Source organism: Sorex araneus, chromosome 1 (assembly GCF_027595985.1).
Source record: "Sorex araneus isolate mSorAra2 chromosome 1, mSorAra2.pri, whole genome shotgun sequence".
NCBI lineage: Eukaryota > Metazoa > Chordata > Mammalia > Eulipotyphla > Soricidae > Sorex > Sorex araneus.
The window spans coordinates 383,798,836-383,943,014 of record NC_073302.1 but is presented as its reverse complement, the minus strand read 5'-3'; the positions used below and the strand labels follow the sequence as shown (position 1 = coordinate 383,943,014).

The following is a 144,179-nucleotide window of genomic DNA, read 5'->3' as shown; positions in this document are numbered from 1 at the left end:
AGAGGCGCGGGCGCAGAGTTCCTCCCTACTGGATTCATCGGAAATAAAGCACAGGCTCCGGTGTAATGGAAACTCCGAAATCTTACAAGCAAAGAAAGAAAAGCAGGAAATGAATCCCTCTACCCCCACCCCCAATCTCCTATTCTCTGCTGGCGCAAAAACACAAAGTAGAGCTTCATGTGGCTCTGCCCACTGTGCCTCCGTCACCCCCAGCTTCATCTGAGAAAGGGGAAAAAAGAAAGCCTGGAGAAGGGACTGCTAGGGCTTTGGGGTGTGTTTGTGTGTGTGTGTGTGTGTGTCTGTCTGTCTGTGGGGGGTGCAGTGGGTATATGGGTATGGAAGTCTGGAGGGGTGTCCCCAAAGACCCACTAAATCTTTGAATTCCTGAAGGGGTGGAGAGAGAGAGAGAGAGAGAGAGAGAGAGAGAGAGAGAGAGAGAGAGAGAGAGAGAGAGAGAGAGAGAGAGAGAGAGAGAGAGAGAGAGACTAGAGAACACACACACAGGTAAATTCCCCTCCAGGCACACAGCATGCCTTTTCAGGTCTAGTTCCCAACCCTGGAAGAGACTGCTCTGAAATCCTCAGATGACAGGATGTAATTTTTTATGTTCTAATCTTTAACCCCCCACTCCCCCCCTTTAAAGAAGCTCTTTGTCACATTTATTGCTGCCAACTTCCCTTGCTGTAAAATGTTTCTCAAGCATCTTGTAATTTTCAACATGCGATTATCCAAGAAACAGAGCCAAAGGAACTATATGACATTCAGGTCCAGGAGACAGCTCTGGACCCCTCCGGGAGCTCTGCTCACACTCCTGATGTCTAAAATTAAGATGCTAGGAGAAGGATGGGACACAGGCAAAGGATGCAGCAAATCTATCCTCTCTACCCCAAGAAGGCTTCACAAAGAAGAAATCCTGCAAACAGATTCAATTTGCCATCCTTTGGAAACTGCTTTGTCTTTGTTTTATGTAAAAAGCAAAGCAGAGATGAACGCTCCCTGAAAAACTCAGAGTGGTGAAGAGAATGGAGAGGGAAATTATATTAAGACTATTACCTCACCCGAAATGATATCAACATGAGGCCACAAAGCTTTCATTCCTTCCCTCCACTCCACAATTCCCACTCTTGGCAGGGGAAGAAATGCTCTCCACGTGCCCTGCTGGCCTTCTGATTTAGGCCCATCATTGTTCTCCAGGCCTTTTTCTGAAAGAGTTCAAATACATTTATAATCATGCACCCAAGGAGTCCAAAGTTCCACCATTTGTCATGCTGCAAACACTTATAATTTTTAAAAAATCTAAGAGAAATGAGGGTAAATGTCTTCCTTTTTGTTTCATTTTTCTTATCTCTAAAAGCTCCCTCTGAAGAGAGTGTAATTTGTCTAATTGCTCTGGCAATACACAGAAGCTGATGTGGGGGGGAGTGCTTCAAAATAATTGCATTGAATTTAGAATTGAGAGGAGTTTTTGAGGGATTTCATTTGCTTTTGATACACAGGTTGGGAGGGTTGTATTTAGAGTCCAAAATTACCTTCTACCTGAGACAACTTGGGGTTAAACTTAAAATTATCTAAACTTTTTTTTGGTATTTAGACCAAAAAAACCCAACCCACCTACATATTATGCAGCAACACTATAAACAGGCCACATGTATAAAAGCATATTAGTACAGCATCCAGTATATACACATGTACAGTTCTCAACCATGCAGCCTCCAATTTGTTTCCTTTTTGCCTTGTTGACCTTTGCACAGCTTGTCTTCTTTTTAATGCCTATGTAAAACTTCACTAGCTCATTATAAGTGAGGCAAAGGAGTATCTTTTTTAGAACTCTTTTGCTTTCATGGTCGAAATAATTTTATTTATCCAGAATATACAGTTTAATTCCTCTATCTACACTTATTTACATGGTTAAAATAACATTGAAAAAAGTCTTTTGAAAAGTTGAGGTCATAGATTTCAAGGCACCATTGATAGTGTCCACAGTTGCGCACAAAAAAAAGTTCATCTGTAAAAAAAAGGGGGGAGGATGGGGGTCCTTTGAAATGCAATAACTTACATGCAAAAAAAAGCTTTACACATGACTCTTGTTTCCGTTTTCCAAACTTCCCCATAGGAATTCCTTTCTTTATGATTTTCTAAAACAGCAAAACACAGTAGTCCCAAAAAAGAGCAAGAAAGCGGCCCATCTAATAGAGGGTCCCGGAGGCCAAAGCCAGCGGGTGCTGTAAGGAGCCAGGCGGCGGCAGGTGGGAATTGATCGAGCTGGCTGCGCTGGGGTACCAGGAAGCCGAGTTCTCCAGGTAGCTGGACGCGGGGGACTGATTGGAGGTCGGAGGGTGGGCATGAGGGTGGTGGCTCAGCGAGCGGGACGAGCCCTGGGGCTCCCACACCGCCGGAGACTGAGGGGAGTTACACGCCATAGGGTCGCTGGAGCTGGGGCTGTGCTCCGGGGGCATCTCCCCGTTTTTCATGATCTTCTTGATCTTGGATCTTTTGTTCTGAAACCAAATTTTCACCTGGGTGGGGGAACAAAGGCACAGGTTACCGGGACACTGGGAGGCCTCCCGCGCCTTCCCCTAGGCTGCGACCCGAGGTGTTCTCGGCCTCCAGGCGGCCGGGCCACGCTCGGGGCCTACGATCCTGGGGCTGGGCCTCAGGCAAAACCTGGATCGCGGGTCCCCCGGGGCGCCGGGCCCTGCACCACTTGCACTGCGCTGCGGCCGAGCATGACTCCTAATCTTTTGTCTTTTGTCTGGGCTGGGGGATTAGTGTGGCCGGGGTCCGCGTGCACGGGGCGCGCGTGGAGGTCTGCGGGGCTCGATGAACGCGACGCGGCAAAGGTGTCCAAAACTATGGCCGGAGCCCCGAGAGAAAAAGACTTGGAGCAAGTGAACTTGGGGACGGGTGTGTATATGTGTGTGTGTGGGGGGGGGGGGGTTGGGAGGGGCGCCAGATTGCAATCTGGCACCTAGTCCCCTACCCTCGCTCTTAGAGCTGCTTCCGCCTGCAGTTCAGCAGCCGCTTTCTTTATTCTCCTACGGGGCCAGCAGTATTGTGCGTAGGAGTGAAGAAGGGCTTGGAACCATCCTGGGACCATTTCCCCATACAACAGCGCCCCCAACCCCCTACTTCGAGACCCTCTCGCTGCAGAGGCCTGATGCACCGCCGAACCCCAGCCCCAAACGACGTTCTCCACTCTCTGAGAGTCGGAGCCTACAGGAGGCCGCTGTATTTTTTTTTTTTTTTGGCACAGCTCGAGAAGCTTTGCTTTGTGCAGCGAATCGGGATGGATTTAGGAGGATTTAGAGCGTTCCAGAAAGAACCCTCCTAGGAAACTGGCCTCTCGGCCCCCTCTAGCCCAGCCCGAAGTGGTGGGGAAAACACATTTCAGACGATCGGCACCTTCATCCTGCCTTCACCTTGCTGGCACCAATGCCTGGCCTGCCCCGAGGAGGAAAGGGCAAGGGGCAGCACCTTTCTGTCTATCTGCAAGTTTCTCCCTAGTGGAATTGGCCCCAGTTCCACGCAACCGACCCGTGCGGGCCGGCCTGGCTTGCAGCCGAAGCGGAGCTGCTGACCAGCCGCCGCCAGAATTACCTGTGTTTGCGTCAATCCCAGCGAGGCGGCCAGCTCGGCGCGTTCCGGCAGGGCGAGGTACTGAGTCTTCTGAAACCTCCTCTGTAACGCGGCCAGCTGAAAGCTGGAATAAATAGTCCTGGGTTTCCGAACTTTCTTTGGTTTGCCATTCACCATCCTCACCTCGGGCTCTGCCACTTCTTTTTCTAAATAATCAAAAGAGTCCCGGTTAGAGCTTGTCGGCAAACAAGGGCCCTTTTGCAGAACCTGCAGCTACCAACCTTGAGTTTCCTACCGCAGTCTTCATTCTACTTCCCCACTTCACCGTGATCTTCGCTTTTCAAGACCCAAAGAAGTAAATCCCTCACCCAAATCGTGATAGGCCAGGTGGTCTCGATAACTCCCAACTCTGTTCATTCCGTTTCTCTAGGGCTGGTGCTGCGCGAATTTTAACAGCATTGTGCCTCTTGGGGCGTAGGCGATAGCGCCGGTGCAGCGGTGCCAGCTTTACCCCGACTTGTTTTTTAAGCCCACCTTCTGCTCAGCCGCATTTCTGGGGCATTTCTTTGCACCTCCGCCGGGACTTCAAGGGGGTTTGGGGGGAGGCTCGGGTGGTGACCTCCCTGTTCTGTCAATGTCTGTTCGGGCGGCCGCGGAGGCCAGACGCTTGGGCGAGGAAGAAGCTAACCGAGGTCTCCAAAGTTCAAAGACCCACAAGCAAACTCTGCTCCTTCAATTCAGCAGTAAAGCGGTTAGGGCCGCTGCAGACAGAGGGCCGATTATGCAGCCCCCATAATCTCCCTGCAGATCTGCGAGGACACAGATGTGTCTGGTTTCTTCTACAAATAGACTTAATAAGTTCTTAGCCGAAAGAAAAAAAAAAAAAAGGAAAACATCTTTCACTTTTGTATGAAATACAGAGACAGTGAAAGGAAGGCGCTCCATCCCAGGCTGCATTAAAGTTCACCAAGAGTCCTGTGCAGAAGAGGAGTCAGTGGATGGGGTGTTTCATCGGAAAGGGGCGCAGGCCAGGTTGCAAGTCTGAGCTGAGGATGGGGGAGGGGGGTGGAAGAATCCCAGAAAAACTATTTGATAAACGGGCCCTGGGGCCACAAGTCCCCAGCTCCTGAATTACCACCTTATCAGATGTGTACATCTTTGTAAGGAGTCACAGAACCTCTCAGTGGAGTGTGTGTGTGTGTGTGTGTGTGTGTGTGTGTGTGTGTGTGTGTGAGAGAGAGAGAGAGAGAGAGAGAGAGAGAGAGAATGGAAGAGAGACAGATTCTTGGGAAAGGATGGGTGGAGGATGAAGACTGTGGCCTACATTTTGCCGAGGTCAGGGGGATGCTAATAATAGTGGGAGTATTACCGTCCTGCTCGGAAGAGATCAGATCTGATCCCAGTAAAGCCTATTGTAGCGATCTGCCTGCCTCTCCGCCGATGCCCCAACCCCCAAATTCTCCAAATAAGTTGCAAGACAGGATGGTGGGGTAGAGACAAATTTGGGGCACTTCTGGAGGAAGAAGAAAACAAATTGTTCCAATAATGTGACCTCCCACTGAGCCATCCTCTACTTTTAAATGGTTTCTTGATTTTGGAAGTGTCCTAGATAGACGGCAAGGCTCTCTGCCCACTCTTTCCCTCCAGGTTCTCATCCTCCCACCCCCACGGTGTTCCCAACCCCGACCCCTCCAAGGCCCTGCCGGCTGGCTCTCTCCTTGAGGGCGTCGATTCCACTAGCACCGGCTGAGCACGCTCACCCCAAACTGCAACAACCAACCTCCCCTTGATTACGCAAACGCCACTTGGGCGGCTTGATTCTTTCTTCTCTCCACCCATACCCACTTTACAGCATTTTGGACTTCCCGACTAGCCTAGCCAGGAATGTGGATACTGAGGGTCCCCTGGAAGGTATGCAAAGAGCCAGATCCTGGCCCGGGCACCCCAAAGGCTTAGACTAAGGATCCTGAATGCTGTCGGCCCAGGTGGGGGGCCCCTGTGGCTCGCAGAGTTCAGACATCCACCTCCACCCCACCTCCCTTCTTGCCTGGGGCGCCCCCATTTGCAGTCAGTGGGGTGGCCCCCAGTCTTCCACCCCACTTCACTCGTCCCGGGTGTCTCCCCGCAGCTTCTTACCTGGCTGAGTGGAGGAGCTGGGGACGCGGTTGTAGGCGCCGCCGTACTGGTGGTAGGGGCTGGCATAGCTGTAGTCGGCGTAAGCTTTGGCGGGGTAGCTGCCGGCGGAGCCGTTCACGCCGTGGTACTGGTACTGGTAGGGGTTGAGGGCTTTGCCATAGGAAGCCGAGGTAGGAGAGCAGTAGCCGTGCGGGGCTCCCCCCGCGGGGCTGTAGTAGTCGGAATCGGTGGCCGACGACTCTGGTAAAGTTGGAGATTCCTGAGACGGGTGGTGCATGGCTGAGGACGTCTGGAAAGGAGCTTGGAAGTCGCCGGATCGGATGCTGGGGACCCTTCTGTCAAACACTCCTGTCATCGCTCCCAGGCGGCGGCAGCTGATCCTGCTACTGTGGCGGCGGCGGCTGCCCGAGTTGGCTGTGGGGCGGCTCTGGTCTAAGCAGACATGGCTGTGGGAGCGAGGGAGGAGGAGGAAGAAGAGGAGGAGGAGAAAAGGAGGCGGCGGCGGCGGCGGCGGCGGCGAGGAGGAAGCTGGGAGTCGTGGAGGCTCTGTCTCCGGCAGGCTGACTGCTGGCTGAGGCGCAGCACAGCCTTGGTTAAATCCTTAATTGCGCGCTTACGCACAGCGGGGTGGATCGGGTTCCATTGGCCAGGGCCTCGGGAGCAGCAGCAACACCCTAACTCGTCCAACTAGTTTTAGCACAACAAAGCATTGCTTAAAAAAAGAGGGAGAAAAAATGGAAGGGAGGGGGATTGTGTGTGCGCGCGCGTGTACGTGTATAAGTGCTGTTGCAGTGTGTGTGTGTGTGTGTGTGTGTGTGTGTGTGTGTGTGTGTGTGTGTAGGGGACGGTGTGCAGTCTGTTTTGAGTGAATACTAAAGACAATGTAGAGTCCCCTGTATATATATATCTCTGTAATGTCTGGAGAAAATGTGTTCCAGGCATCCACCTCAGAAAGTGCACATGTTTTGGGGCTGTGAGAATCATGATCAGTTTGTGCTCACTACCTTCTGCCCTTCTGGGCTCACCAAAAGGGAGTGTGGAATCATATACACTGATGTTGATGTGGGTAGCCCCATGTGGGAGGAAGATGAGTAGGAACAAAGACTAGTACCTTTAATGGGATGCTGGGAAACAAGTTGTAACTTCCAAGTGTTGAAAATTTGCAACTTGGGTAAAGACAAATGTGCATCAAGCACTTCCTTTGCACAAGATGAGTATTCCTCAAACTCTTGCTGGATACTCAAGATACTCAAGAAGGCAAATTGTCCATTCAGTGGTAAATGGCATTATTTCTGCAGCTCTAAATCCCTACAATGACTTTTTTTTAGAAAAGTAAACTCTACCTTAAGCATAAATAGTGATGTTCAAATTCTTAATGTTGGTTCCAAAGAATAGTAGACAGTCCTGTATTTCCTTCAGTGTCCTTGCCTACTTTGGGACCACTGGAATGAAAAGGCTTGTAATTCAGGATTCAGTATCTAGGCTCTTATGACTTGTCATTCTTTCTGGATCGGCTGGATACCGAGAGACATGCAAAAGTGGATAGATCAGACTTCTTAGTGACACTTAGTGAAGTTCCAGGATTTCACTTTCCTGGTTCCATAGACAGCACCAGAGGTTCTAGTTTTCCCTCCCTGAGGCTTAGCTTCCTGCACCCTCATTTCTGTGTTTTCCACCTTGAAGATATCTGAGCAACTGTGCAAAGGATGAAAGGGCTCAGGAATCAAACACAAGCCCAGTACTGCGTTCCGTAGTCGGATTATTATTATTATTTTGCTCTAATCGTGATCCACTTGGGAGAGAGCTTAGACATTTTGTGTAAGTCATTTTACAGTTCCCCATTTATTCGCCTCTCAAATAGTCTAGGAACTGAGTTCTGACTTAGGCCCTCCCCAAAATTTTACACAGATATCATGCAGTTCTGCAAGTGGAAGCTCCATCTTCCCTACTCCTTCAACTGAAGACAAAAGCATCTAACTTAATTGGGTTAAAGGTTAGTTTAGTCTGACTTTTGTCATGGAACTGCTCTGGCCTCCAGTAAGCTGGCAGAGAGAAGTGAGATGCATGGAAACCAGAGCAGCATGTGAATTCCATTTGGCTTCAGAATTCCAAAACCAGTGGCTTTACATATACCAATTGTCTGCTTTTGCCTTGTGGAAGCACATTTATTGTTAGAACTTGGGGTTGGGGCAACTTTAATGCTGATGCCCTTAGGGAAGGGGATTTGTAGGTCAGATGATTCTGCAACAGCCTTCTGCCAGGGTCTTTGTGTGTGGCCTGCATTGCCCTAGACTTCTCAGAGCCAGATGCTGTTTGCCCACCCTCATCTCCTCTGTGAATATGGGCACAGCTATTCACATTCTAGATTATGTGGGAGGAACTGCAAAGCATTGAGGAAACACCATTTACTCCATTGGACTTATAGCCCTGGGTCTTGGGCTGGAAAAATTCTCTGAGGCCCATCAACTCATTTTCACATGCTCTGCCATTTAAAGACTTGAATTGCCTCCCCAAATCAATGCCCAGGGTCTGTTCAGAGTGCTGCCAACAGCCTCTAGTGGCATAGCTAGGTGGCCTTCTACTGATATCCACACTCCAGGCACTTATCATTTATTACAGATCTAAAAGTTACTACATAGGAAAAACTAGGTCAACATGGTTCTGTAAAGTAGGGTGTTTCTATTGATGCCCTTGCTCAAAAAAAAAAAAAAAAAAAGCAGAATCCAACAAAGATGGGCTTGGAAATGAGAGAACTTGGACCAAATTTCAAAGTCCAGAATCCTGTGGCAAGCACAATACCATAATGTTAAATTAGTTTCTAGACCTTACTAAAGTTCACTTTTCTTCTGTTTTGGAAAAAGAAGAAAGAGAGAAAGAAAGAAAGGAAGAAAGAAAGGAAGAAAGAAAGAAGGAAGAAAGAAAGAAAGAAAGAAAGAAAGAAAGAAAGAAAGAAAGAAAGAAAGAAAGAAAGAAAGAAAGAAAGAAAGAAAGAAAGAAAGAAAGAAAGAAAGAAAGAAAGATTGGGATTTTCCCCCCTCCATATTTTACACAAGACAGAAACTGGGAAGAAGAAAAGAATTTATTTCCTTTGCTTTAATTCCTCTGGTGGTGGTTCTTATGCCAGATATAACATAAACCCAAACTGGGTGAGATCTCCAAAGGTCCAGAGCCTGGCTACTTTCTACAGCTTCTTTTAGATTGACTCCATGCCCCCCTCCTTCCTCCACTAAGGCAGAGACAGGAAGCGCTTTCTTAAAAGGAGCGCGAGCCTATTCCCAGTACAGACCATTTTATTTCATTAGAGCCTTTAAATGTACTGCCTGGTGGGGGCTTGAGACCCACACTCCGGGCACACAAAGCCCTGAGCACCCTGCTAGCAGGGAGCAACTTCTGCTGATACTATAGGAGATTCTGACACCAAACCCCGAACTTTGAATGCCAGCGGGCAGGACGTTGTTGCCTTTTCTTCAAGACCCACCGACAGGCCTGAGATAATCAGCTTTCTTCAGAAGTGCGGCATGAAGGAAGAATGCGGGTAATTTCGTCTCCTGGTAGCCGAAATCTGCCAGGGACGGGAGGGGACCGGGTGGCGGGGCTGAGGGTGGAGGAGAGCCGGACCCTAAGAGAAGTACAACAAGTCTTTACTACGAGCGCCACCCAGTGTCCTCAAAAAAACAGCGCGCAAATTCTAAAGGCTCTCCAAGCCTCGTGTCCGAGAGGCCGATTCCCCAGGCTTGAATCCACTTAGTCTTTCCCTTCCCACTCCCATGCCCTTTTATTCCTTTCCTTTACTCCTTATATATTCGAACTCTTCCTTCCCCTTTCCACCGGATCCCCATTTCCTCCCGGGTTTCAGCACCAAATCCAGCGGCGATTTGGGAGGCATTGTGCTCTGTGCAATCTCCTCTACTGGGAGTGATGAAATAGTCAAGGGCTGCGCTTGTTTTCCTCGAGAGTTGAGAAGAAGCAGGCCCTCCTATTAAGTAGCTAACCGACACGCTGCAGAGGCTGCTTGGGGTCGTTCACTGCTTCTGGTAACTAGAAAAAAGTGCTTGGAAAGGGGTGACAAGCTATAAATTTAATACCTGCAATGGACTTCCTTTCGTCTCTCTCTGGTTCATATGGAAATGCTGACTCATAAATCCGCTGAAAGTAGAACATCTTTTCCTTTGGGCTCCAAGTCCAGACAAATAGATGCATCTAAACACATTTCATTTACAAATAATAGAAAAATAGATAATAATAATAATAAGTAATAATAAATATTAGAAAAAATAGTTTTACTTATTTAAAACACTGCACATGTCTCTTGATTGCACATAATTAAAAAGATAAGGGACCCCATAACATGATATATTGTACATACAAATCGGATAGAAATAATGCTTCATGTAATCATCTAATGAGTCTTTTGCAGGCCAAGCAATAGTCTCCCCTCTCATATTCTCTCTGGCCTCTGTAGACTACTCTTTAATGCCCTGCTTGGGGAACCGGGTTTCTTTCTTTCTTTCCTTCTTTCTTTCTTTCTTTCTTTCTTTCTTTCTTTCTTTCTTTCTTTCTTTCTTTCTTTCTTTCTTTCTTTCTTTCTTTCTTTCTTTCTTTCTTTCTTTCTTTCTTTCTTTTCCTTCCTTCCTTCCTTCCTTCCTTCCTTCCTTCCTTCCTTCCTTCCTTCTTTCTTTCTTTCTCTCTCTCTCTCTCTTTCTTTCTTTCTTTCTTTCTTTCTTTCTTTCTTTCTTTCTTTCTTTCTTTCTTTCTTTCTTTCTTTCTTTCTTTCTTTCTTTCCTTCCCTTTCTCTCTTTCTCTCTCTTTCTTTCTTTCTTTCTTTCTTTCTTTCTTTCTTTCTTTCTTTCTTTCTTTCTTTCTTTCTTTCTTTCTTTCTTTCTTTCTTTCTTTCTTTCTTTCTTTCTTTCTTTCTTGTTAAGATCGTTTATTTATTTACTTATTTTGGCTTTTGGGTCACACCGGGTAATGCACAGGGGTTACTCCTGGCTCTGCACTCAGGAATTACTCCTGGAGGTACTCGGGGTACAGTATGGGATGCTGGGGATCAACCTGGGTGAGCTGTGTGCAAGATAAATGCCCTGCCTGCGGTACTATCACTCCAGCCCCTGGTTTATTTACTTCAATTAATTTTTTGGTTCATTTTTGAGCCACACCCAGCCATGCTTAGGAGTTATTCCTGGTTCACACTCAGGAATCACTCCTAACAATAGTGCTTGGGGAAACCATATAGGATGCCGGAAATTGAACTTGAGTTGGCAGCATGCAAGACAAGCATCTTACCCTCTTTACTGTCTCTCTAGCCCTAAGTTTCTTTTACTTTCAATATGCAATGCTTCACCCATTACTTTTCTTTGTTGTCTTTTTTGATTAGCATCTATCTGGAAGTACTTTTTTTTTTTAATTTGGTTTTTGTTTTAGAGCTTTACATACCCCGTGGTGTTCAGGTCTTACTGCTGGCTCTGCACTCAAGAATCACTTTTGGTGTTCTGAGGGGACTGTATATGCTGCTGGGGATCAAACCCTTTTTGGCTGGTGCAAGGTAAGCACCCTGCCCACTTTGCAATCTCTCTGGAGTACTTTTTATCTCAGATAAAGCGGTTAGGTCACACATTTTCTAAAGTTATATTAGAATAATAATTTAATTTACAATCGCACCTCAATATTTATTGTAGTGCTTTAAAATCATTAATTATTATAGTTTAGGTAATATGATTACAGTAATATTGATATTTATGGTCTTGTGTCCTGGAGAGATAGTATAGGAGTTGAAGTATTTACTTTGCACAAGGCAGACTCAGGATTGATCCTGGGGATCCCAAAATCATATCTCACCAAGAGTGATCCCTGAGCAAAACTGTGTGCCCCTCACACACACCACCCCTATCAAAAAATAAAAGACAATTTATGTTTTGTTAATTTGGGGAGGTGGTTGCTCACCTGGAGATGCCCGGTAGTAACTCCTCAGGAATCACCCCTGGTAGTGTTCAGAGGCCCATATATAAGATGCCTCAGATTGAACCCGGTCTGCTGCATGCAAGGCAAGTGCTCTAGCCGCTTTGCAATCTGTAGTATTTATGATTTTGATCTACAAAGTTGTGGCACTTCACCACCAAAGACCTTCCACCACTGACTTTATGGTTACTATAAGTAACCTTATATTACTTCTAGTTCTGAGCTAGGGCATTTAATAATTTAAAGTTAAAGGTCTGAAATGTTCTATTTGACATCCATGTAGGAGAGATATAATTTTATTAATTGGGATGAAATGGAAAGACAGAAATGATATTTGCACAACAGATGAGACTTTCAAAAATAACAGAAGTTGTTGGTCATTGGTTTTGGCAACTTAGCTGAATGGTCTGTGTGTCTCTCAGTGAGAGCCAGAGCATGCAGTGGCTTTGATTTGACCTTCTTAGATGGCTTCCTTTATAAGTTAGCAAAACTGTCCAATTCCTAGTTTATTTCATATGTAAGTGTGTAGCTAGACTTACTAGGCCCAAGCCTCATGGTTTTGGAGCCAATATGAATTGACAATGGGTTGATTTACTATGGGAGGGAGATGGGGGAAAAAGGTGTGGGGAGGTTATAGAAAAGAAAGATTCCTCCCATACTGAAATTAATTATGATACCCCTTTGGTACCCCTTTGCCCCCAAGAAAAATGTGTTTGTAGTTAAACAGCATTTCTAACAAAGTAATCTCAAAGGATTCACTAGTAGGCAATTATATAAATATTCAGAATAAATTAAAAATCCCCAGAGGGGGAAACTATCTTCCACTTAATTCCAACCTAATAGGATTTTTCAGTTTATTTCCAAATGATAGAGCAGATCATAGACTTCTGCACGTTTTGTTTTTATAATTAAGACATTAAAATGTGTTTATTCATTTAACTTAAATATAACTGGCTAGGAAAAAGCCTTAAGTATCCACTCAAATCTATTCTCTATGAGATGAATTTAATATACCACAGCTGAAAACACTTCAAGTTCATCTAAGTAGGAAGTAAATGGGATTATATTATTATATGTCTTTGCAAACTGAAATTGAGGCATATTCTTCATCCTAAACTCAGATTTCATCTTCTTGAAAGAAAGGTTTGGCTGTGATACTATTTACAAAATCTCTATTCTTCTGAAAGGCATATAAATAGTCCAATTTAAAAAAAAATAACCCCTTGTAAAGTTAAAAGAAAAGTAATCGTCAGACAGGAATTCAGAGCAATGATCCAACTCTGGCAAGGAAATCGCAAGAGTGAAGCTTAAGTCATTTTTAATAACATCCTAATTCCAAGATCAATTTAGAATTTTAAAGTTCATTGATCGTAAGCCACTGTATTTTTGTGATCTGACAACACTGTATGCAAAGATGTGAAAAACCACTTCTAAAGTCAAAGTCATTCAGATTATTCAAACACCATGAGTGGGGTAAAACTTGGCGCACAACATATATGCAGGAGCAGATAGTATAATTTAATAGACATTTTTGTACTCTGCCTTAATTATATCGTTTTAATAGATTAAAACAAACAGCAAGAAAATACAAAACCTTTTTCTACAGCTGTGTTTACTACCTTTAGACCTTTTATAAAGAAAAAGGTTCTTAAACAGGCAACCTCTGCCTGAGATAAGAGGCTTCCCCTGCTGTGTTACACAGCATAATCAGTACAAGGCATAGTGCCCACCTGGACTTGCATCCCTCTGTGCTCCTGCAGAAGAAAATGAAGGCAACAGAAAGGAAAAGTCAATAGCTTTTTGAGTGACAGGTAGCTGAACACAGCAACAGAGTCACTTTTTAAAACTATGGGCAGAACAGATACATTCCTCTCTTTGGGTCTAGAATTCTAGTAATACTTAACATAGCCCAGGGACAGTTAAGCCAAATTCAGCTTCTTCAACACTGAATCTTCAGTTTTATCTCAGTCTCAACATAGGAAGTATTTGGATGGTGCAGTTAGCAAAATTCTATAAAAATGTACATTTCTATAAATTATTACTGTCTCCTGATTAATGGTTTGGGATATGGGACTGCATGTAACCTCTAGGGTTTGATTGCATTTTTAGTCTCTGTTCTAAATGATATATATGTCTTCAATTGGATGCTTAGGTGATCTGGTGACACTTTGGTAACTGCAACTTTCCAACCCATCCCACTTTGCAGACAGCACATAGTGTGTCTACTGCTAATCTAAAATGAGTTTAAGGATACCTGTAATTTTTCTTATAAACTCTATGAACCCTTGGATTTAGTAAGAGAAAAGATAGATCTTTTATTCTGAAATCCTAGAGTAGATTTGCATTAAATTCTTTCCTAAGAAAAAAGCAAAGGTGGAAACCAATGAACTAGATAAACAAATCACAGGCATGGCAAAAGAAGCTATATTCTACATGGTCAAATTAAAAATATATTATTGGATACATCATTTTCCCCTACACTTTTTTTGTTACTTGAACCTCTTGCTGCTTCTGGATGTACTGTTTTACAGATTTTCACACTTGCTGTTTAAGAGTTTCAGAGTCTTGTTATGGAGTAATCACACAAGGTTGTGGTAGTTAACTGCATAGTAAACTTGGAGAGAAAAGGAAGAATTTTCTAGAATTGAGGAAAAGAGAGGAATTAAAAAGTTCAGCTTTGTTACAAAGATATTTTAAATAGAATTACTCTTGAAGTCAGCAAATTAGGAGTAAACCCCCCCCAAGAGGGGGGAAGGAAATATCTAATAATAATTTTTATTACCATTATTTTTTTCCCAACTTACAAAAACAATGGAAAAGAATGGGGCTAGGAGGATAGTACAGAGGGTAATGTGCTTGCCTTCCACACAGCAGATCTGGTTTTCATCCCTGGCACCACATATGGTCCCCTGAGCCTGGCCAGGAGTGACGTCTGAAGAGTCAGGAGAAAGCCCTAAGTACTGCTGGACATAAATCCCCCCAAAACACACACATTCTCACACACACACACACACACACACACACACACACACACACACACACACACACACTGAAACAAAACCAAACCAAACCCACAATACCAGAAGTGAAACAGACACAAGAAAAATAAAAACTAAGAAACAGAGCCAAGCATTAATAAATGTCCTGCTTTCTCTGAATTAGAATAATGATCCGGGTGGCATTTAGGTAAAAAATACTTGCCCACCAAATGAATGTCTTTTGGGAAATTCCCTTCAGAGAATTTGAATTGAGTGGGGTAGTCATTTTTCTTTCTTTCCCTATAGTCATTAAAATCCAATGTGGCCCGAAATGTCAGAGTTTGGAAAAAACAATTCTCTAAGCTTTTTCAAAATATCGCATTGAATTCCTTTCCTCTTCACAATCTTACGGTGAATGTTTGGCTGGTCTTTAGTCAAGTTTATAAACCTTTCCATTACCTGGTTTTTCCCTAATGAGAACCCTTGGAAGTAGCCATGTCAGCTGTTATGGGTGGTCTTTTACTTTTTACATATTTATCTCTCATTTAACTTGAACTTGTTCATAGTCCATACAGGAACTCTTACTCTGGACACAACAGGGGGATGTGAGCCATGGTATGGTGACATTGCCTGCTACTTACTACTATTGGGAGTAAAACACTGGTAGACTTTGAAGGTTGGTATAAACTGTGCCAAGGGAAATATCTGATCCTTCACACCACATGATGTTTAGGACTTTCTAGGCAAATGATTGCTGGGTCATATGGGGCTCCTGTTTCTGCCTGGCCCAGTACCTTTTCCTGTCCTACATATCCTTGCAGTATGCTTTCTTTCTTCACGGGCTCAGGAGGCTAAATATTAATCTTGCTTAATCTTCTTCCCATCCCTTTACTTAGTGGGCATCTGGGAGAGGACTTTGTGCCTAGATCTGCTCTCTCATGTCTATGGAAGACAGGCTGTCCCCTCCTCTGTTCTCTAGGAGGATAGGCCAGAGGGGGTAGCTCTGTGGAAACCATGGTTAGGAAATTGATATTTGTTTAGTTCCTTAGAAATTAATGTACACTTTTATTTTTTTCTTTTTCTTTTTTTTTCTTTTTAGGTCACACCTGGCGATGCACAGGGGTTACTCCTGGCTGCACTCAGGAATTACTCCTGGCGGTGCTCAGGGGACCATATGGAATGCTGGGATTTGAACCTGGGTTGGCCGTGTGCAAGGCAAAGGCCCTGTCCGCTATGCTATCACTCCAGCCCCCCTAATGTACACTTTTAAAATAATTCATTTTGAGTAAAAATAATTCCTTGAGGGCTAGAAATGTATTTCATTTGTAAAGGACCTGGTTTGCATGTGTGAGGCCTTGAGTTCAATACCCCATCACCCCATCCCACCCTGCCCTCTCACCCCTGCCACATACTTTGAATTTTGACATATCAATAAACTTCAGCTCAAAATGTCCACTTTCATATGAATAATACCTTTGAATTTGCTTAGACTTAAACTTATTTTTTCTTTTTGGGTCACACCCAGCGATGCACAGAGGTTTCTCCTGGCTCATTCACTCAGGAATTACTCCAGGCGGTGCTTGGGGACCATATGGGATGCTGAGAATCGAACCCGGGTTGGCCATGTGCAAAGCAAATGCCCTACCCACTGTGCTATCTCTCCAGCCCAGACTTAAAATTTTTAAAGGTTTCTCAGAGGGTTCTCATTTAACTTAATATTTATCCTTTTTTTTTTTTTTTTTTTGCTTTTTGGGTCACACCTGGCAATGCACAGGGGTTACTCCTGGCTCTGCACTCAGGAATTACCCCTGGCCGTGAACCCGGGTCGGCCTCATGCAAGGCAAACGCCCTACCCGCTGTGCTATCTCTCCAGCCCCAATATTTATCCTTATGATACTCTTTTCTGATTATTTTTGAAAACTTCTTTTGATTGTTGCTAACATTAATGCTTTGGGTATAATAAATTACTTCATTTCCATCACTACCACAGTGCCTGAGACCCTCTACTACTGTTTACTGTTTTGTCTCCTAATCTTCTAATCAGACTTTCTCCCCTCTCCCCAAGCCCTTTCTCCCTACTGCTTGACAGCCTTAGTTTTGTAGTCAAAATCCAAGTTTGTAATCATTAAATACTATCTAGTCACTTGTTTATTTCTTTATATGCCACATATGAGTGAGATTTTCTGGTATTTGTTGTTGTCATCTGACTTACTTATCACACCTTCTCACTTCATCTAGATTGTAGTGAAAAGCAAGATTTCCTCTTTTCCTTTAACTGACTAGTATTTCATTTCATACACTGTAAAAAATTACAACGGCGCGTGTGTGTGGGAGAGTGTGATGTGATGTGTGTGGTGTGTTGTTCTGTTATTTGCGGGCTTTGGGGTTGGCTCTCTCTCTCTCTCTCTCTCTCTCTCTCTCTCTCTCTCTTTCTTGCCACTTGCATTTGGTGCTCTCGAGCCACTGTGTATGGACCAGATCAAGATGGCTCCTCCTTGTACTCTACTTCTGTGTGTGCCACTGTGCTCTCTTCTGTCTGCCGCTCTATCTCTGTCTCTGTCTCTGTAGTCTCTCCTCTGGTCTCTTCCAACCTCTCTCTGTCTCTGCTTCTGTGTCTTGTCTTTTGCTTCTGTATCTTCTCTCTCTGCTCTGTCTCTTCTCCTTGCTTCTGTCTTACCTCTGCCCTTCTGTCTTGCCTCTGCTTTTCTGCATCTTCTCTCGGCCCTTCTGTCTTCTCCCTTACAGTCTTAGTTTATATAGCAATTGCATAGGGTGGTGACACAAAGGTGAGTTGAACATTAACAAATCAACAAAGAAGGGCAAGACCATTTCTCCAGGAGATTAACAAAATCTCATCTAAGGAGATTACTCCAGATTACTAGGAGACCCACTCAAGGGTAGGATCCAAACAAGGGTGTGTTGCTTTCTTCCTTCCTCAGCTAGTAATCCACTTAAATTTAGAAGTAATTGGAAGTAAATTTACTCCTAATATTTCTAGCAATGTCATTCTGTATGAGCACAGTAAGAGATATATCAGACTTAAAGTTTGGTTCTTCCTGAGGACATTCACTGTATATTCCAGACCACAGTCCTCAGGCCAGGTTAGTCTTCCTAACCCCAGTAGGGTCCCAGTCTCGTCATTACTTTTGGATCATGACAGCATTTGTCTATGACCATGTTCTCATCTTATAGTTGAGTATTGTGGCGCTTTGGCCTGACCCATTTTGATGTGACGGTAGCTTACAACTTGCCCTGGGTTCATTCTGTCCCTTGTCGGGACCCTGCTTTGGGGGTGCTAGGAACTGAGGGCAACTGAGTCAAGAAAGCAGATGCCCCGGAGTAAATATTATTGGAGTCAATCAGCTCCCAAATTACAAAGCACAATATTAACTGTCTTCCTGTGTCCATACAGAAAGAGCATTGCTTTAAGGTAAACTAAATTCCCTGTGGCAAGGCTGACAGGACAAACCCAACGTCATACTATAATCCACCACAATTTCTTTCCTTTTTTTGGCCCATGCATGCCCAATAGAGATCAGGGGCTACTTCCAGCACAGTGCTTAAGGTCACTCTTGGTAGTGCTCAGGTGACCCTGCATTGATAGGAATCAAACACAGCCCTGAAGCATGCAAATCTTACACCCAGTCTTTTGGTTTACCTCCCTTGTCCCTAATATGCACTGTAGCACTGTCATCCCATTGTTCATCGATTTGCTCGAGCAGGCACCAGTAAAGTCTCCATTGTGAGACTTGTTACTATTTTTGGCATATTGAATACGCCACGGGTAGCTTGCTAGGCTCTGCTGTGTGGGCAGGAATCAAACCTGGGTTGGCCTCGTGCAAGGCAAATACCCTATTTGCTGTGCTATCACTCCAGTCCTTGTTCCTAATATAAAACTTCTTATTCACTTATCTATCATTGAACACTTGGGTGGTTCACGTATCTTTGATATTGTAAATAGTGATACAATCAACATAGGTGTATATATATATCTTTTTGAGTTAATTTTTTTGTGTTCCTAGGACAGATGCCTAAAGTAGGAGTTCCTGGTTTAGATGGAAGTCCTATTTTAAATTTTTTGGTGATAAAATACACTGATTTTAACAGAGGCTGAACCAGATGACATTCCCACAAACAAAGATATTCACATAGCTACTGGGAAATTTTTACATTTGCTAGTGACTTATCTCACATAGTTACTCCAAGCCTGATGCACAGGGCTCACCCCTGGGATGTCTACTACCAGCTTCCAGTCTCTTTCCCCTTTAGCAGGTATTGGCCCAAAGCTTAATTTTTCTCAAACTGTTAATTCAGTGGAAAACTACTTTGGTAAAATTTAGGTCTGGTGTACCCCCTTATCTTAAGGAAGCTTTACTTGGTTCTAAGCCAGCTATGGCTGCTATTTGTTTGTTAGGTGTCCTTTCTGGGATGGATGCTTCTGGAAGTGACCTAGTACAATAACACCTTATGACTCTGTTGTGTGAGTAATTTATTAGGGCTCCAGTTTGTTGTGGCTTGAAGGTGTCCCAAGTCAGACACTTGCTCACCAAAACTTGAGTATTGGAGTTGGGTATTGGAGAGTGTTGGAGTATTCGAGAGTTTAACATCAATGTGATAAAAAGGAGGCAATATTCCTGAGGTGCATAGAATACTACAAAAATATTATTTGTTTTTAATTTTTGGGTCAGACCTGGCAGAGCTCAGAGCCTACTCCTGTCTCTACAGTCAGGGGTCACACTTCTGGCTTGAGGGACGAAAAGGGGTTTGGGCAATTGAACCTGGGCAGGCTGCATGCAATGCAAGTGCCTTACCCACTATGATGTTGCTCTGGCCCCACCCCTAAAATATTTTTTTAAAAAATTAGGGCAATGAATATCCTGATTTCCTAACCTTCTATTTGATATATACTACATAAAACTATACTGTTACCTATGGTTACTCAAATTTACTCAAAATTAATTAAAGTAGTATCTTTAGACATACCAAAATAGGTTGGTCACAGACATTTAAAATTTTTTTTATTTTTAAACATAAAAAATACGAAGGGCCTGAGAGAGAGAGTACAGCTGGTGAGACATTTGTCTTGCATTCGACTGAACTGGGCTCAATCCACAGCACCACATGTGGTCTCCTGAGTCTCACCAGCAGTGATCCCTGAGCAGAGATAGAAGTAAGTCCTGAGCACAGCCAGGTATAAGCCCCCCAAAAAACAAAAACAAAAGCAACATTCATTTAGAAATGTATTGTATGTTAAGGGCTTTGCCTGTATTATTTCATTTCATCTATATAGCCACCTATAAGGGTTGTTATCATTATTCCATTTTCATTGAAGAAAATATTGCATCGAGCATCTCAAAAGTTACATCAGGATCCTCTACGAGCTGTATTACAAATTCACCACCAGGATCTCACCATTTTACAAGGAAGTAATCATCGACGTAAAAAGAGGGGATTGGCAGGGTGATACCATTGCACCGGAGTCTTCAGTGACACCCTCGAGAACATCATGCGACAACTGGAATGGGAAGGAATGGGAGTGAAGATAGACAGTCGGCAACTATACCACCTCCACTTCGCTGATGACATCGTTCTCATAACACCAAACATTAACCAAGCGGCACAAATGCTGGCTGACTTTGACTGCGAGTTTGGAAAGGTTAGACTGCAACTAAATCTCACCAAGACAATGTTCATGAAAAATGAACTAGTCCCTGATGTTCCATTTGCTTTCAACGGAATGAACATCTCCGAATGCAGCAGCTATGTGTACTGGGTTGAGAACACAACATGAGGAACGACTTGGCGCCAGAACTACACGGGAGGAAGAGAGCAGCGTGGAAAACCTTTAAGAGTGTCGAAGAAATGGTTAAGAGGATGAAGAACCTCCAGCTCCAGGCACATCTTTTCTACTCCACCATTCTTCCTGCACTAACATAACTAACAGGACCAGAATGCTATTCAGGTATCCCAAAGAGGAATTGAAAGAGCTATGCTTGGAATATCACTCAAGTGAGAGGAAAGAATCTGAAGTTCCGACCTCTGTTGATGATCAAGAGTCAGGGACATTTGCCAACACATTGAAAATCAGATATGCCGGACACGTAATGCGATTTAGAGACGACTGCTGGACTAGAGCTGTTACCAACTGGATTCCACGGGACGTCAAAAGACTGCATGACCACCCATCTACGAGATGGTCAGACTTCTTCGTCAAGAACCTAAATGAACGGTTTGAGGCTCTTTGTGTTTCTGGAGCAAGAAGATCCCATTGGGCTACACTAGCACGCAATAGGGATGAATGGAGATGTTATTGGCGCCTGCTCGAGCAAATCAAAGATCAATGGGATGACAAGTGATATAAGTAATATCTTATTGAAAAGAAAAGTGAAATATTGTGACTTTAAAGATTCAAATAACATTTCTGTTGCTCTTATCAAAAAAATTTTTTAGTCCTTGAACCTAAGGACAAATATATTAAATCTTTTAGTTGTAATGTTATTTTTGTACCACAATCTATTTTATCTTTACTAAATCTCAATTTTTATTTCTGGGTAACAACCTTTTGTGCTTAAAAGCTATTCCCAGTTCTGTGCTCCCTGCAGTACTCAAGGGACCATGCTGTACCAGGAGTAGAACTTGGCTTCTTTATGTGATATGTGTATTCAGACCTTTCATCTCTCTTCAGCCCCTCCTGCCCCATTTGAAAAATCATTGTGAGGATCACTCCCTGTGGTGGTCAAGGGGTCACGAAGTGCTAAGGGTTATGTGCTCTAGCACTAGAATCACATTCCTTGTCAGATCCCAGTTTTCTATAGGATACTACTGTTGGGTATTAGCCTTCACAACTTAGGAAATTGAACTGTGATATTACATATTTCTGGGGGCTAAGGAGACCCTGGGCTGGAGCGATAGCACAGTGCTTGGGCATTCGCCTTTCATGCGGCTGACCCAAGTTCGATTCCTCCGCCCCTCTCAGAGAGCCCGGAAAGCTACCAAGAGCATCGAGCCCGCGCGGCAGAGCCTGGCAAGCTACCCGTGCGTATTAGATATGCCAAAAACAGTAACAATAAGTCTCTCAATGAGAAACATTACTGGTGCCTGCTCGAACAAATCAATGAGCAATGGGATGACAGTGACTGACTGAGGGAGATCTTAGTATTTGATCCTCAAAAATCATAGGAGGTTTCTTTAACAGAAAGTTTATCTTTATAAATAATGTCAATTTCAGTAAGAAATTGGTCCCTGGAACTATTGACACAGAAACCCAGGTAAAGTTGAGTTGGTGATCCATTCCCATTCTAGATGGATCTCAGTTCACATTTACATTCACAAATTCATCTCATGCATCTACAGAATACTCTGGAAAAATTTTCAATTTCTTTTTAAAGTTATGTGTAGAATGACAGTATTTTGTATGATGCAAGCTGGAATGGGTTTGAAAATGAAAAAGGAGTGGTAATTCATCAAATCTTGCACAATAGGAATAAACTAGAATGGTGGTAGTCAATTCAATATAGTCAAAATCATATACCATTTTATGGTTTATACCTAACATATTTTAGGAGGCAGTTTGTGGAAATTATGTTTCAGTGGTGTCTTATAATGGGAGCTTTTATGGTAAGAAGATAAGAGTTTTAGATTCCCTGTACAGACTTTTGGCCTGTACAAAAAGATTAAAGACAATTAGGAGCTTGGTTGTACAATTTGTGCACAGCATAAAGGTGACCTGGTGAAGAAGAATGGAAGCTGAAATCCAGTCTGAACCATACTTGCTCAGCCAGACCTCCCCAAAGGTACATTGTTTCTAACTCATACCAAGGGATCATATAAATATTAAATTCCTGGGGCTGGAGCGACAGCACAGTGGGCATTTTCCTTGCACACGGCCGACCCGGGTTCAATTCCCAGCATCCCATATGATCCCCTGAGCACTGCCAGAAGAATATTCTTCCAAGATCCTGGCAGTCATGCCCACAAACTACCTCTGGCACCATGTAAGTTCATTAATGGCCATGATCCAGAGATGTATCAGTCATGCCCATGAACTGCCTCTCACCCCATTAATGAACTTACATGGTGCCAGAGGCAGTTCATGGGTATGACTGCCAGAGAGCAAAAAGCTGCAGAAATGCCTCTGAACCCCAAACTCACCATCCAGTAAAAAAATTAACTCTAGCTCTATCACTCTATTTAAAATTTTAGAATTCCTGGAGCAATATCTCATACTCTATACCACTGATGTACCAGAAGTAGCACATCACATTGAATGAGATGTAAAGTAGAAGACAACCAATCTCAATAAAAAAATTAGCGTATAAAGTCTTAACCTATAACAAAATGTTAGTAATCTCTTATACAAGGGCTCGGTGACACCATTGTTAGATACAACAGTTTTCACACATTTTCCTCAAGGAAAACTTTTTGAATCACTTTTAGAAGATTATTCATAACAAGCAATACAAAATAAATTATTAAGGATCTGCCTTTGGAGTAGACTTGGGTGGTGGTGGGAAAATTTGAAATAATGGTGGTGGGAAGATGTAATGGTGGTGGGATTGTTATTGGAATATTGAATGTAATAAATTATTGGGAACAACTTTATAAAAATAAGATAAAAAAGATGATCTGAGTTTGACACCCTCTACCCCTGTACCCCATATGATCCCCTGAGCCAGCAGGATGAGCACAGAGCCAGGAGTAAGTCCTAAGCACTGCTGGGTATGAACTGGAAAACAATACAAAATAAAATTACTGGTTACAATGGAGCACTAATTTTCCGTCTCTTTCCTTAAGTTTTGACTCTCTCATTTAAGTTTGTTATATTTTATTATTTTTGGTTCTGATTTTTGGGTCACACCCATCGGTGCTCAGGGGTTACTGCTGACTCTGCATTCAGGAATCACTCCTAGCAAGATTGGGGACCTTGGGGCTGGAGCAATAGAACAGCGGGTAGGGTGTTTGCCTTGCCATGCGGCTAACCTGGGTTCTGATTCCGAGCATCTAATATGGTCCCCTGAACACCTCTAGGAGTAATTCCTGAGTGCAGAGCCAGAAGTAACTCTGGTGCATTGCCAGATGTGACTCAAAAAAGCAAAAAACAGGTGCTGGAGTGCTAGTACAGTGGGTAGGACATTTGCCTTGCATGCGGCCCACCCGGGTTTGATTCCCAGCATCCCTATGGTCCCTTGAACACCGCCAGGAGTAATTTGTGAGTGTAGAGCCAGGAGTAACCCCTGAGCATTGCCAAATGTGACTTTAAAAAGAAAAAAAAGATTGGGGGGCCATATAGGATGGCAGGTAATGAATCCATGTCAGTCACATGCAAGTCAAGAGTCTTGCCTACTGTAAATCTCTCCTGCCCCTTTGATTGTTATGTTTTAGTATTGACAGAAATTATGCCTCTAATTAAAAAAATAAAAATATTGAATTCTGCACATAATAGAAAAACTTCAAGGAACTTAAATCAAAAGCTACCAAATACATAGCAGTATATTACGAAAGATATTTTTTTCTCCTATCTTGGGCCTTCCTAAGCCTTTTCAGTATCAGGAATATGGTATGTCTAACATGTGCCCAACCTAGGTTAAATCCCTGGCATCATGTAATGTCTTGCGTATCACTGAGAGTAGCCCTGGGGCCTCCTGAAACCACTTGGAAGATGCCCAAATCTGATATATAGATAAAGTAAACATGGGCTTAAACTGACCATGCATTAATAGACTGAATTTCTTTTCTTTTGTGAGTTGTGCATGTGTAATAAAGATGTTGCTCATGTTGTCAAGATTTCTTTGAGTAAAACGTTAAGATTATTACCTTTAACAAAAGTTTCAGTGTGTTCCCTGCCTTTGCTAAAGAAATGACTATCTGGTGCAGTTAATGTTGGGCCATACGTCCAAAGAACATCACATGTTTCAAACAAAAATTGCTTTCGAGAGTCATTAATCCTATTCTGGGCTTGAAGACATTCATATAGGAAATTAACAGAGGATTTTAATGAAAATTCTTTGGATAAAGAAAATTAGACAAGGAATGCCAGTTTGTCTTTCAAGTTTCTTGAGCACATCTGTCATAACAGACATTGCCCCAGATCGTGGAACCCTTTCCTTCTAACATCTTTTAATGGTAGTAGAACTTACAATGCCATAATTCCCTTTCATTTTTGACAGTGTTATACTATCTTTATAGACTTACATTGACAGCATTTCATCTTGACATCATTAGATCATCTCACCTGACTTTTGCATGGCGTACATCATCACGTGCGGTGATGGCGCTATACAATTAGCAGTGAAGTGAATAGTGAGCATGATTACTGAAAAAAAAAAAAAAGGTAGCACATACATATATAGCATTCTACATTTGAAAGCATTTCATAGCTATTAATTAGTCTTCCTAACACCCGTGGGATACAGTAAAACTTACTTAAAAAATCAAGATAATGAAAGAGTGACATCGACAATATTATAGGACCAGACAGTGGCTGAACTTTTCCGGCTTCTTCAACTGTTTTAAGTCTAATAAAGTCAGACAAAGATTTCTAGTAATAAATCACTGTCTTGAAAGGCTAGACATATGAGGAAGTTCCACTTCATTTAAGAATTCCATTTTTCCTCTTTTCCATTTTCTTGGCAATTAAGGAAATCAATTTCTCTAGGTTTTGTGAGTGTCAGTAAATCTGTAATATAAAATTATTTAAGTGCTCATCTTCACAAAAATAGAATTGATTGGTCTGAGGAAAATAACTTTACTTTTAATCACTAATCAGGAAATCATGTGATCAAAGAATGACATGACTATAGAAATCTTGATCATTGAAAATCTTAATATTTTCTTTACAGTTGTTCTAAAATATCTCACAAAGAAATTACCTTACCAGTGATATCTCAGACTAAAGAAATTCAGTGTTATCTAGGATGGGATAGACTCATTGACTGTCCTATTCTAAAATTCATTAATTCATTCTAAGTTTTAATTTTTAGGTTATAAAATAAATTATTATATGAATCATTATCATAAAGATAATAATGATGGTAAAGTGACTTAACATATATAAATATCTTGTTCAGTAATGCCATGCTTGGATTTAGTAGATGCTCAATAACAGGAACAAATTATTACAGTTTGAGAAGGGTTGACTGGCCTGGGAACTGGAGCAGAAACTTTGATGGCTTGGGAGCAGGACTTCTCAGGGGACATTTCTTCACTCTTGGCCTTTCTTCTGTTAGAGTTTGGTGGCTAGGATATGGCAGTGTTCCAGAATCTCAGGAATTATATTTTACTTGGATACTCTGCAATGATTCAGTAGTGAAAGGAGTGGTATCAGTGGAAGAAGCAAGTAGATAGATGAGAAACCAGTTTAACTTTTACAAATATTACTTTCCTAAATCCTCTCTGAGTATAAAAGGAAGAAACCATATGAGAATAAGTTTTTTACTTTAATGAATAAAGTCAGAGCATTTGGAATTAAACATGCTCCTATACATTCATTTATTTTCAGCCATATCTTTGTTGTATGTTTTTTGTGGTGAGAGGCTAAGAGAAAAAGCAAGGAAACAAGCAAGAAACTAGTGATTTTCATCAAATGACCTTTTAAAGTCAAGAATATTACACTTTAAGTAATGTATGTATATTTTAGCTCATTCTTTCCTTATGCTCTCAGTCTTAGTATCATATTCTGGCCCATCCTCATCTTGTGCTCTTCTGTTGCATTAATTTCCAACTTGTCTTATTTTTAATCTCACTTTCTTGTGCTTCGTCAACTCACCCATATTCTGTCTCTCTAGTGATAATAATTCACTGTGAGACCAAGTCTGAACTCCACATTGTGCTTAAAAGGGTTTCAGATATATCAATTCCGTATATCTTTTACTTTGATCCAAAAACAATCTTTTTTTTTCAGTTCCTCTCTGTTCCCTAATCATACTGTATACATATCTACTTCTACATCTTTGACAATTTTGTGTGTTTTGGGTCACACCTGGTGACGTTCAGGTCTTATTTCTGGCTTCGTGCTCAGGGACCACTTCTATCAGGGCTTAGGGGACCATATGTGTTGCCTGGATCAAATCCAGGTTTGCTGCATGCAAAGAAAGTGCCCTACTTGTGTTGTTATTGCTCCAGCCCATACATATTTGACTATTCTTCACCTAAAATGGAGCTTAATGTAGAAAATAGAAATTCTGTAATTGTATTAGGAAGCAAAGGACTTAAGGGAATTGGATTTTTATAAAAGTAATCTAAAGTCTAGAGGAAGAGTCTAGATTGGGCCTCCAGGGGTACTGCTCTCAGATTTGCTGATCTCATGAAAGCATCCAGAGATTAGAAACAGAGGTCCTCGCTGCTATTACAATTGCCTCTCAACCCAAGAAGTTGAAAAAAAGAGAAAAATACAGTAGAAGTTGTCTGAGAAAAAAGCCCCAAGCCATCCTGAGTGCAGAGCCAGGAATAACCCTTGAGCACCACCAGGTGTGGATCCCAAACGAGAATCAACAACAACAAGAACTTGTGTCCAATGTTAAAAATCAAGGCTCTGAATTTCATGTCTTTTTAGTTGTCTAGGTCAGTCAAGAGGTTTTTTGACCTTTTCTAGACTTGAAGTTCCCTCTGGAGAAACCTGCATATTTCTTTCCATAGCCGATTGTATCATTTTGATCATGGACCTGGAAAACAAAAAACAAAACAAAAAAAAAACAGAAAAAAAACTCCTTGCTTTCATGCCCTGCACTCAGCAGTAAAAAGCCTCATCTTTATTTATGTTCATTACATCAAATGCAGTGCACGGCACTGCAACCAGTATAGTAGTAATAAAGAAATCTTAGTGTACATGAAAGCAAGTAGGAAGAGTATAAATCGAGATTGAGAGAGGTAATCCATGGTTCAAACACAATCTCTTACTCATCTTCCCTATGTATCTATGATACGACATAGCAGACCTACATAGCAAATAAACAGATGTTGCCCTCTGCTTTCTATGATAATTAAAAAGTAGGGGCCAGAGTGATAGCACAGCAAGTAGGGCATTTGCCTTGCACAGGGCCAACCCAGGTTCAATTCCCAGTATCCCATATGGTCCCCTGAGCACTGCCAGTAGTAATTCCTGAGTGCAGAGCCAGGAGTAACCCCTGAACAACTCTTGGTGTGAGACTCACAAAAAGAAAAAATATTGTATTATCATGTAGTTTAGGTAACATTGTTACAATAATGTTAATAATTATGATTATTACTGCATTTCAGCCCCCTATTGTCCAAGAGCCTACAACACTGTCCTTGTGTTACTCTAGTCCACTTCATCCTTATCTAAGGTTCTTGCTTCCTTACTTAAGTTCTGCCTCATTATTGAGCTGCCTAGTGTTGAGAGTTGGGTGTTACATTGCCATTGATCCATTTTCTCAGTTCTATTAGCAGTTGCTTTATATACACTTTACTGCTCAATTATTTGATGCATGTGTATTGATAAGAGGTGTCCTCTTGCTTATTGACCCCTTAATCAGTATTTAATGTCAATTCATTTCTCTTATTACTTTCTTTTGGTTGAGTTATAGCTGGTCAAAGACAAGTATGACTGTCCTTGCTATTTTTCTGGTCTACCATTAGCCTGTATGATTGCTTTCCAACTTTCACTCTGAGTCTGTTTATCATGAGAGTTCAAGTATGTAAGCATAAAATGTTCCATCACCACAGACTCCACCAGAGTGTCAGCTTCCCTCCACCATTGTCCTAATGTCCCTCCCCCCATCCTATTCCCTTTCCTAGCCCCCCACTTCCCCCAGTGACATACTTCCGGTTAAAGAACAGTTCTCAGTTTCTGTTGTCTTTTAATACCTCTTTGAGATGATGATGTGCTCTTTGTCTTTGATATCAACGATTCAATTTGATTCTTCCATTCTGCTGCTGGGTCCTAAGAGTAGATTCTTTAGCTTCTTCAGTTCTGTTTGAATGAATTCTTTTATTTTTTCCATCAATCTTTCTTCAAGTTTATTGAATTTCTCTTACAATGATTTTCTCACTTCAGTGAATATTGAGAGGATTATTGCTCTGACATCATGCTCTAGCAGCACTGAAAGTTCTGATGTACTTGAGGATGTTTGGGGGCTTCTATCCCATCCATTGATGCTGTTGAGTTTGTCAGTTTTTTTTTTCATTATTTCTGGTGCTTTGTGGGAGATAAGACTGGAACTTCACATTTCAGTAGCAATTCAGAGTTCCTGTTTGAGTGATCAGATTAGTGCCTATGATTCTAATAATTTCTGGAAGCTATGAACACCATGTGAGGATTTTTTAGACGCTTGCAGGATATAGCTGGTACTTGCTTCTGCCTCGGGAAAACTCCTAGTTGCTTTCTCAGGAATTTCTGCTCCCAGCTGTGGCCTGGGGACAACTGTACCTGGTGTGTGTGTGAATACAATCAGATCCCAATCTCTTCCCGACACAGTACATGTGGGAACAAATCTGAATCTTTTTTGATCCTTTAGGATCAATGTCCTCTGACTTAGGTTGGAGGTTAAATCTGCTGTGTCCTCTTTGGGGGAACTCGCTTTGGCTCTGGGCTGGCTGTCCTGTTAAAACCTGTCAGGTTGTATGGCAGCTTGATACTGGAGGATGGGGTTGAGACTGTGAGTATGTTGGGTTAGGCCCCTGTCTGACCCCCTGATCCGGTGGCTCTGTGCACCTTGGTACTCATTGCTGTCAGCCTGGGCCAGGTGTAGTAGCACCTTTTGTTGGATTTAACAAGTCCTGAGACTCTAACTCCTGAGTTCCAAAACTGAATTCTGTGAAAAGCCTAAACACTCAGCACCTCTCCACAAACCTGTCAAATGGAACATTTAAAAAAAAAATCCTAAAGACATTACATTCATATGTAATGTGAACAAATTTATAAAAATAGGGGCTGGAGGGGTAGTACAGCAGGTAGTGTATTTGCCCTGTATGCGGCCAACCCAGGTTCGATTCCCAGCATCCCATATTGTCCCCCGAGCACTGCCAGAAGTAATTCCTGAGTGTAGAGCCAGGAGTAACCCCTGAGCATTGCAGGGTGTGACCCAAAAATAAAATAAAATAAACCACCATAACAAATTTATAAAAATAAAATAAAATTTAAAATAAGTCAGAAAGGCTGGGGAGATAGTATAGAGGTTAAGGCACATGCTTGCTTGTGACTGACACTGGTTTGAACCCTGCACTTCATGGTTCCCCAAGTACTGCCCAGAGGCCTCAGCTCTGAGCAGGGATTGCAGAGTACCATACTGAGCATCACCAGGAGGAGCCTTCAAGTAGCTTTCGAGTACTTCTGGGTAGAACCCTCCCCCCCAAAAAGTAAAAATGCTAGACACAAAAGGACATTGTTTGTTTGGGGGGCATATCTGGAGATGCTTCAGACTTACTCCTGGCTCTGTGCTCAGGGATCACTCCTGGTGGTACTGTGGGGTTCATCTTTGATGAATGGACTTGCTTTGCAAGTAGTCAACCTTGGGGGTTGAGCCAACATTGGCTGTGTATAGAAAAATTGCTTTAACCCCTGTAATATGTCTCTGGCCTTTGAGTTTGATTGTGTGTGTATATGTGTGTGTGTTGGGGGAGGCTGGGCCACACCCGGTTTTACTCAGGGCTTACTCTTGACTCTGCACTTAGGAATCACTCACACGTGGGGAGCTTTTGAGACCATATGGAATATTGGAGATTGAGCCTGTGTCAGTGGCATGCAAGGCAAGCACTGTACCTGCTGTACTGTCACTCAAGCCCCACTGTTTTTTTTTAATGTGTCTCACTCAGGAGTTCTTTTGACAGCTGGAGTGCAGTGCTCAGGCCTGGATGTGCTACCAGGCTACACAACACAGATCATATGATGCTGGGGATCAAACTTGAGGTCTCATTTCCCACAGTCTAAGAGTGTGCTCAGCCCCACAAAAGAACACATTTTCTAGGATCCCACTTAAACAAAGCATGTAGAATAATCAAATGCACAGAGACAGAAAGCAGGATCATTGGCAGGGGTGAGGAGAAGAGGGTGATAGATGAGTATTATTTATTTTTTTATTTGGAGGAGGAGTTTGGGCCATATCAAGTGGTGTTCAGGACTTGTTCCTAACTCTCTATTTAGTGGTTACTTTGGTGTGTGGGAGTCATATGTGTGCTTCATGGGTAGTAAGTACAATGTTGAATGACAATGAAGTTCTTAAGATGGATAGTAGTTATAGTTGTATAATAATATGAATGAGAGGTTAAAGAGATAGTACAGTGGGACAAATGCTTACCTTGCACATGACTGACCTCAGTTTAATCTCCATCATCCCATATAGTCCCCTGAGCACCACCAGGAGTGATCCCTGAGCAGAGAACTACAAGAAGTATGGCCCCAAACCAATAATAATAGTAACAATAATGAGAATAGATCTAATTTCACTGAACTTCATAATAAAAATAGTTTTGTGTTAAGCATATTTTACTAAAAAAAGTAAAAAGCATACCAAATGAAATACAACTTCATCAGCACCAAGACTGCTATCATAACCTCTTTAGTGGTTTTCTTTCTTAAAGTTCTCAACATGACCTTTAAAATGGCCCCAATTTGGCATAGGTCTAAACTCCCTTCTAGAGCCCCACTATATTTTCCTTCTGTGCTTGAGAGTCTTAGTCTGTCTTTTGGGAGTCCTGTGACCCAAAGTCACTTTTTTATTTGGGTACTTTCCCATCTTCTAATCTCATTTTTATTCACCCAGCCACTTTCATCTTTAGGGTTCAGTTCAAAACTTACTTGTTATATGAAACCCACCTTGATCATCACCCTTATTATTCCTCTCATTTGAGCTACATGTGACCTTATTGCATACACAATTTTTAGCTATTTTGTTATCAAAAATTATTAAATAATAATAATATATAATAATAATGATCATAAGTATTAAAATAATGTGCATTCAGACTGGAGCGATAGCACAGCGGCTAGGGCGCTTGCCTTGCACGCGGCCAACCCAGGTTCGATTCCTCCGCCCCTCTCGGAGAGCCCGGCTAGCTACCGAGAGTATCCCGCCCGCACGACAGAGCCTGGCAAGCTACCTGTGGCATATTTAATATGCCAAAAACAGTAAGAACAAGTCTCACAATGGAGATGTTACTGGTGCCCACTCGAGCAAATCGATTAACAATGGAAGGACAGTGCTACAGTGCAGGACAGTGCAATCAGATATTGGTATCCATACCAGTATCTATAAGTCCTGTGCTAAATTATAACTGTCCAAGTAATCTAAACAGAGCCTAATTTTGTATCTCTGAGGCTTCTCCATAGTAGCAAATATATATAAGCTCTGTATATATTGTTGCTCATATTTCTTGGTCAGTTGGTTTTGTGTTGTTTCTGCTAAAATAGATTGAAAGAGCTTTTCTGAAGAAAATGCCTCAGTCTGCTGTTTCTCAGTTTCTTTCTTATCATTGCATATCCTAGCCCCCCATCCCAAAATTTATATAAATCTTCTGCTAATCTCCTTTTCCATAAAATTTTAATTCCACATAGAGATGTTATAGCACTTTATGGACTACCCTCCCACACAAAAAGGGTAAGATTTTTTTTTTAACCTTAGGACAAATCTTTGCACACTTGGGGTGATGACACAAGTTCGTGAGAAAGTATGGTGATTTAGAGAGGGATGAATTTCTCACTTCTCTAGCAAGAAAATAGGTACGCATTTGGGTTTTTATTTGGGCATTTCCAGTTCCTCCAGGCACAGAATCACAGAGTAGTTCTATTTGTCTTTCTATCTCCCTGCAAGTATCTAAAATGTCTAACTTATTTTGGCTTTTATGAATATTGTCCTGATTCTTGGGTGAGCACTGAGTCCTAAAATATTCTTTCTTAAATGTATCAATTCTTCCTCACTTCTAGTTTAGTTATTGGTTATTTTGGGGGTGTGTATATGCTGTTGTAGATGACACCTCTTCTCTTTGGGTGCATAGGTGAAGGACAGAGGATAGAGCACAGATTACAGGACTGAACGTTGCTACTAGCACATCCTGCTTTTCTTTGTTAGAAGAAGCAGCCTCTTTTCAGGTCCCACTACCTGGCCAGAGTCATCTTTGCTCACTCCTGAACAGCCTTGTCAGGACTTTATGGTGGGAATCACTGGCATACCTTCAAATAGTTATACCCAAAGGGTAAACATATGAACATAGACATCAATATAGTTTAAATATGTTTATTTTTAAATCATTGATTAAAACATTTTAGCTCCCCTGATTTACAGTTGTGTTTATATTGTTTTAGGAATACAGAAACAATACAATGCATTTTCTCAAACCTGCCAATCTGCCATCAAAATGCCAACTTCCATTCACCATTGTCTCTAGGTTTTTTTCTTGTTCCCCTTCTTCTTGCCCTAGCAGATTCAGTTCTTTTGGCAGAATCTCAAAGTCTGTTATCATTGGTTATTATTTCTTCCCTTATTATGTATATTTATGCTCCACATGTGAATGTGAACTTTAGGTATTTGTCCTTCTTCCTCTGACTCACATTGTTCAACATGGTACCTTCCAGTTCTATCCAAATCGCATCAAACGGCAAGATTTTATCCTTTTTCATCATCATCATCATCATCATCATCATCATCATCATCCCATTGATCGTTGAATTTCTCGAGTGGTCTCAGTAACGTCTCCATTCATCCTATCCCTGAGATTTTAGAAGCCTCTCTCTACTTGTCCTTTCCAATGATGCCGTATTGGAGGCTCTTTCAGAGTCAGGGGAATGAGACCCAACTTGTTACCAGTTTTGGCATATTAATACACTATGGGGACCTTGCGAGGCTCTCCCATGTGGGCAGGAAACTCCTGGTAGTTTGTCAGGTTCTCCTAGAGGGAGAACTAGGCTATAAGATGTCCAGGTGCTTGCTTTTAAGTCTCTGAATGCTGGCCATTGACGGGATTACACTGCATGCGGGGCAATCCCTGGGTATGACTGCCTAACTACTGGGAAATGGGAAATCTGGGCGGAGGAGACCCAGTCCTGATCCGAGTAGGCTTGGAGGTCTCAGCCCCGGGTCCCACATACCAGGGTTCCTCTGCCAGTACCTTCATGTGTGAGGATTATCCGAACATGTGGAGAGGGGCCATGAGCATGGCTGTGGCTAGGCTCCGAAGGTCTTTGGCCACTGGAAGCTCTGCTTGGGGAGGGAAGGGAAGCTGGAGCCCATCCCCTCTGAGGGGGCCTCGGGGAAGGCAGTCAGGTGCGAGGGCAAGAGACTCTCTGCCTTCTTTTTCTGCCTTCTTTTTCATAGGTAAGTAATATTCCATTGTATGTATCTATCACAATTTCTTTATCCATTCATTTGTTGTTGGGGACTTGGGTTGTTACCAAATCTTAGCTATTGTAAATAACAGTGCAATAAGCATAAAAGTGAAAAAGTCAATATAGAGAAGGGACCACTATGTCTATGATAGTTGGAAATGTTCATACTGTCCAAGAACTGAATGCTGAAAGTCAGTAAAGAGACATACATGAAAACCTGTCAGTACCTGTATTGAAACCATAATGCCCAGAAGGAAAGAGGGAGATAGAGAGAGTGAGAGAGTGAGAGAGCAAGAGATGGAGGGAGAGAGAGAGAGAGGGAGGGAGGGAGAGGAAGAGAGAAAGGGAGGCAGAGAGAGAAAAAGAGAAAGAGAGAGATATATATATAGAGAGAGAGAAAAAAAGTGCTTGCCATAGAGGCAGGGGCTGGGGAGGAGGGGAGGAGGGAAATTGGTGACATTAGTGGCGGGAAATATACACTGATGAAGGGATGGTTGTTGGAACATTGTGTTACTAAAAGCAAATCATGAACAACTTTGTAACTGTGTATCTCATGGTGTTTTGATTCTAAAAAAGCATAAAAATGGAAACATCTTTTTAATTAAAAAATGTTCTTGGGATAGATGCCAAGAATAAAAATCAGAATTTCTAAATCACATGGGTGTTCTATTTTTAATTTTTTTGGGGGGACACACCTAGTAGGTTTCAGGAACCAGTTCTGACTCTGAGATCAGAGGTTACTCCAGGCAGTACTTAGGACACTATAATATCCACTTGTGGTATCAGGGATAGAATAGGGTTGGCCAGATGCAGGGTAGGTGCCTTAACCCCATACTATCTCTTTGGTCCACTGTTTTTAATTTCTTGAGATTCTTCTAACTTTTTTCCATTAGGTTGAACCAGATGACAGTCCTACCAGTAGTGGGTGAGGGTTCCTTTTTCAATACATTACTATAGATCAAACTCAGGATCTGTTTGATCTTTTCCTTCCAAAGTTTTTGAAGTAGATGGGCCAGACACAGCTGTGTGAAGTGTTATCTCATTGACATTTTGATTTGCATTTCCCTGACAATCAGTGAAGATAAACACTCTTACACATGCCTGTTGGTTACCTGCATGTCTTCCTTTGGGAAAAACCTACTCATTTCCTCTATCCCCCCTTTTTTGTTTTGGGGTCACATCTGGAAGTGCTCAGAGCTTACTTCTGGCTCTGCACTCAAGGATCACTCTTGGTGGTGCTCAGGGGACTATAAGGGGTATTAGGATCAAACTCGGGTTAGTTATGTGAAAGGGCGAGCACCTGGTCCACTGTACCATCTCTCCAGTCCTCCTCTCTCTATTTTTGATGGGATAAATTGTTTTTTTTTTTGTTGAGTTTTGTGATTGTTTAATATACCTTTGGATATTAGCATTTTATCAGGTATATGGTAAGAAAGAGAGGGAGAGCCTAGCAAACTACCTGTGACATAATTAATATGCTAAAAACAGTAACAACAATGTGCTCTTCGTGTTCCTTGAATGAGCAGACACCATTGGGCTACATTAGCATGTGACAGGGACAAATGAAGATGTTATTGATGCCTGCTTGAGGAAATGGATGAACAATGGGATGATACAGTGACAGTGATGGTAAGAAAATTTTTTTCTCCCTTTTACTAAATTATATTTTATGATCATTATTTAATGCAGGAATTATCTTTTTCTTTTCCTCTTCTTCTTACTTGTTTTTTTTTTCTTTTTGGATCACACCTGGTGAAACACAGGGGTTACTCCTGGCTCTGCACTCAGGAATTACTCCTGGTGGTGCTCAGGGGACCATATGGGATGTTGGGAATCAATCCAGGTCAGCCGTGTGCAAGGCAAAGGCCCTATCCGCTGTGTTATCACTCCAGCCCCAATGCAGGAATTTTCTATTTGTTTATTTTTCTGTCTGTTTTATTTGCCAATGGTGTCTAATCATTGAAGATGCCTCTGAAGTCAGAACTGTGGAGAGTTCTCCCTAAGTTTTCCTGGACTTATTTTATGAACTCGTATCTAATATTGAAGGTAATTATTCATTTTGAACTAACATTTGTGTGTTGTATAAGGGCTACAGATTCATTATTTTTTTTCCAGAGGGTTTTTAAATGCTCTGCAACAGAGACATGCTGCATGTAGCTAGAAATTCCTTCTTCCTTCCTTCTGACTGACTTCAGGGTTCGGATTTGGGGAAACCAAGCCAAGTTCTTGATTTCTCTGCTTGGCTATGATATACAACTGGCACTGGGCCCACACTGGAGTGTGGGAGCATCCGGGAGGAGAGCATTTCCACTGTGTTCTCTAGTCAAGTCATTGTGAAGAACAGACATCTCTTGGGACAATTTGCCAGCATTTTCATTTCATTTCCCCCATGTTATCTGGGCTTCCCATCTTAAGTATTAACATTTAGTTCAGATTTAAAATTCCAACAAACTGTACTACCAATAACAAATTGCTAATTTGCAAAGGCATTTTAATAAAACAAAACAAAGTTTTTTTTTTCAAGTTACTGGTGATCAAAAAGCTTTTATGTTTAAGTTTAAACCTGGGACTTCTGCCAAGCGTCTGAATTTCTATTGTTACCACATTTTGACCTCCACTGGAAATAACCATCAACATTACAAATATTATTGCATCGTATAAATTAGGAAAAATATTCACAGCTTCTGATAGAATAGAGCAATAGAAGTGGCTTTACTTTTGTTGCTGTGAGGTAGTCTACAAATGAATAAACAAATTCCCCAAAGTATTATTAGCATTATTCCTAATGGAAATATGTAAATTGGTTTGGAGGCAAACATTTTAATACATAAAATACAGATTCTAATATATCTATGGATAAATATTTCACTTATAACATATAGATACAACAAGCTTTTATTCCAGATTATTATTTTTTTTGGCTTGCCTCAGTAAACACTGCTGAAGAAGATAACTGAATGCTAAGGAGCTAAATTTTATTTTATTTTATTTTAAATTTTTTATTGAGTCACCATGTGGAAAGTTACAAAGTTTTCAGGTTTAAATCTCAGTTATACAATGCTCAAATACCCATCCCTTCACCAGTGCACATATTCCACCACCAAGAATCTCAGTATAGCTCCACCCCGCACCCCCACACCCCTAACACCCCCACGTCCCTAGACCCCCCACCCTTAGCCCCCCCCCCGCCTGTGTAACTAATAAATTTCACTTTACTTTCACTTTGATTGCATTCAATATTTCAACAAAACTCACTATTATTGTTTGGAGAGTCTCTCCCCTAAAGTCAGACCTGCTGAAAAGGAAGCATTAGATAATTTGTTTTCCATTGCTGAGGATGAAGAGGTATGAGGTCGAGTGACCACACTTAGCGGCCTCTCCGTTTCGGGTTTCTGTATTTTAGTATTTTAGTAACTAAGTCCAGAGAGATATCTGTCAGAAGTTGCATCATTGCCAACTTGTACTTCTCAGTTACATTATATTCCACATATGAGTGCAATCTTTCTATGTCTGTCTCTTTCTTTCTGACTCATTTCACTCAACATGATACTTTCCATGTTGATCCATTTATATGAAAATTTCATGACTTCATGTTTTCTGACGGCTACATAGTATTCCATTGTGTAGATGAACCAGAGTTTCTTTAACCAGTCATCTGTTTTGGGGCACTCTGTTTTTTTCCAGATTCTGGCTATTGTAAACAGTGCTGCAATGAACATAGAAATACAGATGCCATCTCTACTATACCTTTTTGCCTCTCCGGGATACATTCCCAGGAGTGGTATTGCTGGGTCAAATGGAAGCTCAATTTCTAATTTTTTTAGAATCGTCCATATTGTTTTCCAAAAGGGCTGAACCAGTCGGCATTCCCACCAGCAGTGAAGAAGAGTCCCTTTCTCCCCGCATCCACGCCAACACCGATTGTTTTTGTTTTGGGGGATGTGGGCCAGTCTCTGTGGTGTGAGATGATATCTCATGGTTGTTTTGATCTGCATTTCCCTGATGATTAGTGATGTTGAACATTTTCTCATGTGCCTCTCAGCCATTTGGATTTCTTCTTTAGGAAAGTTTCCGTTTATTTCATCACCCCATTTTTTGATCGGGTTGGCAGTTTTCTTCTTGTGGAGTTCAACCAGTGCATTGTATATCCTTGTTATCAACCCTTTATCGGATGGGTACTGCATAAATATCCTTTCCCATTCTGTAGATTGTCTTTGTACTTTGGTCACTGTTTCTCTTGAGGTGCAGAAGCTTCTTAGTTTGAGATAGTCCCATTTATTTATCTCTGTTTTCACTGGCGTGTCAGCTTTGAAGATACCTTTGGCTTCAATGTCGTGGAGGGTTTTGCCGACCTTGTCTTCAATGTACCTTAGGGATTCTGGTCTGATGTTGAGGTCCTTAATCCATTTTGATCTGACTTTTGTACATGGTGATAGGTGGAGGTCTAAGCTAAGGAGCTAAATTTTAGATTTATAAATTTCATATTCATAAATTTATACTCCATGGCAGACAAAAGTATTTTATTTTTCCTACGGGATAAAATGTTTTAAGAAGACACTCATAGAGGGTCTGAGAGATTGTATAGTGAGTAGGACATTTGCTTTGCATGCTTCAAACCTGGGCTCCATCCCCAGCAGTCCACATGGTCTTCTGAGCACCTGAAATGATCCCTGAGCATATAAGTAGATGGACATGGAGAGTATCATGCTAAGTGAAATGAGTTAGAGAACTAGAGGAACATACATAGAATGACTGTACTTATTTGTGGAATAAAAAGTAGCATTATGGGAGACTAATATCCAAGGATAGTAGAGATAAGGGTCAGGAGGGTTGCTCCTTGGCTTGGAAGCTGGCCTCACATGCTGGGGGAGAAGGTAGCTGAGATAAAGACGGGATCACCAAGTAAATGATGCTTGAAGGGCTGGCTCAGGATGGGAGATGTGTGCTGAAAGTAGACTAATGACTGAACATGATGACCACTTAGTACCCGTATTGCAAGCCATAACACCCAAAAGGAAAGAGAGAGTAAGAAAGAATGTGCCTGCCATAGAGGCAGTGGGGACATGGAGTGGGGGGTGGCAGGAGGAATACTGGGAACATTGATGGTGGAGAATGGGCACTGGTGGAGGGATGGGTATTCGATCATTGTATGACTGGAACGTAATCACAAAAGTTTGCAAGTTTGCAACTGTACCTCACAATGATTCATTAAAAAGAAAAAAGAAAAAAAGAAGAAAAAATGATCCCTGAGTTTACAGCCAGGAGTATGACCTGAGGACTGCTGGGTGTGGTGCCAAACCAAAAACAGAACAAAAGAAAAGTTACCACAGGGCTGGAGAGAGCTCAAAAGGCTGAGCATATGCTTTGTATTGAGGATATTTAATTAAGATTATACCTGGCATTGCATGATCCCTGAGTGACAAGGAGGGATCCCTGGGTACAGAGCTGGGAGTATCCCTCAAGCCCAGATATGGCCCTATGAAACAAACCAAAAAATGTTATCTGGGCGCAGATGCTGCCTGAGCCCGTATGCTGCTTGCGCCCACGTGGCCGAGCACATGCGGTGCCCGAGCACATGTGTCGCCCGTATCTCCCCTCTTGAGATGTGTACTTTCATGCTTTCGTGTCTAGAGATAGGATGTGTGTAGAGCTCTCTCCATCCTTGGAGAAGCCTGTGTTCTCTCTTGAGCGTGTTATTCTTACTATTCTCTCTCCCACTTATCCCTTCCTTTTTCCCTCAGACACCTCTAAATAAAATCTGTTTACTTAAAAAAATGTCATCTGTAGCTTTAATGTTTTCTTTTATTTTTAAGTAAAAATATCTATTTTTATTTCCCCATTACTTTTTTTTTCTTTTTGGGTCACACCCAGCGATGCACAGGGTTTGCTCCTGGCTTTACACTCAGGAATTTCTTCTTGCAGTGCTCAGGGGACCATACAGGATGCTAGGAATCGAACCCGGGTCAGTCCCATGCAAAGCTAATGCCCTTCCTGCTATACTATTGCTCCAGGCCCTTTCTCCATTACATTTTTACCAATTTTGTATTGCAATGCTTGGGATAAAACCAAGTCCTCATGCATTCAAAACCATTGATCCACATCTCTGGACTGCCATTTCCTTTATTTTTAAAGATAAACGTTCATTTTGGGATTTTAACAAATGTATACAAATCTAAATGAAAAATCAACCCACATCTCATCATTTTGTACATAGTGTTTTAGAGAAGTAAGTTTATATAAAAAGATTTAAAACAGGGATTAAAGAACATTAAAACGTTTTCTTAAGTATGTTTCTTGGGTGATTTAACTCCACATTACATGAATCCTACTCGAGAAATTTGTCGACTTGAATCTGTCCCTTATGGTGAGTTTGATGAGATAGAGAGAAAATTGTTTACTATGAAGTGGTTGAGAAAGAACCTCCTCTTTCTATCACAGTGCCTCAGAAATGGCGTTTACGTGCAGCCAGGTAATGTTTATGTGGAACCTTAAGTCTGAGTTCTCTGCTCCGCCTAATATCTGGAACAACTGAGTGCATAATGAAGTCCTGGCACAAGGTGAATTAGAAGATGATACTGCGTGAATCTCTTTGATTTTATGCATTTAGGAGTTCAGCTGAGGAAATAACCCAGTAGTTCTCTCTATGGATGCAGATGCCAGGGGGAAGATGGTAATCTTTCCTACAGGGCACAGAGACCTGGTTATATCCATGATTCCAAAGATCCGAGAAAAGATTCAGGTTTAAAAGGGCACCTACACATATTTAAAAAGAAAATTCTTTGGACTGGGGAGGTAACTCAAATGGCACAATGCATACTGCAAGTATGGGACTCTGGGTTTAATCTCTGGCCACACCTGGGCTCCTGAGCACTGATGGGTGTAGCTTAGGATGCTTAAGTCTGTGGATTTGTGAAATCTTTGCTTCACTTTTGCATGTGGCTAGCTTCCCACCACCTTAATTTGAGTAGCATCTGTGAATAATTGAAATCCCCTAAAAATGTGTGTTAAATATAATCCAGTTAGCATAGGAATGGCCATTAAATATTCCATAAGATATTTTATGCAGTATCTATTTACAAAAAATACACACAGTACTACTTATGAGCCTTTTATTAGGTACACAAAGTATATCATTATAGGATACTATGTTCAGACCATAAGCTATAGACTAAACATCTAGAATAATTAAATATTCAAAATATCTTTAATAGCTCAGCAATGAAGGCTGTGTAAACATAGGAGAAAGTGTGCCTCAGGCTGCCAAATTGTCCAATGTATTAAAAGCTACATCTTGGGATTCCTAAAAATACTGCAGTGGCTTAGAGTGCCTACCGTCCAAGCATATGGTCATGAGTTTAAGTACCCAATGTCCCACATATGCTGAGTATGATCAGTGTGTATGTACAAACAATAGTACCTGTTAGCTTTGCTCTCTGTGATACCTGGTGCCATAATTGATTTCTTGCTACACTCCAGCTAGGTATATATAGCAACACCAAAGGGGTGTGACCAACACGTCTCCCCCCTCCGCCACCCCCCCAGTGAGCAACAGAACTATAAAGGAGGTGTGTTGCTTTACTCTGGAAATGCAACCTATGGTGAGCAGGTGAATGAGCACTGCAGCAATCCCTGGTGAGCATCACAACCATAATTTTGTGTCTCACCTAATAAGCACATGTGCAAACACTACAATTAAAGGAGTGTGAATCTCAGTAAACATACCAGCCAAGTGTGCAATCTCTCAAACCTGATGTATGACTCCAAGCAAGCTCCATAGCTAAAAAATGTGTGTGTGTGCGCATGTGCACGTGAGCAATAGTAAGAGTACAGGGAATAAGGATCTTGCCTTACTTGTAGTCAACCCTGGTTTGAACCCCAACCACTACAGGAAGCAAGCCCCAAACACAGAACTGGGAGTAGCCCCCAAGCACACCATGTGTGACACAAATTCCACTGTGAAGTGTGTATGTACAACTGCAAGTGATTATAGCATCAACAACCCTGAAGCACTGTAACACTGTTAGCCCGTTGTTCCTCGATTTGCTCAAGTGGGCACCAGTAACGTCTCCATTGTGAAACTTGTTACTGTTTTTGGCATATCGAATACACCACGGATAGCTTGCCAGGCTCTGCCATGCGGGCGGGATTCTCTCTGTAGCTTGCTGGGCTTTTCGAGATAGATGGAGGAATCAAACCCAGGTTGGCCGCGTGCAAGGCAAACGCCCTACCAGCTGTACTATCGCTCCAGCCCACAACCCGAAAGCAATAAGAATTTTTTTGAAAAATAAAATAGTGACATAGAAAACTCTGAGATTCCACTATACAATAGTTCTATCATCCACACAACTAAATTGAATTCTCCAAGTCATAAATGAGGTGATTAAAATTTTAAAAAATATTATTTGGAGTCTGTAGAGAGAACACTAAAGGCCCGGGTACATGCTTTGCGTGTTGGAGGTCCTGGTTCAATCCCCATCACTAGATGGTTCCCTGAGCACCAAGTTGGAGGTTCAACTTGGTGCTCAGGGTTTGACCCAAGCACTGCTGGGTACGGCCCATAAAACACCCCTCCCCCTCAACATTTGTAAAAGAATGAACTCATTCAGACAGTACCGCCAGGTGTGTTGCTTAAAGATGTTACATCACCACGCTAGTGAAGGAATGTATTTATAACAAGAGAGCTATTGCATTCAGTTTATTTCAGAAATTATAATATACCGTCAGATGGGTAACCTGAAGTGTGGAGCTGGGTTGGGGAGCATTTGACTGCAAGTGTTTTTTAACTTTTTAACTTTTCTCTTCCTTAGACAGTTCTATTATTTTAAATCCTTTGAATAATGTGCTTCTAATCTTGATGTAGGCTAGCAACAGTGACATCTAGTGGCCCAGCTGCTTACATGTGTGGGAGCTCTGCTTACATGTGTGGGAGCTCTCCTATACATTCCTCTCCTCTCTCCAAATAAAGGGTACTGACAGAGTTAAGCATATAAAATAATTGAACTGAGAGAGAGAGAGAGAGAGAGAGAGAGATGTACACTAGGGACAGGTGATGGAACATTATATGACTGAAACCCATTCATGAGAAACTTTGTAACTGAGAATCTCAGGGTGACTCAAAACATTTTTTTTCTTTTTCTTTTTGGGTCGCATCCAGCGATACTTCTGGCTTTGCACTCAGGAATTATCTTTGGCAGTGCTATGGGGACCTTATGGGATGCTGAGAATCGAACTCGGGTTGGCCGAGTGCAAGGCAAACGCCCTACCCGCTGTGCTATCGTTCCAGCCCCAAGTCAAAATATTTTTTAGAAATTAAAGAAATAATAAAATAGAAACTTCCTTATTAATATCCACAATTAAATGGTCGTTCCTGGTCTCTAAGGGGATTCAACTACATGTGCTGATAAAGTACGATGGAAATATTTCCTCGACTTGTTTGAAAGTCACTTAACATAATTGTAAAGGGCAAGCGATTGGGTTCAAATATTGAAAAGGACAAATTTGACAATGTGGATGTACTGGCGAGGGGTAGAACACTGACAGGCGCCCATTATTTCTGTCTGGCCCTGCCTGTTTTACTCTTCCTACAAGAACATTATTGCCAGTGTTCCCATGTACTAGCTTTAACCACTCTTTTTTTTTTTTTGAAGTAAAACAGATTTTATTTGGAGGTTTTGAAGGGAAGGAGGAAGAGAAAGTGGGAGAGAGTAACATGTTCAAGAGAGAACCAGGCTTCTTCAAGGGTGGAGAGATTCCCTACACACATCCCAGCATTAGACATGAAAGCATGAAAGAACACATCTCAAGAGGGGAGATGCGGATGACAATTGTGCTCGGACATTGCCTGTGCTTGGCCACGTGGGCACAAGCAGCACATGGGCTTGGGCAGCATATGTGTGCCTTAACCACTCCTTCATTAGTTGCCCTCATGTTGCCCTCTACAGTTGCAATCATCTTTGCCCACTGGATCTCAAATCACTCATCGGAATGGTTCAGACACTTATTTCTCACAGTTCCTTTAATAGCATCTCTGCTCAGCCAAGTCAGTTTTCCCTTCACCTTCTGGATCTATCATAGACATTTCTCCATTTCTGCCGTCCTCTCTCCTTCCTGCAACCATTTTTTTCACAGCTCAATTAAAACCTATTTTATGACACCATCTCTTCTTTATTCTCTTATGTCTACGCTGATCCCTCTGTCCTCTGAATTGCTACTTGGTGTATCTAGTACCACATAGTGAAGTACTGTAGTGTTTTGTTAATATATTTTTTTTTGTCGTGTCTAAGCTGCCGGAGTTTGAAGCCCACGAAAATTAGAGTTGGTGTTATAAATGTCTTTCAAATTTTTATTAGTTTATTAATGGTACAAAATAGTTAAAACATGGGAACTGGAAATATAGTACAGGGGTGAAGACACATGTCTTTGCACGCCGGTCACCACATAGTTGCTTGAACATCACCACAGCTCTGAGGCTCCTTGAGCACCTCTGGGGTGACCCAAGTAATCCCTGGAGTGACAGAACCTGGAAATATTGTTTCTTGGGCTCTCACATTGAACTCATGACCCCAGTGGCTGAGCATTACTGGGCTAGGCCCCATGTCTCCTGAGAATTTTGGGAGCTCCAGAATAAACATTATTTATGTATGAAAACATTCTATTTTAAATCATTTCTTGACCCGTTTTCAAGGGTTGGTGAAAAAAATGATCCTCTTTTATCCACCCAGCTGATGAACCATAATTTATAGGTAACTAATAATATTATGTTAATTTGTGGTACAAATTAATAAAATTTTTCTTTGGTCAACTTGAATTGTTAAAGGTTATCCCCAAGAGATTCTCAAGGCAACAAAAATCAGAATAAATTCTTTTACAAAAACTGAATTTTATACAGCATAACAGAATGACATAGGACAACATGAAATTTTTCTTAGTATTAGAAAAGTTCTATTTGTTTTCCTTTAGGAAGCTCATTAACTCTGAAAGTGTTATTCTGTTTCTTCAATTCAAGTTCTATCCATTATAGTTTGACATCCACTGCTTTTCAAATACTACAGTATACGATCACATGTGCTAATTAAAGAATAACAGTTGTTAAATTAAAGTCTCAAATTTCTATTATTTTTCAAACAAAAGAATTTTCCATACCAAAATTTGGATAAACACTTTTTAAGACTCTATTTCACATCTACTAAGTATTGGTCAGGTTAATATCCTATCAGTTAAGATTTAAGGGAAGAATTGAATTCTCTCCTGGGCACCACATTTTGAAATAGACAGACAAATTGGAGAGAGTTCAGAGGGGAAGAACAAAAATGATCAAAGGTTTGGAAAATCAGCCCTGTGAGGAAAGGTTAAGAGAATCAGGCCTGTTCTGCCTAGAGAAGAGCGGGTTGAAAGGGCCATAATAACTCTCCAAAATACATAAAAGGATGTTTTCAGGAGGAAAGGGACCAATTATCCTCATTAGTCAACAAGGACAGAACCAGGAGTAATGGGACTTAAGCTACAGCAAAGGAAGAAAAAAGATTAAATATTATGAAAACCCTCATTTCAAGGCTAGGCCTAATGCTTTTTTCTGATATATTATAAAAAATATCAGTCCTGCTATGATGGTAGGGGGAATATTAGAAAATTACCAGAGGAGACCTTGACAACGTGATAATTTTAAGGAGGGGGGAAAAAAGAGGGAATTTTGATGTCACTTTTGAATTTTACATAATGTCTACTACACCAACTCAATGAAGAAATTATTTTCACCAAAAGCCATGCAACCACATATAGACACATACACACAAAGATACATAGGCACACATCACAAAAGAATGTCAAATACTTAATTTTTACTATCCTAGGTTATTCTTCATAAAATTAATATATAAAATAGATTTTATCTTTAAATAATATACTACCAATGCCCTTTGTTTATGGGTTAGATAAAATAATTATATTAAATAATGGGTAAACTGATCACTGTATCACTGTCATCCCATTGCTCATCGATTTGCTCGAGCAGGCACCAGTTATGTCTCCATAGTTAGACTTGTTACTGTTTTTGGCATATCGAATATGCCACGGGTAGCTTGCCAGGCTTTGCTGTGCAGGCAGGATACTCTCAGTAGCTTGGTAAACTGATAGGTAGAGATAAATAAAGTTAGCATTCAGTAGTGATAGATCGAAGGAAAATATAATAGGTCTAAAAATAATTAAGACTGGTTCATATGTGATTTTAGTTGTTTGCCATTATTCTCTATTTTAACCTCCGACTTTATTGTAAGATAAGAGTTATTTCGCTTGAGCTTTCGATCAATGCATCCCATTTCACGTATATCTGCATTACAATTTCTTCCTGTAAAGCCTGCATCAAAGCTTCATTTCTACATTCCTTCCTTCTCCCAACACATATTTATCGTGCCTCCTGTTTTTAATCTTTTTTATTGAGTCACATGAATTACAGGGTTACAAAGTTATTCATGATTGAGTTTCAGGTGTACAATGTTCCAACACCAATCCCTTCACTTCCCTTCACCAATGTCCCCAGTTTCCCTCCTGCCCACCTAACTTGACTCTATGGCACACACTATTTTCTTTTTGCTTTTTCCTTTCTTTTGCCCCCTTTAGGTATTGTGGTTAACAATACTGTTACCGATGCAGTTATATCAAGTCAGTTTACCTCCTGGTCCATAGTAACCCCTTACTTCTATCATTGTCCCTTCCCTGACCTAGCCCACCTCTTCCCATTGCTGACCCCCAGTAGCAAGCTTCCTACTGAGGATCAGTTCTCCTGTTCTTTTTACCAATTGTCTTTGGGTATAGTTATTCCCCTACTGTGTTTCTTTATATCCTGCAAAAGAGTGAGATCATTGTTATGTCCCTCTCCCTCTGACTTTTTTCACTCAGCATAATATTAGCTAGATCCATCCACACATCAGCAAATTGCATGACTTCATTCTTTCTTTCTTTTTTTTTTAACCCTACCTTCACAAGTCTGATCTGCAGACATACGCACCCCACCGGACTGCCCCCCGCCGCATGCCGTCTTCGTGACTGTCCCTCGTGCAAGTCAGAACCTGATACCAACGACGTGGTGCCAGCTTTGCCAATCAACAAAGTTTGCTCTTCCATGGCTAGGAAGGACTTCATCCTTTCTTATATCTGAGTAGTATTTCATGTGTATTTGTACCGTAGCTTCTTTATCCAGTCATCTATTCTTGGGCATTTGGGTGATTCCAGATTTTTATGCTGATGTTTAACCAGAAACAAGGCTTTTACCTGTTTCATTCAATTATTCACTTTTCTAGTCAACAAATACCGAATTCTTTTTATGTCTGGAGCATTATACTAAACCCTCTGGACTAGACATATTTAGTCCCTGCTTCATAGCTCATATAATCTAGCCATAGCATGAAAATAAAATGTGTAGTACGTGTTGAAAAGGGGAGGAAATAGTGCTACGGGAACACATACAGGAGAGCATAAGTTAGTCTAGGGAAAACTACCTTCAAAGAAAGTGATTTCTGGTATACAAATAAAAGTTGGCGAATAACTTAGGGAAGGGAAATGAGGCAAGTAATCTAGGTGAAAGAAGGAGCACATGCAAAATTTCAGAGAGAATAAATCGAGAACAGAGGACCTTGTGAATCTCTGTATTTTATGAAAGTGAAAACCCACTCGTATTTATATTTCCCTATTAGCAATTTGTCTTTGAAAAAACTTTTGTTATACATTGTACAACAATTATCAATGTACAGAGATATACCTATCAGTGGACAGAGATTAGAATTATAAAACCATCATCTATCTTTATCAATTATTAATACATGTATAATCAGTTTCCTGTGCTTTTTTTATTCCTACCCCCTTCCCTTTTACAGTTGTTTTGAAGTAAAAAAAAATGCTGTGTTCTTGACACTGAAATAATATCTGTGAAACTGCTCTGGGATGAAGGTTAAAAAATAGATCACTATGTATAATATATTTAAAATACTATTTTGAAATAAGTCAGAGGAAAAAGGACAAATGCCAGGTGATCTTATTCATCTGTGGAACAATGAGAAGAAAAATAAAGGAAAAGGGAATATCAAATGATGACAAGCCTTTGGTATTTGATTACAAAAATAAGATTACCAAGCAGTGGGAGGAGAAAGTACATGTAAGGATGAAGCAGATAAGAAGTGACATAAGGACAGTGGTGGATGGCCTTGGGCACATTGGTGATGGTAAAGTGCAGTACCTTTGTACATCAAAACTATGAACACAGGGACCAGCACATTTGACAGAGGGTAGGGCATTTTCTTTGTATGTGATCAACCTAGGTTCAACCTAGGCTTGACATCCCCAGCACCCATAGGGTCCCCTGAGCACCACGAGGAGTGATTCCTGAACATAGAGCCAGGAATAAGTCCTGAGCACTACTGGGTATGGCCCCAGAACAAAACAAAAACAAACCCATGCATGTTAACACTATAAACATGGGGTGGATGGATGCTATGGGCTGGAGCCATAGCACAGTAGGTAGAGCGTTTGCCTTGCATTTGGCCAACCCGGGTTCAATTCCCAGAATCCCATATGGTCTCCTGAGCACCGCCAGAAGTAATTAAAAAAACCGCTACAAAAACCATGTTACCTAAGTAATCGATTAAAAATAAAAGTAGTTAAGTTCCCCAAAGGATAATATGGGTGAAGGTGGTTGCCTTGCATGCTACCAGCCCAGGTTTGAACTCAGGCCAGGAGTGACCCACTGATATGTGACCCAAGTGGCCGCATGTGTATGGCCTCTCTGTTGCTGGATGACCATGATCCCGGAGGCCAGCTAAACAACTTTGGTACCAGCAGCTTCTTGCAGAAATGTCTTTAGACTGTGAACTAAGCCACGGCCCCATGCCGCCCCAGGAGGGGAAAGGTTTTTCTCTCTCTGCTTTTCCTTTGGGGAGGGGTTGGTTGGGTGGGGGGGGGGGAGGTGTGGCAACCACCATCTTATAAGGACCACTAAAGAGAGGTACGAGCTTGCAATGATGCAATTTCTGGCAGAAATTTCCCTGGACTTAGTTACTAAAATACTAAAAGACAGAAATCCAAAACTGCGCAGCTGCGACCTCATATCTCTTTATTCTCAGCAATGGAAAACAAATTATCAAATGCTTCCCTTTCAGCAGGTCTGATTTTGGGGCGGGAACTCCAAACAATAATAGTGAGGTTTTTTGTGGAAATATTGAATGTAATCAAAGTAAAGACAAAATAAAGTGAAAATTATCAGCTACACAGCCCGGGGGGTGGTGGTGGGAGGGGAGGTATACTGGGGTTCTTGGTGGTGGAATATGTGCACTGGTGAATGGATGGGTGTTTGATCATTGTATAACTGAGAATTAAGCCTGAATGCTTTATAACTTTCCGCATGGTGATTCAATAAAAAATTTAAAAAAATTTCTTAGGTTGAGAAGGATAAGAATATTGAGATTTATAGAATTATAAGTAGTTATTTTCTCCTTGGGGTGACCTATATCTCTATTTCCTGGTAAACGTGCAAATATCCACAAAGCTTTGTGATACACCAGTGAGAATAACATTATGTCACTTGTCACTTGTCATCCCGTTGCTCATTGATTTGGTCAAGTGGGCGCCAGTAACGCCTCCATTCGTCCTTGCTGAGTGCTAGCATAGCCTAATGGCATCTGCTCACTCCAGGAACATGAAGAGCCTCAAACCGTTTATTCAGGGTCTTTTTTTTCACTTTTTGGGTCGCATCTGGCTCAGCACTCAGGAATCACCCCTGGCTGTGCTCAGGGGACCATATGGGATGCTGGGAATCGAACCCGGGTCGGCCGCGTGCAAGGCAAACGCCCTACCCGCTGTGCTATTGCTCAAGCCCCTTGTTCAGGGTCTTGATGAAGAAGTCTGATCATCTCATAGGTGGGCGGCCAGGCGTTCCTTTGACATCCTGTGGAATCCAGTCGGTTACAGCTCTAGTCCAGCGGTCATCTCCAAATTGCAACAAACAAGCAAACAAACAGACAGACAAAACCAGAAACGAGTCTGGCTGACATATGTTGAAAAAGGAACCTCATGTTGAAAAAGGGAATGCACACTTGTTCACCATTCATGGAAAATACTATGAAGCATTCTCAACAAATTAAAAACATAATTACCACATGATCCTACTCCTGGGTATCCAAAATCTGGAGAAAATTCAAGTGCCCAATGACAGATGAGTTGGTAAAGAAGTTCTAATTTATGTCCACAATGAAATATTACTCAGCTCTAAGAAAAGATGAAATCTGGTTACAGCATGGATGGAATTGGAAGGAATCAGGCTAAGTAAAATAAGTCAGAAGGAGAAAGGCAAATACAGATAATTTCATTCATGTGTGGACTACAAGGAAACAAAACAGGGAATATCAATGTCCAATGAAATTAAACTATGGCACTCTGATGACACACTTGAGGTGACCAAAGACAGGGGAAGTGGTGGAAATTCTCCTGTGAATTGTGGAGGACAAACAATGGCCCCATAGTAGTGGATGCAATGTGATGACATTTATACTCTTATCAATCTTCTGAATATTTACACTCTTACAAGCTTGTGTTACTGACTCAGTAAATCTAACAAACAAATATCATATAAAAACTAAGATGCTGGGGCTGGAGCGATAGCACAGCGGGTAGGGCTTTTGCCTTGCATGCGGCCGACCCGGGTTCAAATCCCAGCATCCGATATGGTCCCCCAAGCACCGCCATAGGTTATTCCTGAGTGCAGAGCCAGGAGTGACCTCTGTGCATCGCCGGGTGTGACCCCAAAAGCAAACAAAACAAAACAAAACAAAAAAAAGTAAGCTGCAATTGGAGGGATTAAATAAAAAAGAAAGCTTTGTGATAAAATTTGGGCATTGAAGAAGGCTGAAAGTGCAGAAGCCCTTAAAGAAGTGCATAAGGAGGGTGAGAAAGTGAGTTTAGATGGAAATTTTAACTGGAGGAGCCTGAGAGTTAGTACAGTGCATAAGGTGCTTGCCTTGTGCACAGCCTACCTAGGTTTTATCTTTGGCATCCCATATGGTCCCCAGAGCATCACCAGGAGTGATCCTGAGTGCAGAGCCAGGAGTAAGCCTTAAGTACAGCTGGGTGTATCCTCCCCACCCCCCACAAAAAAAAAAACAAAATAATTTTTTAACTGGAGCAGCTCTTCAGATAAAGAGACAACAATAGAAGTCCTAAGAAATTCAGGACATTTTACGATAGATGCTAGATCTTTTAAAAATTGAATAGAGGGGAAGGGAGATAGCACAACAATTTTTAGGCATGTTCCAAACCTCTCATGGATACCCAGTACCACATGGTTCCTTGAGCACTGCCTTAAGCATCCCTAGAAGTCCCCCATCACTGCAGGATGACTGGTAATCTCAGGCACCAGAACCACAGGGCCCAAGCAACAAATATCCCAGGCCTCCAAAGACTGAGAATTAAAATAGATTCAGGAATATAGATAGCAAGAATAAATGGACAGTTTTTAAGGCATTGTCATTGGGATGAATATACATATACTTAAATTTACCTTAGACTTTGTTACTTGATGAAAATTCAGTTTTCAAAGAAAAAAGCAGCTAATTTGTCTCATTAGTTCTCATGCTGATTTCCTTGATTTAAGTCTGCTCCAGGGCATAGCCAATAGGTGAGGCTTCGTTCCCCAAAGAACATGAGTCAGAGGATGCTGAACAGGCACAAACAACAGATGTTTGCTTCCCCAAATCATTTTCTTTTGCAAAAAAGTAAAGTTCCACATAAGATACATTTCCGTTGTACTGTACACAGTGATTCTCAAACTTAAAGTGTTGATTAAGATTCATGAACATGAAACTATGATCTTAATTTTTTTTTTTTTTTTTTTTTTTTTTTGCTTTTTGGGTCACACCTGGCGATGCACAGGGGTTACTCCTGGCTTTGCACTCAGGAATTACCCCTGGCCGTGCTCAGGGGACCATATGGGATGCTGGGATTTGAACCCGGGTCGGCCGCGTGCAAGGCAAACGCCCTACCCGCTGTGCTATCTCTCCAGCCCCTATGATCTTAATTTTTAAAAACTCATCAGACCTTAGTAGTTCTAGAGTCTAATATAATTTAACATACAAATACGCAAACACAAGGGCAGTTTGTTAACAAACAATTGCCTTAAATAAATGAGACAAATCAAACGACTCCTTGAAGAGAAAAAGGAAACATTTTGCAGAGTTACATGCTAAAATTATTTTAAAGGCAAAGCACAGTTTTATTCAAAGTATCTATGGAGTGGAGAGATGGAATTATAATTTTTTTCAGCTTGCAGTCTCTGAAGTCAGCCCTTAGTAAGAAAACAGGCAGAGATATTACCTAAGAAACTTCTGTAGTGGTCTTTCAATTCCTTTGAAATTAAATTGTATTGACTTACAAGAGGCTTATAATGCTATTTAAACTGAAGTAGTTACTTTGCATGTAGGAGGCTATAGTCCCCTGACCATCACTGGGAGGGACCCTGACCACAGAGTTAGGAGTAACACCTGAGCATTGCCTGAAGTGACCCCCAACAACCAGTCTTCCAAGTTAAAATAGTTTGATATTATTGCATGTCAGTTTATATTGAGATAATTATGGAAATTTTTAAAAGCATGCAGATCAAGAGATGTTTATAATTATTACTTGGTATTTAATTATACTTATATGGTTTTACATATAAGTTGTAAGAAATTGTAAATAACTTTAGAGGTATGACTATAATATTCCTATGAAGTTTTTGTTTTTAAAATCTTCTTACTTGGTAACCATAGAATGTTCATGTGAGTATAAGCAACACTGTTATTATTCCAACTTTACAAATAGAAAAAGAAGACCTGTACACATTTAGTGATTTACACAAGATGAAAAATGAAACTTGTTTTCAACAATCACCTTGCTGATTCTCAACTTATTTTGTATTCTATTATAGCACATGTGACATTTCATTTTTCTGCATTTTTCTTAACTATAGGTTTTCACAGCACTTCCAGGTACCTTGCTATCTTCCAAATCAAGAGACATGTGTTCATCCATCTGCCTAAAAGCCTCCATTTTATGTTGTTCATTTTGGGATGGATGACAACTGTATATGTGTTTTGAATGAGGAAACGGACAGTATATCACAGAAATCAAGACCTTTTCAAAAATCTACTTGGAAATTCCACTCCATTTATATCTATTTTGTCATATTTTGTTCATTCTGACAGCAGTTAAGATGATGACAATTTTTATGGAAAATGTTTGTTAGGAAAGTAACCAATCCTGATTTCTTCTTTTTTTTTTTTATCACATCTACTTTGTAGAGACTCTACAATTGCAAAGACAGATGGCAAAACCATGTCTGTCCCACTGAAAACATGAGGTTTCTTTGCATTTGCTTAATTAAATATGGCTGCTTCCACAGCTTCTCAACCAATGTTTTGAAGAAATTAAACTCTCAAAAGGAAAACTTATTTATTTCATGTTTGCATAGTCGATGCCAAGTTTTCCAACAAACTTTCTATCCTGAGCTATAATAAAATCCAGGGAACTTAGTAGAATATGTGAAAAATAGATTGACTACCCAGTGTTTAGGGTAGGGATTTGGGTTCAGCTTTGAATATTCACTAGTTCATAGTTAGCACTTGCTGGTGGCATTTACACATACTTGATTTCTAGCTATTGAAATGCACATTCATAAAAATCCAACTGCTGGGGTTAAGGTGCTTGTTGGAGGGATTTAGTGGGTTAAACTAGAGAGGAAATATGGTTCTGACTATTAATTCTATTAGTAATAGTGTGATTTCAGACAAGGCGTATATATTTTTCTTTTATAGCAATGCAAGGTTCAGTGAAACAGAGAGGAAGATTACAGTACCAATATTAATTTCAGGGTGCTGGAGAGATAGCACAGCAGGTAAGGCGTTTGCCTTGCATGCGGCTGACCCGGGTTTGATTCCCAGCATCCCATATGGTCCCCTGAGCACCACCAGGAGTAATTCCTGAGTGCATGAGCCAGGAGTAACCCCTGTGCAACATCAGGTGTGACCCAAAAATAAACCAACCAACCAACCAATATTAATTTCAGTGTCTACATAGCTAAATTTATATTTAAAATGCATGATATTATTTCTTTAATGATTAAAATATAAGGGGGAAAGAGTGTAATAAAAAAGTACAATAACCAAACTTAAAATTGTGCCTGTCATGGAGGCAAGCTGGGGGCGGGGGTGGAAGGGACCTTGTGCATTTGTGGAGTGAACTTGACTCTGGGGGTGGGATTGATGTTAGAGAACTGTATGCGAGACATTAAACTATGAATAACTTTGTAATTCATGGTGTCTTAACAATAATTTAGAAAGGATCCACAGAGGTGTCAGAGAGATATAGTACAGTTGGAAGGCATTTGCCTTGCATGTGCTGACTTAGGTTCAATCCTTGACACCTCACTTGGTCCCCTGAGCCCAGCTAGGAGTGATTCCTGAGCACAAAGACAGGAATACAACTTAAGCATTGCCAGAGGAAGGAAGGAAGGAAGGAAGGAAGGAAGGAAGGAAGGAAGGAAGGAAGGAAGGAAGGAAGGAAGGAAGGAAGGAAGGAAGGAAGGAAGGAAGGAAGGAAGGAGAGAGGGAGGGAGGGAGGGAGGGAGGGAGGGAAGGATACACCTTCACTGCAAGGTTAAAGCTGTGAGTTTGACCAAAGTACCACCATTAGGTTACCAGGTACCACAGTGCATGATCTCCATACCTTGAAACCACCCAACCATCACCACCACTACCACAGCAGTGGATGGGAAGGGAAATTTTTTATTTTTTTGTTTTGGTTTTAGGTCACACCTGGCTGTGATCCAGGCTTATCCCTGGTTCTGCACTCAGGGATTACTCCTGGCAGTCTAGGGGACCATCCAGTGTGCTGGAGATTGAACCCAGGTCAGCTGCATGCAAGTTAAGTGTCTAACCTGCTCTACTATCTCTCCAGCCCCTAGAGAGGAGAATTTTTTAAAAGGAAGATAAGAAGATCTAGTAGTAATTAAGGAGAAATCTTATATAACATAGTTCTTTGTTTATATTTGTAGAATAATCTCTTGGGGTGTACTTCCCTGCATTGTTTAACTTAGAGATTTCAAAATTTATTTCAATCAGGGGCTGGAGCGATAGTACAGCGGGTAGGGTGTTTGCCTTGCACTCGGGTTCTAATCCCAGCATCCCATATGGTCCCCTGAGCATCGCCAGGGGTAATTCCTGAGTGAAGAGCCAGGAGTAACCCCTGTGCATCGCCGGGTGTGACCCAAAAACCAAAAAAAAAATTATTTCAATCAGTTTTTCATGGTTTATATCTATGTGAACTCGGTATTCTAAAAGTGTCTCTCTAAAGACACTTTTATCCATTATTATTTTTACAAAGGTTATTCTTGTTCTGTTCCACTCCAGACAAATATCACTCAGAGAAAAAAGATAATAATGACATGTATGTCAAGGGAAGATTTGTTTGGACATGCAATAAGGATACAGCTCAATGTTTTCATAAAATACCGTGTACAATAGAGCTAGTCTAATACTTGCTTTTAGCAGATGCCCATGCCTATAAAAGAGCACTCTTTCTTTTTTGGCTGGGGGAAGCTAAGTGCTTGATTACTGATTGCCTACAAATATACTCTGCCTTTTAAAATGACCACATTCTGATGATTTTTTTCCCCTTCATTCACTTTAGCCCAAGAGTAACTCAATGGAAGGCATGGGAATACACTTATACCATACACAGTGAAGTTTAAAAGTAGGGCTGTGTACTTTTCTTCATTCAACTCAGGGACTCATACAGGGCAAATGTCTGCTGCTCCTGGCTCTACTGGTTTGACTCTATTCCCTGGCATCATGTTTGGCACATGACCCAGGCCTCACAAATGTAGGTGCTCTGTTTTTCCTTATCCACAGTGCTGCCTGCTTTAGGAGTGTCTGTGCTATTCTATGCAGATCAGTGATGGAGGATTTGTAAAAAGATATGTTTTTGTTTTTATGTTTTTCATTGGCACTGCTAGGTTGGTAGAACGTAAATCTAGAATTATCTTGCCCATCTTTGCTATCAAAATCTTTTCACCTTGAAAAAGGGCAGAGTAATAAATATTCAGCATTATTTTCATCAAAGTGATACAATGCAAACTAGGATAATAATGAGGTATGATTTGCTTTTTGAATTGGAAAATGACTAGTCTAGATAGTGTTTCATATGAATTTTCCTATTTATTTTTACATTGCCCAACATCAGTCTCAGATTTTTTCCTATCACCTTACTTCAATAAAAGTTTAAAATGCAAATCTCAGAGTACAATATAAAAATTAAGAGCAGGGGCCAGAGAGACATTAAATGGGGTTATAGTGCTTGCTTTACAGGAGACCAGTTCTTTTTTTTTTTTTTTTTTTTTTGCTTTTTGGGTCACACCCAGCGATGCTCAGGGGTTACTTCTGGCTCTGCACTCAGGAATTGCTCCTGGCAGTGTTTGGGGGACCATATGGGATGCCGGGGATCAAACCCGGGTCGGTTGCGTGCAAGGCAAACGCCCTACCTGCTGTGCTATTGCTCCGGCCCCAGGAGACCAGTTCTGTCTCAGGCATCGCACAGGGTTCCTGAGCACCACTAGAAATGATCTCTGAATACAGAGCCAGGAGTAAGCCCTGAAAATATCTGGGTATGGTTTCAAAATCAAAGCACATTAAAAAAAACCTAAATGTTTTTTTTTTGAATATCCTATCTTTAGTGGGTCTGAAGAGACAAACAAAAGTCACTCTCAGGCAGGGTGGGTTGGAGAGATGCTCCTTCAGGCAGAGGACAGGATACATTGTGGGGGGAGGAAAAACGCTCACAAATGCCCTATACCACTCACTTCTCACCTAACAGCAGCTTCTGCTCTGTCCAGCCACCCATATATAGGCAAAGTGCCTCACTTGGGGGCAGGCTCCAGGAAAATAGTGTCTGCAGTCCCAATCAAAAGTAGATGAGTAACTTCCAAGTATCCCTAGACTTCAGGGCTAGAATGTGCCCAAGATTCTGGGAGACAGAGGAAAGTTACATCCACTCTTGCCCCACTCCTCTGTCCAGAAGATGCTGTGCGCTTTCACTTCTAGCTCTGAAGCATGTATAGCATCCATTCTATTTCATGCAGTCTCACATTTGTCAGCTGCCAAGTACAGTAGCCCTTGTTGGACAGATGTGGAGGGAAACAAGATGGTGTAGGGAATGCATGGTGTGGGGGAAGAACCCGTCTTGGGGAGACTAAAGCTGGTGCAATTATGCAGAAGCAGAAACGCCAAGCTCCTTCATTGTCCCATTGCCCAGAATGCCACTGTCTTGCTGCACTTTACTCACAATAGGAAAATCCAAAGACAGCATGATTAAGAATTTCAAGAATCATCACAGCACATTGATCAACTGTGCGAGCCTTCTTCATATCAGGCCCAGTGTTACTGTTGCTTTCATAGCTCGTTCTGCTTGAAGGAGGCACTGGACACATCTTGTTGTGGTCTCCCAGTTTCAGAATATGGTCTATGTTTCAGGCTCTAGTCTAGATAACATTTATCCAATTCACCTGGAGCTTCAAAATACTGAAATTAATCTAGTATTTAGGGGGCAAGAGAGATCGTTTCATGGCCTAAAATGCATGTAGTGCATGCAGAAGTCCTGGTTTGATTGATGGCCCAAATGTAGCACAGCAGGTAGGGCGTTTGCCTTGCATGGCTTATTCAATATGTCAAAAACAGTAACAACAAGTCTCACAATGCAGTTGTTACTGGTACCCACTCAAGTAAATCCATGAACAACGAGACGACAGTGCTACAGTGCTACATGTGACCCTTCAGTAATGACCCTTGAGAACTTCTGGGTGTTGCCCCCGAACAAAAATAATTTGGTATTAAAATTAATGATTAAATTATGAGCTCATATAACTGGGCACAAATTAAACCCTTAGTTTAGCAAGGGTTTACATTGCTATGTTCACATAACAATGTGAACAGTACAAATTTTCTTACAGGACAATCTGTCTCACTGATTTGTTAAAGTCCAAAGCAGATACTTTTCATATAACAGTTTTGTTGGCTATTAGGGATTAAACCCTGGGGTTTAAGGGCTTAACAGTTTTGTTGGCATATTAGGGATTAAACCCAAAGAAGGCAAGCGCTCTATTGCTGAACTACATCCCTGGCTTCTTGCTTTATATGTTTTAACCTCCCTACTTCCTTAGCACCTCCTCTTCTTCTAATAAGTGGCTTCACTATTCTATTTATTATGGTGAGTACAAGGTGAGTTAAATTTCTTTCTCTAAGTGAGGTAACTACTTTCTTTAGAACAATAAACACATTTCTATTCCTGAGTACTATTAAACAAATATTTGTGAATTCATTAAAAAAGGATATTGAGTCATGGAGTTTTTAAAGCTAAAAGGACACTGGGAAAGTGCCAGTGGATTTGCTCCATTGGAAAGTCACACAGTTTATTAATGACAAGTCCAGCACCAGAAACCACATCTCCGAATTCTCAGTCCAAATGCTCTTTATAATACGTGATACTCCATCTCTCCACATTTTAGTTAGCAAACTATTTTAATTTGTCTTAAATTCAAAGTTGGTGAGTTGAATTATAAATAATAAGGACAAGGTTTGATTCTATATTAAATTGATTTAATAATTGTCATATTGGTCCCTTCTCTATCCTAACTGCTTTTTGCCTCCACACACTTGTGGAAAGCTTCTGACCAGTCCTACTGGCCCCTGTTATTTCTGGCCTTGGATGTTAGTCTCATACTTTTTTTATTATATCCTACAAATGAATGCAGTCATTCTATATCTGTCTCTCTCCTTCTGACTGATTTCACTCAGCATGATACTCTCCATGTTCATCCAGTTATAGGCAAATTTCATGACTTCACTTTTCCTAACAGCTACATAGTATTTCATTGTACTCATTGTATGAATAGTATTTCATTACTGGTGTTGGAACATTGTATGACTGAAGCTCAATCACAAACAACTTTGTAACAGTATATCTCATGATGATTCCATTAAAAATTATCTAATAATTATGTTAGATTAAAATTATTTATAAACTGAGAAATATCCCTCAGAGAGTTACACAAGCTAAACTTTGATTCATTAGGAACTTAAAAAAAGAAAAAAAGAAATAGTTTATTTGCACCGTACAAATAATACTGCGATTTGTATTTTCCTATTAATTTTTTGTTACCTCTATTCAATTTATCCTTTGGAAGTGCAAATTTCATACTATCTTTTTCTGACATTCTTAGCTTACCAGAAACCTTTCTTCACAACCCCCAATTCTAATATTAACTTTAATTTGTTGATCTGGAAAAGACAAATCAGTTGATTTGCTCAGTTAGTCAATGTATATAATGTGACATAATTTTCAGAAAACTCACACTGTGGAAGATACTGAGGAAAATAGTAAGATAAATATTCATACAAACAAAATCATCCCATTTTCAAGGAGTCTAGGACCAAGGAAGGGGATCATTAGTTTATTTATTCTTTTGGTTAATTCAGGCCACTACAATGTCTGTTATGACTAATTGAAAGTTGAGGTGCATAAGAAAAAAACAAAGCAGCAGATGGGGATGCTGGAAACATAAAATCTAGTCCTTGCTTAGCTTTTAATTAGCTGTGTGACCTTGGGAAGGTCATTTAATCACACCAGCTCTCCATTTGTTTTTTTTTTTTTTGTTTTGAAATGAGAGGTTTTGGGAAATGGGAAATAAGTTCAAAGCACCCTTCGAAGTCTAAAGTTCCAATTTATGATTACAATATATGTGAACTAAGCAATCATCTAATTTATTCCAGATCATGCCAAAATTAACTTATAATTAACTAACATTCTCCTCACTTTAATTCAAGCACTGAATAAAATTGAAATTACAAATTGAAATAAAAATGAAACAAAGCATTTGGCATGGGTAATGTTGGCAAGAAAAATCAGTAATTAAGTTTCAAATGACTACTCTATATTCTTTTTGTTTAATGTTTGATGAATCCATAGATGCTGAATGGAAAAGAACTATAGTCTCATGTCTTTTTATTGTGTATAAGCATGCACACTCACATCCCATTATAAAATAGGGGACGGCAAAACAAGGTGGGTTTGTTGTTATTGTTGTTGGGGGCGACATCCAGAAGTGCTCAGTGTTTACTTCTAGCTGTGTGATTAGGGATCACTTCTGGTGGTGCTTGGGGGACCATATGTGGGGTGGGGATTAAACCCTGGATGGCTGCATGCAAGGCAAGTGCTATACCTGCTGTACTATCTCTCTTGCTTAAAAGAAGATTTTCTGACTATGATCAGAATTTGCTCATTCTTTGCACCAAATGAAGGCTTGTGGTAGGTCTTTCTTTTTGTGGCGAGAATTGAGCTGTATGTATAAATTCACAACATTGTTACGGATAATGCCTAGACTTGCAATTCAAAATTATATTGGTGGACTTAGAGTTGAAAGACTTCAGTATAGAAAAACTCACATTCTAGTACATGTCCTTAAGGTTTTTAAAAAAGTCATTTCACATGTCAGGATATCTTTGCTTCCCTTTCATTCTTCTGAGGTTTAAGGGTGGTCACTGGCAGAAGCACACAAATAAAGTGTTCACAGCTCAGCAATCTTTGGATCCACATTTGGAGTTCTATGTGGGTGGCATAGGAACTAATGCCAGTAAGAAGGCAGGATGGATCTGTTAACAGAAATTAAATGACTCAGGATAGAATTTTGAAAACTTTCATTAAAAGCCCTGAAACACTTAAAAATTATAATAGTAGAAAAACTGAAGTCAGAATTGTTATTAGTATGAACCTATGGATCCTTTCAGACAACCATTTGATAGGTCCAATAATTAAGTTTTTAAACCTGTCAAGTCAGGCAGCAAGGTGGCCCATAAAGTTGAGTTTTGCTTTATATTGAATTTTTAAAATTAGAGTTAGAAACAAAACATCTTTGTTCTCTACTCCAGTAAAAATGAGGTTATAGAAACAGATTGGAGATGACCATCCAAAACACAGACTGTGAGAGCCGCGCACGACACGGCCCCTCTGCTCATTAAAAACTATGATTCAGGGGCTGGAGCAATAGCACAGCGGGTAGGGCATTTGCCTTGCACACGGCCAACCTGGGTTCGAAACCCAGCATCCCATATGGTCCCCTGAGCACCGCCAAGGGTAATTCCTGAGTGCAGAGCCAGGAGTGACTCCTGTGCATCGCCAGGTGTGACCCAAAAAGCAAAAAAAAAAAAAAAAAAAAACTATGATTCAGGAGGTTTATTAACCCATTTTGGCACCCAGAGACTTAAAGAAATGCATCTAGACTGTGAGCTGAGCTATGACCCCATCCGCCAGGGGAGGGGGAAGGATTTTCTCTCCCAACACTTTTTTCTATGGGGAAGAAAGCAGCGGCAGCAGCAGCAGTGCCCACGTGGTGTCCGCCATTCTCCGGAACTCACAACCCAGAGGTATGAGCTTGTAGTGACGTGGCGTGCAAGAGATCATGGGATGGGGGTGTTACCGGCACAATCTCCGTCCAGATGAGATCTGGAGCAGCCGTGCATGACACAGCCCCTCTGCTCCTTAAAGACTATGATCCAGAAGGTCTACTAACCCATTTTGGCACCCAGAGACTTATAGAAATGCATCTAGACTATAAACTGAGCTAAAACAACAGAAATCCCAAACCACGCGGCCTCGACAGCCCCTATAATCTTCATTCTCAGCAATGGAAAACAAACTATCAAATGATGCCTTTTCAGCAGGTTTGATTCTTGGGGGAAAATTCTAAATAATAATAGCCAGTTCTCTGTTGAAATATTGAATGTATCCAAAGTATAGAGAGAATAAAGTGAAGATCATTAGCCACTCAGGTGTGGGGTGTGTGGGGGGGAGGGGGACATATTGGGGTTCTTGGTAGGGGAACAGGTGCATTGGTGAAGGGATGGGGGTTTGATCATTATATGACTGAGACTTAAATCTGAAAGCTTTGTAACTTTTGTCACAGTGATTCAATGAAATAAAAAAAAAAACACGGACTGTGAAACACAACCCATTGTTCTTATTTATTATTTTATGGTACATTATTTTTTTTTCTTTTTGGGTCACACCCAGCGATGCTCAGGGGTTACTCCTGGCTTTGCACTCAGGAATTACTCCTGGCAGTGCTTGGGGGACCATATGGGATGCCAGGGATCGAACCCGGGTCAGCTGCGTGCAAGGCAAATGCCCTACCCACTGTGCTATCGCTCCGGCCCCTATGGTACATTATTAATAAGCTTCATTCAGTCGGAATCAATTTCACTGAGTTTTACCTTATTATCTAAATGTCCAGAATAATGGTATATTAATGTGTCTATATTTATTTTTCCCTAAAACATTTAATCTTGCTTGCCTTACTATAAATAAATAATTTGCTTAATAATTTCATTGAAAAATTATAAAGATTGGACAATTCATATTGCAAGTATATATATTTTCCCCAAATATGGTATGAATTTTAGCTTTGGAGGAAAGCAATCACTTCAAATTCTGCTTCTGTCTGGTTAGAGGTAGGATAAATATCTAAATTGAGAGTAAAATAATTAATTTGATTATTTTCCTCTGACCATTGGACATTAGAAATATCTAGGCTAAGAACTTCCCTGCCAGTTGCTTCTCACCTGACTGTCAGGCCACCCATGCTGAACAGACAGAAAGTCTGATTTCTATACCAAAACAATATTTTCCTTCAGTAGTCACTGGATTGTGTGAGAATTGACATTAAATGATGGCTTTGGACATGATTTTCTTTCCTGGGACACAGTTATGTGTGCTCCCTGCCTCATTGCCAGGGTGATTATTCTAAGGGAAAGCCATTTCCAGAGGGATTATTAGAGACTTGCTGGCTGTTAAAGGGGGAATTTTGAGAAGAGTTTTGATGGTGGAAGAAATGATCCTGCCCACATATATTCCCTGGGATCTTAGAGAGAGCAAAACTCATAATGAGAACCTTTATCAAGAAGACTCTTCCATTTTACTTCTCTTGAAAGGCAGTGTTGACTGCTCCCATGGGGTTACAGAGTTGAGATTACAATGGGAAGCCGCATCCCCTAATATAAATCAGGGAAGGTCTAGCACCTTTCATCTATAATTTAACAAGTAAAGATAAATGACATTTAATTGGAGGCAATTGAGTCTATTGAGTGTATTGTAGTTTTACTGGAGGAAAGTAACCATTGAATTATATACTTCATGCAGCTTCAGCTTCTGAAAGAATCTTCATGATGAGTGGGCAATAGATCAAGTCACAGGTGACATTTACAGGACATTTTTCCTTGGGAGGATTATTTCTACTGTGTCCTGTTGACCTGCCAGGTTTCCTAAAGAGCTCTATAGGTTCTTTGTAGATGTGAAAGTGAAAAGCTATTAATTGCTTAAAGTCAAACATTATAATCAAATTAGAGCAAAGGATTAAAGACAAAGGTTCTTGACTCTAAACTCTGTGGTCTAGGCTAAACTCAGCAAAGTCTCTAGTCAGAAATATCCTTTTCCCCTTGTGGTTCCCTGCAAAACTGAGTGACAGGCTCTATACTTTGGTGACTGTTATAATTTTTTTGTGCTGAGTAACAAAGTACTCCAACATTCAGAGGTTATGATTGTTAATAGAAATTTAATATTTCATGGAATTTTCTGTTTGTTTTTGGGCCACACCCAGTGGTACTCAGGCTTACTCCTGAATCACTTCTAGTTAGGTAAGGGGGCAACATAGTGTGCTGGGGATTGAACCCACATCAGCAGCATGCAAGGTAAGTTGCTCCAGCCTCTCATGGATTTTTTTTTTAATTAGTCAATCACCATGAGGGTACAGTTACAGATTTATACATTTTCGTGCTTGTGTTTCCCTCATACCATGTTTTTTTTTTTTTTTGCTTTTTGGGTCACACCTGGCAATGCACAGGGGTTACTCCTGGCTCTGCACTCAGGAATCACCCCTGGCCATGCTCAGGGGACCATATGGGATGCTGGGATTTGAACCCGGGTCGGCCGCGTGCAAGGCAAACGCCCTACCCGCTGTGCTATCTCTCCAGCCCCACTCTCATGGATTTTTTTTAACGTATAATACTTTACACTATTTCAGGGACATGAATTAAATAAGGGCTCAGAGACTGAGATTGTTCTGGCTCAACATTTCTCATCTGATACTAGTCAGACAGTGGTTAGAGCTGGAATAGTAAATGATTAGAACATCCTGGACCCTGGCCAACCACTTTCCTCTACAAAGTACTGGAGGTCTCTCCACATGGAATCTGTGTTTACCTTGGGCTTCCTCAACTTCATGGCAGCCACAGGGTGGGACTCCTCTAAAACTTTTTATTGAAGGAACATTAATTCATAACATTATAAAAATTAATTTCAGGTGCCTACTTTTATAATTTGACATCTGTATGTGCTTTATCATGTTCCCCACCAGAAGTTTAATTTTCATCTATTACCATAGAATTTATATCCTTTACCTGTTTCATTTACCCTCTCTGGTAATCTATTATTTTAATCTACAAGTTTATGTTTGTCTTTTATTTTGTTTATTTGGTTTTTATCTATATTCCACTTATAAAGTGAGATTATATAGAATTTGTTTTCGTCCTTTTGACTCATCTCACTAAGAATAATATCTTCAAGATCCATCCATACTGTCACAAATGGCAAGATTTCATTTTTTTAAAATGATAACTGAGTAGTATTCAATTGCATGTACATATACGACATCTTCTTTATCTTTTACCTGTTGATGAGCACTTCAGTTGTTTTGTTATCTTGCCAACTGTAAATAATGCCGCAATAAACATGGGCTTTTAAGACTTTTTAATAAACCAAGGAAATTAAAAGATTCAAAGAATTTGTAGAAAGATTTTTGTGGGGGAATTGTCTCCTTCACAAAAACCACAAGGTCAGGGTAGTCCCTTGGATAAAACACTTTAAGTCTTTATTTTGTTTTTTGTTTTGTGGATATATCTAGCAATACTCAGGGCTTACTCCTGGCTTTGTGCTCAGAGGTCACTCCTGGAGGGGCTCGGGTGACCATATGGGGTTCCAGCGATCTAATCCAAGAAAGTTACAAGCTGAACTAGTGCCCTGCCCGATGTACTACTACTACCCCGGCCCCGTTTAAAATCTTTTTAGCATATAACAGGGCAGCGAATGTGATTTGCTAAAAATCACATAATATTCAGATTTTATGAACAGTTCTCAGTGGCAAAGATCCGGAGAGGAGATGCTTTAAGAATATGTGGGCTTAATATGGATGGCCCCAAACAATTCAAGGCATTTACTTGCTGACCTATTCATGGTTTAATGATTTCTGGAGAGAATAACTGTCACTGTCATCCCGTTGCTCATCAATTTGTTCGAGCGAGCACCAGTAACGTCTCTCATTGTGAGACTTATTGTTACTGTCTTTGGCATATCCAGTACGCCATGGGTAGCTTGCCAGGCTTTGCCGTGCGGGGTAGATACTTTGGGTATCTTGCTGGGCTCTCCGAGAGGGGCCAAGGAATTGAACACGGGTCGGCTGCGTGAAAGGCGAATGCCCTACTGCTGTGCTATTGCTCCAGCCCCAGGAGAGAATAACAGGGCAGCAAATGTGAGCCCAGGAAAGAATAAAACAGTTTATGTTTTTTATATATAGAAGGCAACGTAGGCAAGAGTAGAACAGGAAACTGGCACAACTTTACAATTTTAGGAAATTTGCTGACTGACTATGTGAAATATTATAGTCTTTGCTCTTAATGTACCCATTGGATTTTGGTGCACTTAGTAACTGTCTTTAATGGCTCTGTCAACTTAAACAGAGGCTCATCTTGGAACCAGGGTGAGAAGCAATACTGTATTGAATAAATGGCCAGCCTGTGAGCTCTCCCATGGTGCTCAGGAGACCCAAAGCTTAGACAGTCCTTGTATGTTTGTCTCATCTTCTGTATCTGACCTCCACTGGATGGAGGTAAAAACTGCCAATTAAGTTGGCATTATTGTGGTAAATTACCAGGGATTTCATATACATTTATTTTTAAAGGATTTTATGGAGAGCTCATGTGAGTTTTGTTTACACCTCATGGTCTAGAATTTAGTCACATGGTTCTTTCTAAATAGGAGAAAGAATGAAAATATTATGCCAGTTGAGCAACTGTTTGTTCATTTAAAATGTGAAATTTCTAGAGCCTGAGTTAGTACGGGAGCTAAGATGTTTGCCTTGTACTCCATAGATCTTGGTTGAAATCCCTAGCACTGTATATGGTCTCTGAGTGCCCCAAGGTTCATTCCAAGGCACAGAGTCAGAAATAGCACCTGAGCACTGCTGGATGTGCCCTGAATCCAAAATCGAACAGCAACAACAACAAAAAGTAAGATATCTATATCTAAAAGAGAAATTTAAGATAGTATCCATATTTTCAGCTAGAAAACTGTCATGAAATTAAGGTCTACATAAAAAAATAATAGTAGAGAAGTTAGTTTTATTGAAATTATTTTCTCCTTATTTTCACTCTTCTCATCTGAGCTCTGTAACCATGTTAAGTATAGATGTCATTAGAGAATATTCAGACAGTGAAAGAAGACTAACTCTGGGTCAAGAAAGAATGGGGCCAGATTGTTGACCAGCTCCTTATTTGCAGACAAGCTTTTTACTTTGAGGTATTTATGTGGGATCACTTTATCAATGATAGTTTTGAGTAAGAAATCAACAAACATATCTTCTTAAGACCTACATGATTTTATTCTTAAGGGAAAATAGGAGTGTGAGGGGCTGGGGATGTATCTTAGTTGTAGAGAATATGCTTCTTATGCATGAAGCTCTGGATTTGATCCCCAATATCCCTTACCCAGAAGTCTGATTGAATTTTGTCTTCAATAAGCACAACGCCAACCAGGTAGACTAAATCTTAAAATATCAAATAGAAAGTAGTTAAAATATATTTATCAAGCATCTCTTTGAGGACTCATTATATATTCTCTAATATAAGAGCGCTTTATTACCCATTGGAGATTCATGTAAACTCTATCACACGGGAGATTTTATGAAAATAAATTGTTCAAGTAACAGTATTCAGTGGCAAGGATCTAAAGAGGAGATGCTTTAAGAACATGTGGGGGAAAAAAGAACATGTGGACTGAATATGGATATCCCCAAACAATTCAAAACATCTACTTGCTGACCCATTTATGGTTTAATGAATTCTGGAGAGAGAAAAGCAGGGAAGTTCAAGGATGGAAGGCATTCTGGGGCCTAAAGTCTTAGAACATTCCCTGAAATAATGAATGCCACTTATTATTGGAGGATAAATAGAGAATATAAAGGCTATGAGGAAGAATCGGCAAAGATGGGAAAATGAGAGGCGTGTTTAAAGGCTAGTTATTCCAATTGACTGATGTGAAAGTGTGTGGAGATAGAAGGAACAAGGATTGGAGCAGTGCACACAGCAATGTACCAAATGCCCAGACAAGAAATCTTTTTAATGTGCTGTCTATTGTGGAAAGCAACAGGGTGGGCTTGGCAGCAGATGTTTTTAAATAACACACTACACCTAGACAGCGAAGGAACACCACTTAGCTACATTAGGATTTAAATGTTAGCTGGAAGTTGCTAATCACAGTGGTTTCTTCTGGAACCTGGGGCATACACAAAAGTCCCATTTTGAAGATCTATATTTAACTAGCTAAGCTTCTTTTACAGACTTTGGTCTTGAGTGTTTGATCAGTTTTTGTTTATTCTGTTTGATGAGCCTGGTCTCATGCAGTGTTTTCCTGGGCTTGCTAAACATGAGTGTCTTCAAAAGGAGCAGTCGTCTGCCGCCACCTTGTTAGACTACCCCTGCCACAGAGCATGAGGCAGCTGCTGTATTATTATAGGTCTTGGAATGAGCCCATGAACAGGAGGGCCACTTCTGTGTATTTGTGACTGAGGACAGTTATTGAAGAACCACAAGTGACATCTCTTTCATTAAAGATCAGAACAGGGCTAGACAGAGGGTTTGAAGAGCTGGAGCACACAGTTTGTATGCAGAGACCCCAGGTTTGATCCCCAGCACCACATGGTGCACTGAACCCTGGACCTGGAGTAGCCCCTTATATTTAGAGAAATTCTGCTGGAGGGTTACATGAAGGAAAAGCAGAGAATCGAAGAAATTTAGTTAAGGAACAAGGATAACAGAGCCTTCATATACTGTACTTTTCAACAGGTCAATAAAATGCATTTAGCTAGGTATTTGTTAATTTTAAAGGATGTAATATATGCAAATTAGTGCATTTCCTGGCTTTATACAGAGATGATATTTAATACATTATATTGAAAGGTTGAATTCAGTATCCTATGTAAAATAATTGTGAAACAACTCTCCATAAGAATATTCATTATTTATGCTTCTGCTGAAATGTCCTTTTTATTTGTTTTAAAAGATTCTGTGCTGGAGGAATAGTACAGCAGGTAGGGCCTTTGTCTTGTGCATGACCAACCTGGGTTTGGTCCTTGAAACCCCATAAGGTCCCTAAATCTGACTACCTTGCTAGCATTAGGCTAATGATATATTATTATAGGTCTTGAAACTCCCCACCTCCCCAACAGAAAACTAGAACTTTGGGAAATAGAAGAGAAGAATACAAAGAAAAAAAATTAACAGTGTCTAATTTAACTTTCAGAAATAATCACCATTAGTGCTTAGATATATTTCTTCCATTCTTTTATGTATACATAATTATAATTTATTCATTTATAAATTTCATTTTACAGTGATTGGGGTGCATACCTAGCATGCGCCCAGCTGGGCCTAATTCCCTGCATCATGTGGTTCCCTGAGCATCACTAAGTGCAGCCTGGGAGGCCTCCAGAACTGCTAGGGTGTCTTCTCTATCCTCATCATCATGTCCTCAGGCTCTTGCATAGAAACACTGGTTCAATTGGCTAAGAACCTCTGGGAGCACTGGACTCCTGAGCACAACTTAGGAGGACAACACCCTCCCACGGCAATAAAAAAATTTGCAAATCACTGTCACTGTCATCCCGTTGCTCATCGATTTTTGCTCTAGCGGGCACCAGTAACGTCTCCATTTTGAGACTTCTTGTTACTATTTTTGGTATATTGAATATGCCACTATACTTAAAATTTATATGATTCTCAAAGCTTAAGCACATATTTGGAGCTCTCTGTATCAAGACACACTTTGGATATGCCTATATTTCTTTATTTTTGCTTTCGATTTTGGCGGCTCCCAGTCTCAAATATTAAACTAAAATGAAATTTTTTAAAAAAGGCAGATGTAAACTTACAGTTTGGAGGCCATTCAGCATTCTAATTTAAATAGCTACTCAGCGGTGTGTATGCATGTGTCAACTCTGGCCATCTCCTGAGGTTTTAATAAAAGGAAGCTCAGTCACAGGCCTGTCCATGGCCCTAGGTTGGTTATTTGACTGACACATGATTAAAGCCTCTGAAACTGACTCCTAGAACTGCCTCCAGTCCAGAGATCTATGGTGAAGATAGCACTTGAGCTAGCAAAATATTTTCATATATTGGTATTATCTAATTGCACACTGTTCTTATTTTCCACTTGGAAAGCTGTCCACATACTTGGAGAAGTTAAGGTCTTTGTATCAATATGCCAAGAAACAATTAGCGTTTTTTCATTGTGATGTGCAGAGGTCCTATGAAGAGCGTTCACTGCACAGTGGCCCTGGTTTCCCCTCCCTTTCTGCTTTCCTATCTGGCTGCACAGGAGGTTCGGCGCCCGGGAGGAGCGCAGGGAGGCTGGTATGTGCTCTCCCACCCCTCACCGCAAGTCCAGCTGCTTAAGCTGAAGCAGCCACACAGAGAGCTAAGGAAACTTAAAAAACTTAATTAAGGGAAAAAAAGAAAACAAAATAATACTATAGTGGATTTACTTCATGCTGTAGCCTTGCCAGGAAAACCGCAGAGCCTGCATTTATATGTTTCTTATATAAGACATATCTAATTAAAACAGGAGACGGGACAACAAGCTTTCTTCTAAGTTCATTTAAATACATGTTTATGTTGTGTTTCAATTCCCTGTGGGGTAATGTAACGCTGATCCAAAGGCATAAAAGTGATTTGATTAGGCAACTGTAGGCCTTTGTGAATACTTTCAGCCTTAAATACTTAAGACTTAATCCTCTTTCTCCCCCTGTCCCCAAACCTCATATAAAAGCTGTCTACTGAGGATGGGCAGTCCCTAGTCCTGAAGACGGCACTTCTGAGGCCCCTGATTAGCCATCACCTTTGTGCTATCTTGTCTGTCTTGGCACTTTAACTTAAAGATTATACTGGAGTCTTAAATTTTCCTCTTCTCTGCTAGCCATGGTTTATGTTATCCTTTCATATGACATTTATATTTTAAGAAAAAGTGTTTCTCCTTCCATACCTTTCTTCTCTCTTTGGTATTGGGATATTCCAGTCTTGGTTCTTGAAGGTGGGGGCTTTCCCCCTATGGTTTTGGGGAGATTATGTGGTGTGGTGATCAAACCCATGTCCCCTCTAATGCAAAGCCCATTTGAGCCATCTCCTTGGTCCCCACACTGGTGCTTTTTGAAAACAATGAAAATATTCCAAATTGAACTTCACCCTGGAGAAATGTTAAATGTTTATGATTCATTCCAAGAAAATGGTGCATGGGGAAGTAAGATATCCTTCTCTGTGAGCTCGTGATATGGATTCTGTTTTAGGACTTCGCTTCTGAGAGTATTGTCTATGGTCCCGCTTCAGCTGGGAGCTTGTTAGAGCTGCAGAATCTCAGGTTCCCCCTGAGACCAACTGTATCAGAATTCGAATGTTAACAAGATGATTAGTGAGCTGCTTGAGAAGCTCCGAGTTAGGACAAGTTTTCCTTCTGGACAAATCATTCTTTCCTCAGGCACATCTTCTTAAGACATTATGTAGGTTCTCCAGTAGGACAGTCATCGCCAGAAACTCACATTCTTTCTCTGGTGCTTGAGCAGCCTTTCATACACTCATTTAGGATCCCGCTAAGTGCAATAAGAGTGGGCCTGGAGCAATAGCACAGCGGGTAGGGTGTTTGCCTTGCACATGGCCGACGCGGGTTCGATTCCCAGCATACCATATGGTCCCCCAAGCATTTCCAGGAGTTATTCCTGAGTGCATGAGCCAGGAGTAACCACTATGCATTGCAGGTTGTGACCCAAAAAGCAAAAGAAAAAAAAAGAATATATACATGTTGAGGCCAGAGTAATGGTACATCATGTAGGGTGTTTGCCTTGTACATGGCTGATCCAGGTTCTATCCTTGGCATCCCATTTGATCCCCTGAGCCTGCCAAGAGTGATCCCTTAGCTCAGAGCAAGGAGTAATCCCTAAGCATCATTGGGTGTGCCCCCCAAACAAAACAAAAAGTGTAGAAACACAATGGACTACTACAAAGATGAAATGTTCGCTGCAAACTGGATGGAGTTGGAGGGGATATGCTAAAATGAGGTGAGTCAGAAGGAAGAAGTCAGTCAATGAATGATCTTGTTCATCTGTGAAATATAAGGAAACAAAGGAGAGAATAAGACAGACTCCACTGGAAACAAACCCCAAGACAGTGTCAATAGAACAGCTAAACCTGGTGACAAATTGAGGCCATGGAAGGCCTCTGGGAGTAGAGGTGGAAGGTTACTGACTCTACTGGGTTGGGGGATTAGAATTGCAAGCATAATATGGAAACTGTTGTAAGCCAAGTTGCCAAAAAGATTTTTGAAGAATAAAGGGCTGGAGTGATAGCACAGCAGGTAAGGCGTTTGCCTTGCACGCGGCCGACCCGGGTTTATTCCTCCATCCCTCTTGGAGAGCCTGGCAAGCTACGAGAGTATCCTGCCCACATGGCAGAGCCTGGCAAGCTCCCCGTGGCATATTTGATATGACAAATCAGTAACAACAAGTCTCACAATGGAGATGTTACTGTTGCCCGCTTGAGCAAATCAATGAGCAACGGAATGACAGTGATACAGTGAAATCACTATAAAAGTTTTCAGCATTCCCTTTGATCATGTCAAATTTAATTTGTAAGTTTCTGGCATATAGCTAGATAGCTTAAAAACAAATATATTTTGGGTCAGAGGGATAGTACAGGGGTTAAAGCTCTATTGAATTTTGAGTACCAACTGAGCACAGAGTCAGGAATAGACACTGAATACTGCCAGAAATGACCCACCCCCACTTCTCAATAAAAAAATAAAAATTAAGTAATATTATTTTATATTTTCTGACTATACTTAAACTGGGTATCTATAAAACAAGAACTTAAGACATATATATACATATATATATATATATATATATGGCAAAGTAGATTCTCTATGGAGTATTTATTTTGTTGCAGTATTTGAAAAGAGCTAAAATCCCATCATATAACTATGCATGGGCTAGAGCGATAGCATAGCAGGTAGGGCATTTGCCTTGCGCGTGTCCAACCCAGGTTTGATTCCTCCACCCCTCTCAGAGAACCCGGCAAACTACTGAGAGTATCTCGCCCGCACGGCAGAGCCTGGCAAGCTACCCGTGGCATATTCGATATGCCAAAAACAGTAACAACAAGTTTGTCAAAATCATCGTGTGTCAGCATAAATATTAGTATGAACATTAGCAATTCATGTAATTTCTTTCCTTTCTGTTTGTCTTTGGGCCAGCGGTACTCAGGGCTTACTCCTGCTTCTATCTATGCTCATGGATCATTTCTGGTAGGGCTCAGGGAGCCATATGGAATGCTGGGGATTGACCTGGGTCAACCATATGCAAGGCAAGCACCTCACCCCATTATATTATATTGCTTGCACCCTGAAATTCATGTAATTTTACAATGAAAATCCAATACTAAAAATTTCAATTCTTGTTATAGTAACAATCAGAATCAATGACTGATGTTATTGCCAGATTTATCTTGAATCAGTCAATTTAGTCCAGGTTTATAAAAAATTATCACCTAAGAACATGTATTCTTGTTCAGTGGAAAGCCATGAAGCTTATGTATAGCAAGGTCTCAGGTTTAAATCCTGGTTTAACAATTATGTATTCTGGGCCTGAGAAATAGTACAGCAGGTAGAGTGTTTACCTTACACACAGCTGACCCAGGTTTGATCCCTGGTACTCCATATAATCTACTAGGCCTGCAAGAAGTGATCCCTGATTGGAGAGCCAGTAGGGAACCTTGAGCACCTTTGAGTGGCACCAAAGCAACAACATCCAAAAAAGAATTTGTGTGGGGCTGGAGTGATAGCACAGCGGGTAGGGCGTTTGCCTTGCACGCGGCCGACCCGGGTTCGATTCCCAGCATCCCATATGGTCCCCCGAGCAACGCCAGGAGTTATTTCTGAGTGCATGTGTGACCCAAAAAGCAAAAAAAAAAAAAAGAATTTGTGTATTCACAAATTTGTCCAGTTGCGTTATTTAATCTTAGAATTTTATATATATAAGGCAATATTCAGGGTACTTTATAGTCTTTCCACCCAAATATATTAATAGTGGCCCCCACAATAGTTTAAAAAGTATAATGGCTGGGGGGGCTGGAGCAATAGCACAGCGGGTAGGGCGTTTGCTTTTATTGCTTTTGAAGACTTGGCAGGTATTTTACAGAAGTCCAGTCTTGGAAAAACTTACAGCATTTTTCTTATAATTATATTGGGGTTATCAGAAAATCCATAGAAGTAAAGTACCATTTGAATTACCTATGAAGAAAATGCTACAGAAGTAAAGTACTATTTGAATTACCTATGAAGAAAACAATTTTTGCTTGTTTGTTTAGTTGATCGGTTTGGGGCCAATACCCAGTGGTGCTCAGGTCTTACTCCTCAATCTAAGCTCAAGGATCACTCCTTTTAGAACACTGCCAGGGGTAATTCCTGAGTGCAGAGCCAGGAGTAACCCCTGTGCATCACCAGGCATGACCCAAAAGGCAAAATAAAAAATAAAAAAATAAAAAGTATAATGTCATATAAAGTTGAAATGTTGGTCTAAATTTATCACTTTCCCTTTAATTCTTAGAAAATTTTCGGGCCTGAGCAATGGATAGCACAGTGGGTAGGGTTCTTGCTTTGGGCACAGCTGACCTGGGTTCAATTCCCAGCACCATATATTAGAAGTGATCCCTGAACACAGAGTCAGAAGTAAATCCTGAGCACCACCAAGTGTGCAACCTCCCTCCAAAAAGGGCAAACTAAGAATTTTTTGTAGCCTGGCAAGCTACCTGTGGCGTATTGGATATGCCAAAAACAGTAACAATAAGTCTCACAATGAGAGACGTTATTGGTGCCTGCTCGAACAAATCGATGAGCAATGGAATGACAGTGTATTTGAATAAAATATGCTTTTATACATGAATAATATTGACAAGTAATATTAGTTATAGCTCATATGCAAGTTGTGCCTTTGATTGCTGTATGATTCTTTTTTTTAAATTTTGTGGAGGGGAGCACGCTCAGCTCTGCTCAGGACTAACTCCTGGGGTGCTCGGGGAAACATACGTTGAACCTGTGACGGCTGCATTCTGGGCAAATACCTTTACTTTAAAACAAAAGGAAATCTTTGGAAAACTTTGAAGAAAGCGAATCTAATTAGAAGCCGTCTGCATTCATTTAAACAAGGGATGCGGAGACTAAACAGGTAGGCAGTATCACAGGAAAAAGTAGACGGATTCCCTCACACACACACACACACACACACACACAATTTTAAGCAAAGATTACTCCACCGTCAAGTTATATGAAGAAGATGAAGAAAGCTGTTAAAGATGCCCCCAAAGGCTTGTGTCTGGGCAAGGTGAAAAAGGGTGAAGAAAGGTCTTTGGATAAAAAAGTTTAATTTTGGGACAGGGTCTTAGAAGTGGTGGCGGGAAGTCTAATTTGAACTTAACCAGTGGTAAGTTAGAAAAGACTACTAAAAGTGTAGTGAGATCGTGGATACTTGTACTGGGAGAGTTATCTTGGCACTTTTCCAGTAAGGGTTGGACGCGATTCTCTGAAGTAACTAGAATGGGCTTTGCCAGGTGGGGGCAGCAGAGCACAGCTGATTGAGGGGGACAGTTGGCGGGGACAAAGGCTCTGACAGTTGAGTTTTGTATTGAGCCTTTGTTTTTTGTTTTGGGACCACATCAGACGGTCCTCAGGGATTACTCCTGGCTCTGCGCTCAGGGATCACACCTGGAGGTAGTCGGGAAACCTTATGGGGTGCCAGGGATGGAACGAGGATGGGCAACTTGCAAAGCAAGCGTCTTACCCACTGTGCTCTATCACTCAGGCCTTGTGCTCTTTGAATGTGCTCACATTTGGAGGCAGAAGAACTATAGGCAGCAAAACACAAAGAGGAGTGGGGCATCTCTGGACTAGTAGACATGTATGTATGGAAGCCAAAAGAGGGACTTTTTCAGTTTGGGGAAGAGTAGGTAAATGCGCACAAGCAATTGCAATATGACTTTTAAAAAGTGTTTTTATTTTATTTAATTAATTTATTCACTGTCATTGTCACTGTCATCCCATTTCTCATCGATTTGCTCAGGCGGGTACCAATAACGTCTCCATCGTGAGACTTGTTGTTACTGTTTTCTGGCATATCGATATACCACAGGTAGCTTGCCAGGCTCTGCCGTGCAGGCAAGATACTCTCGTTAGCTTGCCGGGCTCTCCAAGAGGGGCAGAGGAATCGAACACAACTCGGCCTTGTGCAAGGCAAATGCCCTACCTGCTGTGCTATCGCTCCAGCCCAATTAATTAATTAGTTAATTAATTAATATTTTAGTGATCACACAATTTTTATTTTAAATTTTTAAAATTTTTACATGAATCACCGTGAGGTACAATTACAGACTTACAAACTTTTGTGCTTACATTTTAGTCATACACTGATCGAGGACCCATCCCTCCACCAGTGCCCATTCTCCACCACCAATGATCCCAGTATCCCTCCCACCACCCCCACCTCTTTCCCCAACTACACCCTACCTCTTTGGCAGGGCATTGCCTTTTGCTCTTTCTCCTTTTGGGTGTTGTGGTTTGCAATACAGGTATTGAGTGGCCATTATGTTTGGTCTGTAGTCTACTTTCAACCTGCCTCTCCCATCCTGAGAGGGCGCTCTAAGCATCCTTTACTTGGTGGTACCTTCTCTATCTGGGCTGCCTTAAAAAAGTGATTTTAGAGAGTAGTGGAAACTAGATAGAAGTAATAGACTCAAAGAGATTTAATGGGCGATTTAAAGAGATGAAGAAAGTTGGAAATATATGGGTTTTTCTTCTTCAAGTTTTCCAGTGAAGGAAACAAAGCAAAGTGAATGGTTGACAGTTTTTCCCATATGGTAGGATGCAGGGAAGGGGGCCCTGCACTTTATGGGGGTCGGTAGTAGCCTCTGGGGCAATTGGGGCCACTTTTTGTTTGTTCCCTGAAATAAAGTAGATTTCCAGGGAGACTCTGAATAATTTTCTTTTCTGAAAGGGGAGCTATAGACCAAATAAATTCTAGAACCTCTGGTGCAGTTGTATTATTTGATCTTAGAATTTCATATAACTAAGGTATATATCAAATACATCAAGGTATATATCAAATAAAATCACTAAAGGCAGTGGACTGTGCACAGGAGTAGGGGGGCCAACTGGTGTGACAGGAGACCCACAGGAAGAAAACAGGGTTAGATAAAGGTCACCATCAAAAAGAGAGTTGGGAAATATTTATTTAAAATGTATGTTAGCTATACAAAAACCTTCATCTCCACTGTTTCAGGAAACACATAGTATGAAATATTTAGTAATCAGTATTCGGGGGGGCTTGGGCCACATCTGGAGGTATTCAGGTCTTACTCCTGGTTCTGTGGTAGGGGTCATTCCTGATGGTACTCAAGGAAAATATGTAGTGCTGAGGATGGAACCAGCCGCATGTAAAGCAAATGCCTCATCCCCTGTACTACATTTTTGGCCTGCTAGTAATTTGTTTTCTACAGTGTTCTAATATTTTTAGTACATTTTCTGGGAACCTAAGTGCCTCTAGTTTGGAACATTTGACCATTGGTTTTGAGTTCCACTTAAATATTAGAATCACTTTGAGGAGTTTCTGAGTAGCACCAAAACCTTACTTGCCCCAGAACTGTTTCATGTGGCTTGAATGGAGCATGGTTATAAGTACTTTTTAAAAAACTATTTCCAAGGTGATTACAATATACTACCAGATTGGAAACTATATACTTTGGTCAGTGGTTTTAAACCTTAGGGTGGGAGGGGAGTTTGGAAGCAACACCAAACTGCTCAGTGATCACTCCTGGTGGTGCTCAGGTTATCATTTGCAGTACTAGGGATTGAGCCAGGGTTAAACATATGCAAGGCAAGCACCTTACCAGCTGTTTTGTCCTTCCACTGACTGGGCCTGTTCCATCCGGATACCCCATTTTCCAGTAGCTAGACTGTGACACCCAGAAACTGCCCCCAGTGCCTTGTAATCCAATCAACAGCCAACATCCAGAGACTTTAAAATCAAGCTCCCGGAAGGAGACATCTTATAGCCTCGTTCTCCCTCTCGGATAATCTGGCAAGTACTTGAGAGTTTCCTGCCCACATGGGAGAGCCTGGAAAACTCCCTCTGGTGTATTAATATGCCAAAATCAGTAATAATGATGGGTCTCATTCCCCTGACCCTGAAAGAGCCTCCAATGCAACACCGTTGGAAACGACGAGTAAAGAGAGGCTTCTAAAATCTCATGGCTAGGATGAATGGAGAAGTTACTGAGACTGCTCTAGAAAATCTATGATCAATAGGATGATGATGATGATGATGATGATGATCCTTGGTTTTCAACCTTTTAAAACTTGAAATAATACTTGTCTAAGCACCAGTCAATGGACTTACAGTTCATAATTATTGGGACTGCTGTTTTTTTTTCCATTGTATAAATTATTGTTAGAAATATTCTCAAGTTTCTCAAATAATTTATCAAACCAGGCCAAACAGGGGCTGGAGCGATAGCACAACGGGTGGGGCGTTTGCCTTGCACGTGGCCAACCCGGGTTTGAATCCCAGCATCCCATATGGTCTACTGAGCACCGCCAGTAGTAATTCCTGAGTGCAGAGCCAGGAGTAACCCCTGTGCATCACCAGGTGTGACCCAAAAAGCAAAACAAACAAACAAACAAACAAAAAAAAAAACAGGCCAAACAGGAGCATTCTTCCTTGGGATGATGGGAAAACCTGGTTATTTCCTTTTTTTTTTTTTTTTTTTTTTTTTGCTTTTTGGGTCACACCCAGCGATGCTCAGGGGTTACTCCTGGCTCTGCACTCAGGAATTACTCCTGGCGGTGCTTGGGGGACCATATGGGATGCCGGGGATCGAACCCGGGTCGGCCGCGTGCAAGGCAAACGCCCTACCCGCTGTGCTATCGCTCCGGCCCCCTATTTCCTTTTTTTTTTTTTTTTTTGCCTTTTGGGTCATACCTGGGAATGCACAGGGATTAACTCCTGGCTCTGCACTCAGGAATAACTACTGGCGGTTCTCGGGGGTGGGGGGGGGTGGGGGGGGGTGGGGACCACGTGGGATTCTGGGAATCGAACCCAAGTCGGCTGTGTGCAAAGCAAATGCCCTACCCACTGTGCTATCACTCCAGCCCCCAAACCTGGTTATTTCTTAAATGTGAGGTCCCTCAGAGCTTCATCCCTGCATCCTAGATTTCTGCCTATTTCTAGAGATAAGTTCCTGGCATCTCCTGCTCCTATATCCTATTTTTTTGTGGGGGTTCAAGTGCAGACAGTTGAGTTAATCATAGTCTTCTATGCATGGCATGTTGTAGTCAAGACAAGGTCCTTTGTTTCCAGGTTTCCAACATATTAACTTGTTAACAGTCTATTTTGCACACAGAAACCAAATTATTCTTTTCTAGACCACTGCTTTTATCATTTTTCTGAGTTAAAACTTCAGTAACTCATTTCTTTCCCTACATATGACAACCTACTTTACATGCCTTTTAAGGATCTTCAGTCTAAATATCTTCAATCAAGGAAGTCACTGAGCTTCTCAAGCCCAATTTCACCATTCTTTTTTTTATTAAAAATTGTTTTAGAGCATTATAAAGTCATTCATGATGGGATTTCAGTCATACAGTATTCCAACACCCATTCCTCTACCAGTGTACATTTCCCAGCACCAGTGTCCCCAGGATCCCTCCCATCATCTCCCACCCCCCAACCCTGATCTTACCATTCTTACAGATACATAAGCCATGTATTAAAAAGTACCTAATGTAGACATTTAAAAGTCTAAGCAGCTTGTTTTGTTCTACTGTTAAATGATATAAATTCAGTAATTTTTCTCTTTTGAAAAGCCTTACCTTTCCCTAACCTTTCCACATTGTTTAATTATTAAGGTGCATCTTAAATCTCACCCCACTATAGTTTTAGAGGAGGACCCAAGTTGTGTATTACACATTAAGAATTAAGTGCATATCTTTTAGTTTATGTTTTTAATACTTTCTAAAGACCATTGTTATGTTCCTTTTCTTTGCTGTTATAATTATGTATAGTTTTATAATATTTGTACTTTTTATTATAATTTTCTTTTTTATTACATAATACTTTAAGAATGTTTGCACTTTTTATTATGACTTTTTGATTTTATGTGTGGTGGCTGGAAAATAAGGTCTATAAAATTTCTGCCTTTTACAAAATTTATTAAAGTTTTTCTTTATGTGTGATCTAGTTTCATAAAATTTTTACAGAATATTGGAAATAATATGAATTCTGTTTAAACATCTTAAAAGGTAATAATGTAAAAATATTTTTGTATGTAAAACAGATATGACTTATTAAAGTCATAAAGTACATTTATAGCCTTACCAGATGCAACAATATTATTAGTATTTTGTTGTATTTGTTTCTAGGTTTTCTTCCACTTAAAAAACCCTAAACTTATTATTTGTATTTTGTTTTTAGGTGCTGAACAAAATTAACAAGCATTTTCTGACACTAAATATCATCAAGAAAAAATTAACAGAGCTAACGGAATAGTACACTATAATAATAAGACAATATTTAGAAAAGAATATCCAAGGGGGACAGAAAGAAAGTACAAGATACTTCTTTTACTTCCAGAGAGATATGTATTCACATACAAGCCTTGAACATGGCTGACCTGAGCTTGATCTCCAGCATCCCAGGTGGTCCCTTGAGTTCAAGGAGTGATCCTTGAGCACAGAATCAGAAGCCTGAGCACTGATGGGTGTGATCCAAATCCAAATCCACCCAATATATCCTTAAAGATAAGATAGCACATTAATCAAGAATACTGAGTGAATAATTCCAAAAAACAAAACAAAATGAAAATCAATGGATGTTCTATAGAGCAGATGAGAACATCTTTAAGGTTAAAAAATTGTCCCAAACAAAGCACGAAGGTATATAAACAAAATATGGATGAGGTTATATGTACGATTAATCTTAGATCTTGTTTGAACAATGTAAAATTATGGGTCTGATCAACAATAATTATGACAAGAGAAACAGAAGCAGAATAAAAACTTTCCAAGCGGCTAGAGAAAGATGGAGAGAGAGAGAGAGAGAGAGAGAGAGAGAGAGAGAGAGAGAGAGAGAGAGAGAGAGAGAGAGAGAGAGAGAGAGAGAGAATGGTGGGGACAGAGGGCAGCAGGGCAGCAGGGGGCAGATGAGAGGGGTAAGCATTCTTCAACAGCTGGATCATATACTTTGCATGTGGAAGGTCAAGTCTGATCTCTGAACACTAGCCCCAAGTACTGCTGGTTGTGGTTCAATAATGGAAAATGCTCAAAGAGGAGCCAGAGCAATAGTACTGTGGGAAGTTCTACCTTGTATGCAGACAACCTGGATTTGATCCTTGGTATCCCATATGGTCCCCTAAGTCTGCCAGGAGTGATCCCTGAACATCAGCGAGTGTGTGCTCCTCTCCCCAAGAAAAATCTCAAAGAACAAATGAAGCAAGCAAAAAAACAAAACCAACAATTTTCTTAGTAGTTCAATGAAAAGCAATGAAGTAGAAAATATTTGGAAGTTGTTATAGACAGAAAATTAAATATGACAGCAGAAATTAATCTGAACAGAACTGTCACTGTCATTGTCATTCTGTTGCTCATCATTTGCTCGAGCGGGCACCAGTAATGTCTCCATTGTGAGGCTTCTTGTTACTGTTTATTGACATATCAAATATGCCACGGGTAGCTTGCCAGGCTCTACCGTACAGGCAAGATACTCTCAGTACCTTACAGGCCTCTCCGAGAGGGGAGAGGGGTGGAGTAATCTAACCTGGGTGGGCCTCCTGCAAGGCAAACGCCCACCCGCTGTGCTATTGCTCCAGCCCATCCACACAGAGAACAGAACACATAACACAATCTGAATAACTGAATTCATCTACTGAAAGATTAGATATTAAAGGTAAAGTTCAGATATTAAGTGGACACAATGCAAACTAACTAGTGACAGTTGACAATGGAAAGACCTTTCAAGCAAATGCAAATAAAATTAATAAAATTATTACTAGACTAGGTCAGAAAATAGGAGTTAGGCTAAAAAGATATTGAAAGTTCGTAGCACTGTTGTGACTGGAGTTAGGCCAAAAAGATATTGAAAGTTTGTAGCACTGTTGTGGCTCTGTCGTCCCACTGTTCATCGATTTGCTTGATCGGGCACCAGTAACGTCTCCATCGTGAGACTTGTTGCTATTGTTTTTGGCATATCGAATACACCACGGGTACCTTGCCAGGCTCTGCCCTGTGAGTGGGATACTCTCGGTAGCTTGTTGGGCTCTCCAAGAGGGATGGAGGAGTCTAATCTGGGTTGGCAGCGTGCAAGGCAAACACCCTACCCTCTGTGCTAGTGCTCCAGTCCATTGAAAGGTATAAAAAATATTTTATATTGCTAATAGGTAAAAATAATAATCATAAATTGTATTATATCTGACATAATCAATTTTGAACTAACTTTTTTGTCTGAGAAAATTCAACAAAAGGGGGAAGAATACAGAAAAGTCATATGAAATGTGCTGATCTTCTTACATGACCTTATCAGATCTTATTTTCATTTTCTGGCTATTTTGACTATAGCAATAAAACTGGTCAGCCAACACTGGAAGGTTAGGGCAACAAAATTTTGTCCTTAAAACATAGCTCACTGTTCAGGCCATTATATAAAAGAAAAAAAAGGTCATTTATTATTATTACTGTTATTTCTTCATTCCTCTCAGGTCCTAATCACATCGCTCTGTGTCTTGACTTCTGTCTCACCCATCATCTGCCATTTCTGAGCACTGACTTCCCACTGTGCTATGAACCTTTTTTGCTCCTGTTAGACCAAATTAATTCTTTTATTGTTATTTTTTATTAATTCATTGGCAGAATGTTCCCTCATATTTTAATAAGAGCTTTGGCTCTGAAAGGAGTATTTATTACATGTATACTTTAGCCCCAAAAGAAACCTGAAAAAAGTAAACTGGAACAAGAAACTAAATTAATTTTCAATTTTCAAGGATATTAACAGATGAAATATGGTTAGAAAAATTTCCTGAAGTAAAATAACCACAGGCCCATTTAGTTCTTGCCATTAATGTGGTTTGTCATAGTACCAGATTAAATCCATTTAAAAATATTTTGTTTCTTTTAAGCGAATCTTTCCCTAAATTTAAACTAAATGAAAAAGTCCATTCAAGGTCATAAATATTGTAGTACTAAAATAATAAATATTTGTCATTCGCTGTGGTGGGCCTTGAAATGGATACTAAAATGAGTAATTCTCTGCCTTTGGTAGCAGGTAGCTTGGTGGTATATTTTCCTTGTCTTTCCAAAAAAATCTTTGCATATGAAAAGTTTGTGGCCTCTGTGGGAATTACATAAATTCCCACATTCTGGCCCCTTCATTACCAGAAACAAATAATGAGTCCACTCACAACCAAATACTCCAAATTCCTGTTGGCATAGAGTTTATATTCAAGTATGTGTGGTGCAAACAGCAAAAAAAGGTAAGGTCTACTTGTATAGAGGAAAAGAAAGTGAGAAGAAAAGGACAATTAGAACCTTCTTGAAATAGCAATGCTGTGATTTCAAATAATGTTGCTAGGATTTAATCCGAAACGGCCTTATGTAACAACTGAGTGAACTACAAGTTGGTCAAGAGAGAACAAATGGCAGAGTATTCCAAGTAGAGAGTATAGCAGGTTCAGAGTCCCTCAGGTGGGGACCTGACCTTTTCAAATATGACCTATAAGCAAGTCAGTGTGGCTGGGAATTGGCCAATGAGGAAGAGAGCACTAGGGGAAAATTCAGAAGTGCAAAGAAGGGATTTTACTGTGATGAGTATTTTGTTGAGTCTAAGAGTGACATGATCTAATACACAGTTTAGGTAGGTGGTGACCAATGTTATTGGTCATGGGTTGAAGCAGAAACACGGAAACTCCCAGTACCCAGAAAAGAGAGATAATGTGGCAGTTGGCAAGAAATGGTTAAATTCTGTTCTATATGTTTTTGGTAGAACCATCAGTATTTGCATTAGAATCAGGTGTGATGATTCTGGGAGAGAAATCACATCCGGGAGACCAGGGAGAGAAAACACGGTAGCCACTTGCTATCAACAACCGACCATGTGCTCTTCATCAAGAACTTTTGCCAAAGGTGGAGCTTTGTAAACAGATTTTATTTTATTTTATTTTTCATCCCAGAATATATAATCAGAATCCCCAGGATTATGGCCCTATGGTTATGATTATGGCCACACGATTCCCAGTGATTCTTCTACAGCTAATCTGACTTGAACGAATGAACGCAAGCTTCTGTCTCAGGGCTCACTTGAATTACATAGAAGCGTGCTGCGCTTCAGGAGATGGCACTGTGAAAAGTTGGTGGTGGGGCAAGATCTTGGACAGATCAACTCCATCTGATCCTGCGCACGTGAAGCAACAGTACTGTACAGCTGAAGTGGGTCAAGTTCATTATGGAAGGTTTCCTTCTGACAAAGGCGAAGAAGAACGTGAGAGAAGGGATGGGACCCAGGAATGACGAGCTGGCGTAAAGTGCCAGTCTCTCCGGATGTCCCAAGCCTGGAGCATTCAAAGCACAGGCGCGGATCCCAGAAAGCCCCGCCTCTCCTCCAGGAGGACCCACCGGGTACCAGAATCCGTCCTCCGCGTTTCTGGAGGGTCTGCATTTCAGGGCGGACCTCACCGGATGAAGGTCACGCGGCCTCTTCCGCCCGCTTTCCGGTTCACCTTCTCGGTGGGGCGGGGCCTCCGTCATTCGTACGCGCAGGCGCAGTCCATTTTCCACGTGCGGCGGGATGCCGGCTCGGCAAGTCTTGCGTGTCCGCGCGTTGTATCGGCGCATCTTGCTGCTGCACCGGGTTCTGCCCCCGGACCTCAAAGCTCTCGGTGACCAGTATGTGAAGGACGAATTTAGGAGGCATAAGACCGTTGGTTCTGATGAGGCCCAGCGTTTCTTGCAGGAATGGGAGGCAAGTGACTGGCCCCCTCTTATTCGACCTTTGCGGGGGGTCCCTCACTGGTGCCCCGGTGCGTCTCAGTGCGAGATCTTCCCCCACTCCGGGCCCCCCCACGCCAGATAAAGCGCAGCGTCGCGTTATGTTTGACAGCTCACAGCTTTTCCAACACTACTCGCCCACAGTGACATCCCAGGCTCCCAGGTTTCGCTGCCTGGCTCCTTCGCTTAGAGCAGTTCCCCGTGGCATCAAGTCCCCCCCCCCCCCCCCACCCCAGTTTAGTTTTGGAGCTCTAGCCCATGTTCGGTGCTGAGGGTCGTGGATGGGAGGAGATCGAATGGAAAAAAACAAACCAAACACAGCGTCAAGGTCTTCCTCGCACTTTGCGAATGCCGGCGAGTAATACCTAACGTGATATTGCCCTTTGCCTTAGTTTTCAGACCCAGGGGGATGTTTCGGATCGCATTGCCCCTGGGAGGGTCTTTGCAGTACAGGAACCCTAACCCAGGAGCACTGCGAGCGTGAAGGAGTCAAATGCTGGTCAGAGTTCAATCAAGTGCAAGTTGGTTTCAGCGGTGTCTCTAACAAGTCACGTTCTTCCGAACCACTGAAATAGGTCCGAAGCAGGCATGCGCGAGGGTTTCACTGTTTTATTTCAGCGAAGAAAAAGTATTCGCAGATATTCTTGCGGGGTTGGCAGTCCTGCAGGACTGCCCCTCGTTGTTGTGGTGTGCAGATGTCAAGAAATGAATTAGAGACTGGAGCGTTCAGGCAGGCGTTTGAAAACGTGAAGCATTTTTGGTATCAGAACAAATTTGTAAACCAATTTTGGTATGAACAATTTGCAGTTTAAAGATGTGATGGCTGGAGATGGCCGATCTGTTTAAAAATTTTTTTTCTGAATAAAAAAGGTGGGGAATAGGCACTGGTGGAGGGATGGGTACTTGATCATTGTATGACTGAATGACAAACGTAATCACGAAAGTCTGTGTCTGTAATTGTATCTCACGGGTGATTCATTAAAAGAAAGAAAGAAAGGAAAAGAAATACAAATGACAAAAGGGGGGGGGGAAAGGTTGGGATTGGAGAGTTAGCACAGTGGGTACACAGTTGACCTGGGTTTGATCTCCAGTTTCCCCAAGTTCCCCTCCAGCGCCTCCTGGAGTAATTACTGAGTGCAGAGTCAGAGTAATCCCTGAGTATACCAGTGTAACTTTTCCCGCCCCACCCTCCCAAATTAAAAGTTTATGCTAAGAGAAACAAACCTTTGTGACTGAATTTCACAATTCTTGGTTATGGGATCATTAAAGCTTGAAAGAAAAACAGCATAAAAGATGAAATTTAGAATTAAAAAAAAGTTCATGGTGTTTTAAGATGTGGTTAGCTTATCTAAAGCCGGGAACATGGGATCTTTTAAAATGTAGACCACTTTCTCTTTGTATAGTAAATTGGTCTTAGAGTGAGAATCACTGGATTTAAATTCAGGTTCTGGCATTTATTAATGTCAGATTACTTAATTTTTACAGTTTTTTATTTGTAAACTAATAATTTTAAATCATGCACTTCAAAATTAGTATTTGTAAATGTATTTGAAATAATAATAAAAATAACACTAAGGTGGTTTGTTATAGTTTTTGAATCATGTTTGTGTCAACACAGGAAGGAGAATCTAGCTCTGTTGGGAAGAAGAGAAATAAAGGTACTTTGAGGTTCTTAAAGTATAAGAAGTTGGAAACTTTTTAGGGAAAGTGTGGGAAATCAGAATAACTTGTGAATGCACATAAAAAAAGGAACTGGGTTATTAGTTGGAGTGCTTCTATAGGTCAGTATTGCCCATTTATTGTAAATACAGTGTTGTAATTCAATTTTCAGAATGAATACAAGTGTGTTCTATGGGGAAAGGGTGTAGTTGAGTTTGTAGCTGGGTAAAGATAAATCTGATTATTTGGACAGAATAATAATTCACAGATGCAAGGCACTTCTTGCAACTATGTTCAAGCCTGGAGATCGAAAAGGATAGGGTGGATCCTTCCAGAGAGCTAGTTTTTCTTTTCCAAGGATGAGAGAGAAAGAACCAAAATGACAAAGAGGGGAGAAGATTTTGCTAGGGCAGTAGTGATGCCAGAGAGTGACATTCGTCCAGTTTTTTGTTTTCTGTGTACTTGTTCTTCAAAACTTCAAATTTGCAATCAGGTTAGATCTGAGATTACTGGGTATAGCATATGCTTCTGCTTTTGTTGTCTTTTGACTAGTGATGATTTTGAACTTGGCATCCACCTGAGTATTATGACTTCAATACTTAAGTTTATTTCAAACTCCTTTTGGTTTGAAATAACTCCATAGGGTGCTATGAGTGTGGACTTTCAACTTACTATGCTGTGTATTTGATCTCAGATTCTCTCTCACATCTAAACTTAATTGTAAGCTTTATTGGATTCTGAATTTGTTTTACTTCAATGGACAGAGCTGGGTATGACAGTTAAAGAAAAGAAAGGGAAGGATCAAAAATGCTTCTGGACCTGGGGATGTTGTTCAGCCCTGGCTTCCACCCCTGGTCTCAAAAACAAAGGAAAAAGCATGCTGGTGGGTTTTCTGCTGCCTTCATTTGTGATCATAGAAAACTGTCCCCCAAAAGAGGGAGTTTAGTTGGGGAAGTTTCTGATCCAAGAACATTTGCATGAAAGCAGGAGTAAAGTACTTCAGTTTATTTTAAGGATAAGAAGTGAATGCATATTTACAAGTAATTAGTGAAATATGTACTTACTATAGCACTGTAGTACTGTTGTCCTGTTGTTCATCGATTTGCTGGAGTGGGCACCAGTAACATCTCCATTGTGAGACTTGTTACTGTTTTTGGCATATCGAGTATGCCCACAGGTAGCTTGCCAGGCTCTGCTGGGATACTCTCGGTAGCTTGCCGGGCTCTCCGAAAGGGATAGAGGAGTCTAATCTGGGTAGGAAGGCAAACGCCTTACCTGCTGTGCTATGGCTGCAGTCCGTAAGGGAGAAAAATATAAGATCAGGAAGAGATATTGGAAATCTCTTATGATTTCCAATGTTTGATAACTGGTTGGTAAAATATCATATCATAGCGCATATGCTGCCTGAGCCCATGTGCTGCTTGTGCCCACGTGGCTGGGCACATGTGTCGCCTGCATCTCCCCTCTTGAGATGTGTACTTTCATGCTTTCATATTTTTGTGTCTAAAGCTCAGTTATGTGGAGGAGCTTCCTCCACCCTTGGAGAAGCCCGCATTCTCTCTTGAGCGCGTTACTCTTACTATTCTCTCTCCCACTTATCCCTTCCTCCTTCCCTCAGAAACCTCTGAATAAAATCTATTTACTTCAAAAAAAATATCATATCATACTCACAAATCTTTTAGGAGGCAACTGCTAGACATGCTTTGGGACTGAGTAGATTGAATACTCTATTTAGTTTTTTCCCCTTTCTGCTATGATGTCTGCTGCTATTTTGCCTGTTTTTTTTTTCTTTCTTCATTTTTGTCAGGGGTATGAATGGGGGAATAGGAGTAGGGTGAGCTTTTCTATAACACCTAGTGATACATTGGCTTCTGTCTGTTCGGGGATTATTCAGTGCTTGGGGATCAGACTCAGACTTCTTTATAAGCAAAGCCTGTGCTCAGCCATTTGAGCTATCTATCTGTCCCTTCTGTTTGTGTTTTTTCCTTGAGTAGCTACTTTGCTCTGTGTGTCTCTTGGATGTGTGTAGTAGATGCTTTGTTTTTGGAAAAAGTGAAAAGACTTAAGCATTCTATTAATTGTTAATTGATCACTTACTGTTACTATCAATGTGTTAGGCATTAGGAACAAAAAAAATGAATACTAGACGTGTCGTTTATGGATGTCCAAAATAATAGACACTGGAAAAAAGTAAAAAGTGAAGGGGTTTGAAGGCCATATAGAATGGCTTGGGTTAAGTCTCAGAACAAATCAGAGTTCCTATGCCAAACAAAGCAAAGTATTTCTAGAAAGAGGAAATAACATAGGCAGAAGTTGAAGTAAGAAAATACTCTGTCTTTTTCAGAAATTGCTGTGATGAGTTTGGAATTTGTTTTATGGGAGATGGAGAGAGCCAAAAGGGTGGCAAGAAGCAGAAAGTTCTAAAGAATTTAGGTTTTTATTTTGAATCAAAATTTTTTTAGCAGTGGTAGAACTTATTCAGATTATATTCTTTTAAAAAATTTTTTAAAAAAATTTATTTTATTATATTGAATCACCGAAAAGAAATACAAAGCTTTCAGGTATAAGTCTCAGTCATATAATGATTGAAACCTCATCCCTTCACCAGTGCACCTGTTCCACCACCAAGAATCCCAATATACCCCCCTCCCACCCAGCCCCCACCTAAGTAGCTAATGATCTTCATTTTATTCTCTATACTTTGAATGCATTCAGTATTTCAATAGAGAACTCACTATTATTATTTGGAATTTTCCCCCAACAATCAGGCCTGCTGAAAAGGCATCATTTAATAATTTCTTTTCATTGCTGAGAATGAAGATTCTATGAGCTCGTGCGGCCACAACAGCAGTCGTACAGTTTTGGATTTCTGATGTTTTAGTTCAGTTCACAGTCTAGATGCATTTCTGTAAGAAGCCGCTCTGGGTGCCAAAATGGGTTAGAAGATCCCTTGGATCATAGTCTTTAGGAGCAGAGGGTCTGTTTCGAGAGCAGCGGCTCTGGATCTTATCTGGGCCGAGGGCGTGCCGGTACCGCACCCTTCCCATGATCGCCTACGACCCACAACATTACAAAGTTCCTACTCTGGGTGGAAATCTTAGGGGGTGGCTCTCGCCACGTGGATGATGCCGCTGCCGCCATTTTCCTCGCAGAAAAACAGGGTGGAAAGGGAAAATCCCTCCCCGGGCGGCACATAGTCGTAGTATAGCTCACAGTCTAGATGCATTTCTGTAAGAAGCCACTCTGGGTGCCAAAATGGGTTAGAAGACCTCTTGGATCATAGTCTTTAGGAGCAGAAGGTATCTATATTCTTAAAAGATTACACTAGCAGTAATATCAGAAAATGATTGAGGAAAATATCAGATTGAAGGCAGAAAGAATCGTAAAATCTTAAATATGTGTGTGTGTGACTCAACCAAAATAGAGATGTTGAGAATGGAGACTATAGATGTGTGATTTTTGTAAAAGTAGACTGGAACTGGAACTGATGATTGATAGAACATTAGTGAGGTGGGGGGAGGAAATAGAATGGATAATTTTCATGTTCCTGGTACATGACACCAGTAATTAGAATAGGTATATGGACAAGCAGGTAGGAAATGAGCTCAGTACTGGACATTTTCTGCTAAAATTTTTGGTGGGACAATCAACTGGAGATGACAGTGTATTGGTCTGATACTTAAGAGATGGAATATAGCCAGGGAGAGATGAATAATTTCTTTTCTGTGATTAGCATTTATTAAGTGTGAATAAGGGGCTGGAGTGATAGCATAATGGGTAGTGTGCTTGGCTTGCGCTCAGCCTACCCGTCATCACATAGAGTTTCCCAGAATCAGGAGTAGTCCCTGAGCACCATCTCGTTTGGCCACCATAACAGAAACAAGTCAAAAGTGTGAATGAACGTGCATAGGGTGACCAGGGTGGCTATAACATGGTAAAGTGATCAAAGTTAGCACCAAGACCTGGGAGAATAAAGGTGACAGTATAGTGCTGAGTTACTCTTTTCTCAATGTGTTTTTAGCTGTTCCTCACTACTTCTGCAAGGGAGCATACTTTATTCCTCCTTGAATTGAGTTTCATTGTTTTGATTTGTATGCTATAGATAGAACATTTGCTTTTTCTTTTATTTTGTTGTGTTTATTTTAGAGAAGAGGCTTTGTGCTTCAGATTTTATACATCCATTCACTTGAAACTCATATAAGGTATCTTTTTCTTATTTATGACTATAATGTGGGTCATCGGATGAAAAAAATGTATAATTAAGCTTTATGTCACCTATATTTTGAGTCTCTTTAACTTAGTTTAATTTGGGTTGGACGGGCAATTTGTAGCTTTTGTAATTGCACACCTCTTTTTATCTAATTTGGGTACATCTTTTAGATGCTTTAGAATATCTTGATTTATAGTTTGTATTTTAACTTGTGGGAAGAAATGAGTGGATTGTTTCTCTGATAAGTAGACAATACAGTGTGTGTGGGATGTATCTACAAATATGAGGGGGTCATTTGGGAATCTTTCAGTCAATTCTGTTAAAAGTAGTTAAATGTGATTAGCATTTATTAAGTGTGAATCCTTGGGCTGGAGTGATAGCACAGTGAGTAGGGCATTTGCCTTGCATGTGGCTGACCCGGGTTCTATTCCCAGCATCCTATATGGTCCCCTGAGCAGTTGCCAGGAGTAACTCCTGAGTGCAGAGCCAGGAGTAACCCCTGTGCATCTCCAGGTGTGATCTCTTCCCAAAAAATGTAGTTAAAGGGATATACATGATTTATACATGGATTTATTGAAATATCTTGGTTGCTGCTGGCTCTTATTCTCATCATCATTATGGATTACTGTTTTAAACTTTTCTGCATAGGGGAAGAGGGTGGAAGGCAGAGGGAATAAGAAATCAACTCATTGTTTTCAGCTGCCATCTTTAACTGGAAGTCCTCAGTTCTTTTATTTAAAAGTTTTTTTTATTTAAAAACTATCACTGTCACTGTATCACTGTCATCCCGTTGTTCATTGACTTGCTCAAGCAGGTGCCAGTAACATCTTCATTTATCCCTGTTGCGTGCTGTCTGTCTATAACACTGTCTTCTCATTGTTCATCAATTTGCTCAAGCGGACATCAGTAACATCTCCATTGTGAGACTTGTTGTTACTATTTTTGGCATATTGAATACGCCACAGATAGCTTTCCAGGCCCTGCCATGCGGGGCGGGCGGGATATTCTTGGTAGCTTGCTGGGACGGAGGAATAGAACCCGGGTCGGCTGTATTCAAGGCAAACGCCCTATCTGCTGTGTTATGGCTCCAGTAGTGTGCTAGTGTAGCCCAGTGGCATCTGCTCACTCCAGAAACATGAAGAGCACGTTGTTGTAAGTGTTTTTGGCATATCAAATACCTCATGGGTAACTTGCCAGGCTCTGCCATTGTGGAGTGGGGGGCAGAGGGGACTCCAGGAAAAATTGCGTTGCTCTCTTCTGGGAGCTTTGTTTTATAGTCTCTGGATCTTGGTCATTGATGAGATTACATGGTGCCGGGGCAGTTTGTGGGTGTGACTGCCAAGCTACGGAAAATGTGGGGTCTGGGTGGAGGAGGCCCAGTCCCGATCTGAGCAGACTTGAATCTCAGCCATGGGTTCTCCCGCATACCTGGGTTCCTCTGTCGGTTTCTTCATGGGTGAGGCTCATCCAAGCATGAGGACAGTGTCCTTGAGCATGGCTGTGGTTGGGTTCTGGAGGTTTTCGGCTGCTGGGGCTCTGCTTAGGGTGGGGAGGGAGACTCAACTTGCCCCCCTCCGTGGAGGCCCGGTGAAGACTGCCTGGATCAGGGGCAGGATATTCTTTAAAAACTAAGGCCTCTAGAGATAGAACAACTTAGTATCATGTAACTAGCAAAAGTAAATTCTTAGGCTTTAACTTCATGAAACCTTAGTTTTATTTAAGATTTCAGAAATTCATGTTTTAGAAGATCTATGAAACCTTTGCAGTATAGAATGTTGTAAATTTTTTCTTTGAATTTTACTGTTTGCCTGCTATAACTTATTTTCTTCTTCCTCCATTTGTATTTTTCCTAAAGGAGAGTGAACCTTGCGTTGTGAACCTTCCTAATAAACTTTGTCATTTACATTTCTAGCATAATGTCTTGTATAAACTAATGTTTAAGGGATTTATGTATTTACTAACCTAAGATACTACTTGTCATAGTTCTCTCTCAAAGGCATTTTTCAGTAATTAAATGAAAATGAAAATTCCTGGAATATAACTTAAATTATTGTATTTATCAGGTGTCTTACATGCTTTCTAATTTTTGGAGACTCCTTTTGACCTCAGTTGTTTTAGTGGAGAAAATAATGTTTTACTTCTAAAATTAGGACTGGAAAAAATGTGTTTCCATAGATTTTATTATATGAGTTAACAACTATTTAAAATGCTAAAGCTTTCAAACCATAAGTTAGGCAGTGTTATACTTTGCATTAGCACTACTGATTTTTCTCTTTAAGTTTTCCAAATAATTTTAGGGTTATGTTTTATTACAGTATAGAATTGATAATAAAAATACAATGCATTCTTCTGGTCTTTGTATGCAATTAAAATTATGATAAAATTAAGTACTGATTTAAGCAGAAGGTAAAGGAGATGTACTTTGGAATCATATATCATTATATAGATAATATAGAAAGCTTAGTTAGGGGCCAGAGAGATAGTACAGTGGGTAAGGTACTTGTTTATCTTGCAAACATCTCTCCTAGGTTTAATGCCTGACACCCCATATAGTTCTGAGCTTGCCAGGAGTAATCCTTGAGCACAGAGCTAGGAGTAAGCCCTGAGTACAGCCAGGTATGGGCCCCCGTCCCCCCAAAAGCATAATTAGTTTGATAGAGAAAATGCTAATGGCATTTACTTTTTTTTTTGCCTATAGTTTTTATTGCAATTTACTTAGGTGTGAGGGGAAAGAGGAAGTACGTGTTCAAGGGAGAACATGGACTTGAAGAGCAAGCTGAAAATATTAATAGCTTTTATAAAAAAATGATCAAAATAACTCTAAAGAGGATGTCCTGTGATTTGTATACAAAGATGCTAGCTGCTTTGCTGCAACTGTATGATAGTGAAAAATCTAAAGCAACATAGCCATCCAATGAAGGCAAAAAACCAAAATTTTAACATAATCCTATGACGACTTTTTAAAATGATAGTTTAGAAAATTAGTGATGTGGAAAATTCTCATGATATGATCAAAATGTAAACAGTCTGTGTGATAGTATGACAAGTATATGTAGACATGTATGTATAAGAACCATGATAACATATCAGTGGATCTAGTGTCTCAGCACCATTCTAAGCTATGACCTTTCCAAAAAGCATCTCGTTCATGCTCTCAGGCGTGTACCTCTGTATTGTGTCAGTTTTTCCATTTTATACCTATAAAGTCAGGGTTTTTAGTTAACACTAATTAAAAGACACCTTTAATTGTCTTTCTAAGGCTCAGAGCAAGGTATACAGAATGAGGAAAACATAACAACGTTTGGAAATATATACAATTTTGATAGATTTTTAACTTATAACACCATGTAAACCACTTAAAATTTCTGGGGCACTTTTAGACACTGAATTATAATCATAATTTTAAGGAGGGCAGAGACACATTCTCAAATGGTGGTATTTTCTTATCCTGCTGTTCACATAGAGGTAATAAGTTTTATTTCTCTGTACTTCCAGATCTTTCCTCTCTTCTCCCTTTATCCTCTTCAGACCTTCCTTCTCTACACCCTCCGGAAACAAGCTATTTCCTTTGCACTATCAACTTTCCCACATTCCTGGCTCCTTTTCATATTTCTCCTTAAGTACCACTATCTTATTATTTTAATATTTGCTTGTTTTGGATCCACACTGGCATGCTTGGGGTCTGTTCATGGTGTGGTGTTATGGAGATGTTTGGCAGACCATGTCGTTTCTGGGGATTGAGCTAAGGGCTCCAGCATGGGAAGCATCAGCTCCAGCCCTTTGACCGTCTCCTTGGCCCGCTCATTGGCTTATTGCAAGACTGTTTTGTTTACTAAGATTACTCCATATTTCTTTGGTCTTCAGCAGAGATGCCGTGGTTTGTGGATTTGATTTTCCCATGACTCTTGGAACAAAACAGGAAGAGGTCAGCCAGTGGTGGTCATTTAGGGTCATTAAAAGAGTCCTTGTTTTCTTGGTAGAAAATTCTTCACTTTAGGCTGGAGAGATAGTACGGTGGGTTAGATACTTGCCTAGCACTCTGCCCACCCGGATTTGATCTCCAGCATTCCATATGGTCCCCTAAACACTGCCAGGAGTAATTCCTGAGTGCAGAGCCAGGAGTAACCTCTGAGCATTGCTGGGTGTGGCCCCAAAACAAAGCAAAAGAAAATGCTTCACTTCTGTATAATCAAACTTGTATTTTACTTTTGTATTTTTAATTTGTATTCTTATATCTTTATATTTATTTGTGTTTATACTTAAAAACATTTTATTTTGGTGCCACACTCAGATTTGCTCAGGGCTTACTTTTGGCTCAGGGGAGTATATTTAGTTCTAGGGATCAACCCAGGTCTGCTGCATGTAGGGCAAGTACCTTACTTTTCTTTCATTGTATCTTTCTGACCCCAAATTTACATTTTCTTTTCCCACTGTCTTATATAACTCATTGCAGTTCTTAGAAAACTGCAAGAAGAAATCAAAAACAAAAACTGCACAGCTGTTGGAGATCTCTGGACTTTCCAAAGCATAGGAGACTGTTGCAAGGGTTGCCTTTGGCAGTGTTGACTATTTTCTATTCTGCATGTAAGTTTAGAGAATAATTAGGTAGTTTCATGGTTTTAATTACAAAAGTATTAAATAATAATTATGAGATACACATTTCTGTGTTTACGCCATTTCGAGCTATTTAAGTTTTACTTGATATGCTTTTGGGACAAGAATTATAATTTTTTAAAAAAAAACTGTACTTTTTAACTACTTGTATTTGGTAGGTACTCATCTGAAGAGTTCACATATTGATTTTTAGGAAATATCATCAAATTTTCAGTATACTTGCGAATGTACTATTTAAAGGAATTATTTTGCTAATCTTTTTGTAAAGTGAATAATAAGACTACTTTGTTTCTTTGCAAAAACCTCTATTTGCATAAATCAAGTTTGTTTAATTGGCATGTCTACAAATGTCAATGTATGTGTCTAAATAGAAAATGTAATTTCTGATGTGAAGAACAAATTAACTTTTGGCACTTTTGATAAGTGAGATGTCACAGATTTTTTTTTTAGTTCAGTTCTTTTCACCTAAATACTATAAAAATATGCTTTATACCATAAATAAAGGATGTGGCAAAAGCTTATCTATAAGATTGAATGGTAGACTTTAAAATTATTTAAAAAATAGTAACTCTATTAGTATTAAGTTATGCAAAGTTTGAATATGTAGTTGTTTATCTTTCATTTCTCTTCATTAAAATGTTTTTGTTAAAGCACTGTGATTTACAAAGATATTCATAGTTAGATTTCAGACATATAATATTTCAGCACTGATCCCACCACCTGTGTCTACTTCTCTCCACCAATATTCCCAGTTTCCCTTAACCCCTAATCCCCAGACTGCCCTCTTGACTGGTACCTTTTTAAGTTCAGTTGTGAAAGTTTGGGTCTCGTGATTTCAGTGCTGTTGACTTTGAGGTTTGGATATTTAGCTTTGTCATTCCTTGACACCACTGATGTATTTGAATCCTCTTGACCTGCATTTGACAAGGTTGATCGTTTCTTAAATACATGGCCCAAATGCCAACTCTTAATGATTTATTTACATAATAATTATCTTTATATTTCTAGAAGCAGGTGTATATGTCGTTCTGAATGATACTAAGTTATTACTTACTGTACTCTGATGATATCTAGCAGCAGTTGCTCTGCTTAATATTTGGAAGGTACTTTTAATAATCCAACATCTTTTTAGTTTGCATAATGAAGCACTGTTACCCAGAATTAACCATTCATTAAAGTTATTTGGCCCATGAAATAGAATACATTAGCTTATGAATAATAAAATAAAATTTAAATGTATAATATTTTAAGTACGTTATGATTAGATTTTTTTTTACTTTCTTTTGGAGCACACCTGGCTGTGCACTCAGGGATCTCTCCTGGGGGTGTTTGGGGGCCCACATGGGGTGTGGGATTGAACCTGGATGAGCCACACCCAAGGCAAGCATCCTACCTGCTGTACTGTCTTTCTGGTTCCTTATTATATTATTTTTTCTCCACTGTTTTGGGAGGTTTAGAGCAGTATTTTGCTGTTAATAGATGAATGGTAAGTCATTTCCCCCCCAAGAGAATAATGAGCTATTTTTCAGGTGAAAGCCAAACAGTTTAAAAGTAAACTAATCCACTATGCTCTTTCTAAAGGGTAATAGTTTAAACGGAGGCTTTTACCCTGATTATGGGAGTTTTGTTTATTGTTTAGTTTTGGTCTATCTGCAGCGGAACTTAGGTACTACTTCAGGTGCTGTGCTCAGAGGTTGCGCCTTTGCTGTACCAGGGCTGTTGGGTGACCATGTTGGACCAGGGATTGGACCTGGGTCTCCTGCATGCAAAACTTTTGTGCCAGCCCTTTGTGATGTTTCTCTAGGTTTAGAAATGTTTCTCATATTTGTCAAATGCAAACTTTAAAATTGTGTTTTGTAGGGGTGAATAGTGTAGTGGTAGGACACTTGCCTTGCATGTGGCCAACCTTGCATTTGGCCCCTGGCATCACCTATGGTCTTCTGAGCACTGGCTGGAGTAACTTCTTTTTATTTATTTATTTTGCTCTGTAGCTATTAATAAACATTCAATTTTCATGAAATTGTATTGGGCTAATTTATTTGTTGTAGTTAATTGTATTCCAGACATGATTGGTGGTACACTGAGCCTTAAATAGAGAGGTGTATAGCACCTGAAATTGTACAGTATTTTAAGGCAAAAATAGATACATGCAAAAAGGTATTTAATTAAAAAAATTCTATTAGGTATATGTAGTTTGTAATTATTTAGGGCACAAGTTAAAATAGTTTAATGTTCCTGTTTCATTTGCTAATTATTTGAAATTACTGAATGTTTGAAATACCTAAGGAGGGAAGAGATAAAGAAAGAATTTTAGATCATGCCCTGGTAGAGACCCAGGATAGCTATAACTGCTCAGAGTCTTAACAAGAAGTCTGTCATGTAGGTTCCTTAAGGTACAAATGAACACCATCTTCTAGCAGGATGAAGACAAGTTAGGAGGAACTATGCCTGACCATTTTCACTAATTTTTAGAAATATTTATCTTATTTACAACTGAATCACTCATTTTAATATTGGGAAATTAATACTGTATTCATTTTACAGTGCTGTCTGTGTGTGTGTGCGTGTGTGGGTATGTGTGTGTATGTGTGTTTCTAAGTGTAATTTCAAAAGTATCCACATGATGGCAGAAGATCCTTATAACTGGAAAGACAAATGAAATTAAGAAAAGTTTATATTTCAATTTAATCTGAAGTATTTCTTTTCATATTTCAACTATTAATTTTTGTGGTTGTTATTTGTCAGATATAATTTAAATATTTTAAATGTTTTTACTAATTAAAACTGAAATACATTTTTTAAAATCATCTCTTTTAAATACCTTTAAAAATTTTTTGACTGTCCCAGCTGTGTTCAGGGCTTACTCTTGTCTCTGTGGTCAGACAGAGATCACTCTTTGTGGCATCATATGTGTGGTGTTGGGGGTTGATTTTGTGTCAGTTTATACTATCATAACCCTCATAAACCTCATACTATATCTCTGACCCTGTTCCCATATCATTGTATATAAATTAAATCCATGTTTTAAGGTTACGTGTATTTTCCATGTTGTAAACAGTTGTAAAGAGTTGTTTTCATTGATGTTTTTTGTTTTAGTAAATCAACTTAGGAGAAATTGAGTGGTTTTATCATTTATAATTTGTAAATATATGAACCAAATCGGCTGACTCTTATTTACTTGCTGACTCTTGTTTACTTATTTAGTTTTGGGGTCACATCTGGCTCTGCACTCAGGAATTACTCCTGGTGATGCTGGGGAAACCATAGAGCAGGCTGGGGCAGGTGCTAGGAAGTGCCCTTTTCACTGTACAATCTCCCCAGCTCTGCACTAACTTTTAAAAGTACTTTACATTCCTTTTCTTTTCGTTTTCTGTGACACATGTGGTGGTGCTCAGGACTTATGACACTGCATTCAGGGTAATTCCTGGTGGTATTGGGGCCACTATATGGGGTTCTGGGGATTGATCTGGGTAGAACTTGTGCAAGGCAGTCCCTTACCCTCTGTATTCTCTTAAGCCCTTTAAGATACTTTATAATAAATTGTGTCAGGCGGTGGGCACTGGGCACCGAACAGGCATGAAGATTGATGTTCCCCTGGCAGCCCCATCGTGACCTGGGACTTTCGCGAACCAGTGTTTGGGTCGTAAACAGGTGTCTTTCCTGCCATCTCGGCGTGCGCCTGGCCTTGTCACTATCTCCGGTACCCCCACCCCCGCGCTGGCAGGTAGCACGGATTCAAGGCCAGTGCAGGACGCGTCCAAGCGGTGCCCTCTTGGCAGCGGGAATGCTGACCTCTGGGGCTCTGGAGAAGCAGTCGGAGGCACCCTCCGCATTCGCGCCTCCGCATTCCACACCCATGTCTCATCTTTGGCCTGCGCGAGCAACTGGAGAGTCTGAGTCGGCGCTCGTTAAGAGGTTCTGCAGAGGCTGCAAGACTGGCGCCTGGAGCTTGCGGGCCTCCCGTGAGTGAGGGCCACTCCCCGAGCCAAGCGCTGGACACCCCTGAGCCCAGCCATACCTCTGGCTCTGCACGAAAATTATTCCTGGCAGTGGTCTGGGCCAGAAACCAAACCAGGTCAGCCAGGTACAAGGCAAATGCCTGCTGTACTATTGCTCTGGCCCTCTAATTAGATATTAAAGCTAAAAATTAGCTTCACATTTATATTCCCCTCTCAGAAAAAAACCTTTATAAATAAAAAAATAAATAGCACCCTCACCCTTTTTCTTTTTCTTTTGGTATTTGCTTGCCTGTAGTTTTGAATGACTCCCCCCCCCTCCGCTTTTTGGGTCACACCTGGTGATGCACAGGGGTTACTCCTGGCTTATGCACTCAGGAGTCACTCCTGGTGGTGCTCAGGGGCCATATGGGATGCTGGGAATCCAACCCCAGTCGGCTGCGTGCAAGGCAAATGCCCTACCCACTGTGCTATCGCTCCAGCCCCTTGAATGACTATTTCGTGTTCTTTTGTGGTTTTGTTTTTACTTTCTCTATTACTGGCAGGTCTTCTCTGAAATTGTCCCCATATTAGTTTAAGAGATTTATTCAGTAAATGTTTATTAACACCTTACCATGCTTTTTATACTGCACTGAATGCTGATACTAAAGTTGTATATGAGAAGTAGGAAAACATATTCATTTAAAAATCAATGAAAACATTTAAAAATAAACCCCTATCAGGTACAATCTTTGTTTTCTGAAATATGAAATCTTGCAAGGCAGAGAGCCATAAAAATATGTAGCTATTTTTGTATTACTGATTGTTACATTTTTCATAAAAATTTAGAAGTGTGTAACTTTTACATAGATATACTACATGAGTTTGTGGTCTTATGACATTTATGAATAGTGACCAGAAAAAGATGAAAATAAAAGTTTGTACATTTTGTGAAAATTTTAAATAGGCCAGGATTTTTCTTTTGAACACTACATAATAGATTAGTTTAAAAAGAGAGGGTGAATAAAATAACAAAATTTATTTTTACTTTGATTAGTAACATTCTGACCGTATTCAATGTGCAGATGTTTTCTTCCTTATTGTTTTGATTGTATAATTGGATGTATTTATTTTTATACTGAAGGGATCAAAACTGAAAGGGCTGTGATTTTGGAGCATATGCATTTGATCAAATGCTCATTTCTTTTTTAAGGGTCTTGAATAAACCTTTCGGGGGTCTATTGTGTGAATCCAGGACCTCAAATGCAAGGCATGTGCTTTATCACTGAGCTATATTCTAAGCCATAGTAACTTTCTTACGTTAGTATTATATGCTACCAAAATTTATATTCATATTGTCATTGTGGAAAAATTATTTTATATGCTGTCCATTTCACAATAATGTCATGTTTTGAATTTGAAAAAAAGAGTGGATTTTCAATCATTATACTTATTTTTTTTTTGCTTTTTGGATCACACCCAGCGATGCTCAGGGTTTCTCCTGGCTCTGCTCTCAGGAATTACTCCTGGTGGTGCTTGGGGGACCATATGGGATGCCAGGATTGAGCTTGGGTTGGCTGTATGCAAGGCAAATGCCCTACCTTCTATATGATGGCTCCGGCCCTCAGTCATTATACTTTGATTCCATAAGTTTGATAAAGAAATGAGCAGTTGCTGGATTCAACAATCTATAATATCTGGTATTATTGATATAAAGCTAATATCATTTAACTTTGTCTATTTGCTATATGTGGTCAGGGCTTACTCCGGGCTTTGCACGTAGGGATCACATTCCTGGTGGTTTAGAGGACCATATGAAGTGTCAGGGATTAAACTTGGCTTGACTGCATGCAAGGCAAGCATCCTACCCTGCTGTACTATTGTTCCAGCCCATTGAACTTTCTGCGAAGTTACTTTGCTAATAGTTTAACAACTGTTGTTTCTGTTGTGTGCATAGAATGTGGAGTATAAAAAAGAGTGAAGTGAATTTAGACCAGTGATCTTCAGTCTTTTTTTTTCTTTTTGCTTTTTTTTTTTTTTTTTTTTTTGGTGAAACCTGAGATGCACAAGGGTTACTCCTGGCTCATGCACTTAAGAGTTACTCCTGGTGATGCTTGGGGAACTATATGGGATGCTGGGAATCGAACCCGGGTCAGCTGCATGCAAGGCAAACTCCCTACCCGCTGTGCTATTGCTCCAGCCCCCAGTCTTTTTGACTCATAGATATATGTGGACTGGTCAAAATAAGAGAACTATTTTGTAACCCACTAAGTCAGAACATTTATGACAATATTTATACGTTGGTATTATAATAGTATTTCTACATGATTCAGCTATTTTAGGTGTTAAGTGGCAATAACTTTTAGTAAAATTTTTTAAATCGGTACTTAAAAACCACTGATTTAGATTATTAATGATTGGATCTAATTTAAAAATGTATTTTAGTGTAATGTTTAAAAATACTCTCTGTACAGGTAGGGCATTTTCCTTGCATGTGGCCAACCTAGATTCGATCCCAGCATCCCATGTGGTCCCCTGAGCATTGCCAGGATTAATTCCTGAGTGCAGAGCCAAGAGTAACTCCTGAGCTTTGCCAGGTGTGACCTAAAAAGCCCAAAAGCCAAAAAAAAAAAATACTATCTGTAGCTATACATAGTGTCTCCATGTATAGTGTTTTGTTTTTAGAGGGGTGGGGAGCACTCCTGGCAGGCTTAGGGGGACATATAGGGTACTGGGGCTTGAACTCAAGTCAACGGTGTACAAAGCAAACACCCAACCCTCATTATACTGTCTCTCTGACCCTCCCTGTACAGTCTTAAAAAAAAATCAGACTTACAATGTTTGTTTTTTCTATCTCACAAGTGAGTGCAGTCATTTGATGTCAGTCCCTTGCTCTCTGATTCATTTCACTCAGCATGATACTCTTCATGTCCATGCGTTTATAAGCAAATTTCATGACTTCATTTTTTCCTGGTGGCTGCATAGTATTCTATTGTGTAGATGTGCCATAGTTTCTTTACCCAGTTGTCTGTTGTGGAATATTAAAAAAAAACACAATATGAGACTAATACCCAAAGTCAGTAGAAGCAAGGGCCAGGAGAACTGATCCATAGTTGGTCGCTTACCACAAGTGGTAGGGGTGGAGAGCAGTTAGAATAGAGAAGGGACTACTATAACTAGGATAGTTGGAAATTGATCACTCTAGACAAGAACTGAGTTCTGAGTAGGCAAAGGGACAAACATGATAACCTTCAGTACCTGTAGTGCAAGTCATAATACCAAAAGGAGGCGGAGGTGGGGTGGGGGGGAAGGGGGAGGGCAGGTGGAGAGAAAGGGAGAGAGAGGGAGATGGAGGGAGGAGGGAGAGGTGCATGTAATAGAGGCAGGTTGGTGTGGGGGCTGGGAGGGAAAACTGGAGACATTGGTGGTGGGAAATGTACACTGCTGAAGGGATGGGTTTTGGAACATTGTATGACTGAAACCCAATCATGAACAACTGTAACTATACATCTCAAGGTGATTCAGTTAAAAAATTTTTTTTTAAATTAAAAAACAGAAATAACTTTTGTTTGTTTGGATCACACCCAGCTGGGCTCAGGAGTAACTTCTGGCTCTGCACTCCGGAATTTCTCTTGAAAGTGCTTGGAGATGTATGGGATGCTGGGATCAAATGCAGGTTGACCACATGTAGGGCAAACACCCTACTCACTGCACTATCACTTCAGCCCCAGAAATAACTTTAAAATAGAGTAGATGCAGATGCTAATTCAGTTTTGTCTCCTGCCATTTTGGGAGGTTGAGGGTTTGGGTTAAACTGGTTTTGCTCAGGGAACCATATGTGTTGCTGGTGATTGAGCCAGGGTTAGTTACATTCAAGGCAAAGTATTTTACCTACCCTATAAAATACTTTTTTTTTTGTTCCCCACTTCTGCTTTTTATGTAGTGATACTGTAATACTTCATGTTCTATGTTTATTACCAAACATTTTTAGAAGTGGTAATTTTTATTTAAAATGCACTTAATTCTGGTGTGTTTATTGTAAAATTATTAAATAAAACCATTATGAAACCATAAAGAACTTTAGGTTTATATTGTTTATCAGTGACAAAATTTCTTTCGCTTAGATCACATTCGTGGATCCTGTTTACTTTCTCTGTCCCTATTTTCCTTACATATTTAAAATGCACCCTAACCTGTAATTTCCCATTTTCCTGCTGAGCCTGTTGGATGGCAGGTCTGTGTATTTGACCCAACAAATCGCCAGAGTACAGCTGCATAATAAATTTAGAATCTGGGAGGATATATGGTCAAACACTTATTTAAGTATGGCAGTTTTTTTTTTTTTTGGCAGCTGTTAATAGGGTATTAAAGAGTGGAAACAAATTAGGACAAATTTTAAATGGGAGGAAATGTCACAAAAATAGTTACAATCCAGAAAAGTTCTATACGAATCAAGTATGGCTTTAGATTTATCAGAGAGACATGTTACTATGGTTTTATGAATAAAATACTGAATATAATTAAGAGTTTTTCTCAATGCTCTCAACTTATTTGCTTTTTTTTTTCCTACCTTGATCACATTTTATAGTTTACTTGTTCTTCAATTTTTGCATTACTGTTTGTTTTAGCCACACGTCTCTGTGCTCACAGCTTATTCCCGGAGATGTTCTGAGGACAATATGGGATGTTACCAGTTGGCTGCTTGTAAGACAGGCGACCTATCTGCTGTGCTATTTCTCTGATCCCCCAAATTCTGCATCTTTCAAATAAAAAAAATTGCTTCAGATCCACTGACAGGACTTATTATATGAACATATTAGACCTAGCAAGATATTTGGGTTCTTTGTTTTGGACTCATTGAAAGAAATGTAAACAAAATGGAATGTTGGCCTTCTAACATGCCATAATGTGACCTGTATGCCAAGTAAGTTTGGGAACCTTAGAATAAATCAACATCTTTACTATGCTGAATGACTTCAGTTTTTAAATTTAAGTTAACAATTTTTGTTCTAAGTCTCAGTAATATTTCAAGTCTTAATAGTCACATACCAGCTTGTTGCAGCTTTATTAGAGTACAACTCTAGACTCAACACTAGGGCCCTGGTTTTCTTAACTAACTTCTTACCCTTTTAAATTTAGCATAGATACTGCCATGACCCAGACATATTCACTGCTGTGTGCTTGCTTTTCTCAGCCATTTGATCCCATTGAACTCTGTTCATTTCTGTTTATGGCAGTAAGTAATCACAATTTTAATACATCATTCATTGATTACCTTTTAAACTGCCTCTTCACTAGATTTAAGCTGCTTTGAACCAGAAATTATGTGACTATCTTTGTTATCCTTAGTACGTGATATTGCTTCTCAATAAATAATTAGTGATATATAGACAGTGGTATAATCTATAATTGTTATGGTGACTGTTCAGCCTTTTCTAGAATTGTGGTCTTTAAGCTTTTGGAGGGTATATCACCTTTGTGTATACATTTTTTATTTTGTAAATTCTGAGTATATTTTATTATTAAAAATCGGAAACAGTGTAATTTAGGGCAAAACATTAACAGTAAACAAATATATAATTTATATTCTCAGTAGTTTCTGTATATGAAAATTTTGGGTTATATGCTGATTGTATTGTCTTTTTCTGAAAACTAAGGAACCAATGTTAATACATCATTCTTAACTAAAATCTATTCTTTAAGTCCTATTCATTTAATTTTTACCTAATGACATTTTGTTTGTTTTAGGATCACATTGCATTTACTCATTAGGTATCTTTAACCTCCTCTAGATTTCTGAGAGTTTTCAGATTTTCCTTGTTTTTGATAACTTTGACAGCTTTGAAGAATTTTTCAGGTATTTTGTAGAATGTTTTCCAGTATAAGATATAGCTGTTTTTCTCATGTATAAACCAGGATTAACAATTTGAGGGAGGAAGCCCATAGAAGAATTAACATTGTCATCGAATAATATTGAGGGTTTATTGATGTAAATGTTGATTACACTTATTACTATTATTATTTTATATATTATTATTTTATATATATTCTGATTATTATTTCATATTTATATTACCATTATTTTGATCTTATTAATGTGGATGATAAGCTGTTTTACTAGTAGGAAAAGTGCCACTTATCCATTATATTTGTTGCTTGTGCTTTAATAATTTATGTCTTCAATCAAAAGATCCTTTATAGATATTTTTAAAAATTCTATTTTATGTAGCTTATTTATTTATTTATTTTTATTTTTTTTTGATGAGTGTTTTTTTTTTTAAATTTTATTGAATCACCATGTGGAGGGTTACATAGTTCTCAGGATTATGTCAGTTATACAATACTCAAACACCCTTCCCTTCACCAGTGCCCCTATTCTATCACCAACCACCCCAGTATACCTCCCGCCCCTCCCGCCCCCCCCAGTCCCCGCCCTTGTAAGTGATAAGTTTCACTTCGGTTAGGCTTTATCTTGGTTACATTCCATGTTTCAACACATAACTCACTATTATTGCTGGGGTTTCCCCCCAAAAAGAAAAAGACAGTCCTATTGTCAAGGAATCATTTGAGAGTTCTCCATTGCTGAGAATGTAGAGATATTAAGTCCCACTGTTTGTTACATAACTTTTCTATTTTTTCCCCCCTCGTCCCACGCCACTGAGTTCACGCCTGTTTAGTAATCACCATGCTGCCTGACAAAGGGGAAAAAAACCCGAAAAAGATGGTTATTTCTCGTCATCAGCTGGTGTGGGGCTCTGGCTTAGTTGATAGTCTGGTAGAATGTCTGCAAGCAGTTTCTGGAACCGAAAGTAGTGCGCTGGTATTGGCCCCGGCTCGAGATTCCACCAGCGTCCCGCTGTTCCATGTACATACTAATTTATTCCCTTGTATCCCATTCCCACGCCACCAGGTCCGTGTCAGCTTAATGGACATCATACTATGGTTAACGCCACGCCGCGTTTCTTCCCGAGAAAGATGGATATTTCTTCTCAGCCGGCATGGGGATATGGCTTAATTCAATCTAGAGAGATGGCTACCACTTTGATTGCCTTCAATATTTCAACAAAAGACTTACTATTCTTGTTAGGATTTCTCACCAAAGTCCGACCCATTAAAAAGGAACCATTTCATATTGCTGATGATTAGATGATATTAGGTCACGCGGCCATAGCAGCGGCCACGCGGTTTTGGGTTTCTGTATAAAGTCCAGGGAAAGTACAGCCAGAAATTACACATCACTACAAACTTTTACCCTTTTTTGGTCCCCCCAAAGTCCAACCCGTTACTAAGGAACCATTTCATATTGCTGATGATTAGATGACATTAGGTCGCGTGGCCGTGGCAGCGGCCGCGCGGTTTTGGGTTTCTGTATAAAGTCCAGGGAAAATTCTGCCTGAAATTCTATCGCTACAATCTTTTACCCTTTTATGGTGCTCATAAGATGGGAAAACCTAGAGAAATACCGGGCCCCCGCAGGGGCAGCCTGGCGGAAATGCTCAGTTCACATACTGCAAGTTATTCAGTGGGCTGCTGGTGTCCACAAAGTAGCTCTTTTGGCCTCCTCGGTCATACTGGAGCGGCGGGCGCTGCGAGTGGGAAGCCCACGTGGCTGCTCTGTCCTTAAGTGTCGGTGGTGGGCGGAGACCGGTACTTCCTCGCCCCGAGATCGCCTGCAAGCCGCGCCGCGCATTTGGGTCCGTGTCTCCATTTTGTGCTCAGAGAAGTGGGGTGGAGGCTGTGCTGTACCCGGGAGGGGTTGAGAGAGAGAGAGAGAGAGAGAGATTAAAAAAAAGAGGAACACCGGGCCCCCGCAGGGGCAGCCTGGCGGAAATGCTCAGTTCACATACTGCAAGTTTTTCAGTGGGCTGCTGGTGTCCAAAGTAGCTCTTTTGGCCTCCTCGGTCATACTGGAGCGGCGGGCGCGGTGAGTGGGAAGCCCACGTGGCTGCTCTGTCTATGTAGCTTATTTAAACTTGGGCATATTAATTATATATCCCTGTAGCTGACACATCCAAATACCATACACTTGAAGGAGATGCAGGGATTGCAGGGAGAGATTTCTTTTTTCTTTTTTTTTTTATTAATTTATTTTTTCTTCTTTTTTTAAAATTTATTTTATTCTTTAATTAGTGAATCACCATGAGGGTACAGATACAGATTCACACATTTTTGAGCTTATTTTTCCCTTATACAATGTTCACAAACACATCCCTCCACCAGTGCCCATTCTACACCACCAATAAGCCCAGTATCCCTCGCACCCCCTAAACCCATCTCCCCCCAACCCCACCCTGCCTCTTTGGCCGGGCATTCCCTTTTGTTCTCTCTCTCCAATTGGGTGTTGTGTTTGCAATAGGGGTATTGAGTGGCCATTGTGTTCAGTCCCTAGTCTGCTTTCAGCATGAATCTCCCTTCCCAGGTGGGATCTCCAACCACATTTTACTTGGTGTTCCCTTCTCTATCTGAGCTGCCTTTTTCCCCAGCATGTGAGACCAGCTCCCAAGCCATGGAGTCAACCTCCTGATACTTATTTCTACTATTCTTGGGTTTTAGTCTCCTACTCTGTTATTTTCTATTCCACAGGTGAGTGCAATCTTTCTATGTCTGTCTCTCTCTTTCTGACTCATTTCACTTAGCATGATACTTTCCATGCTGATCCCCTTATATGCAAAGTTCATGACGTCATTTTTTCTAACAGCTGCATAGTATTCATTGTATAGATATACCAAAGTTTCTTCAACCAGTCATCTGTTCTCAGGCACTCGGGTTTTTTCCAGATTCTGGCTATTGTAAACAGTGCTGCGATAAATATATAAGTGCAGATGTCATTTCGACTATACTTTTTGCTTCTCTGGGATATATTCCCAGCAGTGGTATTACTGGGTCAAATGGGAGCTCAATTTCTAATTTTTTGAGAATTGTTCATATTGTTTTCCAAAAGGGCTGAACCAGTCAGCATTCCCACCAGCAGTGTAGAAGGGTCCCTTTCTTTCCACATCCTCTCCAACAGTGGTTGCTTTTGTTCTTTTGGATGTGTGCTAGTCTCTGTGGTGTGAGGTGGTATCTCATGGTTGTTTTGATCTACATCTCCCTGATGATTAGTGATGTAGAGCACTTTTTCATGTGCCTTTTGGCCATTCGTATCTCTTCCTTGGGAAAGTTTCTGTTCATTTCTTCGCCCCATTTTCTGATGGGGTTGGATGTTTTCTTCTTGTAGAGTTCAGCCAGTGCTTTATATACCCTTGATATCAACTCCTTATCTGATGGGTATTGTGTAAATATCCTTTCCCATTCTGTACATTGTCCTTGTATTCTGGTCACTGTATCTTTTGCGGTGCAGAAGCTTTTTAGTTTAATGTAGTCCCATTTGTTTATCTCTGTTTTCACTTGGTTGGCCAGTGGCATGTCATCCTTGAGGATACCTTTATCTTTGATATTGTGGAGGGTTTTGCCAACCTTGTCTTCAATGTACCTTATGGTTTGTGGTCTGATATTGAGGTCTTTAATCCATTTTGATCTGACTTTTGTGCATGGTGTGAGGTCGAGGTCTAAGCCCATTCTTTTACATGTTCAATTTCTAATTTTTTGAGAAGCGTCCATATTGTTTGCCAGAAGGACTGAACCAGTCGGCATTCCCACCAGCAGTGGCAAACACCCTACCTGCTGTGCTATGGCTCCAGCCCCAGCTGTATGTAATCTTTGTACCACTGAGGTGCTTACATTTGACTGGACTTTTAGTGGTCTAGAAAACTAAAGAAATTTAAAGGATTATTTTCTGCCTACCTAAATGAATTCTTTCCATTGGATAACTAAAGGAATTAAAAAAATTATTTTCTGCCTACCTAAATGGGTTCTTTTCTATATACTCCATACTTTCTTATTATTCCTTTGTTCATAGTATTCTTTTCTCTTTGACTCCTCATATACAAGGATGTTTATTGTTCCTAACAATAAAGAACCAATTTCTTGTTTCAGAGAACTTTCTAGTTTCTTAGAATTTGGGAATCTTGATGAAATGCTAATCATTGCTAGATTATTTTTCTTGAAGTTTTACTTTTGGGAACTGGGTTAATTTGGAGAACATGTGTAGGAATATTTTGACATTTGTATTTTTAAAGAATATAGCTCTTTTCATTCTTTTGCCTTTAAATATTACTGTTTCTTTTCTTCTTATAAACAAATATCCTTTTAGGGGCTGGAGTGATAGCACAGCGGGTAGGACTTTTGTCTTGCATGCAGCTGACCCCAGTTCAATTCCCAGCATCCCATATGGTCCCCTGAGCACTGCCAGGAGTAATTCCTGAGTGCAGAGCCAGGAGTAACCCCTGTGTATCGCATAGGGGTGACCCAAAACCGAAAAATAAAAAATTTTCTGGTCAAGGATGTTCTGTTAAATACTGAAAAGTTTCCCTTTATGGGATTCAAAGGAGATTTGTTTCAAATGATTTTCTTTAAATTCTTTAGAGAAATTCTCTTGTGATATTAGTCCTCAACTCAAGCATTATAATTTAAAAGATTAACTGTAAGTCCACAGAGATAAAAAAAAAAGATTAACTGTAAATTTGAGTACAATTTACATATTTGCATTGACTATGTTACATTTTATTTGTAGCTTGAAACTAATATATGATTTCTACTTTCATATTTACTGCTTTTAAATATTCATGCTGAAACTTTTTCTCAGGTAAACCTCTCCATTTATTTATTTATTTATTTATTGCTTTTTTTGGTCACACCCTCAATGCACAAGGGTTACTTTTGGCTCTGCACTCAGGAATTACTCCTGGCGGTGCTCAGGGGACCATATGGGGTGCTGGGATTCGAACTCGGGTCGGCCGAGTGTAAGGCAAATGCCCTCTCCGCTGTGCTATTGCTCCAGCCCCATAAACCTTACCTTTTAAAGTGGAGATATTTTAACAAACTTAAATTTAGTATATGTAATTTTATTTACCTAGTGAATTTCACATGTATTATGAAATTTAAGATTTGATAGTGGGTAGCCACTATGTGTACTTCTCGAAAATAATGCATCAGAAATTATATATAGATGTAAAAAAACCTGATTTTTATATTTTTAATATTTTAATTTGTGATTTAACATTGTAAAATATATTTACAGAGAGCTTAATAGAATATAATCTAATATAAAGCAGTAACTCAAAGGGACGCAAACTGATATCGGAACTCAGCGGCTTTTGGCAGAAATGCATCTGGACTGAGCATTAAACTATGGTGCCAGGTGGGGAAGGGTGTTTGTCCCTTCTGCCCTTTCCCTTTGGTAGCGAGGTGACCGCCACTTATTCAGAGCCTATTGGTTAGCCAGGTATGAGACTGCAGTGACGAGACTGGGGCCTCATGGGGTGGGGGGTGAAACTGGCCCCTTGCCCCCTCCAGACTTATTACTAATATATCAGAAATCCAAAATCGCGAGAAGTGACCATGCAACATCATATACTCGTCATAACCAGCAATATAAAACAAATTATCTAATGATGCCTTTTCGGCAGGTCTGATTGTTGGGGAAAATTCCAAATAATAATGGTGTTTTTTTTTTTTTTTTTCAAAATATTGAATGTGATCAAAGTGGAGAGAGTAAAGTGGAAATCATCTGCCACACAAGCAGGGGGAGGGTTGGGATGGGGTATACTGGGATTCTTGGTGGTGGATAATCTGTGCTAGTGAAGGGATAGATGTTTGATCATTGTATGACTGAGACTTAAACTGGAAAGCTTTGTAACTGTTCTCATGTGATTCACTGTCACTGTCATCCCCTTGCTCACCGATTTCTTCAAGTGGGCACCAGTAACGTCTCTCATCGTGAGACTTATTGTTAGTGTTTTTGGCATACCCAATACACCAGGGCTAGCTTGCCAGGCTCTGCCATGTGGGCGCGATACTCTTCGTAGCTTGCTGGGCTCTCTGAGAGGGGCGGAGGAATCGAACACGGGTCGGCCATGTGAAAGGTGAACGCCCTACTGCTGTGCTATTGCTCCAGCCCACACAGTGATTCAATTAAAAAAAAAGCAATAACTAATTTCTTTTTTTTTATTGTTTCATAGCCAAATAGCTTGCATATCTTCTAGGATTCTTAGTTTCCAAGTCTGCTTTATTCCTGTTATTAACGCCAGATAATTCCAAAGTCTTGGTGGTTTGCCACATTTCTCTGCAGAAAGTGGAGTGCAGTCACCATGCAAAGCTCTTAAAAAAAATTATGTTGGTATTAAAATCAGGGTGTGAAAGTTTGTGGCAGTGAGAGTTACTCGGTGAAAGATGACAGTGTCTTGATTTTGAAAAGTGTCTGGATGTTTCTATTTATGCAACTACTCTGTAGTAATATTCTTTAAGTAGTGGTACTGGAAGCGAAAACTTCAATATTTTAGACATGTGACCATGTAATTCCCAGAAATATGTAGGTACTTTTCATAACTCTTATTCCCTGAATGTCCCATTGCCAACCATTCCTAACTTGTTTTTTGATAAATGAACCCAGTAGGTTCCACAGCTCCTGAGAGTTCTCAATCAGTGCAGATAAAGGCAGTTCCCTTGACTTGTTCCTCCAAACTGGTTATAAGAAGAACTGCAGTACTTTGAGAATAATGACTCTTCTATTTCCTCTGTACCAGAACACTTGTACTGTAAATGTGGGCTGTTGACTTTAAGATCACTGCCAATTTGAAGAGCATGGGCCAGTTAAGTTAAGTGCTACAAAGCTGACTAAGATTTAGCTAATTTAGCTGTTCTTTTCTTCTTCTTGATTTATATTTACCTGTTTTCTTTAAATTTTCTTTCATTTTTAGTGTTCAGAAGAAACTGCTTTGGTCAGACTGTTGTAATTTTCTTTTCTCTCAGTTTTGTCTGAATCTGGTTCCATGATTTTTGTGTTTGAGAATGGTAATCTGGGGACATTGAAAAGGAGAGTTGATGATGAAAAGGGCATGTTATATTGGACACTAATGGTGAAACATCCAAATAGAGATGCACCTTAGAAAATTGCAGATATGGAACTATACTGAAAGGCAGAGAGGTATGTGGTTTGAGATTAGGTAATGTTGAAACTCTCAAACTTTGATATTCTTTCTATACAGTCAGTTTAAGGGGCTTCCATGAACGGAGAACGAATTTCAGTCATTGTGTACAAGGAAACCTAAAATGAGTGCAGTAAATTTTTTTCTTTCTTTTGGTTTTGGGCTGTACTCAATGGTGCTTAGGGGCTATTTCTGACTGCTCTCAGGAGTGACTCCCTGACAGTTCTTGGTGGGGAGTGAAGCTGGGAGGGTGGAGTCACCCTATATGTGCTAGAGATTTCAACCAGAGTCTTTGGGATGAAAAGCAAGCATTTTTACCCCTATATATTACCTCTCTGTCCCTTTGTAGAGCTTTCTCAAATGGGAAAATTATTTGGAATTTGGTAGAAACTTGCCATTTGACTTTACTTGTGCCAGTTCGTTGTTTCCTAAAATAATTAGGGCTAGCAGATCCTGCAGGTGATGCAGGTTCAATTCCCACCTCATATGGTCCCCGAAGCATTGCCAGGTACAGCTCTGAGGGCCCCTAAGCACCACTAATGTGTCCAGGGTAGGTAATCCCTGGTACTGCAGGTCCTGAGCATTACTGCATCCTTGGGCCTTTTCCTTGAACTACTTGGCCAGATTGCTGGTCAGCCCCCAGGCCTCCTGGGCACCACTTGGTAGCCCCCTCCCGAAATAGCTATAAAGAAATGAAATCCTTTCATTTGTAACAGCATTGGATGGGCCTAGAAGGCAGTCTGCTTGTGAAGGAAGTCAGAGGGAGAAAGACAAACACTGTGTCATGGCATTCATACACAGAAGGTAAATCTGATGGGCAAAGCTAAGGCCATTAGACTTCAATAAAAAAAAGTCACTAACAAACATGGAGGGAAAGGGTTTGAGTAAACAATATAAAAGGGGTTAATTGTATTCTGAAAGATGGAAACAAGCCTTTTAGTGATGAACATAATATAACATAATACAGAGGTTTATAATTTTGTACATCTGAAACCTATGTAATATTACAAGCCTATGTTACTTTAATAGAAAATTTTATTTATTTTTGCTTTTTGGGTCACACCCAGCGATGTACAGGGATTACTCCTGGCTCACGCACTGAGGAATTACTCTTGGTGGTGCTCAGGGGACCACATGGAATGCAGGGAATCGAACCCGGGTCGGCCACATGCAAGGCAAACGTCTGATTCACTGTGCTATCGCTCCAGCCCCTTTCCTAGAAAATAGCACTGTAGCACTGTCATCCCGTTGTTCATCTATTTGCTCAAGTGGGCACCAGTAACGTCTCCATTGTGAGACTTGTTACTGTTTTTGGCATATCGAATATGCCACAGGTAACTTGTCAGGCTCTGCGTGTGGGCAGGATACTCTCGTAGCTTGCCGGGCTCTCAGAGAGGGACAGAGGGATCGAACCTGGGTAGGTCGAGTGCAAGGCAAACGCCCTACTCACTGTGCTATCGCTCTTGGCCTTTTGGCTAAGATCAAGTGTAGTAATAGAAAATAAAAAAAAAAAATCTTTAAAGGAAGGATTATCCTCAGGAACAGTTAGGATGTGCTTAATTGTCAGAGTTCTTATTTTTGGTTGTTGTTGTTGTTTTGGGTCATACCCAGAGATGCTTGGGAGTTATTCCTGGCCCTGCACTCGGGAATTACCCCTGTCGGTACCCGGGAGACCTTAGGGGATGCCAAGAATCCAAGCAGTTTGGCTGCATTCATGGCACAAAATGCCCTCCCAGCTATACTGTTGTCCTGGCCTCAATGTCAGAGTTCTTTTAAGGACAGAAACAGAAGAATCAGAGAAAATTATTGATGGCAGCAGCAGTGGGAAAGGAGTGATATTGTAGATGCTACACAACTGGCTTTGCAAATAGAGGAAGAAGCCATGGACCAAGAAATGTAGGCAGTGTCTAGAAGCTAGTGAAGGCTAAGAAATGGATCCTCCCACATGGCTTCCAAGGGGAATCAACCTTGTTTGATAGCTTGATTTGAGACAAGTGACACTAATTTCAAATTCTGATCTCCCAACCTGTAAGAATAAACTTAAGTCAGTATTTTGCAGTAGTTTATTATAGTAGTAGTAGGAAACAAACATTCAGGTTCAGATCATTCATTTGGTAGCAGTATTCATTCTGGGTGAATCCTATTTAAAATTAAAACTATAGAGGCTGGAGCAATAGCACAGCGGGTAGGGCATTTGCCTTGAATGCAGCCGACCAGGGTTTGAATCCCAGCATCCCATATGGTCCCCTGAGCACCACCAGAATTCCTGAGTGCGTGAACCAGGGTTACTCCTGTGTATTGCCGGGTGTGACCCAAAAAGCAAAAAAAAAAATTAGATTAAAGACTATAATAGACTAACAAAAAGGGGAAATAGTATGGAGTCTGTGGGACTTTGACTGAAATGAAAAAGACCTGATTACAATAATGTGCAATAACATTGTTTCTTTAATTTGGGTTATTTTTTTTTTAATCAGAGAACCACTAATTTAAGTAGTAAGAAAATCTGAATGCTCAGTGTCTTTATTTTCTGTTAGTTTCTTTGACATTACCAGTTCCTCTTCCTCATGTTCAGGTGCTTATTTATAATCACTGTTAATGTCATAACTCTTGACTGCTGCAGAATCAACTTGAGCAGCCAGCTTTAACAGGTAGTAGCATTCTATTATCTATCCTGCCCTTTAAAAGTAATCAGACCTATCTATTTTCATGGATATTTATTGTGACGTTCATTTTGCAATAAATACAGATATTGACTAGAAACCAAACCAGTGTTACCCTGTATCCCATTACTATAGGCTTACAGGTATTTATGAACAGGCAGTGAGATGCAATTTGTCAAAATTCCAGTGTACTTTGCCAACTTCCAGTGTGGATAGACAAAGGCTTTAATTATTTGAACTGCCAAAAAAATCACATTAAGTTTCAAAATTGTAGTTCATAAGTAAAATATAGACTGAATCAAAACCTTTTGGGAATTTCAAAATAATTTCTCTCTAGTGAGTTGTAAGTTATTTCACTTTTAAAAAGTAGTCCATAATTAGATTGGAAAGGAAAGGACCTGATCGTGAAAGTTTTAATTGCTCCCTACGTGTATTTTACCAAATAACAAATTTTTAATTGGAAAAGGAAGATGATATACTACAGATGGTTATTGAAAGCAGAAATACCAAAAGCATTTCATTGGTTTAGGTAATGCTGTCAATTTGTGTATCTATTAATGAAGCATAGAGTTTAGGTAATTCTAGAGTTGAATATAAATTTTATGAATATACTTTAAAATATTCTTGTTCTATTAATGTATGAATCCATATATAACTTGTTTCATCTGTATGCACTTGTTTCAACTGTATGAAGATTAGATATATGCTTTTGGAAGCACTGTCTTACAAGGTTAAGACCTAACTCGGTGAAATGGGGAAACTATAAAGGAATATGGAATCATGATCCCCATATAGTGTAGTATCTTCACTTACTGGTATTTTTGTTAATATTACCTTATAAAAGTAAGAAGCGAGAAAGGCGAGAATGACACTATGCTGGTAGGTTCTACTTCGAGTATCAGGCAGACTGGGAGAAAGACCCAGCCTACTGAGTCTATTTTATGCTTTGAACATGTAGTGACTAAGGTTTTTAATAGCTGCAATGGTTCTGACCTTAGCTTGCCTAAAATTGTAATCTAGGAGGTTAGACTAGCTTTGAACATAGATCCTAAGATTCAGTTCAGCAGAGTAGAATATACATCAGATTTAATATGCAACCAGTCTTCATTATTATGATAATTGAGATAGGTTTTTTAAATGAAGATTATTTTATATTTTTAGTAGGGAGATTTTATAGTCTCATTGTATTTAGGAGATTTGTACAGGTAGATACCTACTTTACTTGACATTATTTTATTTAAAAAGATTGTATAAGGGCCTGTCATGTTGCTCAGGGGTGAGTATATATCATGTTTTCAAGACCCTTGTTTTTTTCCCTGTCACCAGTAAAATATGTAAGACTATATGAAATGGCAAATTTGTTTTATAAAAGTATATTTTGTCTTCAACAAATACTGTTATATAATAATGTGTATATATAAAATTGTCATAGGTAAGGTGAAAATGTACTTCAGTGTGGTGTAATATTTAAGAGAAATAGGCCAGAGCATACAGATGGGCTTGAGATCTACTATGTAGGCGAATACATTGTAGTGATTAGAAATTATATTTTCATGGTAAGTCAATTAGGGACTGGTCATCATGGAAGTGTCTCAATTTTAATTTCGTTTAGAGTCTTCAATTTGGGGCCAGAGAAATAGTACTGTAGATAGGGTTGTTGCCTTGCATGTGACCAGCCTGGGTTTGATCCCTGGCACCACATATGGTCCCCCGAATCAGCCAGAACTTAGTCCTAAACACAACTAGGTGTGGCTCAAGAACCAAATAAAGTCCAGAATTTTTGCTTGTAAAGGTATTTTATTTGTAAAACTATTAGCTGCAGATAAGATAATGGGACTTTATCATTTCTACTAAATCTGACTTGAATTAAAATTATTATTTTTTTGCTTTTTGGGTCACACCCAGAAATGCACAGGGGTTCCTCCTGGCTGTGCACTAAGGAATTACTCCTGGCGGTGCTTGGGGGACCATATGGGATGCTGGGAATCAAACTCGGTTCGGCCTCGTGTGCAAGGCAAATGCCTTATCTGCTGTGCTATTGCTCCAGCCTGAAATAAAAAACTGTAATATACAAATATGTAAAACTATTTTGTAAAATATTTTTGTTAATTATTAATTGTAGGTCTGTTATTTTCATTCTGAGATATTGAATACAGTGTTTTCAAAATTTAAGATCTGTTTGCATAGGATAAAATTTCAAGAAATCTTGCTAAAGTGATCATTTTGTAGTCACTTTAATTTCATATTTACAACATTTTTAGGAACTAAAGCTGCCTATAAATTTTGATTACTTCGGTTGGAATTTAATTTGTTACTAAGCTAATCTCCATTTAATTATATTGCTTTCTTCCTCAGTAGTTCTTCATTTGATTTTGGTAATGTTCAGGGCCTGTGTTAGATCATAGTCTTTACAATGGAAATTAATTTTCTCCTATATAATCTAGTGTGAAATATTTATGATATGTTATTTTAAATATTGTTAATTTTATTGAATGCTTTATTAAATCTTAAGCTGTCATTTTGAGCTATTATAAAGCTCTCTAAAATTTAGTTTCAAACATTCATAAATGCTTTTTTTGTTTTTTTAACATTTATGGGCATATGCTATAGAAAAACTCCTTTGATTTTGACTGGAAGACTATAAAAAGAGGAGGAATCAATGTATCCAAAAGTGTGTGACAATGTGAATAACACTGTTAGCTGTTTCTGTTGTAACCTATAGTTTATAAATATATTTTTATTTGGTGATAAGCTCTCAGGACATCCCTCTTACCTTCCTTCCTTCCTTCCTTCCTTCCTTCCTTCCTTCCTTCCTTCCTTCCTTCCTTCCTTCCTTCCTTCCTTCCTTCCTTCCTTCCCTCCCTCCCTCCCTCCCTCCCTCCCTCCCTCCCTTTTTTTGCTTTTTGGGTTACACACAGCGATGTTCAGGGCTCTGCACTCAGGAATTTTTCCTGGCAGTGCTTTGGGGCCCATATGGGATGCTAGAGATTGAACCCAGGCTGGGTTGCCTGTGTGCAAGGCACTACCCGTTGTACTAACGCTCCGGCTCCTGTTTATTTTCTTTAAATCTTAAGACATTTTATAATTATTATTAAATGCCTATAAGATGCTGAATATTAGAGGGTAGTGTAAAGAACAGTGTTTATTGTAATTGGCCCCTTTTTCCCCTGGTATTTACATTAAACAATCAATCTTTTGTATGGCATATGCACTTATAGATATGTTTGTATGGAAATTAACAAAAATGAAGCCTTTAGAAAGGCATGCGCTGGGAAAAGAGAGCATTACACCTTTAAATTTGTGGTTTTCAAACTTTTGGGACATAGTCATCTGTATGTCTTCTTCAAACCGGGATTGTTGGATCCTCTCAAAATTTCCATTTGTCTAAATGTGGAATGAGACTTGAGAATTTTGTGTATCCAACTACTTCCCTGGTGATGGCTCTCTTATGTATTAGAGATTTAAGATGGGGATTAAGTTGATAGGAGAATTAGAATTAAAAAGAATGTCTTACTTTAAGAAATGAAAGCCTTGGATAGCTAAAAACAATTAGGGAAGAGGATAATGGAAAAAAATTGGATCTAGTACAGAAATTCTATACTATTCATCAGAAATACAGGATTATCAAATGTTCCTTTAAAAGTTCAAAAAGCAAGTAATACCGAAACATTTGTATCACTGTCATCCCGTTGTTCGTTGATTTACTTGAGCAAGCACCAGTAACATCTCTATTACACTCAGCCCCGAGATTTTAACAGCCTCTCCTTACTTGTCTTCTCCAAGATTGGAGGCTCTTTCAGGGTCAAGGGAATGAGACCTATTATTACTGTTTTTGGCATGTTGAATACATCACGGGTAGCTTTCCAGGCTCTGCCGTGCGGACGGGATACTCTTGGTAGCTTGCCAGGCTCTCCAAGAGGTATGTGTATATCTTTTATTGTATTTGGGATATAAATACGCCATGGGGAGCTTGCAAGGCTTTCCCGTGCAGGCAGTAGACTCTTGGTAGCTTGTCAGGTTCTCCAAGAAGGAGAACAAGGCTATTAGATGTCGCTTCCAGGAGCTTGGTCTTACAGTCTCTGGATGTTGCCCATTGGTGGGATTACACGGCACTGGGTGCAGTTTGTGAGTGTGGCTGCCAGGCTACTGGAAAATGGGGGGGTCTGGATTTAAAACATTTGTAATTAAAAAAAAAATGCCTCTGACACTCTACTAGTCTATCAACTAAGCCAGAGCCCCACGCCTGCTGATGACGGGAAATAACCATCCTTTTCGTTTTTTTTTTCCCTTTGTCAGGCAGCGTGGCGATTACTAAACAGGTGTGAACTCGGTGGCACGGGGCAAGGGGGAAAAAGAAAAGTTATGTAACAAACAGCGGGACTTAATATCTCTATATTCTTAGCAATGGAGAACTATCAAATGCCTCCTTGGCAATAGGACTGTCTTTTTCTTTTTGGGGGGAAACCCCAACAATGGTAGTGAGTTGTGTGTTGAAACATGGAATGTAATCGAGATAAAGCCTAAACGAAGTGAAACTTATCACTTACAAGGGTGGGGACTGGGGAGGTGGGAGGGGGCGGCAGGTATACTGGGGGGGTTGGTGATGGAAAATGGGCACTGGTGAAGGGAAGGGTGTTTGAGTATTGTATAACTGACATAATCCTGAGAACTATGTAACCCTCCACATGGTGATTCAATAAAATTAAAAAAAATGCCTCTGAGGAGCAAATCTGCAAGAATGAAATAAAACACTTATAATACATAATACTATTTTCATAAAATGTTCGTAATATTTGAATATAGCGATAAAATAAGTGCTAGCATATATTTCACATAAACAGTTGTATGTGGGAAGACAGAAGAATAAGTGGGATGTATAGATAAAAGAGAAAAGAATAAAGAAGAAAATGAGGTGGTAGGAAGAAAGAAAAGAAGGGCTATAATCTATTTCTCAGTTTCAAAGATTTAATTGTTAAGTCACATTATCAGATAGTTGGCTGATTGTGCATAAATACTATTAACATCTCTTGTGCATACATATGATTAACATTATATGCATATTGCTTATAATAAAGTTAACTAAATTTTTAAGTACAGGAGGCATAACATTTTTTAATATTTTTTAATTCTTAAAATTTTTTAAAAATTTATTATTATATTTTATTATTAGTGAATCACCATGAGGTACAGTTACAGGCTTATAAACTTTAGTGCTTGCGTTTCAGTCATACAATGATCAAGTACCCATCCCTCCACCAGTGCCCATTTTCCACCACCAATGGTCCCAGGATCCCTCCCACCACCCCCAGCCCGTCCCCTCCACCCCGCCCCGCTTGGGTGGCAGGGCATTCCCTCTTGCTCCCTCTCTCCTTTTGGGTGTTGTGGTTTGCAATAGAGGTATTGAGTGGCCATCTTGTTCGGTCTATAGTCTACTTTCGGCACACATCTTTCAACCCGAATGGGTCTTCCCAACATCCTTTACTTGGTGTTCCCTTCTCTATCTCAGCTACCTTTTCCTGCAGCATGTGAGGCTGGTTCCCAAGCCGTGGAGCAGACCTCCTGGTTCTTATCTCTACTCTTGTTGGGTGTTAGTCTCTCATTCTGTTACTTCATATTCCACAGATGAGTGCAGTCTTTCAAGCCATAACATTTTTATGCAAATAAGATTATTTTGATTTTGTATTAAAGTATTGATATTGACCATATTTAGTTTCACTAGTATGTTTGAATACTAATATGAATTAATTGTCATTATTAGGTTTGAATACTTATATGAATCTGACTATAGCTTCAGTTTGAATCTTGGTTTGCTTTTGGTATGTAGAGCAGATAAAGAGATGGATTTAATGAGAAAGATGTTAGGTATTTATTCATTTCATTGATTGTCTGTTATAAAATCTTTCCCGATAAGTAGGTTCCAGTGGCTGTTACATATATAAAATTTTTACTAAAATGGCAGGGTTTTACACACATGTGTATGTGGAGTATCTATTAAGTTGAGCTTGAAAATAATTTTGAACTTGTTACCTGGTTGTTTGATTTTTAAATTTAATTCAGTGAGAAATAGGACACCTTTATGGATTCTAACAAAAAACAAAGTGTCTGATAGTGTCCTTCTTTGTGAATATATATGTTGCCAAGTTAAAGATTTGCCAATTTATTTATTTATTATTTATTTTTAATGGTATGATAGGCCAGTAACCATTTTGACAAATTGTTTTAGTTGTTCATATTGAATAGTGGTGAAAATACCATTATGGGGTGAACTGACACATTAATTACTAACATAACTTAGTGACAAATAATGATGAATTAACATAATTTAGTAATGATTAACATTTGCTACACACCATGCTTTATGTATCAGATAAGCAATTAAAGCTGACCACTGAACGACATAGGTTTGAACTATGCAAGCTTCTGTAGCAAATTCTTATGTAAGTAGGTGAAGTATTATGTTAAATAATAAATAATCTAAATCATTGTTTCTCAAAGTGGGCATTACTTAACTGAACTCACTGGAATGATCCAGAAGGCAATAGTAACTAAAGGTGTAATTGGGAAATAATTTCTGTTTTGTTTGTTTTCTCACGTTAAAAATGCTAGATTTGGGAGAACTGGAGAGCTAGTACAGCAGGTAAGGTGCTTGCAGTCAGCCTGGCTTCAATCCTTTATATTTAGAGTTTCAGTCATACAATGACTCAACACCCATCCCTCCACTGGTGTACATTTTCCATCACCAATGTCCCCAGTATCCTCGCCCCTCACGTCTATGGCAGACAATTTCCCTCTTATTCTCTCTACTTATAAGCATTATGGATTGAAATACAGGTAATGAAGGCCATCCTTCAATCATTGACACCCCATTATGCTCCCCTGAGCACCTCTGTTGTGCCTCCCCCCAAAAAAAATAAGGAAAGGAAAATATACAGGGAGGGTACTGATTTTATTTAACTTATTATAATAATATAATATATAACATGCGCACTATATATTGCATATAATGTACAAATTAAGGTTTCCTGTCAATAGCAGGCTATTAGTAGCTAAGTTTTGGGAATTAAAAGTTATACATGAATGTTTGGCTGCGAGAAGGATTGGCAGTACTAATCCCTGTATTGTTCCAAGGTTAATTGTCGATAGTGACATAAAATTACAGGCAAGATGGTAAAATAAATACATTAGAGAACATTGTTCAAAGTGAAGCATCATGGTTATCAGCAAACTTTAATGGAAAATAGCTTGCAGTTATTGAACTGTAGCTAGCTGAAAAGCAGAATATGATAATTACTATCCAAGAGCAGTGGTTTTGTTAAGCAGACTTTTGCTTTAGCATCGTTGGAATAATGCTGACATTTATAAAAAGCTGTATTTTCTTTTAAATACTAGTAACATAGAAGCCATAAAAGCTTAAAGAATTTTATTATGGAATATTATTTTTCATGCTATGTTTTATATCTATAGAGAGGAAGGAACTTAAAAGTTTTTAAATTATAATTTAGGTAGTAGGGGTACAATGGTGTTTGATTTTATGGTATTAAAGTACAAAGTTACCATACACCACTGCTATCCAAGTGCCTGTGACCATCCAACCATCCCTATGTCACCTCTGGTACCACATGTGTTTGGCCTCTCAGCACTATAGTGTGTTGCCCCCCCAATAAAAAGTTATTTTTAATACTTTTAAATATTATTTGATTAAAAATTAAAATTATCCTAGGGAGATTTATAATACTGTTGTATAAGGGAAAAATTAAAGCTACTTTCAACAATCCTTTTATGGTAAGCCTGACTAAATGACTAAATTTCTTTATTTTATTGGAATAAATCAGGGTGTCAATCTGATATTTAGATCTATGAGATCATCCAGATTTGTTAAATTCAGTGTGTTTTGTGAGATGTCAGAGGTAGTATACAAACTGCAGTGCTAAACTGGCAACTTCCCTCATGAAACAAAATTTGTCAGTTGAATTGGAAACATGGGGTTGGGTGGCTGGCAGTTGTACATTTACATTATATATTTACTGTTTTCTCCTTATTTTCAAAGCTTGGTAAAACTAGGTTCTGAAGGCTTAAGAGTTAGGTCATTGTCCTTTGCCAGTAAGACTTTGTCTTGAGTGTCTAACATAAAAAATTTGTAGCAAATGTTTACTGTAAGAAATGTTTAGAGGAACTTGAGCAATAGCACAGCGGGTAGGGCATTTGCCTTGCACGCAGCGGACCCAGGTTCAATTCCCAGCACCCCATATGGTGCCCTGAGCACTGCCAGGAGTAATTCCTGAGTGCAGAGCCAGGAGTAACCCCTGTGCATCGCCGGGTGTGACCCAAAAAGCAAAAAAAAAAAAAAGAAATGTTTAGAGTGTTGGAAAATAAAGTGACATTTGAGCCAAGTCTTATGCTATGAGATAAATAAGGATATTTGAAATGTAATATATAGCTATTTTTGATTCATATTAGAGAAGTATAGGTAGCTTGTAATTCCTGATGACAACTAGGAACCAGATGATGAAGTATATCTTATACAGTTATGGCAAAGTTTACCTTTCTTGCAATTTGAGAACGAAATATATGTCTGAAAGTTTATATGTTAGACATAGTATGTATAAGGGATCTTAAAGTGATATGTATTTATGTACCTTTAGGGAATCAAAATATTCCTTGACTGATTATTTGAAAATGCTTAATAACAATCTACAGTATCCTTTTTCATGCCAAAGAGTTAAGAGAAGTGGATGGAGGGGCTGGAGCGATAGCACAGTAGGTAGGGTGTTTGCCTTGCACGTGACCGACCTGGGTTTGATTCCTCTGTCCCTCTCAGAGAGCTCGGCAAGCTACTGAGAGTATTACGCCTGCACAGCAGAGCCTAGCAGGCTACAGTAACAACAAGTCTCACAATGGAGACGTTACTGGTGCTCACTCGAGCAAGTCAATGAGCAATGGAATGACAGTGATACAGTTAACCTGAATATTTTAGGTATAAATTGTTTGTAAAATTTAATGATGCAAATTATAAATCAAAAAAGAAATGTACATGAATTTCTAAAGCAAAAATGAGTTTATTTTCTTGCATTAACTTGTGACAAATTTGAATTTTATTTACCTAATGTCAAGGGTATATAGAATTCGTAGTGAACAAATTAAAAAAAAAAGCATCTGTCAACCAGATTCATTAGTTTCCTTATTGTTTTCCTGAGATCTCTCTTTTCTTGTATCTTTTATGCTCATCTCTGGAGTCACAGATGAGTCCTGAATTTGGTTTACTGCACCAGGCTGAGAAACCTGGGGAACGTGAATCCAGGGAGGCTCAACTTTGGCCACCTGGGAAATAGACTTATTGGTGACACTAATGCTGTTTTCTCTACTTATTTTTTATGGATCAGTGAGATACATTACTGATTGGGGGGGGAGGGAATAGCATGCTATAAAAATGAATAATCCACTAATAATGATTTGGGATGTCATAAAACTTGGCAAAAGGAAGATGAAAAATAATCAAATAATTATTTTTCCTTAATATAAAATACTGTGTACTAATGACACAAGCAACTTTTAGGTTTGTAGTGATGTTTTTAATCAGTTCTCTAGGGAAAGCTTGATTAAATACTTAAGTTTTTGGTTGGATGTTAGTAAATTTAAAAACTTACAATAATTGAATAATTTGGGGCAAGACATTTATGATATGTAAGTCTATAGTGAGTTGATCTTCTTAAAACTGTACTTACTGTTAAAGAGAGAAGATTGCAATTTGGGCTATTTAGTTGCTGTAACTTTAAAGTGATTTTTTTTTTTTTTGGATCACACCCATCAATGTACAGTGGGGTTACTCCTGGTAGTGCTCGGGGGACCATATGGGATGCTGGGAATTAAATCTGGGTTTGCTGCATGCAAGGCAAATGGCCTACCTGCTGTGCTATCGTTCCAGCTCCACAAGTGATCATAAGAAGGAAAAATACTAAGTATAATAATAAAAATTTAAATTTTTATGTTTATGTTCAAATGATTTTGGTCCCTGCTTATCTTCAAATTTAATTGAATGGAATTTATATTTATTATGAATTATGGTTTCTCTTCTCAGGAACTTTTAATAACTTTTAATATTTATAATAACTAATCATACATAGTTTAAAAACTTTATGATTTATGTTATTATAAAAGCACTTGTGTCACTATAAATTGACCGTATTCTGTATTTGGTGCTAGAGTCTTTGGCCTCTGCAAACTGTTTTTTTCCCCCCATCTTTTAGGGAGCTCTTAATACTGTTCTATAATATGCATGAGTACTTCCTTAAAATTTGTTCAGTAGCTTTTCAGCTTTGACTCTTTAACCATCCTGTAATCAATTTTCTTTCTTGCAAGTTCTTATAGTGGTTTAGATTTGTTTATAAGAACCAGTTTTATGTATACCAGGCATATAAAGAATTTTATTCCACTTTGATTTTTACTCCTAGGTAGAGTTAGTACAAATTCATGACTCACTTTCTGAATATATACATGGCAATTTAATAGACCATGCAGTTAATCAGATTTACAAGCTTTGTTCTAAAGCATCAGTTTGAATTTCTATTTTTTTGGTTAGAAAATTGTTGTGATTTATTAAAAAATGTATAAGGAAAAATAACAGTTTTAAGTTATGTATCATTCTCTTACTGTGACTCAGTACTGGTGACCTTGATTGGTTAAGGTGATTATCTTCTGGGTTTTTGTGCTATAGTGCTCTTGTTTTCCTTTATAGCCTCCAAGACTGGGTTTCTTTGCATTCCCATAGTGATGTTTAACTAACATTGTTCAGTAAACTGAAGTAAACAATTGCAGGCAGAGTTGAGTAAGTTCTTCCATCAGGAGGCATTTCAGATTTGATTGTTTGGCTTTATATTATTCCTTGTATTCTCTAAACTGGAAAAATAAAAAAAAAAAAGTAGTACATTTTAATCCTTTCCACTGCTAAAGGTTGGAACTGTTATGCTGGACAGTAGAGCTATAAAATATGTGTTCATTGCTTTATGGGTGGTATCAGGGATTGACTTCACTCTTGGAGGTAGGTTCTTGTTTTTCTTTGTTAATAATCTTTACTATTTTTTTTGTAGTTTACACTGCTGTAATAAATTAGTAAAAATAAACCACCAAACTATACTATTTTTTTGGTCCATCCAGTGATGCCCAGGGGTTACTTCTGGCTCTGTACTCAGGAATTACTCTTGGCAGTGCTCTGGGGACCATATGGGATGCCAGGGATTGAAACCAGGTCAGCCACATGCAAGGCAAATGCCCTACCAACTATATTATCACTCCAGTCCTACTTGGTGGTTTAAAATAGATATTCTTTCTGAGTTCTGAAACCCACATGACCTAATCAAAGGTGTTTGAAACTTTAGAGGAAAACCTGTACTTGCTCCTTTCATTCCTTTGGGATGCAGGATTGCAACTGCAGTCACCTCATTCTGAACATCTTTACCATGTGAGGTAACATTGACATTCTAGAGGGTAGTTCCTATCATCTGAGGATGCAGTTCGTCATGCATCTGCTCTGATTCTACTTATAGCCATTCCCCTTGATGCCTTTCTTCTGCCAGAAGCTGCTGCTTATCCTGAGAAAGTGCAAACGATCTATTATAGGAGTCTAAAACATTAGGAGAATTCTTAGATCTTAGCATGAGTTAAGTCCAAAGGATGCTAACTCATTTTGACATCCTGAAGTTTTCTTTCTAGGTAAATATACTCATGAGTAAATATAAGTTTGTACCTTTGCCAACTACAAATCTTTTCTCTTTATGAAAGATTTATTTTGAAGATCCCACTTATGAGTGAGATCATGCAATATATTCCTTTGTCTGAGGACTTAATTTCATTTGATACTTTCAAGGTCTATTCATGTTTTTGCAGATGGCAAGATTCTTCCTCTTTTAAGCTGATAACATCCCAATTTGTATATATAACAGCTTAAAAAATCCATTCAGTAAAGAAGTTTGTGAGATACACACAATGAAATACAGCCATAAGAGAAGATGAAATCATGCACTTTGCAGCAACTTGGAGGGCTTCATGCTAAATGAAATTAACAAGAGGAAGGAGGACAAATACTGTATGATGACTTCATTTATTTGTGGTCATATTGAAACCAAATAAGAGGGAAAAGTATAGCAAACTCTTGGCCCTGGATTACAGAATTCAGAATACCAAGTAAGTGAGGGGGCAATGAGCACATAAAATGAAAGCAACACACCATAAACACATATGATAGAGGTACTTCTGTGTTGGTTTTCGTAGTGGGTGTGCCCTATCCCACAGACAGTGAGCATTCCCATTTCTCCATATCGGAAGTGATGTTGAACATTTTAGCAGGTACCTGCTAATGTTCATACATCTTGGATATTAACCCTTTATCACATGATTTGCACCTATTTTCCATTGACTATTCTTGGCTCTGAAGATTATGGTTACTTTAAATCCCTAAGTCATTTTGGAATTGCCTTTTTCTAAATTATGGGTCACCTTTGAGCCTCCCATAATTTAGTCTCCTTTATTTTGAGCTTTTCCACTACTGGTGGTGGTTATCCTAGATTTTGTTCTGATTCCTTAGGTGGTGACACTGAAGATTACTATGCCTGCTCTAGCTCTCCTTTAGCATAAAACGGGAATCAGAAGAGAAAATAGAAGTTGACTTTCTGGATCAGAGGCTAGCACATAGTTGTTAGGTATTTTGACATATTTATGATGAGCAGACAATATACATATTCTTATTGATGCATGCAGAGAAAATGGTAGGTATCATCAGGACCATGGTAATGAGGATAACTAGACCTAGAAGGATGCTATTATCTCCACAGACCAGTGGTACTTTTAGTAAGGCTTGATCTTTATCTAATGATAAAAGAATGTAGAGGAATGCAAAGGATGTAGAGTTCACACATTACATAAGCATTTAAATATCTTAAACAAAGAATAGCAAAATTGTTCAAAACTAATACTTTCTTAGAAAGTACCATTCTTAGAAAGTACCATTTTTAGGTTAATGAACCGAAATATACTGGTATTTACTACCTGATTAAGAGATCGATTTTTATACAGTGGAAATAACATCTCCACTTGTATGTTTATTGCAGCATAGTTTACAATAGCCAGAATCTGGTACATCTACACAGTGGAATACTATGCAGCTGTTAGAAAAGATGAAATCATGAAATTTGCATATAAGTGGATGGACATGGGAAGTATCATGCTAAGTGAAATTAGTAAGAAAGAGAGAGTCAGACATAGAATGACAGCACTCATTTGTGGAATATAAAGTAACATAATAGGAGACTAACACCTAAGGACAGTGGAGATAAGGGCCAGGAGGATCACACCACGGTTTGGAGGCCTGTCTCATATGCTGGGGGAAAAGGCAGCTGGGATAAAGAAGGGACCACTAAGTAAATGATGGTTGGAACGATCGCTTAGATATGTGTACTGAAAGTAGACTATAAATCAAACATGATGGCCTCTTAGTACCTGTATTGCAAACCATAACACCCAAAAGGAGAGAGAGTAAGAGGAAATGTGGCTGCTACAGAGGCAGGTGGTGGGAGGAATACTGGGAACTTTGGTGGTAGAAAATGGGCATTGCTGGAAGGATAGGTACTCAATTGTTGTATGACTGAAACATGATAATTTTTGTAACTATCTCTTGGTTATCTAATAAAAAAGAAAAGATTAATTTTTAGAGTGAGAAACTATCAGAAAATCTTAACATCTATAGATAATGGTAACTGGAATATTAGGTCTAAGAGAGGGAAAAATGCAGCATTAAAAATACAGTTTCTCAGGGCTGGAGCGATAGCACAGCGGGTAGGGCGACCAGGGTTCAATTCCCAGCATCCCATATGGTCCCCTGAGTACTGTCAGGAGTAATTCCTGAGTGCAAAGCCAGGAGTGGCCCAAAAACCAAACCAAACCAAACCAGTTTCTGGTCAAGGATGTTTTGTTTAATACTGAAAAGTTTCCCTTTATGTGATTAAAAGGAGATTTTTATTAAAAATGATGAGAGATATGTTTCCATTTCCTCATGTCCTCTTTGATTTCATGGAGTAGCGTTATGTAGTTTTCTTTGTAAAGGTCTTTTACTTCCTTGGTTAAGCTGATTCCGAGGTACCTGATTTTCTGGGGCACGATTGTGAATGGGATTGCTTTTTTCATGTCCCTTTCCTCTGCCTCATTGTTTGCATATATGCCCCAGAACGGATGACTGGTTGAGGAAACTTTGGTACATCTATACAATGGAATACTATGCAGCTGTTAGAAAAAAGGAGGTCAAGAATTTTGTAGTCAAGTGGATGGGCATGAAAAGTTTCATGCTGAGTGAAATGAGTCAGAAAGAGAGAGACAGACATAGAAAGATTGCACTCATCTATGGTATATAGAATAACAGAGTGGGAGACTAACACCCAAGAACTGTAGAAATAAGTACCAGGAGGTTGACTCCATGGCTTTGAGGCTGGCCTCACATTCCGGGGAAAGGTCAACTCAGAGAAGCGATCACCAACTACATTGTAGTCGAAGGCCATGTGGGGGAAGGGAGTTGCGGGCTGAATGAGGGCTAGAGACTGAGCACAGCGGCCACTCAACACCTTTATTGCAAACCACAACAGCTAATTAGAGAGAGAGAACAGAAGGGAATGCCTTGCCACAGTGGCAGGGTGGGGTGGGGGGGAGATGGGATTGGGGAGGGTGGGAGGGACACTGGGTTTACGGGTGGTGGAGAATGGGCACTGGTGAAGGGATGGGTTCCAAACTTTGTATGAGGGAAGTATAAGCACAAAAGTGTATAAATCTGTAACTGTACCCTCACGGTGATTCTCTAATTAAAAATAAATAAATTAAAAAAAATGATGAGAGATAAATTAATTTCAGGACTCACTAGTTTATTAATACCACAGTCACCCTTATCCCTTTGAAAATCGCTTGACTACAGCCATACCACCCTGAATGCGCCTGATCTTGTCTGAAAATTGCTTGAAATACATTGTTTGTGACACAGAAATTTAAGTTTCTTGGATTAGGATATTTGTCTTATTTTAATTTTATGTAACTTTTTTTTAATTAGATGTATGCAGCAGTGCTTTGGCAACAAGCTAATGAAAACAGTCAAAATTCAGCTGGAAAAGCATGTTTTGGAGCCACCCTCCCAGAAGAAAAACTTGATGACTTTCGTGATGAACAAATTGGACAATTGCAGGAACTTATGCAAGAAGCTACTAAACCCAGTAGGCAATTTAGTATTACTGAGTCTACAAAACCAAAATCTTAGTGCACAGTGTACATTTTTAAGGATGTGGTAGAGCATGTATGAGTCTCCAGCATCATACAATGTTTAAAGTTCAGAACCCCATGGTTTAGTTATCATTCATTTAAAAATCTTATTTCTCCAGATTTAAAGGTTTGAAAATACTTGGTTTAAGCTAGGGATGCTTTCTGCAACAATATGGTTTCAGGATCACTGGTAAAATAAGTATTTGAATTTTGGACTAAAGAATGACTCTTAAAAAGGACTCACTTCTGGAATTGTGCTGAATTGTTTTCTTCATAAAAATTGCTTTTAATGCTAATGTTCAAGTCTCTTGGCTTTAAATCTATTAAGATAAATACATTTTATTCTGAAAGTTTAATTCTGAGCCATTGTTTACAGTAAAAGGTTAACAATTAAATTTAAAATGTATGAGTCTATAAAAATGATAGTATAACAATACTGCAGAATACATTTCATTAATAACCTGAGTTTTCTTAAAATGGTTTGGGATATAAAGATTCTAGACTAAGATGGCAACAGAGGAGTTATTGGCTAGGCTTTGGAGGACAAAACTGTGTAGTTACACTTTTTTCCACCACACATCAGAACTACTGCTGAGGCAGAAGAGCTGCTGAATCTCAGATCTTCACTTCCAGAAAATAGATAGAGCTGCAGTGCCACAAATGTTCTCCACAGAAACGACACTTTTCCACTGTGCTGATGCAGGGAAAAATCAAGTCTAGAAAGGATAATCAAATACAGCACCACCTGCTGGAAATGTAAAAGTACTTCAACTGTTCAGCTGATTCAGCTAGACATAGAAGACTATGTAGCTATCAGATAAAGAGTTCAAAATTGGTCCTATAGGCAGGAGCAGTAATGGCAAACACCAGGCCTCAGGGGATGGGTCGGCCCTTCTCATCCTTTTGCCCCGATGGGATCTTGAGATGACGCCCACGAACTGCTTCTACTACGTAAGGTCCTTAACGGCCATGATCAAGGGACACACAAAAGATTCTTGGAACTGAGCAGTTTGCTGCAGAGATTTCTCTAGGCCCTAATTATCTAAAATTTTAGAATTCCAGTAGCGAGCGCTCTCGAAGCCATGCAATATCTCATGCTATTCATAACAAGCAATAGCATGCCCTTTCGGCAGGTTTGAGTGGTGGCTGGACTGTTGTCGAAATATTAAATGTAATCAAAGTAGAGAGAGTATTATGAAAATTGTCTGCCACACAGGCAGGGGAAGTGCTGGGGTGGGGAGGGGGATACTGGGGATTTTGGTGGTGGAAAATGTGCACTAGTGCAGGGCCGGATGTTTTTATGACTAAAACTCAAAACATGAAAGCTTTGTAACTTTATCTCATTGTGATTAAAAAAAATCTCATGAATAAACAGGTCACTGTCACTGTCATCCCATTGCTCATCGATTTGTTCGAGTGGGCACCAGTAACATCTCTCATTGAGAGACTTATTGTTACTGTTTTTGGCATATCCAATATGCACAGGTAGCTTGCCAGGCTCTGCCGTGCTGGCTCGATACTCTTGGTAGCATGCCGGGCTCTCCGAGAGGGGCGGAGGAATCGAACTTGAGTCGGCCGCATGAAAGGCGAAGGCCCAAGCACTGTGCTATCGCTCCAACCCGAATAAACAGGTAATACTTTAATACTTGCAAAAAAATTATTGCTATAATGAAGAAACTCTAAGAGGTCAAAGAAGAAAGGCAAAATCAGAGTGATACAAGAGTTGATTATCATGCATTTATGATACCTGGTTTTAATCCCCAGCACTATTTAAAAAGAAAAATATAAGATTTTAGGAAAACTGATGAACTCAGAATCAACAGATGATAAAAAATGAAGGCTATGAAGTGCTCAATGTAAGAAATTAATTGAACAAGAGAAGGCTCTGGGGACCAAATGGAGGACAGAGTCAGTGAGCTTGAAGATAGTAATGTAAAAATGATAAAGGTGGAAAATAAGATGGAAATATCAAGTAAAGTAATTGAAGAAACTAAATTGGTATTCAGAAGAAAGGGAGTTAGGATAGAGAGCTCATCTAAGAAATACTAATGGATGAATCCACTACTGAATTTTACCAAACTTTCAGAGAAGAATGCCTATCCTTTAAGTCTTCTGTAAGTTTGAAAAGGAGAGCAAACTTCTAAACAAATTCTTTGAAACCAGTATTCTGATTGCTAAACCAGCCAAGCACGTTATAAGAATATAAACACTGATATCCTGGACATAGGGGCAAAAGTTTTCAACAAAATTATCAGCATTATGATCAACCGGAGTTTTATTCCAGGGATGCACAATCGTTTAACATATTTCATTCAGTATGTTGCATCATATCAATAAGTGAACAAAAAAGCATGTATTTCAGTAAATACATAAAAACAGTATTCAAGATACTTTTATGATTAAAACCAGTAAATTTGTAACAGATAGAACATAACTAAATAATAAAGAGCATATGACAAGCCTATAGCTATCATACTTAATGATGTAAAAACTGAGCTTTTCCCCTAGCATCAGGAATGAGGTAGGGATGTCTACCCACTTTTGCTAACCAATATACTACTGGCGGTGTTAGCAAGAACAAATAGATAAGAACCGAATGTAAAAGGAATCTATATTGGAAAATAAAATTATCCCCAACACTCCTATAAAAGCTTTAGAAATAGTAAACTAATACAAAAAAATGGTTATTTGCATACAGAAATGCAACAAACTAGCAGAGAACTGAGGAGAACAATCCCATTTAAAAATTACATCTAGAGGGCTGGAACGATAGCACAGTGGGTAGGGCCTTTGCCTTGCATGCGGCTAACCCAGGTTCAATTCCCAGCATCCCGTTTGATCCCCTAAGCACCACCAGGAGTAATTCTATGAGCCAGGAATAACCCCTGTGCATCGCCAGGTGTGATCCAAAGAGAAAAAAAAAAATTGCATCTTAAAGAATAAAATACCTTGGAATAAATGAAAGATCTTTACCTGAAAACCTATAATATTGCTGAAAGAAATAAAAGACAGAGATGGAAAGATATTTTATACTCTGGGTTGGAAGATTTAATATCATTCAAATGGCTGTTTCAAGGACAATATAATTTATATTAAAACTCCAGTGGTAGTTTTCACAGAAATTGAAAAAATTATGAAATGTATTTTGAACCACAAAAGCACTCCTGAGATAAACACAAAAAATGGCAGTATCTTGCTTCCCAACTTAAAACTATACTAAAAAAATTATAGCAAATAAAACTGTGATTTGGGAACAGACACAAATTAATTGGAATAGAAGTGAGAGCCTCAAAATAAAACCACACATATACAGAACTAATTTCTGACAAAGAAGCCCTGAACTTACAATGGAGCAGTGAAAGTCTTTCAATATTATGGTATTGGAAAACTGGACTACTACATGTAGCTGAATGACAGTTTGCCACAATCTAGTATCATTACAAAAATTTACTTGAAAAATACATGAAAGACTTGATGTACATTTAACATCATAAAAGACATAGTTGAAAACAGGTACTGTACTGGACATCAATCTTAGAGATATTTGGCAACTTTAGTGGTAAAGGAATCAGAGGCAAAAATTAAACAATGGAACTATATCAAACCAAAAAGCTGCTGCACAGATGACTTACGAAAGAAATGCTACCGAGAAAAGATTTACCTCATCTGACAAGGATTGACTATAAAAATATATGAAGAACTCATAAAATTCAACAAAGAAAGCTGCCGAGTTCCCCTTTACAGAAAAGCAGAGGACCTGAATACACATTTTTCCCAAGAAGACATACAATAGCCAATAGGCACATGAAAAGATGCTGTTCATATCATATTAGGGAAATGGAAGTCAAAACCACAATGAGTTATTACCTCAAACGTGTGAGAAAAGCTTTAACCCAAAGACACAAAACACATATCGGAAAGGAGAAAATTCTCAGACACTGTTGGTGAGAATGTAAATTATAATAGCAAGCAGTTTGGGGATTCCTCCAAAGGTAAAAACTATAGAAATTATATGTTATCCTGCTCTGACTACCAATAAAAGAAAGTACTAATTCAAAGAGTTTTATACATTTCCATGTTTATTGTAGCATTGTTTTTATAATAGACAATGGAAAAAAATCTTAGTGTGCATTGATTGATGAATAAAGATGTGTTATACTCAGTGTAATACTAATCAGCTATAAAGAAAAAGATGGAGTTTTGTCATTAAAACAGTATGACAAGGGAAAAAATATGAGTGCAGCTAGAGGGATTATGCTTATTGAAATAAACCAGACCAAAAAAAAAGAGCAACATTGGTATAATTTCACTCATCTTTATGATATATAGAGAAAACAAATGAGGTAACTTTTAGACTAAGTAGACCAATTAGTGGTTAGCAGAAAGGAATGGGAGTGAGGATAGGTATGGATAAATTGAGACAAAGTGGATAAATGTTGAAGGATAAATTTGATCTTCAGTGATGAACTCTGAAGTATAAAAATGTTGATTTTCAATGATACACACCTAAAATTTATATAATATTGTAATGTAATGTCACTTCAGTATAATTTTTGACACTGAATATCACTTCTGGGGTTATTTATGTTTGTTCATGAACATTATTTCCCCAACTCTTTACTACAGTTGGGCTTTTTAAAAAATTTTGTGTAACAAAAATTAAAAATGTAATCTCATTGAAGACACTGCTTCAGTGTTTTTAATTTGCAATGTCATCTTTTATGTCTTTAGCTCCTGTTCTTTGGCATGTGGCTCACACTCTCTCCATCTCAAACCTTATCATTTTTGTGACAGTACTAACTTTGTGTTTTACTTATCTAACAATATGATTCTATATTCATTATTTTCAGTCATTCAGCCGCCCATAGTCCTGGTGACACAAAAATATCTGCTTCCAGAACCCTCCACAACTGAAATGACAAACTATAGCATATCACATAATTTCCTTGTTTTGCTACCTCTTACTCTTATTGGACATTAAAAATCTAATAACAGCATAAAAGTGAATTAGAACAGGAGGAGGAATACAATGGATGATTTCACTCATGTAGGATATAAAGGAGCAAAGATTCCCCCCCACCCAAAAGAAAAACAACCCAATCAGTTCTTTAGACTCTGACCATATATTTTAGTTTACTGAAATAAGCTGGGACTGGCGCAATAGCACAGCGGGTATGGCGTTTGCCTTGCACACAGCCGACCCAGGTTCAATTCCTCCGCCCCTCTTGAAGAGCTTGGCAAGCTAATGAGTGTATCTTGCCCGCACGGCAGAGCCTGGCAAGCTCCCCGTGGCATATTCAATATGCCAAAAAAGTAACAACTAGTTTCACAATGGAAATGTTACTGGTGCCTGCTCGAGCAAATTGATGATCCAGGAGATGACAGTGACAGTGACAGTGAAATAAGCTGAGGTTTAGTGTCAAGTGTGGTATGCTAATATACATTTTGAAGTTTGAAGATATGTGAAATTGTACCTCTAACATAGACCTGTAAATCAACAGTTCCCCAGGGGGAAAAAGTCTAATAGCATATTTCTTGAAATCTTATAAAAAAATTTCTAGACGAAATGAAAAAAAAGTTCTCCACCCCAGCTATATACTAACCATCACATGAGTTCTTCAAGTCCAGTTCTACAGGGCAACATGGCAAGATTTTTTTTTCTTTTACTTTTTGGGTCACACCCGGTGATGCACAGGGGTTACTCCTGGCTCTGCACTCAGGAATTACTCCTGGCAGTGCTCAGGAGACCATATGGGACGCTGGGGATCAAACCCAGGTAGACTGCATGCAAGGCAAACGCCCTACCCACTGTGCTATTGCTCCAGCCCCAAGATTTTTTAATTATATACTTCATGATTCACAATATCAGTAAAATAAGAATTGATTCACTTACAGTACAAAACACCAAATATGCAAAGCTATTTTAGTCCCCAATTCTTATATTAACTGAGTAAATTACATAATTAGTTTGAATACTTCCAGTATATTTCCAGTGAAGAATCTGATGGCTTTTCAAAAATTAGAGAAAAATTCCACAAAATTATTTGGAACCATTAATGACATCAAAGCAATTTGGAGAAAGAATAAAGCTAGAGGTCTCACATTTCCTCATTTCAAATTATCTTACAATTATAATGTCTTATAAAACATTATATTATCATGAAAAATACACATTGTGCAGTGAAATAGAATGTCCAAGATCAAACCCACTTATACTGGTCAACAGTTATTTGACAAATGAGCTGAGAATACTCAGTGAAATACTCAGAAAATGCAGTCTCGTCTCGTCTAATTAATTGTCTCATTAATAAATGATGCTGAAAAAAATATGGTAAGTCCTGAGCACCACAGTGTTCAAAATAAAATAAGAACAAAACCGTCTTCAAGTTTTTAAAAAATATTAAACTTTGTTTATATCAATTTATACTCCCACATTATATTTCTTTCATTCTTTACTCAAAGTTGTATTGCCAATTTTACTTAATTTGAAGTTGTATAATGTAGTCTCGTTATGATTTATATTTGTAGTATAATTCTAAATAAGGCAAATAAAGTTTTGTTTTCTAGCTGTACACTCTTTTCTTTCTTTCTTTTTTTTTTTTTTTTTGCTTTTTGGGTCGCACCCAGCAATGCACAGGGGTCACTCCTGGCTCATGCCCTCAGGAATTACCCCTGGCGGTGCTTGGGGGACCACATGGGATGCTGGGATCCGAACCCGGGTTGGCCGAGTGCAAGGCAAACGCCCTACCCGCTGTGCTATTGCTCCAGCCCCTCTAGCTGTACACTCTTTCAAGTAAATTTGAACAAGTTTTTGCCCATTCTTTGATTTCCTCTTTTTCCCCCTAACTTTTTGTTTCTTGGGAATTATACCTGGTGCTCAGGGCTTACCATATTTTTTTCAGCATCATTTATTAATGAGACAATTAATTAGACGAAAAACTCACTATTATTGTTTGGAGTTCCCCCCAAAGTCAGACCTGTTGAAAAGGAACCATTTGATAATGTTTTACATTGCTGACAAATAAGAGATATGAAGTTGCAGAGTTTTGGATTTCTGTATTTTAGTAACAAAGTCCCGGGAAATTTCTGCCAGAAATTGCATCACTGCAAGCTTTTACTTCCCTTTTGTGGTGCTCATAAAAATGGAAAAGCCAAGAGAGAAAAACCCTTCCCTCCTGGCACCACATGGGGCAGTGGCTCAGTTCACAGTCTAGAGACATTTCTGTGAGCTGCTGATGCCCAAAGCAGTTTAGTTGGCCTCTGGGATCATGCTCGTACAGCAGTGGAAAGGCCCTGAATTTCATTTTTAAGCGAGCTTTTAAATTTCCAAAATGGAAGAGATAACTGTTACTCAAAATACAGGCATGTGAGGGAAGAGCACCATCTAAATATATTCTGTGGAAAGTTTTGGAGACATCTTAAGAGCAGAAAAAAGATGTGGATAACCATCCTCATCCCTAACATAAACATCACGGCACTGGCCTTCTTAAAGAATGATATTGGGTATTAAAAGATACAAATTGCTGGGCACTTGCCCTGAAGATTCAATAAAGTATACAAATAATTATTTCAATTGGGGATCACCATGGGATATGTTTCATGTGGCATAATCTAACACTCTACAATCTTGATATATTATTAACCTTTCATGAATATATTTGATATGTAAGAAAATATCTGCTTGAAATGGGAAATAAAGATAATGGTTACTTTTGTGTATGTTGCTTTTATTTTTCATAATGCTCTATATTTTTTCCAGTCTGTTATTTTGATGTACTTCAAATGAACTTAATTCTACTTTCATTTTTCTCTTTGGTCTTTAAGTTATTTTGGCAAAAGATCTGCTAGAGGAAATATAATAGGATCTTTGTAATGTCAGTTTATTAAGATAAGATTAAATCTGAAGAGGTAAATAACTTGACTACTACTAAGCATTATTTTTCATCCTTTCATTTTAAAATTTATTTGATCAAGAAATACTGTTATCTAAAGAATAGTGAATTCAATTAAAAATTTTACTTATCAGTTTTGTGTTCTGCTTATCTGTAAGTTTGACAAACATGAAGATATGCTGGATTCAGAAGAAATGCTGGGTTCAGTTTGCAGTATTATCAGTCTTAAAAAATGTGTTATTTTTGTACAAATTTCAAGATTAACTTTTGCAGTTTTAGCACATAAATAATAGAGTTCAATGCCAGATACCTGAAATAGTACACCCATTTCAGTTTCAAAACATCTCATTGCAAAAGCTGATAGGAGCTGAATGTTGAATAATTGTTGCTAAGCAACTTTTAAAAGAGTATCATCTGCATAGTAATGACATTTCTAGTGAATGCTGCCACTCACATTAGATGGCTGTTTAAAAAAACCCAAGTGACAGAATACAAGAATAGTAAAATTTTAAATTTAAAATGTATATCATAATGAACTTGTAAGACAAGCTCACTCAAAGCAATCTGATTTTGAAATATGATTAAACAGAATGACTATGGTAAAAACATTTGAATGAACATTTGAATTAGTTGATATTTTAAACCAGTGTTTCTTTAGTAGAGAGGATATTTGTGTTTGATCTGAAAGGTTAGCTTATGAATCATAAAGGCCAGTTCCGCTTCCCTGAACCAGAGATTTTCATATCATTTACCTCATTCGTCCCAATATCATTCCTTTAGAGAACACATGTTCCATAAGAGCATGGGTTTTGTTTTATTCAGTGATGTCTTAACCATTACTTGGAACTTTATCAGCAAATACGAAATTCATGAACATCATCATCATCATCATCATCATCATCATCATCATCATCATCCTGTTGATCATCGAATTTCTCGAGCAGTCTCAGTAACATCTCCATTCATCCTAGCCCTGAGATTTTAGAAGTCTCTTTACTCATCCTTTCCAATGGTGGTGCATTGCAGGCTCTTTAAGGGTCAGGGGAATGAGATTCAGCATTGTTACTGGTTTGGGCATATGAATACACCATGGGGAGTTTGCGAGGCTCTCCCACTCCCTTGTGGGCAGGAAACTCGGTAGCTTGTCAGGTTCTCCCAGAGGGAGAACTAGGCTATAAGATGTCTTCTGGGAGCTTGGTTTATAGTCTCTGGATGTTGGCCATTGATGGGATTACATGGCGCTGGGGGCAGTCCCTGGGTATGACCGACTAGCTACTGGTAAATTGGGAATCTGGGTGGAAGAGGCCCAGTCCTGATCCGCGCAGGCTTGGAGTCTCAGCCCTGGGTCCCACACACCTGGGTTCCTATGCTGGTTCCTTCATGTGTGAGGCTTGTCTGAATGTGTGGAGAGGGGCCTTGAGCATGGCTGTGGCTGGGCTCCGGAGTCTTCGGCTGTAGGAGCTCTGCTCGGGGTGGGGAGGGAAACTGAAATCCACCCCCTTCGAGGGACCCGGGGGGATATAGCCAGGCGCCGGGGCAAGAGACTGAACATTAGTTGGATAAATTAAAAATTATTAGGGTCCATTCTGAAGACCAAAATAACCATTAGTTTGGTATGAAAGTTTTATAGAAAAAGTCTTAAACACATTTTTAAAAAGTGACCATAGAGATGTAAGAGAATGCTAAAGGAGACTACCGGGATAAAACAGAGTGCCCAAGGAAGGACACATTAGTAATGAACAGTAGTTCAGAGCTATGGTCAGAGCTCACAGGAGAAGGTGTGCTTGCAGCCTACTGAATAGAAGAGATATTTTCTGGCCCTGAAAGGGAATTCAACATGATAGCATATTGTATAGGAACATCTGTCAGTCAGGACTGGGTTACATTTTTTAATGCTTATTGAAGAATTGGAAGAATGCATACATAAGTGTGCACCTAGCGAAAAGAAGCAAGGTAACCCCAGCAGCTGCCCAAAAATTCTGAGTTACCTAGTCTTGGAGCTTGATAATAGTTATGGAACTTGATGGTAGATTGCCACTTTATACACTCAGCTTATTACTTACAAGTTCTGATAGCATCAAATTTGTTATGATTGGCCTGAGTTATAAATTCTCTCTGATATCTAGGGAATATTATAGTCACTTGATTTCCCATGGTTTATTTCCCTTAGTACCTTCTAGCAAGTAAAAAAAATACAGTGGAGTACTACTTGACTAGGACAAAAGATGAAATCATGCTATTTGCCATTACACAGGTAGAATTAGAGAATATCAAGTTGAGTGAAGTCAGTGAGAAGGAAAGGGACAGATACAGAATGACCTCTCTCATGTGGAATATAAAGAAACATAGTAAGAGCAACAATTAGCCAAAAGCAATAGAACTGGAGAGTTTGTCTTCAGAACTGAGGTTACCGAGAACAGGAGGGTGTCGGAACTTCAGAGCATAAAGTGCTGTAATTAATAGTATTGTAAATTATGGTGCTTCAAATGTACTTAGAAAATGTTTTAGAAGATAGGAATTTTTATTTTGTTTCTTACAGAAAACATCAGTTAGCTTCCAAATTCTCTAGCTCTAGAATTATGCTTTTTAATGTTGGTTAACAGAGCAGATGTTGCATCAAGCCCTATTTGACACTTGAGTTTTATCTCATCGGTTCTGCTGAGGCCCAAGTGGAAGAGCAGTTGGCCCTGTAGTCACAGTTTACTATAGAGTTTCTCTGATTTGACTCCCATGCAAGAGTGGTAGCTACATGTGTTACCTTGTAAATTGGTAAGGGTAGAAAAAACCGTTTGCCAAATAATGTAACAGATTATGCCAAGTGGGTCAATCTTAGAATTTAAAGATTTTATTTTCATTATTTTTTATCCTCAGATTTACCCACAAAGGACTAATTTGTTTTTCCAGTCTGGTTCTCTCACATGCCAGAGTGTCAGAATTATACTCAAGCACTTGTCCTTTATTATTTTTTTTAATTTTTATTAGTAAATCACTGTGGGGTACAGTTACAAACTTATGAACTTTCATGTTTGCATTTTGCTTACATCTCTCCACCAGTGCCCATTCTCCTCCACCAATTTTCCCAGTATCCCTCCCACCACCCCCACCCCAACCCTTACCACTCCACCCTGCTCGAGCACTTGTCCCTTATGTTCACCCATTTTATTCCTTTTTCTATGGCAATTCTTTTTCTTAGCAACAGCTTCATTAATTCCCAGTTCCCTTTGTCATCCTATTTCCTCTGTACTTGATTTGCCCATTTCTTTCATACTTAGAATGTCCCCCACTGAATCCCATGTCCTCAGACCTGACTCCAACCCCTATCTCACTCTCTACCACAGCTCTGCCTAAAGCAAACCAGACAGCATGGAAGATCCATGGGACCTGGAACCACAGAAGAAGTGGAGCTCTTGGGCCAGAGGAGAGAGAGAAGAGGCTAAAGGATGGATACAAGATTTTTCCTGGGTGAAGGAGAAAACAAAAAGGAAGGATATATTTGTTGTAGAAGCATGGGCTGAGAAGCGACTCAGGTGGATAAGCAGAAAAGTTTTCCCTTCTCCTTGGATGCTGTTAATGATCTTAATTGGCATGTTTTAAGCTTTGTGGTGGTGGCTGTTTCCTTGCAACTGATTCTTCTTGTTACTACTTATGTTACTGACATGGACAGGGTGGTGAGGAGTAAATGAGGTGTTCAAAAGGGAAAGTTAAGGGTTGTGGCAAACTTAGGCACACAGTAATTTATTTTCAGTTTACACAACAAGGAAAGGTGGACAGTGAACTTCTGAATGCCTGCCTTGAGCTATCAGAGACCCAGGTTTACAAGGGCTTTCTGTTCCATTAATAGAGTTTAAATCTTTTCCTCATGCCAACAACAAGGAAAGTTTCATTCATAAACAACATGTGTAGTTTATATAGTTTCTTTTTTGGGGTAGTAGAAAAGAAAATGGGGCAAGGGTTGCACCTATTATCCCTTCCTAATAGGATTCTCTAAAGTCCTATATCCAACTACTCCTACCCAGAATATCACCACGCACTTGTGTCTGCAAAGGTGGCTGTGAAATAGAGCCTTTTAGCTAGACTCATTGTCCTCCCAGTCCAAAAGGAGCTCTATTAGTGAGAAAAAGGGAGGCAATTATCTGTCTCTGCTGTGCACATGAATGCAGTCAGGCAGACATGTAAATGTTCAGCTGTAATTAAAAATTCATTACTGGGTACTTAGTTGTTACTGGGTGAACATTTGGATGGAAATATTATTATATCTCAAGTGGTTGATTTAGAAATAGCCAGTATTCACCTTCAGTCAAGGGATTAATGGGCTGTGCTTATACATCGGTAGCTACAGAATGCAAATCCTAAATTCAAAGACATGTTGGAGACAGAGGCACAATGAAAAGACATGTAACAGGCTACTTTATTGACTTTCTTACATTTGAGGAGAGACAGCAATAGTGAGACTCAAGATTTAAGACTTTGCTCAAGTTTCTTTATGTTCCAAAGGAATTCAGCACCTGTGTGCCCCCTTCTTCCCCCCTCCCTTCATTTCATCCATACAATCAACTTCTTAAAGTAAGCCAGTGAGTTCACTAAGTTCCATCTCTGTTCCAATTTCCTCTATGCTTTTCTAAGCCCATTTCACTTGCCCTGTTTCTGTTGTTTCAAACTATGCCTCTTCACTTACATAGAACCCAGATTCAGGGGTGTTTCTTCCCCAAAACAATCCACTCCCCTCTCTCTGACTCCATCAGCCTTCAGGTTTATCTCCAATTCCCTCCTTAGAATCCCTTTATACTGCCTAAATGCACTGAGAGGGATTTTCTTCTCACAGATAATGAGCTTTTAATGAGTAAGAATTGTGAAGCTTTATTATATTTCCTCTTTGCAGCTTCAACGGTGTCTCAATACCCATTTGATGATCCCTGAACATAATTTTGGCCATTCATTTCACCAACTGTTGAAACCTGGGTGTTTCAATGGTGTTGACTGGCAAGTGTCAGAGTGAAGCACTTTTACTGTGGCTGAAGGATGGTGTGCCTCTGTTCTGGCTATTCTGCCTCCTCTTTTATATGAGCAAGACAGTCTTAAAGAAATAGCATGTCCCAAAGCTTCCTTACTTTTGGATATTAGGAAGAAAGCCCAACACTGACTGTAGATCACAATGACAGGGAAACTGCCAGATTTAAGATCTTGAACATGAATAACTTTTTCTTCTCAAACCACCCCAAAATAAAGCATTGAGCTCATAGTTTATTAACTTATACAACAAATCATCCCCATAGCAAGGTATAGTAGACTTAGGAACAATTTTGGATCCTTTATTTAGCCACTATGAATATTTCAATATGTTTGACTAAAGATCAGATGATACTCAAGCATCTCTGGTGCTAATCTTTTCCTTTCACCATATTATGTGTCAAATTCTGGTTGAAAGGGAATCTGGGAGTCAGATTTTAGATATTTTTTTTATCATCTATGTTACAGGAAACCAAACAAGAATGTTAGAACAAATATTTTGTGGACCTGAACACAGTGTGTATAACACTACAAGGCTAGGTATCACTGTATCACTGTCACAGTTGTCCCATTGTTCATTGATTTGCTCGAGTGGGCGTCAGTAACATCTGCATTCATCCTAGCCCTGAGATTTTAGCAGCCTCTCTTTTTTTTGTTTGTTTGTTTATTTTTAATTAGAGAGTCATCGTGAGGGTACAGTTACAGATCCATACATCTTTGTGCTCATGTTGCCCCCATACAAAGTTCGATAACACATCCCTTCACCAGTGCCCATTCTCCACCACCAGTAAACCCAACATCCCTCCCCCCCTCCCCAGTCCCGTCTCCCCCCACCCCACCCTGCCACTATGGCAGGGAATTCCCTTTTGCTCTCTCTCTCTGATTAGGTGTTGTGGTTTGCAATAAAGGTGTTGAGTGGCCATTGTGTTCAGTCTCTTGTCTGTATTCGGCCCGCATCACCCTTCCCCCACATGACCTCCAACCACATTTTACTTGGTGGTCGCTTCCCTGAGTTACCCAGAATGAGAGACCAGCCTCCAAGCCATGGAGACAATCTCCTGGTACTTATTTCTACTATTCTTGGACGTTAGTCTTATAGTCTGTTATTCTATATTCCACAGATGAGTGCAATCTTTCTATGTCTGTCTCTGTCTTTCTGACTCATTTCACTTAGCATGATACTTTCCATGTTGATCCACTTATATGCAAACGTCATGACCTCATTTTTTCTAACAGCTGCATAGTATTCCATTGTATAGATGTACCAGGGTTTCTTCAACCAGTCATCTGTTCTAGGGCACTCGGGTTTTTTCCAGATTCTGGCTATTGTAAACAGTGCTTTAGCAGCCTCTCTTTATTCATCCTTCTCAAAGATGCCACATTGGAGGTTCTTTCAGGGTCAGGAGAATGAGACTCATCATTGTTACTGTTTTTGGCATATCAAATATGCCACAGGAAACTTGCCAGGC

General features: G+C 39.8%; 2 protein-coding genes, 1 long non-coding RNA gene and 1 other non-coding gene across 6 annotated transcripts in view; 2 read left to right on the top strand and 2 right to left on the bottom strand.

The window, feature by feature from the left end:
* The window catches only part of DLX5 (distal-less homeobox 5), an 8,838-nt gene extending 2,550 nt beyond the window's left edge, over positions 1–6,288 (bottom strand). The window contains exons 1-3 of the mRNA XM_004602206.2: positions 5,713–6,288; positions 3,598–3,782; positions 1–2,516 (exon numbers count right to left, since the gene is read on the bottom strand). The exon at positions 1–2,516 is cut by the window's left edge and continues 2,550 nt beyond it. Coding sequence (XP_004602263.1) covers positions 2,187–2,516; positions 3,598–3,782; positions 5,713–6,067 — 870 coding nt within the window. The 5' untranslated portion in view covers positions 6,068–6,288 and the 3' untranslated portion in view covers positions 1–2,186. The remainder of the gene's footprint in view (positions 2,517–3,597; positions 3,783–5,712) is intronic.
* A 4,844-nt stretch (positions 6,289–11,132) lies between these two features.
* On the top strand, positions 11,133–15,979 carry LOC129400821 (uncharacterized). The gene is made up of 3 exons (XR_008627923.1): positions 11,133–11,254; positions 15,212–15,321; positions 15,745–15,979. It is a non-coding gene; the product is annotated as an uncharacterized LOC129400821 (long non-coding RNA).
* Positions 15,980–46,957: 30,978 nt separating this feature from the next.
* Positions 46,958–47,072, bottom strand: LOC129400942 (small nucleolar RNA SNORA24). Its single transcript, XR_008627988.1, has one exon. It is a non-coding gene; the product is annotated as a small nucleolar RNA SNORA24 (small nucleolar RNA).
* Positions 47,073–84,219: 37,147 nt separating this feature from the next.
* Positions 84,220–141,552, top strand: SDHAF3 (succinate dehydrogenase complex assembly factor 3). 3 transcript variants are annotated; one of them, XM_055119488.1, is made up of 3 exons: positions 84,220–84,397; positions 129,606–129,765; positions 141,042–141,552. In XM_055119488.1, the coding sequence occupies exons 1-3, from the start codon at positions 84,224–84,226 to the stop codon at positions 141,167–141,169; spliced, it is 462 nt and encodes a 153-aa protein (XP_054975463.1). In that variant the 5' UTR covers positions 84,220–84,223; the 3' UTR covers positions 141,170–141,552. The 3 variants fall into 3 exon arrangements, with proteins under 3 accessions (XP_054975463.1, XP_054975472.1, XP_004602264.2); XM_055119497.1 differs by lacking the exon at positions 141,042–141,552 and adding an exon at positions 130,395–131,032; XM_004602207.2 differs by lacking the exon at positions 141,042–141,552 and having other exon boundaries at positions 129,606–131,032.
* The last annotated feature ends 2,627 nt before the right edge of the window (positions 141,553–144,179 follow it).

Excerpts from the sequence above, each read along its gene's own strand:
- SDHAF3 (XM_055119488.1), top strand. The coding sequence starts at position 84,224 with ATGCCGGCTCGGCAAGTCTTGCGTGTCCGCGCGTTGTATCGGCGCATC. Across the intron at positions 84,398-129,605 it reads GTTTCTTGCAGGAATGGGAG|ATGTATGCAGCAGTGCTTTG; the intron begins GCAAGTGACTGG and ends TTTTTTAATTAG. Across the intron at positions 129,766-141,041 it reads GCAAGAAGCTACTAAACCCA|CTCTGCCTAAAGCAAACCAG; the intron begins GTAGGCAATTTA and ends TCTCTACCACAG.